The sequence below is a fragment of the Calliopsis andreniformis genome, unplaced genomic scaffold (genome assembly GCF_051401765.1).
Source record: "Calliopsis andreniformis isolate RMS-2024a unplaced genomic scaffold, iyCalAndr_principal scaffold0015, whole genome shotgun sequence".
Classification (NCBI taxonomy): Eukaryota; Metazoa; Arthropoda; class Insecta; order Hymenoptera; family Andrenidae; genus Calliopsis; species Calliopsis andreniformis.
The window spans coordinates 13477920-13622098 of NW_027480428.1; positions in this window are offsets into that span (position 1 = coordinate 13477920).

The following is a 144179-nucleotide window of genomic DNA, read 5'->3' on the forward strand; positions in this document are numbered from 1 at the left end:
ACAAAATAAACAGAACAGTTTTTCCATTGTATAAAACGAATAAATGCAACCAGTGTGAAAGTTATGGTCATTTCTACGTTCCGGGCAACCTAGGCTCCACTCTAGGGCGTTGATCCACGAGATCGAATAGTTAGGGACTTCGAGGTCAACGCCAAGAGCATAAAATGCAGTATAAATACAACAGTTGTTCCATCGAATAACCGGAATAATTACAACCAGTGTGAATGTAATGGGCATTTCTACGTTCCGTGCAACCTAGGCTTCGCACTAGAGCGTTGCAGCACCAGGTCCAATAGTTTGAGCTTTAGAAAACAACTCCAGACGCATATAATACAGTAAAATTACAACAGTTTTTCCATCGTATAAAAAGAATAATTGCAACCAGTGTGAATGTAATGGTCATTTCCACGCTTCGAGCAACATATGCTTCACTCTTGGACGTTGCCCCACGAGATGGAGTAGCTAGGACCTTAGAAGTCAACGCCAGAAACATAAAATACAATAAAAATACAACAGTTTTTCCATCGTATAACAGGAATAATTGCAACCAGTGTGATTGTAATGGTCATTTCTACGTTCGGGGCAACCTAGGCTTCGCTCTAGTGTGTTGCTCCACCAGATCCAATAGCTAGCGACTTAGAGGTCAGCGCCACAAGCATTAAATACAATAAATATACAACAGTTGTTCCATCGTATAACAGGAATAATTATAACCAGTGTGAAGGTAATGGGCATTTCTACGTTTCGGGCAACCCAGGCTTCACATTAGGCCGTTGCTCCGCCAGATCGAATAGTTAGGGCCTAAGAAGTCAACGCCGGAAGCATAAAGTACAATATAAATACAACAGTTTTTCCATTGTATAAAACGAATAATTGCAACCAGTGTGAATGTTGTGGTCATTTCTACGTTTCGTGCGACCTAGGCTTCACTCTAGGGCGTTGCTGCACCAGATCGAATAGTTAGCGCCTGAGAAGTCAACCCCCTGAAGCAAAAACACAATAAAAATACAACAATCTTTCCATAGTATAACAGGAATAATTGCAGCCAGTGTGAAAGTACTGGTCATTTCTACGTTCCGGGCAACCTAGGCTCCACTCTAGGGCGTTGTTCCACGAGATCGAACAGTTAGGGCCTAAAAAGTTAACGCCAGAAGCATAAAATACGATAAAAATGAAACAGTTTTTCCATCGTATAGCATGAATAATTGCAACCAGTGTGAAAGTAATGGTCATTTCTACGTTTCGGGCAACCTAGGCTTCACTCTTGGGCGGTGCTCCGCCAGATCGAATAGTTGGGGAATAAGAAGTTAACGCCAGAAGCATAAAATACAATATAAATACAACAGTTTTTCCATCGTATAAATGGAATAATTATAACCAGTGTGAAGGTAATGGTCATTTCTACGGTCCGGGCAACCTGGGCTTCACTATAGGCCGTTGCTCCACCAGATCGAATAGCTAGGGACTCAGAATTCAACGCCAGAAGCATAAAATACAATAAAAATACAACAGTTTTTCAATCGTATAACAGGAATAATTGCAACTAGTGTGAATACAATGGTCATTTCTACGTTCTGGGCAACCTACGTTTCACTCTATGGCGTTGCTCCACCAGATGGAATAGTTATGGCCTAAGAAGTCAACGCCAGAAGCACCAAGTACATAATAAATACAACAGTTTTTTCATCGTATAAAACGAATAATTGCAAGCAGTGTGAAAGTAATGTTCATTTCTACGTTCCGGGCAATGTAGGCTTCACCCTAGGGCGTTGCTCCACCAGATGGAATAGTTAGGGCCTAAGAAATCGACGCCAGAAGCATAAAATACAATTGAATCCAACAGCTTTTCCATCGTATAAAATGTATAATTGCAAACAGTGTGAAGGTTATGGTCATTTCTACATTCCGGGCAACCTAGGCTTCACTCTAGGACGTTGCTCCACAACATCGAATAGTTAGGGCCTTAGTAGTCGACGCCCAAAGCATAAAACACAATAAAAATACAACAGTCTTTCCATCGTAAACAGGAATAATTGCAACCAGTGTGAAAGTGATGGTCACTTCTACGTTCCGTGTAACATAGGCTTCACTGTAGGGTGTTGCTCCAACACATCGAATAGCTACGTCCTTCGAAGTCAACACAAGAAGCTTAAAATACAATATAAATACAACAGTTTTTCCATCTTATAAAACGATTAATTGCAACCAGTGTGAAAGTTATGGTCATTTCAACGTTCCGGGCAATGTAGGCTTCACCCTAGGGCGTTGCTCCACCAGATGGAATAGTTAGGGCCTAAGAAATCGACGCCAGAAGCATAAAATACAATTGAATCCAACAGCTTTTCCATCGTATAAAATGTATAATTGCAAACAGTGTGAAGGTTATGGTCATTTCTACATTCCGGGCAACCTAGGCTTCACTCTAGGACGTTGCTCCACAACATCGAATAGTTAGGGCCTTAGTAGTCGACGCCCAAAGCATAAAATACAGAATAATTAGAACAGTTTTTCCATTGTATAAAACGAGTAAATGCAACCAGTGTGAAAGTTATGGTCATTTCTACGTTCCAGGCAACCTAGGCTTCACTCTAGGGCGTTGTTCCATCAGATCGAATAGTTAGGGCCTAAGAAGTTAACGTCAGAAGCATAAAATACAATAAAAATGGAACAGTATTTCGATCGTATAGCATGAATAATTGCAACCAGTGTGAAAGTAATGATCATTTCGACGTTTCGGGCATCCTAGATTTAACAGTGAGGCATTGCTCCACCAGATCGAACACGTAAGGCCTTAGAAGTCAACGACAGAAGCATAAAGTACAATAAAAATGCAACAGTTTTTCCGTCGTATAACAGGAATAACTGCAACCAGTGTGAAAGTACTGGCAATTTCTACGTTTCGGGCAACCCAGGCTTCAATTTAGGCCGTTGCTCCGCCAGATCGAATAGTTAGGGACTTCGAGGTCAACGCCAAGAGAATAAAATGCAGTATAAATACAACAGTTGTTCCATCGAATAACCGGAATAATTACAACCAGTGTGAATGTAATGGGCATTTCTACGTTCCGTGCAACCTAGGCTTCGCACTAGAGCGTTGCAGCACCAGGTCCAATAGTTTGAGCTTTAGAAAACAACTCCAGACGCATATAATACAGTAAAATTACAACAGTTTTTCCATCGTATAAAAAGAATAATTGCAACCAGTGTGAATGTAATGGTCATTTCCACGCTTCGAGCAACATATGCTTCACTCTTGGACGTTGCCCCACGAGATCGAGTAGCTAGGACCTTAGAAGTCAACGCCAGAAACATAAAATACAATAAAAATACAACAGTTTTTCCATCGTATAACAGGAATAATTGCAACCAGTGTGATTGTAATGGTCATTTCTACGTTCGGGGCAACCTAGGCTTCGCTCTAGTGTGTTGCTCCACCAGATCCAATAGCTAGCGACTTAGAGGTCAGCGCCACAAGCATTAAATACAATAAATATACAACAGTTGTTCCATCGTATAACAGGAATAATTATAACCAGTGTGAAGGTAATGGGCATTTCTACGTTTCGGGCAACCCAGGCTTCACATTAGGCCGTTGCTCCGCCAGATCGAATAGTTAGGGCCTAAGAAGTCAACGCCGGAAGCATAAAGTACAATATAAATACAACAGTTTTTCCATTGTATAAAACGAATAATTGCAACCAGTGTGAATGTTGTGGTCATTTCTACGTTTCGTGCAACCTAGGCTTCACTCTAGGGCGTTGCTGCACCAGATCGAATAGTTAGCGCCTGAGAAGTCAACCCCCTGAAGCAAAAACACAATAAAAATACAACAATCTTTCCATAGTATAACAGGAATAATTGCAGCCAGTGTGAAAGTACTGGTCATTTCTACGTTCCGGGCAACCTAGGCTTCACTCTAGGCCGTTGCACCACCAGATCGAACAGCTAGGGCCTTAGAAGTCAACGCCCGAAGCATAAAATACAAGATAAATAGAACAGCTTTTCCATGTATAAAAGGAATAGTTGCTTCCTGTGTGATAGTTATGGTCATTTCTACGTTCCGGGCAACCTAGGCTTCACCCTAGTGCGTTGTGCCACCAGATGGAATAGTTAGGGCCTAAGAAGCCAACGCCAGAAGTATAAAATACGATATAAATACAACAGCTTTTCCATCATAAAAAACGAATAATGGCAAACAGTGTGAAAGTTATGGTCATTTCCACGTTCCGGGCAACCTAGGCTTCACCCTAGTGCGTTGCTACACCAGATCGAATAGTTAGGGCCTTAGCAGTCATCGCCTGAAGCATACAATACAATAAAAATACAACATTTTTACCATCGTATAACAGGGATAATTGCAACCAGTGCGAAAGTAATGACCATTTCGACGTTTCGGGCATCCTAGGCTTAACTCTGAGGCATTGCTCCACAAGATCGAATTGTTAGGGCCTAAGAAGTCAACGCCAGAAGCATAAAATACAATATAAATACAATAGCTTTTCCATCGTATAAAACGAATAATTGCACCCAGTGTGAAAGTTATGGTCATTTCTACGTTCCGGGCAACATAGGCTTCCCTCTTGGACGTTGCCTCACCTGATCGAATAGCTAGGACCTTAGAAGTCAAAGCCAGAAGCAGAAAAAACAATAAAAATGCAACAGTTTTTCAATCGTATAGCATGAGTAGTTGCAACCAGTGAGAAATTAATGATCATTTCGACGTTTCGGGCATCCTAGACTTAACTCTGAGGCATTGCTCCACCAGGTCGAAGTGTTAGGGCCTTCGAATTCAACGCCGGAAGCATAAACTACAAAATAAATACAACAGTCTTTCAATCGTATAAAACGAATAATTGCAACCTGTGTGAAGGTTATGGTCATATCTACGTTCCGGACAACCTAGGCTTCACTGTAGGGTGTTGCTCCACCAGACCGAATAGGTAGGGCCATAGAAGTCAACGCCCGAAGTTAAAAATACGATAAATATAAAAGAGTTTTTCCATCGTATAACAGGAATAATTGCAACCAGTGTGAAAGTGATGGTCATTTCTACGTTCCGGGCAACCTAGGCTTCACTCTAGGGCGTTGTACCACCAGATCGAATAGTTAGGGCCTTAGAAGTCAACGCCAGAAGCATAAAATACAAAATAAATAGAACAGTTCTTACATGTATAAAACGAATAATTGCTACCAGTGTGAAAGTTATGGTCATTTCTACGTTCCGGGCAACCTAGGCTTCACCCTAATGCGTTGTTCCACCAGATGGAATAGTTAGGGCCTAAGAAGTCAACGCCAGAAGCATAAAATACGATATAAATACAGCAGCTTTTCCATCGTATAAAACGAATAATGGAAACCAGTGTGAAAGTTATGGTCATTTCTACGTTCCGGGCAATCTAGGCTTCACTCTAGGACGTTGCTCCACCAGGTCGAATAGTTAGGGCCTAAGAAGTCAACGCCAGAAGCATAAAATACAATAAATATACAAAAGTTTTTCCATGTATAAAACGAATAATTGCTACCAGTGTGAAAGTTATGGTCATTTCTACGTTCCGGTCAACCTAGGCTTCACCCTAGGGCGTTGTTCCACCAGACTGAATATTTAGGGCCTAAGAAGTGAACGCCAGAAGCATAAAATACAATATAAATACAACAGTTGTTCCATCGCATAACAGGAATAATTGCAACCAGTGTGAAAGATATGGTCATAACTATGTTCCGGGCAACCTAGGCTTCACTCTTGGACGTTGCCCCACCAGATCGAATAGCTAGGACCTTAGAATTCAAATACAGAGGCAGAAAATACAATAAAAATACAACAGCCTTTCAATCGCATAAAACGAATAATTGCAACCTGTGTGAAGGTTATGGTCATATCTACGTTCCGGACAAACTAGGCTTCACTCTAGAGCGTTGTTCCACCAGATCGAATAGTTAGGGCCTAAGAAGTCAAAGCCAGAAGAATAAAATGCAATATAAGTACAACAGATTACCATCGTATAAAATGAATAATTGCAACATTGTGAAAGTAATGGTCATTTCTACGTGACGGGCAACCTAGGCGTCACTCTACGGCGTTGCTCCACCACAGCTAAAAGCTGCAGCCTTAGAAGCTAACGCCCGAAGCATAAAATACGATAAAAATGCAACTGATTTTCCATCGTATAGCATGACTAATTGCAACCAGTGCGAAAGTAATGGCCATTTCGTCGTTTCGGGCCTCCTAGGCTTAACTCTGAGGCGTTACTCCACCAAATCGAAGAGATAGGGCCTTAGAAGTCAACGCCAGAAGAATAAAATACAATATAAATACAACAGCTTTGCCATCGTATAAAATGAATTATTGCAAACAGTGTGAAGGTAATGGTCATTTCTACGTTCCGAGCAACCTAGGCTTCACTGCAGGGCGTTGTTCCACCAGATGGAATAGTTAGGGCCTATGAATTCAACGCCAGAAGCATAAAATACGATATAAATACTACAGCTTTTCCATCGTATAAAACGAATAATTGCTTCCAGTGTGAAAGTTATGGTCATTTCTACGTCCCGGGCAACCTAGGCTTCACCGTAGGGCATTGTTCCACCAGATGGAATAGTTGGGGCCTAAGAAGTCGACGCCAGAAGCAAAAATACGATATAAATACAACAGCATTTCCATCGTATAAAACGAATAATTGCAACCAGTGTGAAAGTTATGGTCATTTCTACGTTCCGGGCAACCTAGGCTTTACGCTAGGCCGTTGCTCCACCAGATCGAATAGCTAGGGCCTTACAAGTCAACGCCCGAAGCATAAATTACAATATAAGTGCAACAGCTTTTCCATCGTGTATAATGTATATTTGCAAACAGTGTGAAAGTAATGGTCATTTCTACGTTCCGGGCAACCTAGGCTTCATTCTAGGGCGCTGTTCCACCAGATCGAACAGAGAGGGCCTAAGAAGTCAACGCCAGAAGAATAAAATACGATATAAATACAACAGTTTTTACACTGTATAAAGTGAATAATTGCAAACATTGTGAAAGTAATGGTTATTTCTGCGTTCCGGGCAACCTGGACGTCACTGTAGGGCGTTGCTCCACCACAGCTAATAGCTACGGCCCTAGAAGTCAACGCCAGAAGCATAAACTACAATAGAAGTGCAACAGTTTCTCCATCGTATAGCATGACTAATTGCAACCAGTGCGAATGTAATGATCATTTCGACGTTTCGTGCATCCTAGGTTTAACTCTGAGGCGTTGCTCCACCGCATTGAAGAGTTAGGGCCTTAGAAGTCAACGCCATAAGCATAAACTGCAAAATAAATACAACAGTCTTTCCATCGTATAAAACTTATAATTGCTACCAGTATGAAAGTTATGGTCATTTCTACTTCCCGGGCAACCTAGGCTTCACTCTAGGGCGTTGCTCCACCAGAAAGAATAGTTAGGGCCTTAGAAGTCAGCGCCCGAAGCATACAATGCAAAATAAATAGAACAGTTTTTCCATTGTATAAAACGAATAACTGCAACCAGTGTGAAATGACTGGTCATTTCTACGTTCCGGGCAACCTAGGCTTCACTCTAGGGCGTTGCTCCACCAGATCGAATAGTTACGGCCTTAGAAGTCAACGCCCGAAGCATAAAATGCAAAATAAATAGAACAGTTTTTCCACTGTATAAAACGAATAACTGCAACCAGTGTGAAAGTGCTGGTCATTTCTACGTTCCGGGTAACCTAGGCTTCACTCTAGTGCGTTGCTCCACCAGATCGAATAGCTAGGGACTTAGAATTCAACGCCAGAAGTATAAAATGCAATATAAGTACAACAGTTTTTCCATCGTATAAAATGAATAATTGCAGACATTGTGGAAGTAATGGGCATTTCTACTTTCCGGGCAACCTAGGATTCACCCTAGGACGTTATTCCACCAGATGGAATAGTTAGGGCCTAAGAAGTCAACGCCAGAAGCATAAAACACGATATAAATACAACAGTTTTTCCATCGTATGTAACGAATAATCGCAACCAGTATGAAAGTTATGGTCATTTCTACTTTCCGAGCAACCTAGGCTACACCCTAGGGAGTTAAACCACCAGATCGAATAGTTAGGGCCTTAGAAGTCAACGCCCGAAGCATAAAATACAAAATATATAGAACATTTTTTCCATCGTATAAAACGAATAATTGCAACCAGTGTGAAAGTAATGGTCATTTCTACGTTCCGAGCAACCTAGGCGTCACTCTAGGGCGTTGCTCCACCAGATCGAATAGCTAGGGACTTAGAATTCATCGCTAAAAGCATAAAATAGAATTAAAATACAACAGTCTTTCCATCGCATAACAGGAATCATTGCAACCAGTGTGAAAGTTATGGATATTTCTACATTCCGGCCAACCTAGGCTTCACCCTAGGGCGTTGCTCCACCAGATCGAATAGTTAGGGCCTTAGAAGTCAACGCCAGAAGCATAAAATACAATAAAGATGCAACAGTTTTTCCATCGTTTTACAGGAATAACTGCAACCAGTGTGAATGTACTGGTCATTTCTACGTTCCGGATAACCTAGGCTTCACTCTAGGGCGTTGTTCCACCAGATCGAACAGTTAGGGCCTAAGAAGTCAACGCCAGAAGTATAAAATACAATGTAAATATAACAGTTTTTCCATCGTATAAATCGAATGATAGCAACCAGTGTGAAAGTTATGGTCATTTCTACGTTCCGGGCAACCTAGGCTTCACTCTAGGGCGTTGCTCCACCAGATCGAATAGTTAAAGCCTTAGAAGTCAACGCTCAAAGCATAAAATACAAAATAAATAAAACAGTCTTTCCATGGTATAAAACGAGTAATTGCTACCAGTGTGAAAGTTATGGTAATTTCTACGTTCCGCGCAACCTGGGCTTTACCCTAGGGCGTTGTTCCACGAGATGGAATAGCTAGGGACCTAGAATTCAACGCCATAAGAATAAAATACAATATAAACATAACAGTTTTTCCATCGTATAAAACGAATAATAGCAACCAGTGTGAAAGTTATGGTCATTTCTACTTTCCAGGCAACCTAGGCGTCCCCCTAGGGCGTTGTTCCACCAGATGGAATAGTTAGGGCTTAAGAAGTCAACGCCGGAAGCATAAAATACGATATCAATACGGCAGCTTTTCCATCGCATAAACGAATAATTGCAACCAGTGTGATAGTTCTGCTCATTTCTACGTTCCAGGCAACCTAGGCTTCACCCTAGGGCGTTGCTCCAACAGATGGAATAGTTAGGGCCTTAAAAGTCAATGCCCGAAGCATAAAATGCAATAAAAATACAACAGTTTTTCCATCGTATAACAGGAATAATTGCAACCAGTGTGAAAGTAATGGTCATTCGTACGTTCTGGGCAACCTAGGTTTCACTCCAGGGCGTTGCTCCACCAGATCGAATAGCTAGGTCATAAGAAGTCAACGCCAGAAGCATAAAATACGATATAATTACAACAGCTTCTCCATCGTATAAAAGGAATAATTGCAACCAGTGTGAAAGTAATGGTGATTTCTGCGTTCCGAGCAACCTAGGCGTCACTCTAGGGCGTTGCTCCACCAGATCGAATAACTAGGGACTTAGAATTCATCGCTAAAAGCATAAAATAGAATTAAAATACAACAGTTTTTCCATCGCATAACAGGAATCATTGCAACCAGTGTGAAAGGAATGGTCATTTCTACGTTCCGGGCAACGTAGGTTTCACTCTAGGGCGATGATCCACCAGAGGGAATAGTTAGGGCCTAAGAAGTCAACGCCAGAAGCATAAAATACAATATAAATACAACAGCTTTTCAATCGTATAAAACGAATAATTGCAACCAGTGTGAAAGTTATGGATATTTCTACATTCCGGCCAATCTAGGCTTCACTCTACGGCGTTGTTCCGCCAGATCGAATAGTTAGGTCCTAAGAAGTCAACACCAGAAGAATAAAATACAAAATAAATACAACAGTCTTTTCATCGTATAACAGGAATAATTGCAACAAGCGTGAAAGTAATGATCATTTCGGCGCTTCGGGCATCCAAGACTTAATTCTGAGGCATTGCTCCACCAGATCGAATATTGAGGGCCTTAGAAGTCAACCCCAGAAGCATAAAATACAATATAAATACAACAGTTTTTCCATCGTATAAAACGAATAATTGCAACCAGTATGCAACTTATGGTCATTTCTACATTTCGAGCAACCTAGGCTTCACTCTAGGGCGTTGCTCCACCAGATCGAATAGTTAGGACCTTAGAAGTCAACGCCAGAAGCATAAAATACGATATAAATACAACAGCTGTTCCATCGTATAAAAGGAATAATTGCAAACAGTGTGAAAGTAATGGTCATTTCTACGTTCCGGGCAACCTAGGCTTCACTCTACGGCGTTGTTCCACCAAATCGAATAGTTAGGGCCTAAGAAGTCAACACCAGGAGAATAAAATACAATAAAAATACAACAGTCTTTCCATCCTATAACAGGAATAATTGCAACCCGTGTGAAAGTGATGGTCATTTCTACGTTCCAGGCAACCTAGGCTTCACTCTAGGGCGTTGCTCCACAAGATCGAATAGTTAGGGACTAAGTAGTCAACGCCAGAAGCATAAAATACAATATAAATAGAGCAGTTTTTCCAATGTATAAAACGAATAATTGCTACCAGTGTGAAAGTTATGGTCATTTCTACGTTCCGCGCAACCTGGGCTTTACTCTAGGGCGTTGCTCCACCAGATGGAATAGTTAGGGCCTAAGAAGTCAACGCCAGAAGCATAAAATACGATGAAGATGCAACAGTTTTTCCATCGTATAAAACGAATAATTGCAATCAGTGTGAAAGTTATGGTCATTTCTACATTCCGAGCAACCTAGGCTACACTCTAGGGCGTTGCTCCACCAGATCGAATAGTTAGGTCCTTAGAAGTCAACGCCAGAAGCATAAAATACGATATAAATACAACAGCTTTTCCATCGTATAAAAGGAATAATTGCAAACAGTGTGAAAGTAATGGTCATTTCTACGTTCGGGCAACCTAGGCTTCACTCTACGGCGTTGTTCCACCAGATCGAATAGTTAGGTCCTAAGAAGTCAACACCAGAAGAATAAAATACAAAATAAATACAACAGTCTTTTCATCGTATAACAGGAATAATTGCAACAAGCGTGAAAGTAATGATCATTTCGGCGCTTCGGGCATCCAAGACTTAATTCTGAGGCATTGCTCCACCAGATCGAATATTTAGGGCCTTAGAAGTCAACCCCAGAAGCATAAAATACAATATAAATACAACAGTTTTTCCATCGTATAAAACGAATAATTGCAACCAGTATGCAACTTATGGTCATTTCTACATTCCGAGCAACCTAGGCTTCACTCTAGGGCGTTGCTCCACCAGATCGAATAGTTAGGACCTTAGAAGTCAACGCAAGAAGCATAAAATACGATATAAATACAACAGCTGTTCCATCGTATAAAAGGAATAATTGCAAACAGTGTGAAAGTTATGGTCATTTCTACGTTCCGGGCAATCTAGGCTTCACTGTATGGCGTTCTTCCACCACATCGGATAGCTACGGCCTCAGAAGTCAACGCCTGAAGTATAAAATACAATAAAAATACAACAGTCTTTCCATCCTATAACAGGAATAATTGCAACCCGTGTGAAAGTGATGGTCATTTCTACGTTCCAGGCAACCCAGGTTTCACTCCAGGGCGTTGCTCCACCAGATCGAATAGTTAGGGCCTAAGAAGTGAACGCCAGAAGCATAAAATACAATATAAATACAACAGTTTTTCCATCATATAATACGAATGATAGCAACCAGTGTGAAAGTTATGGTCATTTCTACATTTCGAGCAACCTAGGCTTCAATCTAGGGCGTTGCTCGACCTGATCGAATAGTTAGGGCCTTAGAAGTCAACGCCCGAAGCATTAAATACAAAATAAATACAACATTTTTTCCATTGTATCAAACGAATAATTGCTACCAGTGTGAAAGTTATGGTCACTTCTACGTTCCGCGCAACCTGCGCTTTACACTAGGGCGTTGTTGCACCAGATGGAATAGTTAGGGCCTAAGAAGTCAACGCCAGAAGCATAAAATACGATATAAATACAACAGCTTTTCGATCGTATAAAACAAATAATTGCAAGCAGTGTGAAAGTTATGGTCATTTCTACGTTCCGGGCAATCTAGGCTTCACTGTATGGCGTTCTTCCACCACATCGGATAGCTACGGCCTCAGAAGTCAACGCCTGAAGTATAAAATACAATAAAAATACAACAGTCTTTCCATCCTATAACAGGAATAATTGCAACCCGTGTGAAAGGGATGGTCATTTCTACGTTCCAGGCAACCTAGGCTTCACTCTAGGGCGTTGCTCCACCAGATCAAACAGTTAGGGCCTTAGAAGTCAACGCCCGAAGCATTAAATACAAAATAAATAGAATAGTTTTTCCATTGTATAAAACGAATAATTGCTACCAATGTAAAAGTTATGGTCATTTCTACGTTCCGGGCAACCTAGACTTCACCCTAGGCCGTTGTTCCACCAGATCGAATAGTTAGGGCCTAAGAAGTGAACGCCAGAAGCATGAAATACAATATAAATACAACAGTTTTTCCATCGTATAAAACGAATAATTGCAACCAGTGTGAAAGTTATGGTCATTTCTACATTCCGAGCAACCTAGGCTTCACTCTAGGGCGTTGCTCCACCAGACCGAATAGTCAGGTCCTTAGAAGTCAACGCCAGAAGCATAAAATACGATATAAATACAACAGCTTTTCCATCGTATAAAACAAATAATTGCAACCAGTGTGAAAGTTATGGTCATTTCTACGTTCCGGGCAACCTAGGCTTCACCCTAGGCCGTTGTCCCACCAGATCGAATAGTTACGGCCTAAGAAGTCAACGCCAGAAGCATAAAATACGATCAAGATGCAACAGTTTTTCCATCGTATAAAAAGAATAATTGCAATCAGTGTGAGAGTTATGGTCATTTCTACATTCCGAGCAACCTAGGCTTCACTCTAGGGCGTTGCTCCACCAGATCGAATAGTTAGGTCCTTAGAAGTCAACGCCAGAAGCATAAAATACGATATAAATACAACAGCTTTTCCATCGTATAAATGGAATAATTGCAAACAGTGTGAAAGTAATGGTCATTTCTACGTTCGGGCAACCTAGGCTTCACTCTACGGCGTTGTTCCACCAGATCGAATAGTTAGGTCCTAAGAAGTCAACACCAGAAGAATAAAATACAAAATAAATACAACAGTCTTTTCATCGTATAACAGGAATAATTGCAACAAGCGTGAAAGTAATGATCATTTCGGCGCTTCGCGCATCCAAGACTTAATTCTGAGGCATTGCTCCACCAGATCGAATATTTAGGGCCTTAGAAGTCAACACCAGAAGCATAAAATACAATATAAATACAACAGTTTTTCCATCGTATAAAACGAATAATTGCAACCAGTGTGAAGGTAATGGCCATTTCTACGTTCCGGGCAACCTGGGCCTCACCCTAGGGCGTTGCTCCACCAGATGGAGTATTTAGGGCCTAAGAAGTCAACGCCAGCAGCATAAAATACGATATAAATACAACAGCTTTTCCATCGTATAGCATGAATAATTGCTGCCAGTGTGAAAGTTATGGTCATTTCTACGTTCCGGGCAACCGAGGCTTCACTCTAGGGTGTTGCTCCAACAGATCGAATAGTTAGGGCCTTAGAAGTCAACGCCCGAAGCATAACATACAAAATAAATAGAACAGCTTTTCCATGTATAAAACGAATAATTGTTTCCAGTGTGAAAGTTATGGTCATTTCTACGTCCCGGGCAACCTAGGCTTCACCGTAGGGCATTGTTCCACCAGATGGAATAGTTGGGGCCTAAGAAGTCGACGCCAGAAGCAAAAATACGATATAAATACAACAGCATTTCCATCGTATAAAACGAATAATTGCAACCAGTGTGAAAGTTATGGTCATTTCTACGTTCCGGGCAACCTAGGCTTTACGCTAGGCCGTTGCTCCACCAGATCGAATAGCTAGGGCCTTACAAGTCAACGCCCGAAGCATAAATTACAATATAAGAGCAACAGCTTTTCCATCGTGTATAATGTATATTTGCAAACAGTGTGAAAGTAATGGTCATTTCTACGTTCCGGGCAACCTAGGCTTCATTCTAGGGCGCTGTTCCACCAGACCGAACAGAGAGGGCCTAAGAAGTCAACGCCAGAAGAATAAAATACGATATAAATACAACAGTTTTTACACTGTATAAAGTGAATAATTGCAAACATTGTGAAAGTAATGGTTATTTCTACGTTCCGGGCAACCTGGACGTCACTGTAGGGCGTTGCTCCACCACAGCTAATAGCTACGGCCCTAGAAGTCAACGCCAGAAGCATAAACTACAATAGAAGTGCAACAGTTTCTCCATCGTATAGCATGACTAATTGCAACCAGTGCGAATGTAATGATCATTTCGACGTTTCGTGCATCCTAGGTTTAACTCTGAGGCGCTGCTCCACCGCATTGAAGAGTTAGGGCCTTAGAAGTCAACGCCATAAGCATAAACTGCAAAATAAATACAACAGTCTTTCCATCGTATAAAACCTATAATTGCTACCAGTGTGAAAGTTATGGTCATTTCTACGTTCCGGGCAACCTAGGCTTCACCCTAGGGCGTTGTTCCACCAGAGGGAATAGTTAGGGCCTTAGAAGTCAACGCCAGAAGCATAAAATACGATATAAATAAAACAGCTTTTCCATCGTATAAAATGAATAATTGCAAACAGTGTGAAAGTAATGGTCATTTCTACGTTCCGGGTAACCTAGGCGTCACTCTAGGGCGTTGCTCCACCATATCTAGTAGCTACGGCCTTAGAAGTCAACGCCAGAAACGCAAAATACAATAAAAATGCAGCAGTTTTTCCATCGTATAGCATGACTAATTGCAACCAGTGCGAAAGTAATGATCATATCGACATTTCGGGCATCCTAGACTTAACTCTGAGGCGTTGCTCCACCAGATCGAAGAGTTAGGGCTGTAGAAGTCAACGCCAGAAGCATAAACTACAAAATAAGTACAACAATCTTTCCATCGTATAAAACGAATAATTGCAACCTGTGTGATGGTTATGGACATATCTACGTTCCGGGCAACCTAGGCTTCACTGTAGGGCGTTCCTCCAGCAAATCGAATAGTTAGGGCCTTAGAAGTCAACGCCCGAAGCATAAAATACAATATAAGTACAACAGTTTTGCCATCGTATAAAATGAATGATTGCGAACATTGTGAAAGTAATGGCCATTTCTACGTTCCGGGCAACCTACGCGTCACTCTAGGGCGTTGCTGCTCCACATCTGATAGCTACGGCCTTAGAAGTTAACGCCGGAAGCATAAAATACGATACAAATACAACAGCTTTTCCATCGTATAAAACGAATAATTGCAACCAGTGTGAAAGTTATGGTCATTTCTACGTTCCGGGCTACCTAGGCTTCACTCTAGGGCGTCGCTCCATCAGATCGAACAGTTAGAGCCTTAGAAGTCGACGCCAGAAGCATAAAATACAATAAAGATACAACTGTTTTTCCATCGTATAACAGGAATAATTGCAACAAGCGTGAAGGTAATGGTCATTTCTACGTTCCGGGCAACCTAGGCTTCACCCTACGGCGTTGTTCCACCAGAGCGAATAGTTAGGGCCTAAGAAGTGAACGCCAGAAGCATAAAATAGAATATAAATACAACAGTTTTTTCATCGTATAAAACGAATAATTGCAACCATTATGAAAGTTATGGTCATTTCTTCTTTCCGGGCAACCTAGGCTTCACCCTAGGGCGTAGCTCCCACAGATAGAATAGTTAGGGCCTTAGAAGTCAATGCCCGAAGCATAAAATGCAATAAAAATACAACAGTTTTTCCATCATAGAACAGGAATAATTGCAACCAGTTTGAAAGTGATGGTCATTTCTACGTTCCGGGCAACCTAGGCTTCACTCTAGGGCGTTGCTCAACCAGATCGAACAGCTACGGCCTTAGAAGTCAACGCCCGAAGCATAAAATACAAAATAAATAGTACAGTTTTTCAATCGTATAAAACGAATAATTTCTACCAGTGTGGAAGTTATGGGCATTTCTACTTTCCGGGCAGCCTAGGCTTCACTCTAGGGCGTTGCTCCACCAGATCGAATAGTTAAAGCCTTAGAAGACAACGCTCAAAGCATAAAATACAAAATAAATAAAACAGTCTTTCCATGGTATAAAACGAATAATTGCTACCAGTGTGAAAGTTATGGTCATTTCTACGTTCCGCGCAACCTGGGCTTTACCCTAGGACGTTGTTCCACGAGATGGAATAGCTAGTGACTTAGAATTCAACGCCATAAGAATAAAATACAATATAAGTACAACAGTTTTTCCATCGTATAAAATGAATAATTGCAACCAGTGTGAAAGTTATGGTCATTTCTACATTCCGAGGAACCTGGGCTTCACTCTAGGGCTTTGCTCCACCTTATCGAACAGTTAGCGCCTTAGAAGTCAACGCCAGAAGCATAAAATACAATAATGATGCAACAGTTTTTCCATCGTATAATAGGAATAACTGCAAACAGTGTGAAAGTACGTGTCATATCTACGTTCCGGGTAACCTAGGTTTCACTCTAGGGCGTTGCTCCACCAGATCGAATAGCTAGGGACTTAGAATTCATCGCTAAAAGCATAAAATAGAATTAAAACACAACAGTTTTTCCATCGCATAACAGGAATAATTGCAACCAGTGTGAAAGGAATGGTCATTTCTACGTTCCGGGCAACGTAGGTTTCACTCTAGGGCGATGATCCACCAGAGGGAATAGTTAGGGCCTAAGAAGTCAACGCCAGAAGCATAAAATACAATATAAATACAACAGCTTTTCAATCGTATAAAACGAATAATTGCAACCAGTGTGAAAGTTATGGATATTTCTACGTTCCGGGCAGCCTAGGCTTCACCTTAGGGCGTTGTTCCACCAGATGGAATAGTTAGGGCCTAAGAAGTCAACGCCAGAAGCATAAAATACGATATAAATGCAACAGCTTTTCCATCGTATAAAACGAATAATGGTAACCAGTGTGAAAGTTATGGTCATTTCTACGTTCCGGTGAACCTAGGCTTCACTCTAGGACGTTGCTGCACCAGATCGAATAGTTAGGGCCTATGAAGTCAACGCCAGAAGCATAAAATACAATAAAGGTGCAACAGTTTTTCCTTCGTGTAACAGGAATAATTGCAACCAGTGTGATTGTTATGGTCATTTCTACTTCCCGGGCAACCTAGGCTTCACTCTAGGGCGTTGCTCCACCAGAAAGAATAGTTAGGGCCTTAGAAGTCAGCGCCCGAAGCATACAATGCAAAATAAATAGAACAGTTTTTCCATTGTATAAAACGAATAACTGCAACCAGTGTGAAATGACTGGTCATTTCTACGTTCCGGGCAACCTAGGCTTCACTCTAGGGCGTTGCTCCACCAGATCGAATAGTTACGGCCTTAGAAGTCAACGCCCGAAGCATAAAATGCAAAATAAATAGAACAGTTTTTCCACTGTATAAAACGAATAACTGCAACCAGTGTGAAAGTGCTGGTCATTTCTACGTTCCGGGTAACCTAGGCTTCACACTAGTGCGTTGCTCCACCAGATCGAATAGCTAGGGACTTAGAATTCAACGCCAGAAGTATAAAATGCAATATAAGTACAACAGTTTTTCCATCGTATAAAATGAATAATTGCAGACATTGTGGAAGTAATGGGCATTTCTACTTTCCGGGCAACCTAGGATTCACCCTAGGGCGTTATTCCACCAGATGGAATAGTTAGGGCCTAAGAAGTCAACGCCAGAAGCATAAAACACGATATAAATACAACAGTTTTTCCATCTTATGTAACGAATAATCGCAACCAGTATGAAAGTTATGGTCATTTCTACTTTCCGAGCAACCTAGGCTTCACCCTAGGGAGTTGCACCACCAGATCGAATAGTTAGGGCCTTAGAAGTCAACGCCCGAAGCATAAAATACAAAATATATAGAACATTTTTTCCATCGTATAAAACGAATAATTGCAACCAGTGTGAAAGTAATGGTCATTTCTACGTTCCGAGCAACCTAGGCGTCACTCTAGGGCGTTGCTCCACCAGATCGAATAGCTAGGGACTTAGAATTCATCGCTAAAAGCATAAAATAGAATTAAAATACAACAGTCTTTCCATCGCATAACAGGAATCATTGCAACCAGTGTGAAAGTTATGGTCATTTCTACGTTCCGGGCAACCTAGGCTTCACTCTAGGGCGTTGCTCCACCAGATCGAATAGATAAAGCCTTAGAAGTCAACGCTCAAAGCATAAAATACAAAATAAATAAAACAGTCTTTCCATGGTATAAAACGAGTAATTGCTACCAGTGTGAAAGTTATGGTCATTTCTACGTTCCAGGCAACCTAGGGTTCACCCTAGGGCGTTGCTCCAACAGATGGAATAGTTAGGGCCTTAAAAGTCAATGCCCGAAGCATAAAATGCAATAAAAATACAACAGTTTTTCCATCGTATAACAGGAATAATTGCAACCAGTGTGAAAGTAATGGTCATTTCGGCGCTTCGCGCATCCAAGACTTAATTCTGAGGCATTGCTCCACCAGATCGAATATTTAGGGCCTTAGAAGTCAACCCCAGAAGCATAAAATACAATATAAATACAACAGTTTTTCCATCGCATAAAAAGAATAATTGCAATCAGTGTGAGAGTTATGGTCATTTCTACGTTCCGGGCAACCTAGGCCTCACACTAGGGCGTTGCTCCACCAGATGGAGTATTTAGGGCCTAAGAAGTCAACGCCAGCAGCATAAAATACGATATAAATACAACAGCTTTTCCATCGTATAGCATGAATAATTGCTGCCAGTGTGAAAGTTATGGTCATTTCTACGTTCCGGGCAACCGAGGCTTCACTCTAGGGTGTTGCTCCAACAGATCGAATAGTTAGGGCCTTAGAAGTCAACGCCCGAAGCATAACATACAAAATAAATAGAACAGCTTTTCCATGTATAAAACGAATAATTGCTTCCAGTGTGAAAGTTATGGTCATTTCTACGTCCCGGGCAACCTAGGCTTCACCGTAGGGCATTGTTCCACCAGATGGAATAGTTGGGGCCTAAGAAGTCGACGCCAGAAGCAAAAATACGATATAAATACAACAGCATTTCCATCGTATAAAACGAATAATTGCAACCAGTGTGAAAGTTATGGTCATTTCAACGTTCCGGGCAACCTAGGCTTTACGCTAGGCCGTTGCTCCACCATATCGAATAGCTAGGGCCTTACAAGTCAACGCCCGAAGCATAAATTACAATATAAGTGCAACAGCTTTTCCATCGTGTATAATGTATATTTGCAAACAGTGTGAAAGTAATGGTCATTTCTACGTTCCGGGCAACCTAGGCTTCATTCTAGGGCGCTGTTCCACCAGATCGAACAGAGAGGGCCTAAGAAGTCAACGCCAGAAGAATAAAATACGATATAAATACAACAGTTTTTACACTGTATAAAGTGAATAATTGCAAACATTGTGAAAGTAATGGTTATTTCTACGTTCCGGGCAACCTGGACGTCACTGTAGGGCGTTGCTCCACCACAGCTAATAGCTACGGCCCTAGAAGTCAACGCCAGAAGCATAAAATACGATATAAATACAACAGCTTTTCCATGGTATAAAATGAATAATTGCAAACAGTGTGAAAGTAATGGTCATTTCTACGTTCCGGGTAACCTAGGCGTCACTCTAGGGCGTTGCTCCACCATATCTAGTAGCTACGGCCTTAGAAGTCAACGCCAGAAACGCAAAATACAATAAAAATGCAGCAGTTTTTCCATCGTATAGCATGACTAATTGCAACCAGTGCGAAAGTAATGATCATATCGACATTTCGGGCATCCTAGACTTAACTCTGAGGCGTTGCTCCACCAGATCGAAGAGTTAGGGCCGTAGAAGTCAACGCCAGAAGCATAAACTACAAAATAAGTACAACAATCTTTCCATCGTATAAAACGAATAATTGCAACCTGTGTGATGGTTATGGACATATCTACGTTCCGGGCAACCTAGGCTTCACTGTAGGGCGTTCCTCCAGCAAATCGAATAGTTAGGGCCTTAGAAGTCAACGCCCGAAGCATAAAATACAATAAAGATACAACTGTTTTTCCATCGTATAACAGGAATAATTGCAACAAGCGTGAAGGTAATGGTCATTTCTACGTTCCGGGCAACCTAGGCTTCACCCTACGGCGTTGTTCCACCAGAGCGAATAGTTAGGGCCTAAGAAGTGAACGCCAGAAGCATAAAATAGAATATAAATACAACAGTCTTTTCATCGTATAAAACGAATAATTGCAACCATTATGAAAGTTATGGTCATTTCTTCTTTCCGGGCAACCTAGGCTTCACCCTAGGGCGTAGCTCCCACAGATAGAATAGTTAGGGCCTTAGAAGTCAATGCCCGAAGCATAAAATGCAATAAAAATACAACAGTTTTTCCATCATAGAACAGGAATAATTGCAATCAGTTTGAAAGTGATGGTCATTTCTACGTTCCGGGCAACCTAGGCTTCACTCTAGGGCGTTGCTCAACCAGATCGAACAGCTAGGGCCTTAGAAGTCAACGCCCGAAGCATAAAATACAAAATAAATAGTACAGTTTTTCAATCGTATAAAACGAATAATTTCTACCAGTGTGGAAGTTATGGGCATTTCTACTTTCCGGGCAACCTAGGCTTCACTCTAGGGCGTTGCTCCACCAGATCGAATAGTTAAAGCCTTAGAAGACAACGCTCAAAGCATAAAATACAAAATAAATAAAACAGTCTTTCCATGGTATAAAACGAATAATTGCTACCAGTGTGAAAGTTATGGTCATTTCTACGTTCCGCGCAACCTGGGCTTTACCCTAGGGCGTTGTTCCACGAGATGGAATAGCTAGGGACCTAGAATTCAACGCCATAAGAATAAAATACAATATAAGTACAACAGTTTTTCCATCGTATAACAGGAATAATTGCAACCAGTGTGAAAGTAATGGTCATTCGTACGTCCCGGGCAACCTAGGTTTCACTCCAGGGCGTTGCTCCACCAGATCGAATAGTTAGGTCATAAGAAGTCAACGCCAGAAGCATAAAATACGATATAATTACAACAGCTTTTCCATCGTATAAAAGGAATAATTGCAACCAGTGTGAAAGTAATGGTCATTTCTACGTTCCGAGCAACCTAGGCGTCACTCTAGGGCGTTGCTCCACCAGATCGAATAGCTAGGGACTTAGAATTCATCGCTAAAAGCATAAAATAGAATTAAAATACAACAGTTTTTCCATCGCATAACAGGAATCATTGCAATCAGTGTGAAAGGAATGGTCATTTCTACGTTCCGGGCAACCTAGGTTTCACTCTAGGGCGATGATCCACCAGAGGGAATAGTTAGGGCCTAAGAAGTCAACGCCAGAAGCATAAAATACAATATAAATACAACAGCTTTTCAATCGTATAAAACGAATAATTGCAACCAGTGTGAAAGTTATGGATATTTCTACATTCCGGCCAACCTAGACTTCACCCTAGGGCGTTGCTCCACCAGATCGAATAGTTAGGGCCTTAGAAGTCAACGCCAGAAGCTTAAAATACAATAAAGATAAAACAGTTTTTCCATCGTTTTACAGGAATAACTGCAACCAGTGTGAATGTACTGGTCATTTCTACGTTACGGATAACCTAGGCTTCACTCTAGGGCGTTGCTCCACCAGATCGAATAGCTAGGGACTTAGAATTCATCGCTAAAAGCATAAAATAGAATTAAAATACAACAGTTTTTCCATCGCATAACAGGAATCATTGCAATCAGTGTGAAAGGAATGGTCATTTCTACGTTCCGGGCAACCTAGGTTTCACTCTAGGGCGATGATCCACCAGAGGGAATAGTTAGGGCCTAAGAAGTCAACGCCAGAAGCATAAAATACAATATAAATACAACAGCTTTTCAATCGTATAAAACGAATAATTGCAACCAGTGTGAAAGTTATGGATATTTCTACATTCCGGCCAACCTAGACTTCACCCTAGGGCGTTGCTCCACCAGATCGAATAGTTAGGGCCTTAGAAGTCAACGCCAGAAGCTTAAAATACAATAAAGATAAAACAGTTTTTCCATCGTTTTACAGGAATAACTGCAACCAGTGTGAATGTACTGGTCATTTCTACGTTACGGATAACCTAGGCTTCACTCTAGGGCGTTGTTCCACCAGATCGAACAGTTAGGGCCTAAGAAGTCAACGCCAGAAGTATAAAATACAATGTAAATATAACAGTTTTTCCATCGTATAAATCGAATGATAGCAACCAGTGTGAAAGTTATGGTCATTTCTACGTTCCGGGCAACTTAGGCTTCACTCTAGGGCGTTGCTCCACCAGATCGAATAGTTAAAACCTTAGAAGTCAACGCTCAAAGCATAAAATACAAAATAAATAAAACAGTTTTTCCATCGTATAAAACGAATAATTGCTACCAGTGTGAAAGTTATGGTCATTTCTACGTTCCGCGCAACCTGGGCTTTACCCTAGGACGTTGTTCCACGAGATGGAATAGCTAGTGACTTAGAATTCAACGCCATAAGAATAAAATACAATATAAGTACAACAGTTTTTCCATCGTATAAAATGAATAATTGCAACCAGTGTGAAAGTTATGGTCATTTCTACATTCCGAGGAACCTAGGCTTCACTCTAGGGCTTTGCTCCACCTGATCGAACAGTTAGCGCCTTAGAAGTCAACGCCAGAAGCATAAAATACAATAATGATGCAACAGTTTTTCCATCGTATAATAGGAATAACTGCAAACAGTGTGAAAGTACGTGTCATATCTACGTTCCGGGTAACCTACGTTTCACTCTAGGGCGTTGCTCCACCAGATCGAATAGCTAGGGACTTAGAATTCATCGCTAAAAGCATAAAATAGAATTAAAACACAACAGTTTTTCCATCGCATAACAGGAATAATTGCAACCAGTGTGAAAGGAATGGTCATTTCTACGTTCCGGGCAACGTAGGTTTCACTCTAGGGCGATGATCCACCAGAGGGAATAGTTAGGGCCTAAGAAGTCAACGCCAGAAGCATAAAATACAATATAAATACAACAGCTTTTCAATCGTATAAAACGAATAATTGCAACCAGTGTGAAAGTTATGGATATTTCTACATTCCGGCCAACCTAGGCTTCACCCTAGGGCGTTGCTCCACCAGATCGAATAGTTAGGGCCTTAGAAGTCAACGCCAGAAGCTTAAAATACAATAAAGATGCAACTGTTTTTCCATCGTTTTACAGGAATAACTGCAACCAGTGTGAATGTACTGGTCATTTCTACGTTCCGGGTAACCTAGGTTTCGCTCTAGGGCGTTGCTCTACCAGATCGAATAGCTAGGGCCTTAGAAGTCAAGGCCCGAAGCATAAAATACAAAAAAATAGAACAGTTTTTCCATGTGAAAAACGAATAATTGCTACCAGTGTGAAAGTTATGGTCATTTCTACTTCCCGGGCAACCTAGGCTTCACTCTAGGGCGTTGCTCCACCAGATCGAATAGTTAGGGCCTTAGAAGTCAACGCCCGAAGCATAAAATGCAAAATAAATAGAACAGTTGTTCCATTGTATAAAACGAATAACTGCAACCAGTGTGAAAGTACTGGTCATTTCTACGTTCCGGGCAGCCTAGGCTTCACCCTAGGGCGTTGTTCCACCAGATGGAATAGTTAGGGCCTAAGAAGTCAACGCCAGAAGCATAAAATACGATATAAATGCAACAGCTTTTCCATCGTATAAAACGAATAATGGTAACCAGTGTGAAAGTTATGGTCATTTCTACGTTCCGGTGAACCTAGGCTTCACTCTAGGACGTTGCTGCACCAGATCGAATAGTTAGGGCCTATGAAGTCAACGCCAGAAGCATAAAATACAATAAAGGTGCAACAGTTTTTCCTTCGTGTAACAGGAATAATTGCAACCAGTGTGATTGTTATGGTCATTTCTACTTCCCGGGCAACCTAGGCTTCACTCTAGGGCGTTGCTCCACCAGAAAGAATAGTTAGGGCCTTAGAAGTCAGCGCCCGAAGCATACAATGCAAAATAAATAGAACAGTTTTTCCATTGTATAAAACGAATAACTGCAACCAGTGTGAAATGACTGGTCATTTCTACGTTCCGGGCAACCTAGGCTTCACTCTAGGGCGTTGCTCCACCAGATCGAATAGTTACGGCCTTAGAAGTCAACGCCCGAAGCATAAAATGCAAAATAAATAGAACAGTTTTTCCACTGTATAAAACGAATAACTGCAACCAGTGTGAAAGTGCTGGTCATTTCTACGTTCCGGGTAACCTAGGCTTCACTCTAGGGCGTTGCTCCACCAGATCGAATAGTTACGGCCTTAGAAGTCAACGCCCGAAGCATAAAATGCAAAATAAATAGAACAGTTTTTCCACTGTATAAAACGAATAACTGCAACCAGTGTGAATGTAGTGGTCATTTCTACGTTCCGGATAACCTAGGCTTCACTCTAGGGCGTTGTTCCACCAGATCGAACAGTTAGGGCCTAAGAAGTCAACGCCAGAAGTATAAAATACAATGTAAATATAACAGTTTTTCCATCGTATAAATCGAATGATAGCAACCAGTGTGAAAGTTATGGTCATTTCTACGTTCCGGGCAACCTAGGCTTCACTCTAGGGCGTTGCTCCACCAGATCGAATAGTTAAAGCCTTAGAAGTCAACGCTCAAAGCATAAAATACAAAATAAATAAAACAGTCTTTCCATGGTATAAAACGAGTAATTGCTACCAGTGTGAAAGTTATGGTCATTTCTACGTTCCAGGCAACCTAGGCTTCACCCTAGGGCGTTGCTCCAACAGATGGAATAGTTAGGGCCTTAAAAGTCAATGCCCGAAGCATAAAATGCAATAAAAATACAACAGTTTTTCCATCGTATAACAGGAATAATTGCAACCAGTGTGAAAGTAATGGTCATTCGTACGTTCTGGGCAACCTAGGTTTCACTCCAGGGCGTTGCTCCACCAGATCGAATAGTTAGGTCATAAGAAGTCAACGCCAGAAGCATAAAATACGATATAATTACAACAGCTTCTCCATCGTATAAAAGGAATAATTGCAACCAGTGTGAAAGTAATGGTGATTTCTGCGTTCCGAGCAACCTAGGCGTCACTCTAGGGCGTTGCTCCACCAGATCGAATAACTAGGGACTTAGAATTCATCGCTAAAAGCATAAAATAGAATTAAAATACAACAGTTTTTCCATCGCATAACAGGACTCATTGCAACCAGTGTGAAAGGAATGGTCATTTCTACGTTCCGGGCAACGTAGGTTTCACTCTAGGGCGATGATCCACCAGAGGGAATAGTTAGGGCCTAAGAAGTCAACGCCAGAAGCATAAAATACAATATAAATACAACAGCTCTTCAATCGTATAAAACGAATAATTGCAACCAGTGTGAAAGTTATGGATATTTCTACATTCCGGCCAACCTAGGCTTCACCCTAGGGCGTTGCTCCACCAGATCGAATAGTTTGGGCCTAAGAAGTCAACGCCAGAAGCTTAAAATACAATAAAGATGCAACTGTTTTTCCATCGTTTTACAGGAATAACTGCAACCAATGTGAATGTACTGGTCACTTCTACGTTCCGGATAACCTAGGCTTCACTCTAGGGCGTTGTTCCACCAGATCGAACAGTTAGGGCCTAAGAAGTCAACGCCAGAAGTATAAAATACAAAATAAATAAAACAGTTTTTCCATCGTATAAAACGAAAAATTACTACCAGTGTGAAAGTTATGGTCATTTCTACGTTCCGGGCAACGTAGGCTTCACCCTAGGCCGTTGTTCCACCAGATCGAATAGTTAGGGCCTAAGAAGTGAACGCCAGAAGCATAAAATGCAATAAAAATACAACAGTTTTTCCATCGTATAGCAGGAATAATTTGCAACCAGTGTGATAGTAGTGGTCATTTCTACGTTCCGGGCAACCCAGGTTTCACTCCAGGGCGTTGCTCCACCAGATCGAATAGTTAGGGCCTAAGAAGTGAACGCCAGAAGCATAAAATACAATATAAATACAACAGTTTTTCCATCATATAATACGAATGATAGCAACCAGTGTGAAAGTTATGGTCATTTCTACATTTCGAGCAACCTAGGCTTCACTCTAGGGCGTTGCTCCACCTGATCGAATAGTTAGGGCCTTAGAAGTCAACGCCCGAAGCATTAAATACAAAATAAATACAACATTTTTTCCATTGTATCAAACGAATAATTGCTACCAGTGTGAAAGTTATGGTCATTTCTACGTTCCGGGCAATCTAGGCTTCACTGTATGGCGTTCTTCCACCACATGGGATAGCTACGGCCTCAGAAGTCAACGCCTGAAGTATAAAATACAATAAAAATACAACAGTCTTTCCATCCTATAACAGGAATAATTGCAACCCGTGTGAAAGGGATGGTCATTTCTACGTTCCAGGCAACCTAGGCTTCACTCTATGGCGTTGCTCCACCAGATCAAACAGTTAGGGCCTTAGAAGTCAACGCCCGAAGCATTAAATACAAAATAAATAGAACAGTTTTTCCATTGTATAAAACGAAGAATTGCTACCAGTGTGAAAGTTATGGTCATTTCTACTTCCCGGGCAACCTAGTCTTCACTCTAGGGCGTTGCTCCACCAGATCGAATAGTTAGGGCCTTAGAAGTCAACGCCCGAAGCATAAAATGCAAAATAAATAGAACAGTTGTTCCATTGTATAAAACGAATAACTGCAACCAGTGTGAAAGTACTGGTCATTTCTACGTTCCGGGCAGCCTAGGCTTCACCCTAGGGCGTTGTTCCACCAGATGGAATAGTTAGGGCCTAAGAAGTCAACGCCAGAAGCATAAAATACGATATAAATGCAACAGCTTTTCCATCGTATAAAACGAATAATGGTAACCAGTGTGAAAGTTATGGTCATTTCTACGTTCCGGTGAACCTAGGCTTCACTCTAGGACGTTGCTGCACCAGATCGAATAGTTAGGGCCTATGAAGTCAACGCCAGAAGTATAAAATACAATAAAGGTGCAACAGTTTTTCCTTCGTGTAACAGGAATAATTGCAACCAGTGTGATTGTTATGGTCATTTCTACTTCCCGGGCAACCTAGGCTTCACTCTAGGGCGTTGCTCCACCAGAAAGAATAGTTAGGGCCTTAGAAGTCAGCGCCCGAAGCATATAATGCAAAATAAATAGAACAGTTTTTCCATTGTATAAAACGAATAACTGCAACCAGTGTGAAATGACTGGTCATTTCTACGTTCCGGGCAACCTAGGCTTCACTCTAGGGCGTTGCTCCACCAGATCGAATAGTTACGGCCTTAGAAGTCAACGCCCGAAGCATAAAATGCAAAATAAATAGAACAGTTTTTCCACTGTATAAAACGAATAACTGCAACCAGTGTGAAAGTGCTGGTCATTTCTACGTTCCGGGTAACCTAGGCTTCACTCTAGTGCGTTGCTCCACCAGATCGAATAGCTAGGGACTTAGAATTCAACGCCAGAAGTATAAAATGCAATATAAGTACAACAGTTTTTCCATTGTATAAAATGAATAATTGCAGACATTGTGGAAGTAATGGGCATTTCTACTTTCCGGGCAACCTAGGATTCACCCTAGGGCGTTATTCCACCAAATGGAATAGTTAGGGCCTAAGAAGTCAACGCCAGAAGCATAAAACACGATATAAATACAACAGTTTTTCCATCGTATGTAACGAATAATCGCAACCAGTATGAAAGTTATGGTCATTTCTACTTTCCGAGCAACCTAGGCTTCACCCTAGGGAGTTGCACCACCAGATCGAATAGTTAGGCCCTTAGAAGTCAACGCCCGAAGCATAAAATACAAAATATATAGAACATCTTTTCCATCGTATAAAACGAATAATTGCAACCAGTGTGAAAGTAATGGTCATTTCTACGTTCCGAGCAACCTAGGCGTCACTCTAGGGCGTTGCTCCACCAGATCGAATAGCTAGGGACTTAGAATTCATCGCTAAAAGCATAAAATAGAATTAAAATACAACAGTCTTTCCATCGCATAACAGGAATCATTGCAACCAGTGTGAAAGTTATGGATATTTCTACATTCCGGCCAACCTAGGCTTCACCCTAGGGCGTTGCTCCACCAGATCGAATAGTTAGGGCCTTAGAAGTCAACGCCAGAAGCATAAAATACAATAAAGATGCAACAGTTTTTCCAGCGTTTTACAGGAATAACTGCAACCAGTGTGAATGTACTGGTCATTTCTACGTTCCGGATAACCTAGGCTTCACTCTAGGGCGTTGTTCCACCAGATCGAACAGTTAGGGCCTAAGAAGTCAACGCCAGAAGTATAAAATACAATGTAAATATATCAGTTTTTCAATCGTATAAATCGAATGATAGCAACCAGTGTGAAAGTTATGGTCATTTCTACGTTCCGGGCAACCTAGGCTTCACTCTAGGGCGTTGCTCCACCAGATCGAATAGTTAAAGCCTTAGAAGTCAACGCTCAAAGCATAAAATACAAAATAAATAAAACAGTCTTTCCATGGTATAAAACGAGTAATTGCTACCAGTGTGAAAGTTATGGTCATTTCTACGTTCCGCGCAACCTGGGCTTTACCCTAGGGCGTTGTTCCACGAGATGGAATAGCTAGGGACCTAGAATTCAACGCCATAAGAATAAAATACAATATAAACATAACAGTTTTTCCATCGTATAAAACGAATAATAGCAACCAGTGTGAAAGTTATGGTCATTTCTACTTTCCAGGCAACCTAGGCGTCACCCTAGGGCGTTGTTCCACCAGATGGAATAGTTAGGGCTTAAGAAGTCAACGCCGGAAGCATAAAATACGATATCAATACGGCAGCTTTTCCATCGCATAAACGAATAATTGCAACCAGTGTGATAGTTATGCTCATTTCTACGTTCCAGGCAACCTAGGCTTCACCCTAGGGCGTTGCTCCAACAGATGGAATAGTTAGGGCCTTAAAAGTCAATGCCCGAAGCATAAAATGCAATAAAAATACAACAGTTTTTCCATCGTATAACAGGAATAATTGCAACCAGTGTGAAAGTAATGGTCATTCGTACGTTCTGGGCAACCTAGGTTTCACTTCAGGGCGTTGCTCCACCAGATCGAATAGTTAGGTCATAAGAAGTCAACGCCAGAAGCATAAAATACGATATAATTACAACAGCTTCTCCATCGTATAAAAGGAATAATTGCAACCAGTGTGAAAGTAATGGTGATTTCTGCGTTCCGAGCAACCTAGGCGTCACTCTAGGGCGTTGCTCCACCAGATCGAATAACTAGGAACTTAGAATTCATCGCTAAAAGCATAAAATAGAATTAAAATACAACAGTTTTTCCATCGCATAACAGGAATCATTGCAACCAGTGTGAAAGGAATGGTCATTTCTACGTTCCGGGCAACGTAGGTTTCACTCTAGGGCGATGATCCACCAGAGGGAATAGTTAGGGCCTAAGAAGTCAACGCCAGAAGCATAAAATACAATATAAATACAACAGCTTTTCAATCGTATAAAACGAATAATTGCAACCAGTGTGAAAGTTATGGATATTTCTACATTCCGGCCAACCTAGGCTTCACCCTAGGGCGTTGCTCCACCAGATTGAATAGTTAGGGCCTAAGAAGTCAACGCCAGAAGCTTAAAATACAAAATAAATAAAACAGTTTTTCCATCGTATAAAACGAAAAATTACTACCAGTGTGAAAGTTATGGTCATTTCTACGTTCCGCGCTACCTGGGCTATACTCTAGGGCGTTGTTCCACCAGATGGAATAGTTAGGGCCTAAGAAGTCAACGCCAGAAGCATAAAATACGATATAAATACAACAGCTTTTCCTTCGTATAACACAAGTAATTGCAACCAGTGTGAAAGTTATGGTCATTTCTACGTTCCGGGCAACGTAGGCTTTACCCTAGGCCGTTGTTCCACCAGATCGAATAGTTAGGGCCTAAGAAGTGAACGCCAGAAGCATAAAATGCAATGAAAATACAACAGTTTTTCCATCGTATAGCAGGAATAATTTGCAACCAGTGTGATAGTAGTGGTCATTTCTACGTTCCGGGCAACCCAGGTTTCACTCCAGGGCGTTGCTCCACCAGATCGAATAGTTACGGCCTAAGAAGTCAACACCAGAAGCATAAAATACGATGAAGATGCAACAGTTTTTCCATCGTATAAAACGAATAATTGCAATCAGTGTGAAAGTTATGGTCATTTCTACATTCCGTGCAACCTATGCTACACTCTAGGGCGTTGCTCCACCAGATCGAATAGTTAGGTCCTTAGAAGTCAACGCCAGAAGCATAAAATACGATATAAATACAACAGCTTTTCCATCGTATAAAAGGAATAATTGCAAACAGTGTGAAAGTAATGGTCATTTCTACGTTCGGGCAACCTAGGCTTCACTCTACGGCGTTGTTCCACCAGATCGAATAGTCAGGTCCTAAGAAGTCAACACCAGAAGAATAAAATACAAAATAAATACAACAGTCTTTTCATCGTATAACAGGAATAATTGCAACAAGCGTGAAAGTAATGATCATTTCGGCGCTTCGGGCATCCAAGACTTAATTCTGAGGCATTGCTCCACCAGATCGAATATTTAGGGCCTTAGAAGTCAACCCCAGAAGCATAAAATACAATATAAATACAACAGTTTTTCCATCGTATAAAACGAATAATTGCAACCAGTATGCAACTTATGGTCATTTCTACATTCCGAGCAACCTAGGCTTCACTCTAGGGCGTTGCTCCACCAGATCGAATAGTTAGGACCTTAGAAGTCAACGCCAGAAGCATAAAATACGATATAAATACAACAGCTGTTCCATCGTATAAAAGGAATAATTGCAAACAGTGTGAAAGTAATGGTCATTTCTACGTTCCGGGCAACCTAGGCTTCACTCTACGGCGTTGTTCCACCAAATCGAATAGTTAGGGCCTAAGAAGTCAACACCAGGAGAATAAAATACAATAAAAATACAACAGTCTTTCCATCCTATAACAGGAATAATTGCAACCCGTGTGAAAGTGATGGTCATTTCTACGTTCCAGGCAACCTAGGCTTCACTCTAGGGCGTTGTTCCACAAGATCGAATAGTTAGGGACTAAGCAGTCAACGCCAGAAGCATAAAATACAATATAAATAGAGCAGTTTTTCCAATGTATAAAACGAATAATTGCTACCAGTGTGAAAGTTATGGTCATTTCTACGTTCCGCGCAACCTGGGCTTTACTCTAGGGCGTTGCTCCACCAGATGGAATAGTTAGGGCCTAAGAAGTCAACGCCAGAAGCATAAAATACGATATAAATACAACAGCTTTTCCATCGTATAAAACAAATAATTGCAACCAGTGTGAAAGTTATGGTCATTTCTACGTTCCGGGCAACGTAGGCTTCACCCTAGGCCGTTGTTCCACCAGATCGAATAGTTAGGGCCTAAGAAGTGAACGCCAGAAGCATAAAATGCAATAAAAATACAACAGTTTTTCCATCGTATAGCAGGAATAATTTGCAACCAGTGTGATAGTAGTGGTCATTTCTACGTTCCGGGCAACCCAGGTTTCACTCCAGGGCGTTGCTCCACCTGATCGAATAGTTAGGGCCTAAGAAGTGAACGCCAGAAGCATAAAATACAATATAAATACAACAGTTTTTCCATCATATAATACGAATAATTGCTACCAGTGTGAAAGTTATGGTCATTTCTACGTTCCGCGCAACCTAGACTTCACCCTAGGCCGTTGTTCCACCAAATCGAATAGTTAGGGCCTAAGAAGTGAACGCCAGAAGCATAAAATGCAATAAAAATACAACAGCTTTCCATCGTATAGCAGGAATAATTTGCAACCAGTGTGACAGTAGTGGTCATTTCTACGTTCCGGGCAACCCAGGTTTCACTCCAGGGCGTTGCTCCACCAGATCGAATAGTTACGGCCTAAGAAGTCAACGCCAGAAGCATAAAATACGATGAAGATGCAACAGTTTTTCAATCGTATAAAAAGAATAATTGCAATCAGTGTGAAAGTTATGGTCAATTCTACATTCCGAGCAACCTAGGCTTCACTCTAGGGCGTTGCTCCACCAGATCGAATAGTTAGGTCCTTAGAAGTCAACGCCAGAAGCATAAAATACGATATAAATACAACAGCTTTTCCATCGTATAAAAGGAATAATTGCAAACAGTGTGAAAGTAATGGTCATTTCTACGTTCGGGCAACCTAGGCTTCACTCTACGGCGTTGTTCCACCAGATCGAATAATTAGGGCCGGAGAAGTCAACGCCAGAAGCATAAAATACAATATAAATACAACAGTTTTTCCATCGTATAAAACGAATAATTGCAACCAGTATGAAACTTATGGTCATTTCTACTTTCCGAGCAACCTAGGCTTCACCCTAGGGCTTTGCTCCAACAGATTGAATAGTTAGGGCCTTAGAAGTCAACGCCCGAAGCATAAAATACAAAATAAATAGAACGGTTTTTCCATTGTATAAAACGAATAATTGCTACGAGTGTAAAAGCTATGGTCATTTCTACGTTCCGGGCAACCTAGGCCTGACCCTAGGGCGTTGTTCCACCAGATCCAATAGTTAGGGCCTAAGAAGTGAACGCCAGACGCATAAAATACAATATAAATAGAACAGTTTTTCCAATGTATAAAACGAATAATTGCTACCAGTGTGAAAGTTATGGTCATTTCTACGTTCCCCGCAACCTGGGCTTTACTCTAGGGCGTTGTTCCACCAGATGGAATAGTTAGGGCCTAAGAAGTCAACGCCAGAAGCATAAAATACGATATAAATACAACAGCTTTTCCATCGTATAAAACAAATAATTGCAATCAGTGTGAAAGTTATGGTCATTTCTACGTTCCGGGCAACCCAGGCTTCACCCTAGGCCGTTGTTCCACCAGATCGAATAGTTAGGGCCTAAGAAGTGAACGCCTGAAGCATAAAATGCAATGAAAATACAACAGTTTTTCCATCGTATAGCAGGAATAATTTGCAACCAGTGTGATAGTAGTGGTCATTTCTACGTTCCGGGCAACCCAGGTTTCACTCCAGGGCGTTGCTCCACCAGATCGAATAGTTACGGCCTAAGAAGTCAACGCCAGAAGCATAAAATACGATGAAGATGCAACAGTTTCACCATCGTATAAAACGAATAATTGCAATCAGTGTGAAAGTAATGGTCATTTCTACGTTCCGGGCAACCCAGGCTTCACCCTAGGCCGTTGTTCCACCAGATCGAATAGTTAGGGCCTTAGAAGTCAACGACCGAAGCATAAAATACAAAATAAATAAAACAGATTTTCCATCGTACAAAACGAAAAATTGCGAACAGTGTGAAAGATATGGACATTTCTACGATCCGGGCTACCTAGGCTTCACTTTTTGGCGTTCTTCCACCACATCGAATAGCAACGGCCTCAGAAGTCAACGCCAGAAGCTTAAATACAATATAAATATAACAGTTTTTCGATCGTATAAAACGAATAATAGCAACCAGTGTGAAAGTTTTGGTCATTTCTACGTTCCGGGCAACCTAGGCTTCACTCTACGGCGATGCTCCACAAGATCAAACAGATAGGGCATTAGAAGTAAACGCCCGAAGCATAAAATACAAAATAAATAGAATGGTTTTTCCATTGTATAAAACGAATAATTGCTGCCAGTGTAAAAGTTATGGTCATTTCTACGTTCCGGGCAACCTAGGCTTCACCCTAGGGCGTTGTACCACCAGATCGAATAGTTAGGGCCTATGAAGTGAACGCCAGAAGCATAAAATACAATATAAATACAACAGTTTTTCCATCGTATAAAACGAATAATTGCAACCAGTATGAAACTTATGGTCATTTCTACGTACAGGGCAACCTAGGCTTCACTCTAGGGCGTTGCTCTACCAGATCGAATAGTTAGGGCCTTAGAATTCAACGCCCGAAGCATAAAATACAAAATAAATACAACAGTTTTTCCATCGTATAAAACGAATAATTGCTACCAGTGTAAAAGTTATGGACATTTCTACTTTCCGGGCAACCTAGGCTTCACCCTAGGGCGTTGGTCCACCAGATGGAATAGTTAGGGCCTAAGAAGTCAACGACAGAAGCATAAAATACGAAATAAATATAACAGCTTTTCCATCGTATAAAACAAATAATTGCAACCAGTTTGATAGTGATGGTCATTTCTACGTACCGGGCAACCTAGCCTTCACTCTAGGGCGTTGCTCCACCAGATCGTATAGTTAGGGCCTTAGAAGTCAACGCCCGAAGCATAAAATATAAAATAAATAGAACAGTTTTTCCATCGTATAAAACGAATAATTGCAACCAGTGTGAAAGTTATGGTCATGTCTACGTTCCGGGCAACCTAGGCTTCACCCTAGAGCGTTGCTCCAACAGATTGAATAGTTAGGGCCTTAGAAGTCAATGCCCGAAGCATAAAATGCAATAAAGATAGAACAGGTTTTCCATCGTGTAGCAGGAATAATTTGCAACCAGTGTGATAGTAGTGGTCATTTCTACGTTCCGGGCAACCTAGGCTTCACTCCAGGGCGGTGCTCCACCAGATCGAATAGTTACGGCCTAAGAAGTCAACGCCAGAAGCACAAAATACGATAAAGATGCAACAGTTTTTCCATCGTATAAAACGAATAATTGCAACCAGTGTGAAAGTTATGGTCATTTCTACATTCCCAGCAACCTAGGCCTCTCTCTAGGGCGTTGCTCCACCAGACCGAATAGTTAGGTCCTTCGAAGTCAACGCCAGAAGCATAAAATACGATATAAATACAACAGCTTTTCCATCGTATAAAACAAATAATTGCAACCAGTGTGAAAGTTATGGTCATTTCTACGTTCCGGGCAACCCAGGCTTCACCCTAGGGCGTTGTTCCACCAGATCGAATAGTTAGGGCCTAAGAAGAGAACGCCAGAAGCATAAAATACGATAAAGATGCAACAGTTTTTCCATCGCATAAAACGAATAATTGCAACCAGTGTGAAAGTTATGGACATTTCTACGTTCCGGGCTACCTAGGCTTCACTCTATGGCGTTATTCCACCACATCGAATAGCAACGGCCTCAGAAGTCAACGCCAGAAGCATAAAATACAATATAAATGTAACAGCTTTTCCATCGTATAAAACGAATAATTGCTACCAGTGTGAAAGTAATGGTCATTTCTACGTTCCGGGCAACCTAGGCTTCACTGTATGGCGTTCTTCCACCACATCGAATAGCTACGGCCTCAGAAGTCAACGCCTGAAGTATAAAATACAATAAAAACGCAACAGTCTTTCCATCCTATAACAGGAATAATTGCAACAAGCGTGAAAGTGATGGTCAATTCTACGTTCCAGGCAACCTAGGCTTCACTCTAGGGCGTTGCTCCACCAGATCAAACAGTTGGGGCCTTAGAAGTCAACGCGCGAAGCATTAAATACAAAATAAATAGAACAGTTTTTCCATTGTATAAAACGAATAATTGCTACCAGTGTAAAAGTTATGGTCATTTCTACGTTCCGCGCAACATGGGCTTTACTCTAGGGCGTTGTTCCACAAGATGGAATAGTTAGGGCCTTAGAACTCAACGCCCGAAGTATAAAATACAATATAAATACAACAGTTTTTCCATCGTATAAAACGAATAATTGCAACCAGTATGAAACTTGTGGTCATTTCTACGTACCGGGCAACCTAGGCTTCTCTCTAGGGCGTTGCTCTACCAGATCGAATAGTTAGGGCCTTAGAAGTCAACGCCCGAAGCATAAAATACAAAATAAATAAAACAGATTTTCCATCGTACAAAACGAAAAATTGCAAACAGTGTGAAAGATATGGACATTTCTACGATTAGGGCTACCTAGGCTTCACTCTATGGCGTTCTTCCACCACATCGAATAGCAACGGCCTCAGAAGTCAGCGCCAGAAGCTTAAATACAATATAAATATAACAGTTTTTCCATCGTATAAAACGAATAATAGCAACCAGTGTGAAAGTTATGGTCATTTCTACGTTCCGGGCAACATAGTCTTCACTCTACGGCGATGCTCCAGCAGATCAAACAGATAGGGCATTAGAAGTCAACGCCCGAAGCATAAAATACAAAATAAATAGAACGGTTTTTCCATTGTATAAAACGAATAAATGCTGCCAGTGTAAAAGTTATGGTCATTTCTACGTTCCGGGCAACCTAGGCTTCACCCTAGGGCGTTGTACCACCAGATCGAATAGTTAGGGCCTATGAAGTGAACGCCAGAACCATAAAATACAATATAAATACAACAGTTTTTCCATCGTATAAAACGAATAATTGCAACCAGTATGAAACTTATGGTCATTTCTACGGACCGGGCAACCTAGGCTTCACTCTAGGGCGTTGCTCTACCAGATCGAATAGTTAGGGCCTTAGAATTCAACGCCCGAAGCATAAAATACAAAATAAATACAACAGTTTTTCCATCGTATAAAATGAATAATTGCTACCAGTGTGAAAGTTATGGACATTTCTACTTTCCGGGCAACCTAGGCTTCACCCTAGGGCGTTGTTCCACCAGATGGAATAGTTAGGGCCTAAGAAGTCAACGACAGAAGCATAAAATACGAAATAAATATAACAGCTTTTCCATCGTATAAAACAAATAATTGCAACCAGTTTGATAGTGATGGTCATTTCTACGTACCGGCAACCTAGCCTTCACTCTAGGGCGTTGCTCCACCAGATCGTATAGTTAGGGCCTTAGAAGTCAACGCCCGAAGCATAAAATATAAAATAAATAGAACAGTTTTTCCATCGTATAAAACGAATAATTGCAACCAGTGTGAAAGTTATGGTCATGTCTACGTTCCGGGCAACCTAGGCTTCACCCTAGAGCGTTGCTCCAACAGATTGAATAGTTAGGGCCTTAGAAGTCAATGCCCGAAGCATAAAATGCAATAAAGATAGAACAGGTTTTCCATCGTGTAGCAGGAATAATTTGCAACCAGTGTGATAGTAGTGGTCATTTCTACGTTCCGGGCAACCTAGGCTTCACTCCAGGGCGGTGCTCCACCAGATCGAATAGTTACGGCCTAAGAAGTCAACGCCAGAAGCACAAAATACGATAAAGATGCAACAGTTTTTCCATCGTATAAAACGAATAATTGCAACCAGTGTGAAAGTTATGGTCATTTCTACATTCCGAGCAACCTAGGCCTCTCTCTAGGGCGTTGCTCCACCAGACCGAATAGTTAGGTCCTTCGAAGTCAACGCCAGAAGCATAAAATACGATATAAATACAACAGCTTTTCCATCGTATAAAACAAATAATTGCAACCAGTGTGAAAGTTATGGTCATTTCTACGTTCCGGGCAACCCAGGCTTCACCCTAGGGCGTTGTTCCACCAGATCGAATAGTTAGGGCCTAAGAAGAGAAGGCCAGAAGCATAAAATACGATAAAGATGCAACAGTTTTTCCATCGCATAAAACGAATAATTGCAACCAGTGTGAAAGTTATGGACATTTCTACGTTCCGGGCTACCTAGGCTTCACTCTATGGCGTTCTTCCACCACATCGAATAGCAACGGCCTCAGAAGTCAACGACAGAAGCATAAAATACAATATAAATGTAACAGCTTTTCCATCGTATAAAACGAATAATTGCTACCAGTGTGAAAGTAATGGTCATTTCTACGTTCCGGGCAACCTAGGCTTCACTGTATGGCGTTCTTCCACCACATCGAATAGCTACGGCCTCAGAAGTCAACGCCTGAAGTATAAAATACAATAAAAACGCAACAGTCTTTCCATCCTATAACAGGAATAATTGCAACAAGCGTGAAAGTGATGGTCATTTCTACGTTCCAGGCAACCTAGGCTTCACTCTAGGGCGTTGCTCCACCAGATCAAACAGTTGGGGCCTTAGAAGTCAACGCGCGAAGCATTAAATACAAAATAAATAGAACAGTTTTTCCATTGTATAAAACGAATAATTGCTACCAGTGTAAAAGTTATGGTCATTTCTACGTTCCGCGCAACCTGGGCTTTACTCTAGGGCGTTGTTCCACAAGATGGAATAGTTAGGGACTTAGAAGTCAACGCCCGAAGTATAAAATACAATATAAATACAACAGTTTTTCCATCGTATAAAACGAATAATTGCAACCAGTATGAAACTTGTGGTCATTTCTACGTACCGGGCAACCTAGGCTTCTCTCTAGGGCGTTGCTCTACCAGATCGAATAGTTAGGGCCTTAGAAGTCAACGCCCGAAGCATAAAATACAAAATAAATAGAACAGTTTTTCCATCGTATAAAACGAATAATTGCTACCAGTGTGAAAGTTATGGTCATTTCTACGTTTCGGGCAACCTAGGCTGCACTCTAGGGCGTTGCTCCACTAGATCTAATAGTTAGGGCCTTAGAAGTCAACGCCCGAAGCATAAAATACGATATAAATACAACAGCTTTTCCATCGTATAAAACAAATAATTGCAACCAGTGTGAAAGTAATGGTCATTTCTACGTTCCGGGCAACCTAGGCTTCACTGTACGGCGTTCTTCCACCACTTCGAATAGCTACGGCCTCAGAAGTCAACGCCTGAAGTATAAAATACAATAAAAACGCAACAGTCTTTCCATCCTATAACAGGAATAATTGCAACAAGCGTGAAAGTGATGGTCATTTCTACGTTCCAGGCAACCTAGGCTTCACTCTAGGGCGTTGCTCCACCAGATCAAACAGTTGGGGCCTTAGAAGTCAACGCCCGAAGCATAAAATACAAAATAAATACAACAGTTTTTCCATCGTATAAAATGAATAATTGCTACCAGTGTGAAAGTTATGGACATTTCTACTTTCCGGGCAACCTAGGCTTCACCCTAGGGCGTTGTTCCACCAGATGGAATAGTTAGGGCCTAAGAAGTCAACGACAGAAGCATAAAATACGAAATAAATATAACAGCTTTTCCATCGTATAAAACAAATAATTGCAACCAGTTTGATAGTGATGGTCATTTCTACGTACCGGCAACCTAGCCTTCACTCTAGGGCGTTGCTCCACCAGATCGTATAGTTAGGGCCTTAGAAGTCAACGCCCGAAGCATAAAATATAAAATAAATAGAACAGTTTTTCCATCGTATAAAACGAATAATTGCAACCAGTGTGAAAGTTATGGTCATGTCTACGTTCCGGGCAACCTAGGCTTCACCCTAGAGCGTTGCTCCAACAGATTGAATAGTTAGGGCCTTAGAAGTCAATGCCCGAAGCATAAAATGCAATAAAGATAGAACAGGTTTTCCATCGTGTAGCAGGAATAATTTGCAACCAGTGTGATAGTAGTGGTCATTTCTACGTTCCGGGCAACCTAGGCTTCACTCCAGGGCGGTGCTCCACCAGATCGAATAGTTACGGCCTAAGAAGTCAACGCCAGAAGCACAAAATACGATAAAGATGCAACAGTTTTTCCATCGTATAAAACGAATAATTGCAACCAGTGTGAAAGTTATGGTCATTTCTACATTCCGAGCAACCTAGGCCTCTCTCTAGGGCGTTGCTCCACCAGACCGAATAGTTAGGTCCTTCGAAGTCAACGCCAGAAGCATAAAATACGATATAAATACAACAGCTTTTCCATCGTATAAAACAAATAATTGCAACCAGTGTGAAAGTTATGGTCATTTCTACGTTCCGGGCAACCCAGGCTTCACCCTAGGGCGTTGTTCCACCAGATCGAATAGTTAGGGCCTAAGAAGAGAAGGCCAGAAGCATAAAATACGATAAAGATGCAACAGTTTTTCCATCGCATAAAACGAATAATTGCAACCAGTGTGAAAGTTATGGACATTTCTACGTTCCGGGCTACCTAGGCTTCACTCTATGGCGTTCTTCCACCACATCGAATAGCAACGGCCTCAGAAGTCAACGACAGAAGCATAAAATACAATATAAATGTAACAGCTTTTCCATCGTATAAAACGAATAATTGCTACCAGTGTGAAAGTAATGGTCATTTCTACGTTCCGGGCAACCTAGGCTTCACTGTATGGCGTTCTTCCACCACATCGAATAGCTACGGCCTCAGAAGTCAACGCCTGAAGTATAAAATACAATAAAAACGCAACAGTCTTTCCATCCTATAACAGGAATAATTGCAACAAGCGTGAAAGTGATGGTCATTTCTACGTTCCAGGCAACCTAGGCTTCACTCTAGGGCGTTGCTCCACCAGATCAAACAGTTGGGGCCTTAGAAGTCAACGCGCGAAGCATTAAATACAAAATAAATAGAACAGTTTTTCCATTGTATAAAACGAATAATTGCTACCAGTGTAAAAGTTATGGTCATTTCTACGTTCCGCGCAACCTGGGCTTTACTCTAGGGCGTTGTTCCACAAGATGGAATAGTTAGGGACTTAGAAGTCAACGCCCGAAGTATAAAATACAATATAAATACAACAGTTTTTCCATCGTATAAAACGAATAATTGCAACCAGTATGAAACTTGTGGTCATTTCTACGTACCGGGCAACCTAGGCTTCTCTCTAGGGCGTTGCTCTACCAGATCGAATAGTTAGGGCCTTAGAAGTCAACGCCCGAAGCATAAAATACAAAATAAATAGAACAGTTTTTCCATCGTATAAAACGAATAATTGCTACCAGTGTGAAAGTTATGGTCATTTCTACGTTTCGGGCAACCTAGGCTGCACTCTAGGGCGTTGCTCCACTAGATCTAATAGTTAGGGCCTTAGAAGTCAACGCCCGAAGCATAAAATACGATATAAATACAACAGCTTTTCCATCGTATAAAACAAATAATTGCAACCAGTGTGAAAGTAATGGTCATTTCTACGTTCCGGGCAACCTAGGCTTCACTGTACGGCGTTCTTCCACCACTTCGAATAGCTACGGCCTCAGAAGTCAACGCCTGAAGTATAAAATACAATAAAAACGCAACAGTCTTTCCATCCTATAACAGGAATAATTGCAACAAGCGTGAAAGTAATGATCATTTCTTCGTTCCAGGCCACCTAGGCTTCACTCTAGGGCGTTGCTCCACCAGATCGAATAGTTAGGGCCTTAGAAGTCAACGCCCGAAGCATAAAATACAAAATAAATAAAACAGATTTTCCATCGTACAAAACGAAAAATTGCAAACAGTGTGAAAGATATGGACATTTCTACGATTAGGGCTACCTAGGCTTCACTCTATGGCGTTCTTCCACCACATCGAATAGCAACGGCCTCAGAAGTCAGCGCCAGAAGCTTAAATACAATATAAATATAACAGTTTTTCCATCGTATAAAACGAATAATAGCAACCAGTGTGAAAGTTATGGTCATTTCTACGTTCGGGGCAACATAGGCTTCACTCTACGGCGATGCTCCAGCAGATCAAACAGATAGGGCATTAGAAGTCAACGCCCGAAGCATAAAATACAAAATAAATAGAACGGTTTTTCCATTGTATAAAACGAATAAATGCTGCCAGTGTAAAAGTTATGGTCATTTCTACGTTCCGGGCAACCTAGGCTTCACACTAGGGCGTTGTACCACCAGATCGAATAGTTAGGGCCTATGAAGTGAACGCCAGAAGCATAAAATACAATATAAATACAACAGTTTTTCCATCGTATAAAACGAATAATTGCAACCAGTATGAAACTTATGGTCATTTCTACGTACCGGGCAACCTAGGCTTCACTCTAGGGCGTTGCTCTACCAGATCGAATAGTTAGGGCCTTAGAAGTCAACGCCCGAAGCATAAAATACAAAATAAATACAACAGTTTTTCCATCGTATAAAACGAATAATTGCTACCAGTGTGAAAGTTATGGTCATTTCTACTTTCCGGCAACCTAGGCTTCACCCTAGGGCGTTGTTCCACCAGATGGAATAGTTAGAGCCTAAGAAGTCAACGACAGAAGCATAAAATACGATATAAATACAACAGCTTTTCCATCGTATAAAACAAATAATTGCAACCAGTTTGATAGTGATGGTCATTTCTACGTTCCGGGCAACCTAGGCTTCACTCTAGTTCGTTGCTCCACCAGATCAAACAGTTAGGGCCTTAGAAGTCAACGCCCGAAGCATAAAATACAAAATAAATAGAACATTTTTTCCATTGTATAAAACGAATAATTGCTACCAGTGTAAAAGTTAGGGTCATTTCTACGTTCCGGGCAACCTAGGCTTCAGTCTAGGGCGGTGCTGCACCATATCGAATAGCTACGGCCTTAGAAGCCTACGCCTGAAGCATAAAATACAATAAAAATACAACGGTCTTTTCATCGCATAACAGGAATAATTGCAACAAGCGTGAAAGTAATGATCATTTGGGCGTTTCGGGCATCCTAGACTTAACTCTGAGGCATTGCTCCACCAGATCGAATAGTTAGGGCCTAAGAAGTCAACGCCAGAAGCATAAAATACAATATAAATACAACAGTTTTTCCATTGTATAAAACGAATAATTGCTACCAGTGTAAAAGTTATGGTCATTTCTACGTTCCGGGCAACCTAGGCTTCAGCCTAGGGCGTTGTTCCACCAGGTCGAATAGTTAGGGCATAAGAAGTGAACGCCAGAAGCATAAAATACAATATAAATACAACAGCTTTTCCATCGTATAAAACGAATAATTGCAACCAGTGTGAAAGTTATGGTCATTTCTACATTCCGAGCAACCTAGGCTTCACTCTAGGGCGTTGCTCCACCAGAACGAATAGTTAGGTCCTTAGAAGTCAACGCCAGAAGCATAAAATACGATATAAATACAGCAGCTTTTCCATCGTATAAAAGGGATAATTGCAAACAGTGTGAAAGTAATGGTCATTTCTACGTTCCAGGCAACGTAGGCTTCACTCTAGGGCGTTGCTCCAACAGATTGAATAGTTAGGGCCTTAGAAGTCAACGCCCGAAGCATAAAATGCAATAAAAATACAACAGTTTTTCCTTCGTATAAAACGAATAATTGCTACCAGTGTGAAAGTTATGGTCATTTCTACTTTCCGAGCAACCTAGGCTTCACTCTAGGGCGTTGCTCCACTAGATCGAATAGTTAGTGCCATAGAAGTCAACGCCAGAAGCATAAAATACGATATAAATACAACAGCTTTTCAATCGTATAAAAGGAATAATTGCAAACAGTGTGAAAGTAATGGTCATTTCTACGTTCCGGGCAACCTAGGCTTCACCCTAGGGCGTTGTTCCAATAGATTAAACAGTTAGGGCCTTAGAAGTCAACGCCCGAAGCATAAAATACAAAATAAATAGAACAGCTTTTCCATTGTATAAAACGAATAATTGCTACCAGTGTAAAAGTTATGGTCATTTCTACGTTCCGGCCAACCTAGGCTTCACCCTTGGGCGTTGTTCCACCAGATCGAATAGTTAGGGCCTAAGATGTGAACGCCAGAAGCATAAAATACAATATAAATACAACAGTTTTTCCATCGTATAAAACGAATAATTGCTACCAGTGTGAAAGTTATGGTCATTTCTACATTCCGAGCAACCTAGGCTTCACTCTAGGGCGTTGCTCCAACAGATTGAATAGTTAGGGCCTTAGAAGTCAACGCCCGAAGCATAAAATGCAATAAAAATACAACAGTTTTTCCTTCGTATAAAACGAATAATTGCTACCAGTGTGAAAGTTATGGTCATTTCTACTTTCCGAGCAACCTAGGCTTCACTCTAGGGCGTTGCTCCACCAGATCGAATAGTTAGGGCCTTAGAAGTCAACGCCCGAAGCATAAAATACAAAATAAATAGAACGGTTTTTCCATTGTATACAACGAATAATTGCCAGTGTAAAAGTTATGGTCATTTCTACGTTCCGGGCAACCTAGGCTTCACCCTAGGGCGTTGTTCCACCAGATGGAATAGTTAGGGCCTAAGAAGTCAACGCCAGAAGCATAAAATACGATATAAATACAACAGCTTTTCCATCGTATAAAACAAATCATTGCAACCAGTTTGATAGTGATGGTCATTTCTACGTACCGGACAACCTAGGCTTCACTCTAGGGCGTTGCTCCACCAGATCGAATAGTTAGGGCCTTAGAAGTCAACGCCCGAAACATAAAGTACAAAATAAATAGAACAGTTTTTCCATCGTATAAAACGAATAATTGCTACCTGTGTGAAAGTTATGGTCATTTCTACGTTCCGGGCAACCTAGGTTTCACTCAGGACGTTGCTCCACCAGATCGAATAGTTAGGGCCTAAGAAGTCAACGCCAGAAGCATAAAATACAATATAAATACAACAGTTTTTCCATTATATAAAACGAATAATTGCTACCAGTGTAAAAGTTATGGTCATTTCTACGTTCCGGACAACCTAGGCTTCACCCTAGGGCGTTGTTCCACCAGGTCGAATAGTTAGGGCCTAAGAGGTGAACGCCAGAAGCATAAAATACAATATAAATACAACAGCTTTTCCATCGTATAAAACGAATAATTGCGACCACTATGAAACTTATGGTGATTTCTACGTTCCGAGCAACCTAGGCTTCACCCTAGGGCGTTGTTCCACCAGATCGAATAGTTAGGGCCTAAGAAGTCAACGCCCGAAGCATAAAATACAAAATAAATAGAACAGTTTTTCCATTGTATAGAACGGATAATTGCTACCAGTGTAAAAGTTATGATCATTTCAACGTTCCGGGCAACCTAGGCTTCACCCTAGGGCGTTGCTCCACCAGATCGAATAGTTAGGGCCTAAGAAGTGAACGCCAGAAGCATAAAATACAATATAAATACAACAGCCTTTCCATCGTATAAAAGGAATAATTGCACACAGTGTGAAAGTAATGGTCATTTCTACGTTCCGGGCAACCTAGGCTTCACTATAGAGCGTTGCTCCACTAGATCGAATAGTTAGGGCCATAGAAGTCAACGCCAGAAGCATAAAATACGATATAAATACAACAGCTTATCAATCGTATAAAAGGAATAATTGCAAACAGTGTGAAAGTAATGGTCATTTCTACGTTCCGGGCAACCTAGGCTTCACCCTAGGGCGTTGTTCCACCAGATTAAACAGTTAGGGCCTTAGAAGTCAACGCCCGAAGCATAAAATACAAAATAAATAGAACAGCTTTTCCATTGTATAAAACGAATAATTGCAACCAGTGTGAAAGTTATGGTCATCTCTATATTCCGAGCAACCTAGGCTACACTCTAGGGCGTTGCTCCACCAGATCGAATAGTTAGGTCCTTAGAAGTCAACGCCAGAAGCATAAAATACGATATAAATACAACAGCTTTTCCATGGTATAAAAGGAATAATTGCAAACAGTGTGAAAGCAATGGTCATTTCTACGTTCCGGGAAACCTAGGCTTCACTCTACGGCGTTGTTCCACCAGATCGAATAGTTAGGGCCTAAGAAGTCAACACCAGAAGAATAAAATACAAAATAAATACAACAGCCTTTACACCCTATAAAACGAATAATTGCAACCTGTGTGAAGGTTATGGTCATATCTACGTTCCGGGCAACCTAGGCTTCACTGTAGGGCGTTGCACCACCAGATCCAATAGTTAGGTCCTTAGAAGTCAACGCCAGAAGCATAAAATACGATATAAATACAACAGCTTTTCCATCGTATAAAACGAATAATTGCGACCACTATGAAACTTATGGTGATTTCTACGTTCCGAGCAACCTAGGCTTCACCCTAGGGCGTTGTTCCACCAGATCGAATAGTTAGGGCCTAAGAAGTCAACGCCCGAAGCATAAAATACAAAATAAATAGAACAGTTTTTCCATTGTATAGAACGGATAATTGCTACCAGTGTAAAAGTTATGATCATTTCAACGTTCCGGGCAACCTAGGCTTCACCCTAGGGCGTTGCTCCACCAGATCGAATAGTTAGGGCCTAAGAAGTGAACGCCAGAAGCATAAAATACAATATAAATACAACAGCCTTTCCATCGTATAAAAGGAATAATTGCACACAGTGTGAAAGTAATGGTCATTTCTACGTTCCGGGCAACCTAGGCTTCACTATAGGGCGTTGCTCCACTAGATCGAATAGTTAGGGCCATAGAAGTCAACGCCAGAAGCATAAAATACGATATAAATACAACAGCTTATCAATCGTATAAAAGGAATAATTGCAAACAGTGTGAAAGTAATGGTCATTTCTACGTTCCGGGCAACCTAGGCTTCACCTTAGGGCGTTGTTCCACCAGAGTAAACAGTTAGGGCCTTAGAAGTCAACGCCCGAAGCATAAAATACAAAATAAATAGAACAGCTTTTCCATTGTATAAAACGAATAATTGCAACCAGTGTGAAAGTTATGGTCATCTCTATATTCCGAGCAACCTAGGCTACACTCTAGGGCGTTGCTCCACCAGATCGAATAGTTAGGTCCTTAGAAGTCAACGCCAGAAGCATAAAATACGATATAAATACAACAGCTTTTCCATGGTATAAAAGGAATAATTGCAAACAGTGTGAAAGCAATGGTCATTTCTACGTTCCGGGAAACCTAGGCTTCACTCTACGGCGTTGTTCCACCAGATCGAATAGTTAGGGCCTAAGAAGTCAACGCCCGAAGCATAAAATACGATATAAATACAACAGCTTTTCCATCGTATTAAATGAATAATTGCAGACAGTGTGAAAGTAGTGGTCATTTCTGCGTTCCGAGCAACCTAGGCTTCACTCAAGGGCGGTGCTCCACCATATCGAATAGCTACGGCCTTAGAAGCCTACGCCTGATGCATAAAATACAATAAAAGTACAACAGTCTTTTCATCGTATAACAGGAGTAATTGCAACATGCGTGAAAGTAATGATCATTTCGGCGTTTCGGGCATCCTAGACTTAACTCTGAGGCATCGCTCCACCAGATCGAATAGCTAGGGCCTAAGGAGTCAACGCCAGAAGCATAAAATACAATATAAATGCAACAGCTTTGCCACCGTATAAAATGAATAATTGCAAACAGTGTGAAAGATATGGACATTTCTACGTTCCGGGAAACCTAGGCTTCAGTCTATGGCGTTCTTCCACCACATCGAATAGCTACGGCATCAGAAGTCAGCGCCTGAAGCATAAAATGCAATATAAATATAACAGTTTTTCCATCGTATAAAACGAATGATAGCAACCAGTGTGAAAGCTATGATCATTTCTACGTTCCGGGCAACCTAGGCTTCACTCTAGGGCGTTGCTCCACCAGATCAAACAGTTAGGGCCTTAGAAGCCAACGCCCGAAACATTAAATACAAAATAAATAGAACAGTTTTTCCATTGTGTAAAACGAATAATTGCTACCAGTGTAAAAGTCATGGCCATTTCTACGTTTCGGGCAACCTAGACTTCACCCTAGGGCGTTGTTCCACCAGATGGAATAGTTAGGCCCTAAGAAGTCAACGCCAGAAGCATAAAATACGATATAAATACAACAGCTTTTCCATCGTATAAAACGAATAATTGCAACCTGTCTGAAAGTTATGGTCATTTCTACGTTCCGGGCAACCTAGGCTTCCCCCTAAGGCGTTGCTCCAACAGATTGCATAGCTAGGGCCTTAGAAGTAAATGCCCGAAGCATAAAATGCAATAAAAATACAACAGTTTTTCCATCTTATAGCAGGAATAATTTGCAACCAGTGTGATAGTTATGGTCATATATACGTTCGGGGCAACCTAGGCATCACTGTAGGGCGTTGCACCACCAGATCCAATAGTTAGGTCCTTAGAAGTCAACGCCAGAAGCATAAAATACAATATAAATACAACAGTTTTTCCATCGTGTAAAGCGAATAATTGCAACCAGTTTGAAAGTGATGGTCATTTCTACGTTCCGGGTAACCTAGGCTTCACTCTGGGGCGTTGCTCCAACAGATTGAATAGTTAGGGCCTTAGAAGTCAGCGCCCGAAGCTTAAAATGCAATAAAAATACAATAGTTTTTCCATCGAATAACAGGATTAATTGCAACCAGTTTGAAAGTGATGGTCATTTCTACGTTCCCGGCAACCTGGGCTTCACCCTAGGGCGTTGTTCCACCAGATCGAATAGTTAGGGCCTAAGAAGTGAACGCCAGAAGCATAAAATACAATATAAATACAACAGCTTTTCCAGCGTATAAAAGGAATAATTGGAAACAATGTGAAAGTAATGGTCATTTCTACGTTCCGGGCAACCTAGGCTTCACTCTAGGGCGTTGTTCCACCAGATCAAACAGTTAGGGCCTAAGAAGTGAACGCCAGAAGCATAAAATACAATATAAATACAACAGCTTTTCCATCGTATAAAACGAGTAATTGCTACCAGTGTAAAAGTTATGGTCATTTCTACGTTCCGGGCAACCTGGGCTTAACTCTGAGGCCTTGCTCCACCAGATCGAATAGTTAGGGCCTAAGAAGTCAACGCCAGAAGCATAACATACGATATAAATACAACAGTTTTTCCATTGTATAAAACGAATAATTGCAACCTGTGTGAAGGTTATGGTCATATCTACGTTCCGGGCAACCTAGGCTTCACTGTAGGGCGTTGTTCCACCAGATCGAAGTGTTAGGGCCTAAGAAGTCAACGCCCGAAGCATAAAATACGATATAAATACAACAGCTTTTCCATCGTATAAAACGAATAATTGCAACCAGTGTGAAAGTTATGGTCATTTCTACATTCCGAGCAACCTAGGCTTCACTCTAGGGCGTTGCTCCACCAGATCGAATAGTTAGGTCCTTAGAAGTCAACGCCAGAAGCATAAAATACGATATAAATACAGCAGCTTTTCCATCGTATAAAAGGGATAATTGCAAACAGTGTGAAAGTAATGGTCATTTCTACGTTCCGGGCAACCTAGGCTTCACTCTACGGCGTTGTTCTACCAGATCGAATAGTTAGGGCCATAGAAGTCAACGCCAGAAGCATAAAATACGATATAAATACAACAGCTTTTCAATCGTATAAAAGGAATAATTGCAAACAGTGTGAAAGTAATGGTCATTTCTACGTTCCGGGAAACCTAGGCTTCACCCTAGGGCGTTCTTCCACCAGATTAAACAGTTAGGGCCTTAGAAGTCAACGCCCGAAGCATAAAATACAAAATAAATAGAACAGCTTTTCCATTGTATAAAACGAATAATTGCAACCAGTGTGAAAGTTATGGTCATTTCTATATTCCGAGCAACCTAGGCTACACTCTAGGGCGTTGCTCCACCAGATCGAATAGTTAGGGCCTAAGAAGTCAACGCCAGAAGCATAAAATACAATATAAATACAACAGTTTTTCCATTATATAAAACGAATAATTGCTACCAGTGTAAAAGTTATGGTCATTTCTACGTTCCGGACAACCTAGGCTTCACCCTAGGGCGTTGTTCCACCAGGTCGAATAGTTAGGGCCTAAGAAGTGAACGCCAGAAGCATAAAATACAATATAAATACAACAGCTTTTCCATCGTATAAAACGAATAATTGCGACCACTATGAAACTTATGGTGATTTCTACGTTCCGAGCAACCTAGGCTTCACCCTAGGGCGTTGTTCCACCAGATCGAATAGTTAGGGCCTAAGAAGTCAACGCCCGAAGCATAAAATACAAAATAAATAGAACAGTTTTTCCATTGTATAGAACGGATAATTGCTACCAGTGTAAAAGTTATGATCATTTCAACGTTCCGGGCAACCTAGGCTTCACCCTAGGGCGTTGCTCCACCAGATCGAATAGTTAGGGCCTAAGAAGTGAACGCCAGAAGCATAAAATACAATATAAATACAACAGCCTTTCCATCGTATAAAAGGAATAATTGCACACAGTGTGAAAGTAATGGTCATTTCTACGTTCCGGGCAACCTAGGCTTCACTATAGGGCGTTGCTCCACTAGATCGAATAGTTAGGGCCATAGAAGTCAACGCCAGAAGCATAAAATACGATATAAATACAACAGCTTATCAATCGTATAAAAGGAATAATTGCAAACAGTGTGAAAGTAATGGTCATTTCTACGTTCCGGGCAACCTAGGCTTCACCCTAGGGCGTTGTTCCACCAGATTAAACAGTTAGGGCCTTAGAAGTCAACGCCCGAAGCATAAAATACAAAATAAATAGAACAGCTTTTCCATTGTATAAAACGAATAATTGCAACCAGTGTGAAAGTTATGGTCATCTCTATATTCCGAGCAACCTAGGCTACACTCTAGGGCGTTGCTCCACCAGATCGAATAGTTAGGTCCTTAGAAGTCAACGCCAGAAGCATAAAATACGATATAAATACAACAGCTTTTCCATGGTATAAAAGGAATAATTGCAAACAGTGTGAAAGCAATGGTCATTTCTACGTTCCGGGAAACCTAGGCTTCACTCTACGGCGTTGTTCCACCAGATCGAATAGTTAGGGCCTAAGAAGTCAACACCAGAAGAATAAAATACAAAATAAATACAACAGCCTTTACACCCTATAAAACGAATAATTGCAACCTGTGTGAAGGTTATGGTCATATCTACGTTCCGGGCAACCTAGGCTTCACTGTAGGGCGTTGCACCACCAGATACAATAGTTAGGTCCTTAGAAGTCAACGCCAGAAGCATAAAATACGATATAAATACAACAGCTTTTCCATGGTATAAAAGGAATAATTGCAAACAGTGTGAAAGCAATGGTCATTTCTACGTTCCGGGAAACCTAGGCTTCACTCTACGGCGTTGTTCCACCAGATCGAATAGTTAGGGCCTAAGAAGTCAACGCCCGAAGCATAAAATACGATATAAATACAACAGCTTTTCCATCGTATTAAATGAATAATTGCAGACAGTGTGAAAGTAGTGGTCATTTCTGCGTTCCGAGCAACCTAGGCTTCACTCAAGGGCGGTGCTCCACCATATCGAATAGCTACGGCCTTAGAAGCCTACGCCTGATGCATAAAATACAATAAAAGTACAACAGTCTTTTCATCGTATAACAGGAGTAATTGCAACATGCGTGAAAGTAATGATCATTTCGGCGTTTCGGGCATCCTAGACTTAACTCTGAGGCATCGCTCCACCAGATCGAATAGCTAGGGCCTAAGGAGTCAACGCCAGAAGCATAAAATACGATATAAATACAACAGCTTTTCCATCGTATAAAACGAATAATTGCAACCTGTCTGAAAGTTATGGTCATTTCTACGTTCCGGGCAACCTAGGCTTCCCCCTAAGGCGTTGCTCCAACAGATTGCATAGCTAGGGCCTCAGAAGTAAATGCCCGAAGCATAAAATGCAATAAAAATACAACAGTTTTTCCATCTTATAGCAGGAATAATTTGCAACCAGTGTGATAGTTATGGTCATATATACGTTCGGGGCAACCTAGGCATCACTGTAGGGCGTTGCACCACCAGATCCAATAGTTAGGTCCTTAGAAGTCAACGCCAGAAGCATAAAATACAATATAAATACAACAGTTTTTCCATCGTGTAAAGCGAATAATTGCAACCAGTTTGAAAGTGATGGTCATTTCTACGTTCCGGGTAACCTAGGCTTCACTCTGGGGCGTTGCTCCAACAGATTGAATAGTTAGGGCCTTAGAAGTCAGCGCCCGAAGCTTAAAATGCAATAAAAATACAATAGTTTTTCCATCGTATAACAGGATTAATTGCAACCAGTTTGAAAGTGATGGTCATTTCTACGTTCCCGGCAACCTGGGCTTCACCCTAGGGCGTTGTTCCACCAGATCGAATAGTTAGGGCCTAAGAAGTGAACGCCAGAAGCATAAAATACAATATAAATACAACAGCTTTTCCAGCGTATAAAAGGAATAATTGGAAACAATGTGAAAGTAATGGTCATTTCTACGTTCCGGGCAACCTAGGCTTCACTCTAGGGCGTTGCTCCACCAGATCAAACAGTTAGGGCCTAAGAAGTGAACGCCAGAAGCATAAAATACAATATAAATACAACAGCTTTTCCATCGTATAAAACGACTAATTGCTACCAGTGTAAAAGTTATGGTCAATTCTACGTTCCGGGCAACCTGGGCTTCACTCTAGGGCGGTGCTCCACCATATCGAATAGTTACGGCCTTAGAAGCCTACGCCTGAAGCATAAAATACAATAAAAATACAACGGTCTTTTCATCGTATAACAGGAATAATTGCAACAAGCGTGAAAGTAATGATCATTTCGGCGTTTCGGGCATCCTAGACTTAACTCTGAGGCATTGCTCCACCAGATCGAATAGTTAGGGCCTAAGAAGTCAACGCCAGAAGCATAAAATACGATATAAATACAACAGCTTTTCCATCGTATAAAACAAATAATTGCAACCAGTTTGATAGTGATGGTCATTTCTACGTACCGGACAACCTAGGCTTCACTCTAGGGCGTTGCTCCACCAGATCGAATAGTTAGGGCCTTAGAAGTCAACGCCCGAAGCATAAAGTACAAAATAAATAGAACAGTTTTTCCATCGTATAAAACGAATAATTGCTACCTGTGTGAAAGTTATGGTCATTTCTACGTTCCGGGCAACCTAGGTTTCACTCAGGGCGTTGCTCCACCAGATCGAATAGTTAGGGCCTAAGAAGTCAACGCCAGAAGCATAAAATACAATATAAATACAACAGTTTTTCCATTGTATAAAACGAATAATTGCTACCAGTGTAAAAGTTATGGTCATTTCTACGTTCCGGACAACCTAGGCTTCACCCTAGGGCGTTGTTCCACCAGGTCGAATAGTTATGGCCTAAGAAGTGAACGCCAGAAGCATAAAATACAATATAAATACAACAGTTTTTCCATCGTATAAAACGAATAATTGCGACCATTATGAAACTTATGGTGATTTCTACGTTCCGGGCAACCTAGGCTTCACCCTAGGGCGTTGTTCCACCAGATCGAATAGTTAGGGCCTAAGAAGTCAACGCCCGAAGCATAAAATACAAAATAAATAGAACAGTTTTTCCATTCTATAGAACGGATAATTGCTACCAGTGTAAAAGTTATGATCATTTCTACGTTCCGGGCAGCCTAGGCTTCACTATAGGGCGTTGCTCCACTAGATCGAATAGCTACGGCCTTAGAAGCCTACGCCTGAAGCATAAAATACAATAAAAATACAACGGTCTTTTCATCGTATAACAGGAATAATTGCAAAAAGCGTGAAAGTAATGATCATTTCGGCGTTTCGGGCATCCTAGACTTAACTCTGAGGCCTTGCTCCACCAGATCGAATAGTTAGGGCCTAAGAAGTCAACGCCCGAAGCATAAAATACGATATAAATACAACAGCTTTTCCATCGTATAAAACGAATAATTGCAACCAGTGTGAAAGTTATGGTCATTTCTACATTCCGAGCAACCTAGGCTTCACTCTAGGGCGTTGCTCCACCAGATCGAATAGTTAGGTCCTTAGAAGTCAACGCCAGAAGCATAAAATACGATATAAATACAGCAGCTTTTCCATCGTATAAAAGGGATAATTGCAAACAGTGTGAAAGTAATGGTCATTTCTACGTTCCGGGCAACCTAGGCTTCAATCTAGGGCGTTGCTCCACCAGATCCAACAGTTAGGGCCTTAGAAGTCAACGCCCGAAGCATAAAATACAAAATAAATAGAACAGTTTTTCCATGTTATAAAACGAATAATTGCTACCAGTGTAAAAGTTGTGGTCATTTCTACGTTCCGTGCAACCTAGGCTTCACTCTAGGGCGGTGCTCCACCATATCGAATAGCTACGGCCTTAGAAGCCTACGCCTGAAGCATAAAATACAATAAAAATACAACGGTCTTTTCATCGTATAACAGGAATAATTGCAACAAGCGTGAAAGTAATGATCATTTCGGCGCTTCGGGCATCCTAGACTTAACTCTGAGGCCTTGCTCCACCAGATCGAATAGTTAGGGCCTAAGAAGTCAACGCCAGAAGCATAAAATACAATATAAATACAACAGCTTTTCCATCGTATAGCAGGAATAATTTGCAACCAGTGTGAAAGTTATGGTCATATATACGTTCGGGGCAACCTAGGCATCACTGTAGGGCGTTGCACCACCAGATCGAATAGCTAGGTCCTTAGAAGTCAACGCCAGAAGCATAAAATACAATATAAATACAACAGTTTTTCCATCGTGTAAAACGAATAATTGCAACCAGTTTGAAAGTGATGGTCATTTCTACGTTCCGGGCAACCTAGGCTTCACTCTGGGGCGTTGCTCCAACAGATTGAATAGTTAGGGCCTTAGAAGTCAGCGACCGAAGCATAAAATGCAATAAAAATACAATAGTTTTTCAATCGTGTAACAGGATTAATTGCAACCAGTTTGAAAGTGATGGTCATTTCTACGTTCCCGGCAACCTGGGCTTCACCCTAGGGCGTTGTTCCACCAGATCGAATAGTTAGGGCCTAAGAAGTGAACGCCAGAAGCATAAAATACAATATAAATACAACAGCTTTTCCATCGTATAAAACGAATAATTGCAACCAGTGTGAAAGTTATGGTCATTTCTACATTCCGAGCAACCTAGGCTTCACTCTAGGGCGTTGTTCCACCAGATCGAAGAGTTAGGTCCTTAGAAGTCAACGCCAGAAGCATAAAATACGATATAAATACAGCAGCTTTTCCATCGTATAAAAGGGATAATTGCAAACAGTGTGAAAGTAATGGTCATTTCTACGTTCCGGGCAACCTAGGCTTCACTCTACGGCGTTGTTCTACCAGATCGAATAGTTAGGGCCTAAGAAGTCAACACCAGAAGAATAAAATACAAAATAAATACAACAGCCTTTACACAGTATAAAACGAATAATTGCAACCTGTGTGAAGGTTATGGTCATACCTACGTTCCGGGCAACCTAGGCTTCACTGTAGGGCGGTGCTCCACCAGATCGAATTGTTAGGACCTAAGAAGTCAACGCCAGAAGCATTAAATACAATATAAATACAACAGTTTTTCCATCGTATAAAACTAATAATTGCAACCAGTGTGAAAGTTTTGGTCATTTCTACATTCCGAGCAACCTAGGCTTCACTCTAGGGCGTTGCTCCAACAGATTGAATAGTTAGGGCCTTAGAAGTCAACGCCCGAAGCATAAAATGCAATAAAAATACAACAGTTTTTCCATCGTATAACAGGATTAATTGCAACCAGTTTGAAAGCGATGGTCATTTCTACGTTCCGGGCAACCTAGGCTTCACTCTATGGTGTTCTTCCACCACATCGAATAGCTACGGCATCAGAAGTCAACGCCTGAAGCATAAAATACAATATAAATATAACAGTTTTTCCATCGTATAAAACGAATAATAGCAACCAGTGTGAAAGCTATGATCATTTCTACGTTCCGGGCAACCTAGGCTTCACTCTAGGGCGTTGCTCCACCAGATCAAACAGTTAGGGCCTTAGAAGCCAACGCCCGAAACATTAAATACAAAATAAATAGAACAGTTTTTCCATTGTGTAAAACGAATAATTGCTACCAGTGTAAAAGTCATGGCCATTTCTACGTTTCGGGCAACCTAGACTTCACCCTAGGGCGTTGTTCCACCAGATGGAATAGTTAGGCCCTAAGAAGTCAACGCCAGAAGCATAAAATACGATATAAATACAACAGCTCTTCCATCGTATAAAACGAATAATTGCAACCTGTGTGAAAGTTATGGTCATTTCTACGTTCCGGGCAACCTAGGCTTCCCCCTAGGGCGTTGCTCCAACAGATTGCATAGCTAGGGCCTTAGAAGTCAATGCCCGAAGCATAAAATGCAATAAAAATACAACAGTTTTTCCATCGTATAGCAGGAATAATTTGCAACCAGTGTGAAAGTTATGGTCATATATACGTCCGGGGCAACCTAGGCATCACTGTAGGGCGTTGCACCACCAGATCGAATAGTTAGGTCCTTAGAAGTCAACGCCAGAAGCATAAAATACAATATAAATACAACAGTTTTTCCATCGTGTAAAACGAATAATTGCAACCAGTTTGAAAGTGATGGTCATTTCTACGTTCCGGGCAACCTAGGCTTCACTCTAGGGCGTTGCTCCACCAGATCAAACAGTTAGGGCCTAAGAAGTGAACGCCAGAAGCATAAAATACAATATAAATACAACAGCTTTTCCATCGTATAAAACGAGTAATTGCTACCAGTGTAAAAGTTATGGTCATTTCTACGATGCGGGCAACCTGGGCTTCACTCTAGGGCGGTGCTCCACCATATCGAATAGTTACGGCCTTAGAAGCCTACGCCTGAAGCATAAAATACATAAAAATACAACGGTCTTTTCATCGTATAACAGGAATAATTGCAACAAGCGTGAAAGTAATGATCATTTCGGCGTTTCGGGCATCCTAGACTTAACTCTGAGGCATTGCTCCACCAGATCGAATAGTTAGGGCCTAAGAAGTCAACGCCAGAAGCATAAAATACCATATAAATACAACAGTTTTTCCATTGTATAAAACGAATAATTGCTACCAGTGTAAAAGTTATGGTCATTTCTACGTTCCGGTCAACCTAGGCTTCACCCTAGGGCGTTGTTCCACCAGACTGAATATTTAGGGCCTAAGAAGTGAACGCCAGAAGCATAAAATACAATATAAATACAACAGTTTTTCCATCGTATAAAACGAATAATTGCAACCAGTGTGAAAGTTATGGTCATTTCTACATTCCGAGCAACCTAGGCTTCACTCTAGGGCGTTGCTCCAACAGATTGAATAGTTAGGGCCTTAGAAGTCAACGCCCGAAGCATAAAATGCAATAAAAATACAACAGTTTTTCCATCGTATAAAACGAATAATTGCTACCAGTGTGAAAGTTATGGTCATTTCTACTTTCCGAGCAACCTAGGCTTCACTCTAGGGCGTTGCTCCACCAGATCGAATAGTTAGGGCCTAAGAAGTCAACGCCAGAAGCATAAAATACAATATAAATACAACAGTTTTTCCATTGTATAAAACGAATAATTGCTACCAGTGTAAAAGTTATGATCATTTCTTCGTACCGGGCAACCTAGGCTTCACCCTAGGGCGTTGTTCCACCAGGTCGAATAGTTATGGCCTAAGAAGTGAACGCCAGAAGCATAAAATACGATATCAATACAACAGTTTTTCCATCGTATAAAACGAATAATTGCGACCATTATGAAACTTATGGTGATTTCTACGTTCCGGGCAACCTCGGCTTCACCCTAGGGCGTTGTTTCACCAGATGGAATAGTTAGGGCCTAAGAAGTCAACGCCCGAAGCATAAAATACAAAATAAATAGAACAGTTTTTCCATGTTATAAAACGAATAATTGCTACCAGTGTAAAAGTTATGGTCATTTCTACGTTCCGTGCAACCTAGGCTTCACTCTAGGGCGGTGCTCCACCATATCGAATAGCTACGGCCTTAGAAGCCTACGCCTGAAGCATAAAATACAATAAAAATACAACGGTCTTTTCATCGTATAACAGGAATAATTGCAACAAGCGTGAAAGTAATGATCATTTCGGCGTTTCGGGCATCCTAGACTTAACTCTGAGGCCTTGCTCCACCAGATCGAATAGTTAGGGCCTAAGAAGTCAACGCCAGAAGCATAAAATACAATATAAATACAACAATTTTTCCATTGTGTAAAACGAATAATTGCTACCAGTGTAAAAGTTATGGTCATTTCTACGTTCCGGGCAACCTATGCTTCCCCCTAGGGCGCTGCTCCAACAGATTGCATAGCTAGGGCCTTAGAAGTCAATGCCCGAAGCATAAAATGCAATAAAAATACAACAGTTTTTCCATCGTATAGCAGGAATAATTTGCAACCAGTGTGAAAGTTATGGTCATATATACGTTCGGGGCAACCTAGGCATCACTGTAGGGCGTTGCACCACCAGATCGAATAGCTAGGTCCTTAGAAGTCAACGCCAGAAGCATAAAATACAATATAAATACAACAGTTTTTCCATCGTGTAAAACGAATAATTGCAACCAGTTTGAAAGTGATGGTCATTTCTACGTTCCGGGCAACCTAGGCTTCACTCTGGGGCGTTGCTCCAACAGATTGAATAGTTAGGGCCTTAGAAGTCAGCGACCGAAGCATAAAATGCAATAAAAATACAATAGTTTTTCAATCGTGTAACAGGATTAATTGCAACCAGTTTGAAAGTGATGGTCATTTCTACGTTCCCGGCAACCTGGGCTTCACCCTAGGGCGTTGTTCCACCAGATCGAATAGTTAGGGCCTAAGAAGTGAACGCCAGAAGCATAAAATACAATATAAATACAACAGCTTTTCCATCGTATAAAACGAATAATTGCAACCAGTGTGAAAGTTATGGTCATTTCTACATTCCGAGCAACCAAGGCTTCACTCTATGGCGTTCTTCCACCACATCGAATAGCTACGGCATCAGAAGTCAACGCCAGAAGCATAAAATACAATATAAATACAACAGTTTTTCCATCGTGTAAAACGAATAATTGCAACCAGTTTGAAAGTGATGGTCATTTCTACGTTCCGGGCAACCTAGGCTTCACTCTAGGGCGTTGCTCCACCAGATCAAACAGTTAGGGCCTAAGAAGTGAACGCCAGAAGCATAAAATACAATATAAATACAACAGCTTTTCCATCGTATAAAACGAGTAATTGCTACCAGTGTAAAAGTTATGGTCATTTCTACGATGCGGGCAACCTGGGCTTCACTCTAGGGCGGTGCTCCACCATATCGAATAGTTACGGCCTTAGAAGCCTACGCCTGAAGCATAAAATACATAAAAATACAACGGTCTTTTCATCGTATAACAGGAATAATTGCAACAAGCGTGAAAGTAATGATCATTTCGGCGTTTCGGGCATCCTAGACTTAACTCTGAGGCATTGCTCCACCAGATCGAATAGTTAGGGCCTAAGAAGTCAACGCCAGAAGCATAAAATACCATATAAATACAACAGTTTTTCCATTGTATAAAACGAATAATTGCTACCAGTGTAAAAGTTATGGTCATTTCTACGTTCCGGTCAACCTAGGCTTCACCCTAGGGCGTTGTTCCACCAGACTGAATATTTAGGGCCTAAGAAGTGAACGCCAGAAGCATAAAATACAATATAAATACAACAGTTTTTCCATCGTATAAAACGAATAATTGCAACCAGTGTGAAAGTTATGGTCATTTCTACATTCCGAGCAACCTAGGCTTCACTCTAGGGCGTTGCTCCAACAGATTGAATAGTTAGGGCCTTAGAAGTCAACGCCCGAAGCATAAAATGCAATAAAAATACAACAGTTTTTCCATCGTATAAAACGAATAATTGCTACCAGTGTAAAAGTTATGATCATTTCTTCGTACCGGGCAACCTAGGCTTCACCCTAGGGCGTTGTTCCACCAGGTCGAATAGTTATGGCCTAAGAAGTGAACGCCAGAAGCATAAAATACGATATCAATACAACAGTTTTTCCATCGTATAAAACGAATAATTGCGACCATTATGAAACTTATGGTGATTTCTACGTTCCGGGCAACCTAGGCTTCACCCTAGGGCGTTGTTTCACCAGATGGAATAGTTAGGGCCTAAGAAGTCAACGCCCGAAGCATAAAATACAAAATAAATAGAACAGTTTTTCCATGTTATAAAACGAATAATTGCTACCAGTGTAAAAGTTATGGTCATTTCTACGTTCCGTGCAACCTAGGCTTCACTCTAGGGCGGTGCTCCACCATATCGAATAGCTACGGCCTTAGAAGCCTACGCCTGAAGCATAAAATACAATAAAAATACAACGGTCTTTTCATCGTATAACAGGAATAATTGCAACAAGCGTGAAAGTAATGATCATTTCGGCGTTTCGGGCATCCTAGACTTAACTCTGAGGCCTTGCTCCACCAGATCGAATAGTTAGGGCCTAAGAAGTCAACGCCAGAAGCATAAAATACAATATAAATACAACAATTTTTCCATTGTGTAAAACGAATAATTGCTACCAGTGTAAAAGTTATGGTCATTTCTACGTTCCGGGCAACCTAGGCTTCAGCCTAGGGCGTTGTTCCACCAGTTCGAATAGTTAGGGCATAAGAAGTGAACGCCAGAAGCATAAAATACAATATAAATACAACAGCTTTTCCATCGTATAAAACGAATAATTGCAACCAGTGTGAAAGTTATGGTCATTTCTACATTCCGAGCAACCTAGGCTTCACTCTAGGGCGTTGCTCCACCAGATCAAATAGTTAGGTCCTTAGAAGTCAACGCCAGAAGCATAAAATACGATATAAATACAATAGCTTTTCCATCGTATAAAAGGGATAATTGCAAACAGTGTGAAAGTAATGGTCATTTCTACGTTCCGGGCAACCTAGGCTTCACTCTACGGCGTTGTTCTACTAGATCGAATAGTTAGGGCCATAGAAGTCAACGCCAGAAGCATAAAATACGATATAAATACAACAGCTTTTCCATCGTATAAAACGAATAATTGCAACCTGTGTGAAAGTTATGGTCATTTCTACGTTCCGGGCAACCTATGCTTCCCCCTAGGGCGCTGCTCCAACAGATTGCATAGCTAGGGCCTTAGAAGTCAATGCCCGAAGCATAAAATGCAATAAAAATACAACAGTTTTTCCATCGTATAGCAGGAATAATTTGCAACCAGTGTGAAAGTTATGGTCATATATACGTTCGGGGCAACCTAGGCATCACTGTAGGGCGTTGCACCACCAGATCGAATAGCTAGGTCCTTAGAAGTCAACGCCAGAAGCATAAAATACAATATAAATACAACAGTTTTTCCATCGTGTAAAACGAATAATTGCAACCAGTTTGAAAGTGATGGTCATTTCTACGTTCCGGGCAACCTAGGCTTCACTCTGGGGCGTTGCTCCAACAGATTGAATAGTTAGGGCCTTAGAAGTCAGCGACCGAAGCATAAAATGCAATAAAAATACAATAGTTTTTCAATCGTGTAACAGGATTAATTGCAACCAGTTTGAAAGTGATGGTCATTTCTACGTTCCCGGCAACCTGGGCTTCACCCTAGGGCGTTGTTCCACCAGATCGAATAGTTAGGGCCTAAGAAGTGAACGCCAGAAGCATAAAATACAATATAAATACAACAGCTTTTCCATCGTATAAAACGAATAATTGCAACCAGTGTGAAAGTTATGGTCATTTCTACATTCCGTGCAACCAAGGCTTCACTCTATGGCGTTCTTCCACCACATCGAATAGCTACGGCATCAGAAGTCAACGCCTGAAGCATAAAATACAATATAAATATAACAGTTTTTCCATCGTATAAAACGAATAATAGCAACCAGTGTGAAAGCTATGATCATTTCTACGTTCCGGGCAACCTAGGCTTCACTCTAGGGCGTTGCTCCACCAGATCAAACAGTTAGGGCCTTAGAAGCCAACGCCCGAAACATTAAATACAAAATAAATAGAACAGTTTTTCCATTGTGTAAAACGAATAATTGCTACCAGTGTAAAAGTCATGGCCATTTCTACGTTTCGGGCAACCTAGACTTCACCCTAGGGCGTTGTTCCACCAGATGGAATAGTTAGGCCCTAAGAAGTCAACGCCAGAAGCATAAAATACGATATAAATACAACAGCTCTTCCATCGTATAAAACGAATAATTGCAACCTGTGTGAAAGTTATGGTCATTTCTACGTTCCGGGCAACCTAGGCTTCCCCCTAGGGCGTTGCTCCAACAGATTGCATAGCTAGGGCCTTAGAAGTCAATGCCCGAAGCATAAAATGCAATAAAAATACAACAGTTTTTCCATCGTATAGCAGGAATAATTTGCAACCAGTGTGAAAGTTGTGGTCATATATACGTCCGGGGCAACCTAGGCATCACTGTAGGGCGTTGCACCACCAGATCGAATAGTTAGGTCCTTAGAAGTCAACGCCAGAAGCATAAAATACAATATAAATACAACAGTTTTTCCATCGTGTAAAACGAATAATTGCAACCAGTTTGAAAGTGATGGTCATTTCTACGTTCCGGGCAACCTAGGCTACACTCTAGGGCGTTGCTCCACCAGATCAAACAGTTAGGGCCTAAGAAGTGAACGCCAGAAGCATAAAATACAATATAAATACAACAGCTTTTCCATCGTATAAAACGAGTAATTGCTACCAGTGTAAAAGTTATGGTCATTTCTACGATGCGGGCAACCTGGGCTTCACTCTAGGGCGGTGCTCCACCATATCGAATAGTTACGGCCTTAGAAGCCTACGCCTGAAGCATAAAATACAATAAAAATACAACGGTCTTTTCATCGTATAACAGGAATAATTGCAACAAGCGTGAAAGTAATGATCATTTCGGCGTTTCGGGCATCCTAGACTTAACTCTGAGGCATTGCTCCACCAGATCGAATAGTTAGGGCCTAAGAAGTCAACGCCAGAAGCATAAAATACCATATAAATACAAGAGTTTTTCCATTGTATAAAACGAATAATTGCTACCAGTGTAAAAGTTATGGTCATTTCTACGTTCCGGTCAACCTAGGCTTCACCCTAGGGCGTTGTTCCACCAGACTGAATATTTAGGGCCTAAGAAGTGAACGCCAGAAGCATAAAATACAATATAAATACAACAGTTTTTCCATCGTATAAAACGAATAATTGCAACCAGTGTGAAAGTTATGGTCATTTCTACATTCCGAGCAACCTAGGCTTCACTCTAGGGCGTTGCTCCAACAGATTGAATAGTTAGGGCCTTAGAAGTCAACGCCCGAAGCATAAAATGCAATAAAAATACAACAGTTTTTCCATCGTATAAAACGAATAATTGCTACCAGTGTGAAAGTTATGGTCATTTCTACTTTCCGAGCAACCTAGGCTTCACTCTAGGGCGTTGCTCCACCAGATCGAATAGTTAGGGCCTTAGAAGTCAACGCCCGAAGCATAAAATACAAAATAAATAGAACGGTTTTTCCATTGTATAAAACGAATAATTGATGCCAGTGTAAAAGTTATGGTCATTTCTACGTTCCGGGCAACCTAGGCTTCACCCTAGGGCGTTGCTCCACCAGACGGAATAGTTAGGGCCTAAGAAGTCAACGCCAGAAGCTTAAAATACGATATAAATACAACAGCTTTTCCATCGTATAAAACAAATAATTGCAACCAGTTTGATAGTGATGGTCATTTCTACGTACCGGACAACCTAGGCTTCACTCTAGGGCGTTGCTCCACCAGATCGAATAGTTAGGGCCTTAGAAGTCAACGCCCGAAGCATAAAGTACAAAATAAATGGAACAGTTTTTCCATCGTATAAAACGAATAATTGCTACCTGTGTGAAAGTTATGGTCATTTCTACGTTCCGGGCAACCTAGGTTTCACTCAGGGCGTTGCTCCACCAGATCGAATAGTTAGGGCCTAAGAAGTCAACGCCAGAAGCATAAAATACAATATAAATACAACAGTTTTTCCATTGTATAAAACGAATAATTGCTACCAGTGTAAAAGTTATGATCATTTCTACGTTCCGGGCAACCTAGGCTTCACCCTAGGGCGTTGCTCCACCAGATCGAATAGTTAGGTCCTTAGAAGTCAACGCCAGAAGCATTGAATACAATATAAATACAACAGTTTTGCCATCGTATAAAACGAATAATTGCAACCTGTGTGAAGGTTATGGTCATACCTACGTTCCGGGCAACCTAGGCTTCACTGTAGGGCGTTGCTCCACCAGATCGAAGTGTTAGGGCCTAAGAAGTCAACGCCCGAAGCATAAAATACGATATAAATACAACAGCTTTTCCATCGTATTAAATGAATAATTGCAAACAGTGTGAAAGTAGTGGTCATTTCTGCGTTCCGAGCAACCTAGGCTTCACTCAAGGGCGGTGCTCCACCATATCGAATAGCTACGGCCTTAGAAGCCAACGCCTGATGCATAAAATACAATAAAAATACAACAGCCTTTTCATCGTATAACAGGAATAATTGCAACATGCGTGAAAGTAATGATCATATCGGCGTTTCGGGCATCCTAGACTTAACTCTGAGGCATTGCTCCACCAGATCGAATAGCTAGGGCCTAAGGAGTCAACGCCAGACGCATAAAATACAATATAAATGCAACAGCTTTGCCACAGTATAAAATGAATAATTGCAAACAGTGTGAAAGATATGGACATTTCTACGTTCCGGGCAACCTAGGCTTCACTCTATGGCGTTCTTCCACCACATCGAATAGCTACGGCATCAGAAGTCAACGCCTGAAGCATAAAATACAATATAAATATAACAGTTTTTCCATCGTATAAAACGAATAATAGCAACCAGTGTGAAAGCTATGATCATTTCTACGTTCCGGGCAACCTAGGCTTCACTCTAGGGCGTTGCTCCACCAGATCGAACAGTTAGGGCCTTAGAAGCCAACGCCCGAAACATTAAATTCAAAATAAATAGAACAGTTTTTCCATTGTGTAAAACGAATAATTGCTGCCAGTGTAAAAGTCATGGGCATTTCTACGTTTCGGGCAACCTAGACTTCACCCTAGGGCGTTGTTCCTCCAGATGGAATAGTTAGGGCCTAAGAAGTCAACGCCAGAAGCATAAAATACAATATAAATACAACAGTTTTTCCATTGTATAAAACGAATAATTGCTACCAGTGTAAAAGTTATGATCATTTCTACGTTCCGGGCAACCTAGGCTTCACCCTAGGGCGTTGTTCCACCAGATCGAATAGTTAGGGCCTAAGAAGTGAACGCCAGAAGCATAAAATACAATATAAATACAACAGCCTTTCCATCGTATAAAAGGAATAATTGCACACAGTGTGAAAGTAATGGTCATTTCTACGTTCTGGGCAACCTAGGCTTCACTCTAGGGCGTTGCTCCACCAGATCAAACAGTTAGGGCCTTAGAAGTCAACGCCCGAAGCATAAAATACAATATAAATAGAGCAGTTTTTCCATGGTATAAAACGAATAATTGCTACCAGTGTAAAAGTTATGGTCATTTCTACGTTCCGTGCAACCTAGGCTTCACTCTAGGGCGGTGCTCCACCATATCGAATAGCTACGGCCTTAGAAGCCTACGCCTGGAGCATAAAATACAATAAAAATACAACGGTCTTTTCATCGTATAACAGGAATAATTGCAACAAGCGTGAAAGTAATGATCATTTCGGCGTTTCGGGCATCCTAGACTTAACTCTGAGGCATTGCTCCACCAGATCGAATAGTTAGGGCCTAAGAAGTCAACGCCAGAAGCATAAAATACAATATAAATACAACAGTTTTTCCATTGTATTAAACGAATAATTGCTACCAGTGTAAAAGTTATGATCATTTCTTCGTTCCGGGCAACCTAGGCTTCACCCTAGCGCGTTGTTCCACCAGATCGAATAGTTAGGGCCTAGGAAGTGAACGCCAGAAGCATAAAATACGATATAAATACAACAGTTTTTCCATCGTATAAAACGAATAATTGCAACCAGTGTGAAAGTTATGGTCATTTCTACATTCCGAGCAACCTAGGCTTCACTCTAGGGCGTTGCTCCAACAGATTGAATAGTTAGGGCCTTAGAAGTCAACTCCCGAAGCATAAAATGCAATAAAAATACAACAGTTTTTCCATCGTATAACAGGATTAATTGCAACCAGTTTGAAAGCGATGGTCATTTCTACGTCCCGGGCGACCTAGGCTTCACTCTAGGGCGTTGCTCCACTAGATCGAATAGTTAGGGCCGTAGAAGTCAACGCCAGAAGCATAAAATACGATATAAATACAACAGCTTTTCAATCGTATAAAAGGAATAATTGCAAACAGTGTGAAAGTAATGATCATTTCGGCGTTTCGGGCATCCTAGACTTAACTCTGAGGCATTGCTCCACCAGATCGAATAGTTAGGGCCTAAGAAGTCAACGCCAGAAGCATAAAATACAATATAAATACAACAGTTTTTCCATTGTATTAAACGAATAATTGCTACCAGTGTAAAAGTTATGATCATTTCTTCGTTCCGGGCAACCTAGGCTTCACCCTAGCGCGTTGTTCCACCAGATCGAATAGTTAGGGCCTAGGAAGTGAACGCCAGAAGCATAAAATACGATATAAATACAACAGTTTTTCCATCGTATAAAACGAATAATTGCAACCAGTGTGAAAGTTATGGTCATTTCTACATTCCGAGCAACCTAGGCTTCACTCTAGGGCGTTGCTCCAACAGATTGAATAGTTAGGGCCTTAGAAGTCAACTCCCGAAGCATAAAATGCAATAAAAATACAACAGTTTTTCCATCGTATAACAGGATTAATTGCAACCAGTTTGAAAGCGATGGTCATTTCTACGTCCCGGGCGACCTAGGCTTCACTCTAGGGCGTTGCTCCACTAGATCGAATAGTTAGGGCCGTAGAAGTCAACGCCAGAAGCATAAAATACGATATAAATACAACAGCTTTTCAATCGTATAAAAGGAATAATTGCAAACAGTGTGAAAGTAATGGTCATTTCTACGTTCCGGGCAACCTAGGCTTCACCCTAGGGCGTTGTTCCACCAGATTAAACAGTTAGGGCCTTAGAAGTCAACGCCCGAAGCATAAAATACAAAATAAATAGAACAGCTTTTCCATTGTATAAAACGAATAATTGCAACCAGTGTGAAAGTTATGGTCATTTCTACATTCCGAGCAACCTAGGCTACACTCTAGGGCGTTGCTCCACCAGATCGAAGTGTTAGGGCCTAAGAAGTCAACGCCCGAAGCATAAAATACGATATAAATACAACAGCTTTTCCATCGTATTAAATGAATAATTGCAAACAGTGTGAAAGTAGTGGTCATTTCTGCGTTCCGAGCAACCTAGGCTTCACTCAAGGGCGGTGCTCCACCATATCGAATAGCTACGGCCTTAGAAGCCTACGCCTGATGCATAAAATACAATAAAAATACAACAGTCTTTTCATCGTATAACATGAATAATTGCAACATGCGTGAAAGTAATGATCATTTCGGCGTTTCGGGCATCCTAGACTTAACTCTGAGGCATTGCTCCACCAGATCGAATAGCTAGGGCCTAAGGAGTCAACGCCAGAAGCATAAAATACAATATAAATGCAACAGCTTTGCCACCGTATAAAATGAATAATTGCAAACAGTGTGAAAGCTATGATCATTTCTACGTTCCGGGCAACCTAGGCTTCACTCTAGGGCGTTGCTCCACCAGATCAAACAGTTAGGGCCTTAGAAGCCAACGCCCGAAACATTAAATACAAAATAAATAGAACAGTTTTTCCATTGTGTAAAACGAATAATTGCTACCAGTGTAAAAGTCATGGCCATTTCTACGTTTCGGGCAACCTAGACTTCACCCTAGGGCGTTGTTCCACCAGATGGAATAGTTAGGCCCTAAGAAGTCAACGCCAGAAGCATAAAATACGATATAAATACAACAGCTTTTCCATCGTATAAAACGAATAATTGCAACCTGTGTGAAAGTTATGGTCATTTCTACGTTCCGGGCAACCTAGGCTTCCCCCTAGGGCGTTGCTCCAACAGATTGCATAGCTAGGGCCTTAGAAGTCAATGCCCGAAGCATAAAATGCAATAAAAATACAACAGTTTTTCCATCGTATAGCAGGAATAATTTGCAACCAGTGTGAAAGTTATGGTCATGTATACGTTCGGGGCAACCTAGGCATCACTGTAGGGCGTTGCACCACCAGATCGAATAGTTAGGTCCTTAGAAGTCAACGCCAGAAGCATAAAATACAATATAAATACAACAGTTTTTCCATCGTGTAAAACGAATAATTGCAACCAGTTTGAAGGTGATGGTCATTTCTACGTTCCGGGCAACCTAGGATTCACTCTGGGGCGTTGCTCCAACAGACTGAATAGTTAGGGCCTTAGAAGTCAGCGCCCGAAGCATAAAATGCAATTAAAATACAATAGTTTTTCCATCGTATAACAGGATTTATTGCAACCAGTTTGAAAGTGATGGTCATTTCTACGTTCCCGGCAACCTGGGCTTCACCCTAGGGCGTTGTTCCACCAGATCGAATAGTTAGGGCCTAAGAAGTGAACGCCAGAAGCATAAAATACAATATAAATACAACAGCTTTTCCATCGTATAAAAGGAATAATTGCATACAGTGTGAAAGTAGAGGTCATTTCTACGTTCCGGGCAACCTAGGCTTCACTGTAGGGCGTTGCTCCACCAGATCAAACAGTTAGGGCCTAAGAAGTGAACGCCAGAAGCATAAAATACAATATAAATACAACAGCTTTTCCATCGTATAAAACGAGTAATTGCTACCAGTGTAAAAGTTATGGTCATTTCTACGATCCGGGCAACCTGGGCTTCACTCTAGGGCGGTGCTCCACCATATCGAATAGTTACGGCCTTAGAAGCCTACGCCTGAAGCATAAAATACAATAAAAATACAACGGTCTTTTCATCGTATAACAGGAATAATTGCAACAAGCGTGAAGGTAATGATCATTTCGGCGTTTCGGGCATCCTAGACTTAACTATGAGGCATTGCTCCACCAGATCGAATAGTTAGGGCCTAAGAAGTCAACGCCAGAAGCATAAAATACCATATAAATACAACAGTTTTTCCATTGTATAAAACGAATAATTGCTACCAGTGTGAAAGTTATGGTCATTTCTACTTTCCGAGCAACCTAGGCTTCACTCTAGGGCGTTGCTCCACCAGATCGAATAGTTAGGGCCTTAGAAGTCAACGCCCGAAGCATAAAGTACAAAATAAATAGAACAGTTTTTCCATCGTATAAAACGAATAATTGCTACCTGTGTGAAAGTTATGGTCATTTCTACGTTCCGGGCAACCTAGGTTTCACTCAGGGCGTTGCTCCACCAGATCGAATAGTTAGGGCCTAAGATGTCAACGCCAGAAGCATAAAATACAATATAAATACAACAGTTTTTCCATTGTATAAAACGAATAATTGCTACCAGTGTAAAAGTTATGGTCATTTCTACGTTCCGGGCAACCTAGGCTTCACCCTAGGGCGTTGTTCCACCAGGTCGAATAGTTAGGGCCTAAGAAGTGAACGCCAGAAGCATAAAATACAATATAAATACAACAGTTTTTCCATCGTATAAAACGAATAATTGCGACCATTATCAAACTTATGGTGATTTCTACGTTCCGGGCAACCTAGGCTTCACCCTAGGGCGTTGTTCCACCCGATCGAATAGTTAGGGCCTAAGAAGTGAACGCCAGAAGCATAAAATACAATATAAATACAACAGCTTTTCCATCGTATAAAAGGAATAATTGCAAACAGTGTGAAAGTAATGGTCATTTCTACGTTCCGGGCAACCTAGGCTTCACTCTAGGGCGTTGCTCCACCAGATCAAACAGTTAGGGCCTAAGAAGTGAACGCCAGAAGCATAAAACACAATATAAATACAACAGCTTTTCCATCGTATAAAACGAGTAATTGCTACCAGTGTAAAAGTTATGGTCATTTCTACGATCCGGGCAACCTGGGCTTCACTCTAAGGCGGTGCTCCACCATATCGAATAGTTACGGCCTTAGAAGCCGACGCCTGAAGCATAAAATACAATAAAAATACAACGGTCTTTTCATCGTATAACAGGAATAATTGCAACAAGCGTGAAAGTAATGATCATTTCGGCGTTTCGGGCATCCTAGACTTAACTCTGAGGCATTGCTCCACCAGATCGAATAGTTAGGGCCTAAGAAGTCAACGCCAGAAGCATAAAATACAAAATAAATAGAACGGTTTTTCCATTGTATAAAACGAATAATTGATGCCAGTGTAAAAGTTATGGTCATTTCTACGTTCCGGGCAACCTAGGCTTCACCCTAGGGCGTTGTTCCACCAGATGGAATAGTTAGGGCCTAAGAAGTCAACGCCAGAAGCATAAAATACGATATAAATACAACAGCTTTTCCATCGTATAAAACAAATAATTGCAACCAGTTTGATAGTGATGGTCATTTCTACGTACCGGACAACCTAGGCTTCACTCTAGGGCGTTGCTCCGCCAGATCGAATAGTTAGGGCCTTAGAAGTCAACGCCCGAAGCATAAAGTACAAAATAAATAGAACAGTTTTTCCATCGTATAAAACGAATAATTGCTACCTGTGTGAAAGTTATGGTCATTTCTACGTTCCGGGCAACCTAGGTTTCACTCAGGGCGTTGCTCCACCAGATCGAATAGTTAGGGCCTAAGAATTCAACGCCAGAAGCATAAAATACAATATAAATACAACAGTTTTTCCATTGTATAAAACGAATAATTGCTACCAGTGTAAAAGTTATGGTCATTTCTACGTTCCGGGCAACCTAGGCTTCACCCTAGGGCGTTGTTCCACCAGGTCGAATAGTTAGGGCCTAAGAAGTGAACGCCAGAAGCATAAAATACAATATAAATACAACAGTTTTTCCATCGTATAAAACGAATAATTGCGACCATTATCAAACTTATGGTGATTTCTACGTTCCGGGCAACCTAGGCTTCACCCTAGGGCGTTGTTCCACCAGATCGAATAGTTAGGGCCTAAGAAGTCAACGCCCGAAGCATAAAATACAAAATAAATAGAACAGTTTTTCCATTGTATAGAACGGATAATTGCTACCAGTGTAAAAGTTATGATCATTTCTACGTTCCGGGCAACCTAGGCTTCACCCTAGGGCGTTGTTCCACCAGATCGAATAGTTAGGGCCTAAGAAGTGAACGCCAGAAGCATAAAATACAATATAAATACAACAGCCTTTCCATCGTATAAAAGGAATAATTGCACACAGTGTGAAAGTAATGGTCATTTCTACGTTCCGGGCAACCTAGGCTTCACTCTAGGGCGTTGCTCCACCAGATCAAACAGTTAGGGCCTTAGAAGTCAACGCCCGAAGCATAAAATACAAAATAAATAGAACAGTTTTTCCATGGTATAAAACGAATAATTGCTACCAGTGTAAAAGTTATGGTCATTTCTACGTTCCGTGCAACCTAGGCGTCACTCTAGGGCGGTGCTCCACCATATCGAATAGCTACGGCCTTAGAAGCCTACGCCTGAAGCATAAAATACAATAAAAATACAACGGTCTTTTAATCGTATAACAGGAATAATTGCAACAAGCGTGAAAGTAATGATCATTTCGGCGTTTCGGGCATCCTAGACTTAACTCTGAGGCATTGCTCCACCAGATCGAATAGTTAGGGCCTAAGAAGTCAACGCCAGAAGCATAAAATACAATATAAATACAACAGTTTTTCCATTGTATAAAACGAATAATTGCTACCAGTGTAAAAGTTATGATCATTTCTTCGTTCCGGGCAACCTAGGCTTCACCCTAGCGCGTTGTTCCACCAGATCGAATAGTTAGGGCCTAGGAAGTGAACGCCAGAAGCATAAAATACAATATAAATACAACAGTTTTTCCATCGTATAAAACGAATAATTGCAACCAGTGTGAAAGTTATGGTCATTTCTACATTCCGAGCAACCTAGGCTTCACTCTAGGGTGTTGCTCCAACAGATTGAATAGTTAGGGCCTTAGAAGTCAACGCCCGAAGCATAAAATGCAATAAAAATACAACAGTTTTTCCATCGTATAACAGGATTAATTGCAACCAGTTTGAAAGTGATGGTCATTTCTACGTTCCGGGCAACCTGGGCTTCACTCTAGGGCGTTGCTCCACCAGATCAAACAGTTAGGGCCTTAGAAGTCAACGCCCGAAGCATAAAATACAAAATAAATAGAACAGTTTTTCCATTGTATAAAACGAATAATTGCTACCAGTGTAAAAGTTATGGTCATTTCTACGTTCGGGCAACCTAGGCTTCACTCTAGGGTGTTGCTCCAACAGATTGAATAGTTAGGGCCTTAGAAGTCAACGCCCGAAGCATAAAATGCAATAAAAATACAACAGTTTTTCCATCGTATAACAGGATTAATTGCAACCAGTTTGAAAGCGATGGTCATTTCTACGTCCCGGGCGACCTAGGCTTCACTCTAGGGCGTTGCTCCACTAGATCGAATAGTTAGGGCCATAGAAGTCAACGCCAGAAGCATAAAATACGATATAAATACAACAGCTTTTCAATCGTATAAAAGGAATAATTGCAAACAGTGTGAAAGTAATGGTCATTTCTACGTTCCGGGCAACCTAGGCTTCACCCTAGGGCGTGGTTCCACCAGATTAAACAGTTAGGGCCTTAGAAGTCAACGCCCGAAGCATAAAATACAAAATAAATAGAACAGCTTTTCCATTGTATAAAACGAATAATTGCAACCAGTGTGAAAGTTATGGTCATTTCTATATTCCGAGCAACCTAGGCTTCACTCTAGGGCGTTGTTCCACCAGGTCGAATAGTTAGGGCCTAAGAAGTGAACGCCAGAAGCATAAAATACAATATAAATACAACAGTTTTTCCATCGTATAAAACGAATAATTGCGACCATTATCAAACTTATGGTGATTTCTACGTTCCGGGCAACCTAGGCTTCACCCTAGGGCGTTGTTCCACCAGATCGAATAGTTAGGGCCTAAGAAGTCAACGCCCGAAGCATAAAATACAAAATAAATAGAACAGTTTTTCCATTGTATAGAACGAATAATTGCTACCAGTGTAAAAGTTATGGCCATTTCTACGTTTCGGGCAACCTAGACTTCACCCTAGGGCGTTGTTCCACCAGATGGAATAGTTAGGCCCTAAGAAGTCAACGCCAGAAGCATAAAATACGATATAAATACAACAGCTTTTCCATCGTATAAAACGAATAATTGCAACCTGTGTGAAAGTTATGGTCATTTCTACGTTCCGGGCAACCTAGGCTTCCCCCTAGGGCGTTGCTCCAACAGATTGCATAGCTAGGGCCTTAGAAGTCAATGCCCGAAGCATAAAATGCAATAAAAATACAACAGTTTTTCCATCGTATAGCAGGAATAATTTGCAACCATTGTGAAAGTTATGGTCATATATACGTTCGGGGCAACCTAGGCATCACTGTAGGGCGTTGCACCACCAGATCGAATAGTTAGGTCCTTAGAAGTCAACGCCAGAAGCATAAAATACAATATAAATACAACAGTTTTTCCATCGTGTAAAACGAATAATTGCAACCAGTTTGAAAGTGATGGTCATTTCTACGTTCCGGGCAACCTAGGATTCACTCTGGGGCGTTGCTCCAACAGATTGAATAGTTAGGGCCTTAGAAGTCAGCGCCCGAAGCATAAAATGCAATTAAAATACAATAGTTTTTCCATCGTATAACAGGATTAATTGCAACCAGTTTGAAAGTGATGGTCATTTCTACGTTCCCGGCAAACTGGGCTTCACCCTAGGGCGTTGTTCCACCAGATCGAATAGTTAGGGCCTAAGAAGTGAACGCCAGAAGCATAAAATACAATATAAATACAACAGCTTTTCCATCGTATAAAAGGAATAATTGCAAACAGTGTGAAAGTTATGGTCATTTCTACGATCCGGGCAACCTGGGCTTCACTCTAAGGCGGTGCTCCACCATATCGAATAGTTACGGCCTTAGAAGCCTACGCCTGAAGCATAAAATACAATAAAAATACAACGGTCTTTTCATCGTATAACAGGAATAATTGCAACAAGCGTGAAAGTAATGATCATTTCGGCGTTTCGGGCATCCTAGACTTAACTCTGAGGCATTGCTCCACCAGATCGAATAGTTAGGGCCTAAGAAGTCAACGCCAGAAGCATAAAATACCATATAAATACAACAGTTTTTCCATTGTATAAAACGAATAATTGCTACCAGTGTAAAAGTTATGGTCATTTCTACGTTCCGGGCAACCTAGGCTTCACCCTAGGGCGTTGTTCCACCAGGTCGAATAGTTAGGGCCTAAGAAGTGAACGCCAGAAGCATAAAATACAATATAAATACAACAGTTTTTCCATCGTATAAAACGAATAATTGCGAGCATTATCAAACTTATGGTGATTTCTACGTTCCGGGCAACCTAGGCTTCACCCTAGGGCGTTGTTCCACCAGATCGAATAGTTAGGGCCTAAGAAGTGAACGCCAGAAGCATAAAATACAATATAAATACAACAGCTTTTCCATCGTATAAAAGGAATAATTGCAAACAGTGTGAAAGTAATGGTCATTTCTACGTTCCGGGCAACCTAGGCTTCACTCTAGGGCGTTGCTCCACCAGATCAAACAGTTAGGGCCTAAGAAGTGAACGCCAGAAGCATAAAACACAATATAAATACAACAGCTTTTCCATCGTATAAAACGAGTAATTGCTACCAGTGTAAAAGTTATGGTCATTTCTATGATCCGGGCAACCTGGGCTTCACCCTAAGGCGGTGCTCCACCATATCGAATAGTTACGGCCTTAGAAGCCTACGCCTGAAGCATAAAATACAATAAAAATACAACGGTCTTTTCATCGTATAACAGGAATAATTGCAACAAGCGTGAAAGTAATGATCATTTCGGCGTTTCGGGCATCCTAGACTTAACTCTGAGGCATTGCTCCACCAGATCGAATAGTTAGGGCCTAAGAAGTCAACGCCAGAAGCATAAAATACAAAATAAATAGAACGGTTTTTCCATTGTATAAAACGAATAATTGATGCCAGTGTAAAAGTTATGGTCATTTCTACGTTCCGGGCAACCTAGGCTTCACCCTAGGGCGTTGTTCCACCAGATGGAATAGTTAGGGCCTAAGAAGTCAACGCCAGAAGCATAAAATACGATATAAATACAACAGCTTTTCCATCGTATAAAACAAATAATTGCAACCAGTTTGATAGTGATGGTCATTTCTACGTACCGGACAACCTAGGCTTCACTCTAGGGCGTTGCTCCGCCAGATCGAATAGTTAGGGCCTTAGAAGTCAACGCCCGAAGCATAAAGTACAAAATAAATAGAACAGTTTTTCCATCGTATAAAACGAATAATTGCTACCTGTGTGAAAGTTATGGTCATTTCTACGTTCCGGGCAACCTAGGTTTCACTCAGGGCGTTGCTCCACCAGATCGAATAGTTAGGGCCTAAGAAGTCAACGCCAGAAGCATAAAATACAATATAAATACAACAGTTTTTCCATTGTATAAAACGAATAATTGCTACCAGTGTAAAAGTTATGGTCATTTCTACGTTCCGGGCAACCTAGGCTTCACCCTAGGGCGTTGTTCCACCAGGTCGAATAGTTAGGGCCTAAGAAGTGAACGCCAGAAGCATAAAATACAATATAAATACAACAGTTTTTCCATCGTATAAAACGAATAATTGCGACCATTATCAAACTTATGGTGATTTCTACGTTCCGGGCAACCTAGGCTTCACCCTAGGGCGTTGTTCCACCAGATCGAATAGTTAGGGCCTAAGAAGTCAACGCCCGAAGCATAAAATACAAAATAAATAGAACAGTTTTTCCATTGTATAGAACGGATAATTGCTACCAGTGTAAAAGTTATGATCATTTCTACGTTCCGGGCAACCTAGGCTTCACCCTAGGGCGTTGTTCCACCAGATCGAATAGTTAGGGCCTAAGAAGTGAACGCCAGAAGCATAAAATACAATATAAATACAACAGCCTTTCCATCGTATAAAAGGAATAATTGCACACAGTGTGAAAGTAATGGTCATTTCTACGTTCCGGGCAACCTAGGCTTCACTCTAGGGCGTTGCTCCACCAGATCAAACAGTTAGGGGCTTAGAAGTCAACGCCCGAAGCATAAAATACAAAATAAATAGAACAGTTTTTCCATGGTATAAAACGAATAATTGCTACCAGTGTAAAAGTTATGGTCATTTCTACGTTCCGTGCAACCTAGGCGTCACTCTAGGGCGGTGCTCCACCATATCGAATAGCTACGGCCTTAGAAGCCTACGCCTGAAGCATAAAATACAATAAAAATACAACGGTCTTTTAATCGTATAACAGGAATAATTGCAACAAGCGTGAAAGTAATGATCATTTCGGCGTTTCGGGCATCCTAGACTTAACTCTGAGGCATTGCTCCACCAGATCGAATAGTTAGGGCCTAAGAAGCCAACGCCAGAAGCATAAAATACAATATAAATACAACAGTTTTTCCATTGTTTAAAACGAATAATTGCTACCAGTGTAAAAGTTATGATCATTTCTTCGTTCCGGGCAACCTAGGCTTCACCCTAGCGCGTTGTTCCACCAGATCGAATAGTTAGGGCCTAGGAAGTGAACGCCAGAAGCATCAAATACAATATAAATAAAACAGTTTTTCCATCGTATAAAACGAATAATTGCAACCAGTGTGAAAGTTATGGTCATTTCTACATTCCGAGCAACCTAGGCTTCACTCTAGGGTGTTGCTCCAACAGATTGAATAGTTAGGGCCTTAGAAGTCAACGCCCGAAGCATAAAATGCAATAAAAATACAACAGTTTTTCCATCGTATAACAGGATTAATTGCAACCAGTTTGAAAGTGATGGTCATTTCTACGTTCCGGGCAACCTGGGCTTCACTCTAGGGCGTTGCTCCACCAGATCAAACAGTTAGGGCCTTAGAAGTCAACGCCCGAAGCATAAAATACAAAATAAATAGAACAGCTTTTCCATTGTATAAAACGAATAATTGCTACCAGTGTAAAAGTTATGGTCATTTCTACGTTCCGGGCAACCTAGGCTTCACTCTAGGGTGTTGCTCCAACAGATTGAATAGTTAGGGCCTTAGAAGTCAACGCCCGAAGCAGAAAATGCAATAAAAATACAACAGTTTTTCCATCGTATAAAACGAATAATTGCAAACAGTGTGAAAGTAGTGGTCATTTCTGCGTTCCGAGCAACCTAGGCTTCACTCAAGGGCGGTGCTCCACCATATCGAATAGCTACGGCCTTAGAAGCCTACGCCTGATGCATAAAATACAATAAAAATACAACAGTCTTTTCATCGTATAACATGAATAATTGCAACATGCGTGAAAGTAATGATCATTTCGGCGTTTCGGGCATCCTAGACTTAACTCTGAGGCATTGCTCCACCAGATCGAATAGCTAGGGCCTAAGGAGTCAACGCCAGAAGCATAAAATACATTATAAATGCAACAGCTTTGCCACCGTATAAAATGAATAATTGCAAACAGTGTGAAAGATATGGACATTTCTACGTTCCGGGCAACCTAGGCTTCACTCTAGGGTGTTGCTCCAACAGATTGAATAGTTAGGGCCTTAGAAGTCAACGCCCGAAGCATAAAATGCAATAAAAATACAACAGTTTTTCCATCGTATAACAGGATTAATTGCAACCAGTTTGAAAGCGATGGTCATTTCTACGTCCCGGGCGACCTAGGCTTCACTCTAGGGCGTTGCTCCACTAGATCGAATAGTTAGGGCCATGGAAGTCAACGCCAGAAGCATAAAATACGATATAAATACAACAGCTTTTCAATCGTATAAAAGGAATAATTGCAAACAGTGTGAAAGTAATGGTCATTTCTACGTTCCGGTCTACCTAGGCTTCACCCTAGGGCGTTGTTCCACCAGATTAAACAGTTAGGGCCTTAGAAGTCAACGCCCGAAGCATAAAATACAAAATAAATAGAACAGTTTTTCCATTGTATAAAACGAATAATTGCTACCAGTGTAAAAGTTATGGTCATTTCTACGTTCCGGGCAACCTAGGCTTCACTCTAGGGTGTTGCTCCAACAGATTGAATAGTTAGGGCCTTAGAAGTCAACGCCCGAAGCATAAAATGCAATAAAAATACAACAGTTTTTCCATCGTATAACAGGATTAATTGCAACCAGTTTGAAAGCGATGGTCATTTCTACGTCCCGGGCGACCTAGGCTTCACTCTAGGGCGTTGCTCCACTAGATCGAATAGTTACGGCCATGGAAGTCAACGCCAGAAGCATAAAATACGATATAAATACAACAGCTTTTCAATCGTATAAAAGGAATAATTGCAAACAGTGTGAAAGTAATGGTCATTTCTACGTTCCGGGCAACCTAGGCTTCACCCTAGGGCGTTGTTCCACCAGATTAAACAGTTAGGGCCTTAGAAGTCAACGCCCGAAGCATAAAATACAAAATAAATAGAACAGCTTTTCCATTGTATAAAACGAATAATTGCAACCAGTGTGAAAGTTATGGTCATTTCTATATTCCGAGCGACCTAGGCTTCACTCTAGGGCGTTGTTCCACCAGGTCGAATAGTTAGGGCCTAAGAAGTGAACGCCAGAAGCATAAAATACAATATAAATACAACAGTTTTTCCATCGTATAAAACGAATAATTGCGACTATTATCAAACTTATGGTGATTTCTACGTTTCGGGCAACCTAGAGTTCGCCCTAGGGCGTTGTTCCACCAGATGGAATAGTTAGGCCCTAAGAAGTCAACGCCAGAAGCATAAAATACGATATAAATACAACAGCTTTTCCATCGTATAAAACGAATAATTGCAACCTGTGTGAAAGTTATGGTCATTTCTACGTTCCGGGCAACCTAGGCTTCCCCCTAGGGCGTTGCTCCAACAGATTGCATAGCTAGGGCCTTAGAAGTCAATGCCCGAAGCATAAAATGCAATAAAAATACAACAGTTTTTCCATCGTATAGCAGGAATAATTTGCAACCAGTGTGAAAGTTATGGTCATATATACGTTCGGGGCAACCTAGGCATCACTGTAGGGCGTTGCACCACCAGATGGAATAGTTAGGTCCTTAGAAGTCAACGCCAGAAGCATAAAATACAATATAAATACAACAGTTTTTCCATCGTGTAAAACGAATAATTGCAACCAGTTTGAAAGTGTTGGTCATTTCTACGTTCCGGGCAACCTAGGATTCACTCTGGGGCGTTGCTCCAACAGATTGAATAGTTAGGGCCTTAGAAGTCAGCGCCCGAAGCATAAAATGCAATTAAAATACAATAGTTTTTCCATCGTATAACAGGGTTAATTGCAACCAGTTTGAAAGTGATGGTCATTTCTACGTTCCGGGCAACCTAGGCTTCACTCTAGGGCGTTGCTCCACCAGATCAAACAGTTAGGGCCTAAGAAGTGAGCGCCAGAATCATAAAATACAATATAAATACAACAGCTTTTCCATCGTATAAAACGAGTAATTGCTACCAGTGTAAAAGTTATGGTCATTTCTACGATCCGGGCAACCTGGGCTTCACTCTAAGGCGGTGCTCCTCCATATCGAATAGTTACGGCCTTAGAAGCCTACGCCTGAAGCATAAAATACAATAAAAATACAACGGTCTTTTCATCGTATAACAGGAATAATTGCAACAAGCGTGAAAGTAATGATCATTTCGGCGTTTCGGGCATCCTAGACTTAACTCTGAGGCATTGCTCCACCAGATCGAATAGTTAGGGCCTAAGAAGTCAACGCCAGAAGCATAAAATACCATATAAATACAACAGTTTTTCCATTGTATAAAACGAATAATTGCTACCAGTGTAAAAGTTATGGTCATTTCTACGTTCCGGTCAACCTAGGCTTCACCCTAGGGCGTTGTTCCACCAGACTGAATATTTAGGGCCTAAGAAGTGAAAGCCAGAAGCATAAAATACAATATAAATACAACAGTTTTTCCATCGTATAAAACGAATAATTGCAACCAGTGTGAAAGTTATGGTCATTTCTACATTCCGAGCAACCTAGGCTTCACTCTAGGGCGTTGCTCCAACAGATTGAATAGTTAGGGCCTTAGAAGTCAACGCCCGAAGCATAAAATGCAATAAAAATACAACAGTTTTTCCATCGTATAAAACGAATAATTGTTACCAGTGTGAAAGTTATGGTCATTTCTACTTTCCGAGCAACCTAGGCTTCACTCTAGGGCGTTGCTCCACCAGATCGAATAGTTAGGGCCTTAGAAGTCAACGCCCGAAGCATAAAATACAAAATAAATAGAACGGTTTTTCCATTGTATAAAACGAATAATTGATGCCAGTGTAAAAGTTATGGTCATTTCTACGTTCCGGGCAACCTAGGCTTCACCCTAGGGCGTTGTTCCACCAGATGCAATAGTTAGGGCCTAAGAAGTCAACGCCAGAAGCATAAAATACGATATAAATACAACAGCTTTTCCATCGTATAAAACAAATAATTGCAACCAGTTTGATAGTGATGGTCATTTCTACGTACCGGACAACCTAGGCTTCACTCTAGGGCGTTGCTCCGCCAGATCGAATAGTTAGGGCCTTAGAAGTCAACGCCCGAAGCATAAAGTACAAAATAAATAGAACAGTTTTTCCATCGTATAAAACGAATAATTGCTACCTGTGTGAAAGTTATGGTCATTTCTACGTTCCGGGCAACCTAGGTTTCACTCAGGGCGTTGCTCCACCAGATCGAATAGTTAGGGCCTAAGAAGTCAACGCCAGAAGCATAAAATACAATATAAATACAACAGTTTTTCCATTGTATAAAACGAATAATTGCTACCAGTGTAAAAGTTATGGTCATTTCTACGTTCCGGGCAACCTAGGCTTCACCCTAGGGCGTTGTTCCACCAGGTCGAATAGTTAGGGCCTAAGAAGTGAACGCCAGAAGCATAAAATACAATATAAATACAACAGTTTTTCCATCGTATAAAACGAATAATTGCGACCATTATCAAACTTATGGTGATTTCTACGTTCCGGGCAACATAGGCTTCACCCTAGGGCGTTGTTCCACCAGATCGAATAGTTAGGGCCTAAGAAGTCAACGCCCGAAGCATAAAATACAAAATAAATAGAACAGTTTTTCCATTGTATAGAACGGATAATTGCTACCAGTGTAAAAGTTATGATCATTTCTACGTTCCGGGCAACCTAGGCTTCACCCTAGGGCGTTGTTCCACCAGATCGAATAGTTAGGGCCTAAGAAGTGAACGCCAGAAGCATAAAATACAATATAAATACAACAGCCTTTCCATCGTATAAAAGGAATAATTGCACACAGTGTGAAAGTAATGGTCATTTCTACGTACCGGACAACCTAGGCTTCACTCTAGGGCGTTGCTCCGCCAGATCGAATAGTTAGGGCCTTAGAAGTCAACGCCCGAAGCATAAAGTACAAAATAAATAGAACAGTTTTTCCATCGTATAAAACGAATAATTGCAACCAGTGTGAAAGTTATGGTCATTTCTACGTTCCGTGCAACCTAGGCGTCACTCTAGGGCGGTGCTCCACCATATCGAATAGCTACGGCCTTAGAAGCCTACGCCTGAAGCTTAAAATACAAAATAAATAGAACAGTTTTTCCATTGTATAAAACGAATAATTGCTACCAGTGTAAATGTTATGGTCATTTCTACGTTCCGGGCAACCTAGTCTTCACTCTAGGGTGTTGCTCTAACAGATTGAATAGTTAGGGCCTTAGAAGTCAACGCCCGAAGCAGAAAATGCAATAAAAATACAACAGTTTTTCCATCGTATAAAACGAATAATTGCAAACAGTGTGAAAGTAGTGGTCATTTCTGCGTTCCGAGCAACCTAGGCTTCACTCAAGGGCGGTGCTCCACCATATCGAATAGCTACGGCCTTAGAAGCCTACGCCTGATGCATAAAATACAATAAAAATACAACAGTCTTTTCATCGTATAACATGAATAATTGCAACATGCGTGAAAGTAATGATCATTTCGGCGTTTCGGGCATCCTAGACTTAACTCTGAGGCATTGCTCCACCAGATCGAATAGCTAGGGCCTAAGGAGTCAACGCCAGAAGCATAAAATACAATATAAATGCAACAGCTTTGCCACCGTATAAAATGAATAATTGCAAACAGTGTGAAAGATATGGACATTTCTACGTTCCGGGCAACCTAGGCTTCACTCTATGGCGTTCTTCCACCACATCAAATAGCTACGGCATCAGAAGTCAACGCCTGAAGCATAAAATACAATATAAATATAACAGTTTTTCCATCGTAGAAAACGAATAATAGCAACCAGTGTGAAAGCTATGATCATTTCTACGTTCCGGGCAACCTAGGCTTCACTCTAGGGCGTTGCTCCACCAGATCAAACAGTTAGGGCCTTAGAAGCCAACGCCCGAAACATTAAATACAAAATAAATAGAACAGTTTTTCCATTGTATAAAACGAATAATTGCTACCAGTGTAAATGTTATGGTCATTTCTACGTTCCCGGCAACCTGGGCTTCACCCTAGGGCGTTGTTCCACCAGATCAAACAGTTAGGGCCTTAGAAGTCAACGCCCGAAGCATAAAAAACAAAATAAATAGAACAGTTTTTCCATGGTATAAAACGAATAATTGCTACCAGTGTAAAAGTTATGGTCATTTCTACGTTCCGTGCAACCTAGGCGTCACTCTAGGGCGGTGCTCCACCATACCGAATAGCTACGGCCTTAGAAGCCTACGCCTGAAGCATAAAATACAATAAAAATACAACGGTCTTTTCATCGTATAACAGGAATAATTGCAACAAGCGTGAAAGTAATGATCATTTCGGCGTTTCGGGCATCCTAGACTTAACTCTGAGGCATTGCTCCACCAGATCGAATAGTTAGGGCCTAAGAAGTCAACGCCAGAAGCATAAAATACAATATAAATACAACAGTTTTTCCATTGTATAAAACGAATAATTGCTACCAGTGTAAAAGTTATGATCATTTCTTCGTTCCGGGCAACCTAGGCTTCACCCTAGCGCGGTGTTCCACCAGATCGAATAGTTAGGGCCTAGGAAGTGAACGCCAGAAGCATAAAATACAATATAAATACAACAGTTTTTCCATCGTATAAAACGAATAATTGCAACCAGTGTGAAAGTTATGGTCATTTCTACATTCCGAGCAACCTAGGCTTCACTCTAGGGTGTTGCTCCAACAGATGGAATAGTTAGGGCCTTAGATGTCAACGCCCGAAGCATAAAATGCAATAAAAATACAACAGTTTTTCCATCGTATAACAGGATTAATTGCAACCAGTTTGAAAGTGATGGTCATTTCTACGTTCCGGGCAACCTGGGCTTCACTCTAGGGCGTTGCTCCACCAGATCAAACAGTTAGGGCCTGAGAAGTCAACGCCCGAAGCATAAAATACAAAATAAATAGAACAGTTTTTCCATTGTATAAAACGAATAATTGCTACCAGTGTAAATGTTATGGTCATTTCTACGTTCCGGGCAACCTAGGCTTCACTCTAGGGCGTTGCTCCAACAGATTGAATAGTTAGGGCCTTAGAAGTCAACGCCCGAAGCATAAAATGCAATAAAAATACAACAGTTTTTCCATCGTATAAAACGAATAATTGTTACCAGTGTGAAAGTTATGGTCATTTCTACTTTCCGAGCAACCTAGGCTTCACTCTAGGGCGTTGCTCCACCAGATTGAATAGTTAGGGCCTTAGAAGTCAACGCCCGAAGCATAAAATACAAAATAAATAGAACGGTTTTTCCATTGTATAAAACGAATAATTGATGCCAGTGTAAAAGTTATGGTCATTTCTACGTTCCGGGCAACCTAGGCTTCACCCTAGGGCGTTGTTCCACCAGATGGAATAGTTAGGGCCTAAGAAGTGAACGCCAGAAGCATAAAATACAATATAAATACAACAGCCTTTCCATCGTATAAAAGGAATAATTGCACACAGTGTGAAAGTAATGGTCATTTCTACGTACCGGACAACCTAGGCTTCACTCTAGGGCGTTGCTCCGCCAGATCGAATAGTTAGGGCCTTAGAAGTCAACGCCCGAAGCATAAAGTACAAAATAAATAGAACAGTTTTTCCATCGTATAAAACGAATAATTGCAACCAGTGTGAAAGTTATGGTCATTTCTACGTTCCGTGCAACCTAGGCGTCACTCTAGGGCGGTGCTCCACCATATCGAATAGCTACGGCCTTAGAAGCCTACGCCTGAAGCATAAAATACAATAAAAATACAACGGTCTTTTCATCGTATAACAGGAATAATTGCAACAAGCGTGAAAGTAATGATCATTTCGGCGTTTCGGGCATCCTAGACTTAACTCTGAGGCATTGCTCCACCAGATCGAATAGTTAGGGCCTAAGAAGTCAACGCCAGAAGCATGAAATACAATATAAATACAACAGTTTTTCCATTGTATAAAACGAATAATTGCTACCAGTGTAAAAGTTATGATCATTTCTTCGTTCCGGGCAACCTAGGCTTCACCCTAGCGCGGTGTTCCACCAGATCGAATAGTTAGGGCCTAGGAAGTGAACGCCAGAAGCATAAAATACAATATAAATACAACAGTTTTTCCATCGTATAAAACGAATAATTGCAACCAGTGTGAAAGTTATGGTCATTTCTACATTCCGAGCAACCTAGGCTTCACTCTAGGGTGTTGCTCCAACAGATGGAATAGTTAGGGCCTTAGATGTCAACGCCCGAAGCATAAAATGCAATAAAAATACAACAGTTTTTCCATCGTATAACAGGATTAATTGCAACCAGTTTGAAAGTGATGGTCATTTCTACGTTCCGGGCAACCTGGGCTTCACTCTAGGGCGTTGCTCCACCAGATCAAACAGTTAGGGCCTTAGAAGTCAACGCCCGAAGCATAAAATACAAAATAAATAGAACAGTTTTTCCATTGTATAAAACGAATAATTGCTACCAGTGTAAATGTTATGGTCATTTCTACGTTCCGGGCAACCTAGGCTTCACTCTAGGGTGTTGCTCCAACAGATTGAATAGTTAGGGCCTTAGAAGTCAACGCCCGAAGCAGAAAATGCAATAAAAATACAACAGTTTTTCCATCGTATAAAACGAATAATTGCAAACAGTGTGAAAGTAGTGGTCATTTCTGCGTTCCGAGCAACCTAGGCTTCACTCAAGGGCGGTGCTCCACCATATCGAATAGCTACGGCCTTAGAAGCCTACGCCTGATGCATAAAATACAATAAAAATACAACAGTCTTTTCATCGTATAACATGAATAATTGCAACATGCGTGAAAGTAATGATCATTTCGGCGTTTCGGGCATCCTAGACTTAACTCTGAGGCATTGCTCCACCAGATCGAATAGCTAGGGCCTAAGGAGTCAACGCCAGAAGCATAAAATACAATATAAATGCAACAGCTTTGCCACCGTATAAACTGAATAATTGCAAACAGTGTGAAAGATATGGACATTTCTACGTTCCGGGCAACCTAGGCTTCACTCTATGGCGTTCTTCCACCACATCAAATAGCTACGGCATCAGAAGTCAACGCCTGAAGCATAAAATACAATATAAATATAACAGTTTTTCCATCGTAGAAAACGAATAATAGCAACCAGTGTGAAAGCTATGATCATTTCTACGTTCCGGGCAACCTAGGCTTCACTCTAGGGCGTTGCTCCACCAGATCAAACAGTTAGGGCCTTAGAAGCCAACGCCCGAAACATTAAATACAAAATAAATAGAACAGTTTTTCCATTGTGTAAAACGAATAATTGCTACCAGTGTAAAAGTCATGGCCATTTCTACGTTTCGGGCAACCTAGACTTCACCCTAGGGCGTTGTTCCTCCAGATGGAATAGTTAGGCCCTAAGAAGTCAACGCCAGAAGCATAAAATACGATATAAATACAACAGCTTTTCCATCGTATAAAACGAATAATTGCAACCTGTGTGAAAGTTATGGTCATTTCTACGTTCCGGGCAACCTAGGCTTCCCCCTAGGGCGTTGCTCCAACAGATTGCATAGCTAGGGCCTTAGAAGTCAACGCCCGAAGCATAAAATGCAATAAAAATACAACAGTTTTTCCATCGTATAGCAGGATTAATTTGCAACCAGTGTGAAAGTTATGGTCATATATACGTTCGGGGCAACCTAGGCATCACTGTAGGGTGTTGCACCACCAGATCGAATAGTTAGGTCCTTAGAAGTCAACGCCAGAAGCATAAAATACAATATGAATACAACAGTTTTTCCATCGTGTAAAACGAATAATTGCAACCAGTTTGAAAGTGATGGTCATTTCTACGTTCCGGGCAACCTAGGCTTCACTCTGGGGCGTTGCTCCAACAGATTCAATAGTTAGGGCCTTAGAAGTCAGCGCCCGAAGCATAAAATGCAATAAAAATACAATAGCTTTTCAGTCGTATAACAGGATTAATTGCAACCAGTTTGAAAGTGATGGTCATTTCTACGTTCCCGGCAACCTGGGCTTCACCCTAGGGCGTTGTTCCACCAGATCAAACAGTTAGGGCCTTAGAAGTCAACGCCCGAAGCATAAAATGCAAAATAAATAGAACAGTTTTTCCATGGTATAAAACGAATAATTGCTACCAGTGTAAAAGTTATGGTCATTTCTACGTTCCGTGCAACCTAGGCGTCACTCTAGGGCGGTGCTCCACCATATCGAATAGCTACGGCCTTAGAAGCCTACGCCTGAAGCATTAAATACAATAAAAATACAACGGTCTTTTCATCGTATAACAGGAATAATTGCAACAAGCGTGAAAGTAATGATCATTTCGGCGTTTCGGGCATCCTAGACTTAACTCTGAGGCATTGCTCCACCAGATCGAATAGTTAGGGCCTAAGAAGTCAACGCCAGAAGCATAAAATACAATATAAATGCAACAGTTTTTCCATTGTATAAAACGAATAATTGCAACCAGTGTGAAAGTTATGGTCATTTCTACATTCCGAGCAACCTAGGCTTCACTCTAGGGTGTTGCTCCAACAGATTGAATAGTTAGGGCCTTAGAAGTCAACGCCCGAAGCATAAAATGCAATAAAAATACAACAGTTTTTCCATCGTATAACAGGATTAATTGCAACCAGTTTGAAAGTGATGGTCATATCTACGTTCCGGGCAACCTGGGCTTCACTCTAGGGCGTTGCTCCACCAGATCAAACAGTTAGGGCCTTAGAAGTCAACGCCCGAAGCATAAAATACAAAATAAATAGAACAGTTTTTCCATTGTATAAAACGAATAATTGCTACCAGTGTAAAAGTTATGGTCATTTCTACGTTCCGGGCAACCTAGGCTTCACTCTAGGGTGTTGCTCCAACAGATTGAATAGTTAGGGCCTTAGAAGTCAACGCCCGAAGCATAAAATGCAATAAAAATACAACAGTTTTTCCATCGTATAACAGGATTAATTGCAACCAGTTTGAAAGCGATGGTCATTTCTACGTTCCCGGCAACCTGGGCTTCACCCTAGGGCGTTGTTCCACCAGATCGAATAGTTAGGGCCTAAGAAGTGAACGCCTGAAGCATAAAATACAATATAAATACAACAGCTTTTCCATCGTATAAAACGAATAATTGCAACCAGTGTGAAAGTTATGGTCATTTCTACATTCCGAGCAACCTAGGCTTCACTCTAGGGCGTTGCTCCAACAGATTGAATAGTTAGGGCCTTAGATGTCAACGCCCGAAGCATAAAATGCAATAAAAATACAACAGTTTTTCCATCGTATAGCAGGAATAATTTGCAACCAGTGTGAAAGTTATGGTCATATATACGTTCGGGGCAACCTAGGCATCACTGTAGGGCGTTGCACCACCAGATGGAATAGTTAGGTCCTTAGAAGTCCACGCCAGAAGCATAAAATACAATATAAATACAACAGTTTTTCCATCGTGTAAAACGAATAATTGCAACCAGTTTGAAAGTGATGGTCATTTCTACGTTCCGGGCAACCTAGGCTTCACTCTGGGGCGTTGCTCCAACAGATTGAATAGTTAGGGCCTTAGAAGTCAGCGCCGAAGCATAAAATGCAATAAAAATACAATAGTTTTTCCATCGTATAACAGGATTAATTGCAACCAGTTTGAAAGTGATGGTCATTTCTACGTTCCCGGCAACCTGGGCTTCACCCTAGGGCGTTGTTCCACCAGATCGAATAGTTAGGGCCTAAGAAGTGAACGCCAGAAGCATAAAATACAATATAAATACAACAGCTTTTCCATCGTATAAAAGGAATAATTGCAAACAGTGTGAAAGTAGTGGTCATTTCTACGTTCCGGGCAACCTAGGCTTCACTCTAGGGCGTTGCTCCACCAGATCAAACAGTTAGGGCCTAAGAAGTGAACGCCAGAAGCATAAAATACAATATAAATACAACAGCTTTTCCATCGTATAAAATGAGTAATTGCTACGAGTGTAAAAGTTATGGTCATTTCTACGATCCGGGCAACCTGGGCTTCACTCTAGGGCGGTGCTCCACCATATCGAATAGTTACGGCCTTAGAAGCCTACGCCTGAAGCATAAAATACAATAAAAATACAACGGTCTTTTCATCGTATAACAGGAATAATTGCAACAAGCGTGAAGGTAATGATCATTTCGGCGTTTCGGGCATCCTAGACTTAACTCTGAGGCATTGCTCCACCAGATCGAATAGTTAGGGCCTAAGAAGTCAACGCCAGAAGCATAAAATACCATATAAATACAACAGTTTTTCCATTGTATAAAACGAATAATTGCTACCAGTGTAAAAGTTATGGTCATTTCTACGTTCCGGTCAACCTAGGCTTCACCCTAGGGCGTTGTTCCACCAGACTGAATATTTAGGGGCTAAGAAGTGAACGCCAGAAGCATAAAATACAATATAAATACAACAGCTTTTCCATCGTATAAAAGGAATAATTGCAAACAGTGTGAAGGTTATGGTCATTTCTACGTTCCGGGCAACCTAGGCTTCACCCTAGGGCGTTGTTCCACCAGGTCGAATAGTTAGGGCCTAAGAAGTGAACGCCAGAAGCATAAAATACAATATAAATACAACAGTTTTTCCATCGTATAAAACGAATAATTGCGACCATTATCAAACTTATGGTGATTTCTACGTTCCGGGCAACCTAGGCTTCACCCTAGGGCGCTGTTCCACCAGATCGAATAGTTAGGGCCTAAGAAGTCAACGCCCGAAGCATAAAATACAAAATAAATAGAACAGTTTTTCCATTGTATAGAACGAATAATTGCTACCAGTGTAAAAGTTATGGCCATTTCTACGTCTCGGGCAACCTAGACTTCACCCTAGGGCGTTGTTCCACCAGATGGAATAGTTAGGCCGTAAGAAGTCAACGCCAGAAGCATAAAATGCGATATAAATACAACAGCTTTTCCATCGTATAAAACGAATAATTGCAACCTGTGTGAAAGTGATGGTCATTTCTGCGTTCCGGGCAACCTAGGCTTCACTCTGGGGCGTTGCTCCAACAGATTGAATAGTTAGGGCCTTAGAAGTCAGCGCCGAAGCATAAAATGCAATAAAAATACAATAGTTTTTCCATCGTATAACAGGATTAATTGCAACCAGTTTGAAAGTGATGGTCATTTCTACGTTCCCGGCAACCTGGGCTTCACCCTAGGGCGTTGTTCCACCAGATCGAATAGTTAGGGCCTAAGAAGTGAACGCCAGAAGCATAAAATACAATATAAATACAACAGCTTTTCATCGTATAAAACGAATAATTGCTACCAGTGTAAAAGTTATGATCATTTCTTCGTTCCGGGCAACCTAGGCTTCACCCTAGCGCGTTGTTCCACCAGATCGAATAGTTAGGGCCTAGGAAGTGAACGCCAGAAGCATAAAGTACAATATAAATACAACAGTTTTTCCATCGTATAAAACGAATAATTGCAACCAGTGTGAAAGTTATGGTCATTTCTACATTCCGAGCAACCTAGGCTTCACTCTAGGGTGTTGCTCCAACAGATTGAATAGTTAGGGCCTTAGAAGTCAACGCCCGAAGCATAAAATGCAATAAAAATACAACAGTTTTTCCATCGTATAACAGGGTTAATTGCAACCAGTTTGAAAGTGATGGTCATTTCTACGTTCCGGGCAACCTGGGCTTCACTCTACGGCGTTGCTCCACCAGATCAAACAGTTAGGGCCTTAGAAGTCAACGCCCGAAGCATAAAATACAAAATAAATAGAACAGTTTTTCCATTGTATAAAACGAATAATTGCTACCAGTGTAAAAGTTATGGTCATTTCTACGTTCCGGGCAACCTAGGCTTCACCCTAGGGCGTTGTTCCACAAGATCGAATAGTTAGGGCCTAAGAAGTGAACGCCAGAAGCATAAAATGCAATCAAAATACAACAGTCTTTCCATCCTATAACAGGAATAATTGCAATCCGTGTGAAAGTGATGGTCATTTGTACGTTCCAGGCAACCTAGGCTTCACTCTAGGGCGTTGCTCCACGAGATCGAATTGTTAGGGCCAAAGAAGTCAACGCCCGAAGCATAAAATACAAAATAAATAGAACAGTTTTTCCATCGTATAAAAGGAATAATTGCAAACAGTGTTAAAGTAATGGTCATTTCTACGTTCCGGGCAACCTAGGCTTCACTCTAGTTCGTTGCTCCACCAGATGAAACAGTTAGGGCCTTAGAAGTCAACGCCCGAAGCATAAAATACAAAATAAATAGAACATTTTTTCCATTGTATAAAACGAATAATTGCTACCAGTGTAAAAGTTATGGTCATTTCTACGTTCCGGGCAACCTAGGCTTAAGTCTAGGGCGGTGCTGCACCATATCGAATAGCTACGGCCTTAGAAGCCTACGCCTGAAGCATAAAATACAATAAAAATACAACGGTCTTTTCATCGCATAACAGGAATAATTGCAACAAGCGTGAAAGCAATGATCATTTGGGCGTTTCGGGCATCCTAGACTTAACTCTGAGGCATTGCTCCACCAGATCGAATAGTTAGGGCCTAAGAAGTCAACGCCAGAAGCATAAAATACAATATAAATACAACAGTTTTTCCATTGTATAAAACGAATAATTGCTACCAGTGTAAAAGTTATGGTCATTTCTACGTTCCGGGCAACCTAGGCTTCAGCCTAGGGCGTTGTTCCATTAGGTCGAATAGTTAGGGCATAAGAAGTGAACGCCAGAAGCATAAAATACAATATAAATACAACAGCTTTTCCATCGTATAAAACGAATAATTGCAACCAGTGTGAAAGTTGTGGTCATTTCTACATTCCGAGCAACCTAGACTTCACTCTAGGGCGTTGCTCCAACAGATTGAATAGTTAGGGCCTTAGAAGTCAACGCCCGAAGCATAAAATGCAATAAAAATACAACAGTTTTTCCATCGTATAACAGGACTAATTGCAACCAGTTTGAAAGCGATGGTCATTTCTACGTTCCGGGCAACCTAGGCTTCACTCTAGGGCGTTGCTCCACTAGATCGAATAGTTAGGGCCATAGAAGTCAACGCCAGAAGCATAAAATACGATATAAATACAACAGCTTTTCCATCGTATAAAACAAATAATTGCAACCAGTTTGATAGTGATGGTCATTTCTACGTACCGGACAACCTAGGCTTCACTCTAGGGCGTTGCTCCGCCAGATCGAATAGTTAGGGCCTTAGAAGTCAACGCCCGAAGCATAAAGTACAAAATAAATAGAACAGTTTTTCCATTGTATAAAACGAATAATTGCTACCAGTGTAAAAGTTATGGTCATTTCTACGTTCCGGGCAACCTAGGCTTCACCCTAGGGCGTTGCTCCACCAGGTCGAATAGTTAGGGCCTAAGAAGTGAACGCCAGAAGCATAAAATACAATATAAATACAACAGTTTTTCCTTCGTATAAAACGAATAATTGCGACCATTATCAAACTTATGGTGATTTCTACGTTCCGGGCAACCTAGGCTTCACCCTAGGGCGTTGTTCCACCAGATCGAATAGTTAGGGCCTAAGAAGTCAACGCCCGAAGCATAAAATACAAAATAAATATAACAGTTTTTTCATTGTATAGAACGGATAATTGCTACCAGTGTAAAAGTTATGATCATTTCTACGTTCCGGGCAACCTAGGCTTCAGTCTAGGGCGGCGCTGCACCATATCGAATAGCTACGGCCTTAGAAGCCTACGCCTGAAGCATAAAATACAATAAAAATACAACGGTCTTTTCATCGCATAACAGGAATAATTGCAACAAGCGTGAAAGTAATGATCATTTGGGCGTTTCGGGCATCCTAGACTTAACTCTGAGGCATTGCTCCACCAGATCGAATAGTTAGGGCCTAAGAAGTCAACGCCAGAAGCATAAAATACAATATAAATACAACAGTTTTTCCATTGTATAAAACGAATAATTGCTACCAGTGTAAAAGTTATGGTCATTTCTACGTTCCGGGCAACCTAGGCTTCAGCCTAGGGCGTTGTTCCACCAGGTCGAATAGTTAGGGCATAAGAAGTGAACGCCAGAAGCATAAAATACAATATAAATACAACAGCTTTTCCATCGTATAAAACGAATAATTGCAACCAGTGTGAAAGTTATGGACATTTCTACATTCCGAGCAACCTAGGCTTCACTCTAGGGCGTTGCTCCACCAGATCGAATAGTTAGGTCCTTAGAAGTCAACGCCAGAAGCATAAAATACGATATAAATACAGCAGCTTTTCCATCGTATAAAAGGGATAATTGCAAACAGTGTGAAAGTAATGGTCATTTCTACGTTCCGGGCAACCTAGGCTTCACTCTACGGCGTTGTTCTACCAGATCGAATAGTTAGGGCCTAAGAAGTCAACTCCAGAAGAATAAAATACAAAATAAATACAACAGCCTTTACACCGTATAAAACGAATAATTGCAACCTGTGTGAAGGTTATGGTCATACCTACGTTCCGGGCAACCTAGGCTTCACTGTAGGGCGTTGCTCCACCAGATCGAGTTGTTAGGGCCTAAGCAGTCAACGCCAGAAGCATTAAATACAATATAAATACAACAGCTTTTCCATCGTATAAAACTAATAATTGCAACCAGTGTGAAAGTTTTGGTCATTTCTACATTCCGAGCAACCTAGGCTTCACTCTAGGGCGTTGCTCCAACAGATTGAATAGTTAGGGCCTTAGAGGTCAACGCCCGAAGCATAAAATGCAATAAAAATACAACAGTTTTTCCATCGTATAACAGGATTAATTGCAACCAGTTTGAAAGTAATGGTCATTTCTACGTTCCGGGCAACCTAGGCTTCACCCTAGGGCGTTGTTCCACCAGATTAAACAGTTAGGGCCTTAGAAGTCAACGCCCGAAGCATAAAATACAAAATAACTAGGACAGCTTTTCCATTGTATAAAACGAATAATTGCTACCAGTGTAAAAGTTATGGTCATTTCTACGTTCCGGGCAACCTAGGCTTCACCCTTGGGCGTTGTTCCACCAGATCGAATAGTTAGGGCCTAAGAAGTGAACGCCAGGAGCATAAAATACAATATAAATACAACAGTTTTTCCATCGTATAAAACGAATAATTGCAACCAGTGTGAAAGTTATGGTTATTTCTACATTCCGAGCAACCTAGGCTTCACTCTAGGGCGTTGTTCCACCAGCTCGAATAGTCAGGGCCTAAGAAGTGAACGCCAGAAGCATTAAATACAATAAAAATACAACAGTTTTTCCATCGTATAACAGGATTAATTGCAACCAGTTTGAAAGTGATGGTCACTTCTACGTTCCGGGCAACCTAGGCTTCACTCTAGGGCGTTGCTACACTAGATCGAATAGATAGGGCCTTAGAAGTCAACGCCAGAGTCATAAAATACAATATAAATACAACAGCTTTTCCATCGTAAGGAATGTATAATTGCAACCAGTGTGAAAGCTATGGTTATTTCTACATTCCGAGCAACCTAGGCTTCACTCTAGGGCGTGGTTCCACCAGATCGAATAGTTAGGGCCTAGGAAGTGAACGCCAGAACCATAAAATACAATATAAATACTACAGTTTTTCCATCGTATAAAAGGAATAATTGCAACCAGTGTGAAAGTTATGGTCATTTCTACATTCCGAGCAACCTAGGCTTCACTCTAGGGTGTTGCTCCAACAGATTGAATAGTTAGGGCCTTAGAAGTCAACGCCCGAAGCATAAAATGCAATAAAAATACAACAGTTTTTCCATCGTATAACAGGATTAATTGCAACCAGTTTGAAAGTGATGGTCATTTCTACGTTCCGGGCAACCTGGGCTTCACTCTAGGGCGTTGCTCCACCAGATCAAACAGTTAGGGCCTTAGAAGTCAACGCCCGAAGCATAAAGTGCAAAATTAATAGAACAGTTTTTCCATTGTAAAAAACGAATAATTGCTACCAGTGTAAAAGTTATGGTCATTTCTACGTTCCGGGCAACCTAGGCTTCACCCTAGGGCGTTGTTCCACCAGATCGAATAGTTAGGGCCTAAGAAGTGAACGCCAGAAGCATAAAATGCAATAAAAATACAACAGTCTGTCCACCCTATAACAGGAATAATTGCAATCCGTGTGAAAGTGATGGTCATTTGTACGTTCCAGGCAACCTAGGCTTCACTCTAGGGCGTTGCTCCACCAGATCGAATTGTTAGGGCCAAAGAAGTCAACGCCCGAAGAATAAAATACAAAATAAATAGAACAGTTTTTCCATCGTATAAAAGGAATAATAGCAAACAGTGTGAAAGTAATGGTCATTTCTACGTCCCGGGCAACCTAGTCTTCACTCTACGGCGTTGTTCCACCAGATCGAATAGTTAGGGCCTAAGAAGTCAACACCAGAAGAAGAAAATACAAAATAAATACAACAGCCTTTACACCGTATAAAACGAATAATTGCAACCTGTGTGAAGGTTATGGTCATATCTACGTTCCGGGCAACCTAGGCTTCACTGTAGGGCGTTGCTCCACCAGATCGAATAGTTAGGGCCTAAGAAGTCAACGACAGAAGCATAAAATACAAAATAAATAGAACAGTTTTTCCATTGTATAAAACGAATAATTGCTACCAGTGTAAAAGTTATGGTCATTTCTACGTTCCGGGCAACCTAGGCTTCACCCTTGGGCGTTGTTCCACCAGATCGAATAGTTAGGGCCTAAGAAGTGAACGCCAGAAGCATAAAATACAATATAAATACAACAGTTTTTCCATCGTATAAAACGAATAATTGCAACCAGGGTGAAAGTTATGGTTATTTCTACATTCCGAGCAACCTAGGCTTCACTCTAGGGCGTTGTTCCACCAGCTCGAGTAGTTAGGGCCTAAGAAGTGAACGCCAGAAGCATTAAATACAATAAAAATACAACAGCTTTTCCATCGTAAAGAACGTATAATTGCAACCAGAGTGAAAGCTATGGTTATTTCTACATTCCGAGCAACCTAGGCTTCACTCTAGGGCGCTGCTCCAACAGATCGAATAGTTAGGTCCTTAGAAGTCAACGCCAGAAGCATAAAATACGATATAAATACAACAGCTTTTGCATCGTATAAAAGGAATAATTGCAAACAGTGTGAAAGTAATTGTCATTTCTGCGTTCCGGGCAACCCAGGCTACACTCTAGGGCGTTGCTCCACCAGATCAAACAGTTAGGGCCTTAGAGGTCAACGCCCGAAGCATAAAATACAAAATAAATACAACAGCTTTTCCATCGTAAAGAACGTATAATTGCTACCAGTGTAAAAGTTATGGTCATTTCTACGTTCCGCGCAACCTACGCTTCACTCTAGGGCGGTGCTCCACCATATCGAATAGCTACGGCCTTAGAAGCCTACGCCTGAAGCATAAAATACAATAAAAATACAACGGTCTTTTCATCGTATAACAGGAATAATTGCAACAAGCGTGAAAGTAATGATCATTTCGGCGTTTCGGGCATCCTAGACTTAACTCTGAGGCATTGCTCCACCAGATCGAATAGTTAGGGCCTAAGAAGTCAACAGCAGAAGCACAAAATACAATATAAATACAACAGTTTTTCCATTGTATAAAACGAATAATTGCTACCAGTGTAAAAGTTATGATCGTTTCTTCGTTCCGGGCAACCTAGGCTACACCCTAGGGCGTGGTTCCACCAGATCGAATAGTTAGGGCCTAGGAAGTGAACGCCAGAACCATAAAATACAATATAAATACTACAGTTTTTCATAGTATAAAACGAATAATTGCAACCAGTGTGAAAGTTATGGTCATTTCTACATTCCGAGCAACCTAGGCTTCACTCTTGGGTGTTGCTCCAACAGATTGAATAGTTAGGGCCTTAGAAGTCAACGCCCGAAGCATAAAATGCAATAAAAATACAACAGTTTTTCCATCGTATAAAACTAATAATTGCAACCAGTGTGAAAGTTTTGGTCATTTCTACATTCCGAGCAACCTAGGCTTCACTCTAGGGTGTTGCTCCAACAGATTGAATAGTTAGGGCCTTAGAAGTCAACGCCCGAAGCATAAAATGCAATAAAAATACAACAGTTTTTCCATCATATAACAGGATTAATTGCAACCAGTTTGAAAGTGATGGTCATTTCTACGTTCCGGGCAACCTGGACTTCACTCTAGGGCGTTGCTCCACCAGAGCGAATAGTTAGGGCCTAAGAAGTGAACGCCAGAAGCATAAAACACAATATAAATACAACAGTTTTTCCATCGTATAAAACGAATAATTGCAACCAGTGTGAAAGTTATGGTTATTTCTACATTCCGACCAACCTAGGCTTCACTCTAGGGCGTTGTTCCACCAGCTCGAATAGTTAGGTCCTTAGAAGTCAACGCCAGAAGCATAAAATACGATATAAATACAACAGCTTTTGCATCGTATAAAAGGAATAATTGCAAACAGTGTGAAAGTAATTGTCATTTCTACGTTCCGGGCAACCCAGGCTACACTCTAGGGCGTTGCTCCACCAGATCTAACAGTTAGGGCCTTAGAGGTCAACGCCCGAAGCATAAAATACAAAATAAATACAACAGCTTTTCCATCCTAAAGAACGTATAATTGCTACCAGTGTAAAAGTTATGGTCATTTCTACGTTCCGTGCAACCTAGGCTTTACTCTAGGGCGGTGCTCCACCATATCGAATAGCTACGGCCTTAGAAGCCTACGCCTCAAGCATAAAATACAATAAAAATACAACGGTCTTTTCATCGTATAACAGGAATAATTGCAACAAGCGTGAAAGTAATGATCATTTCGGCGTTTCGGGCATCCTAGACTTAACTCTGAGGCATTGCTCCACCAGATCGAATAGTTAGGGCCTAAGAAGTCAACGCCAGAAGCACAAAATACAATATAAATACAACAGCTTTTCCATTGTATAAAACGAATAATTGCTACCAGTGTAAAAGTTATGATCGTTTCTTCGTTCCGGGCAACCTAGGCTACACCCTAGGGCGTGGTTCCACCAGATCGAATAGTTAGGGCCTAGGAAGTGAACGCCAGAACCATAAAATACAATATAAATACTACAGTTTTTCATCGTATAAAACGAATAATTGCAACCAGTGTGAAAGTTATGGTCATTTCTACATTCCGAGCAACCTAGGCTTCACTCTAGGGTGTTGCTCCAACAGATTGAATAGTTAGGGCCTTAGAAGTCAACGCCCGAAGCATAAAATGCAATAAAAATACAACAGTTTTTCCATCGTATAACAGGATTAATTGCAACCAGTTTGAAAGTGATGGTCATTTCTACGTTCCGGGCAACCTGGGCTTCACTCTAGGGCGTTGCTCCACCAGATCAAACAGTTAGGGCCTTAGAAGTCAACGCCCGAAGCATAAAGTACAAAATTAATAGAACAGTTTTTCCATTGTAAAAAACGAATAATTGCTACCAGTGTAAAAGTTATGGTCATTTCTACGTTCCGGGCAACCTAGGCTTCACCCTAGGGCGTTGTTCCACCACATCGAATAGTTAGGGCCTAAGAAGTGAACGCCAGAAGCATAAAATGCAATAAAAATACAACAGTCTGTCCACCCTATAACAGGAATAATTGCAATCCGTGTGAAAGTGATGGTCATTTGTACGTTCCAGGCAACCTAGGCTTCACTCTAGGGCGTTGCTCCACCAGATCGAATTGTTAGGGCCAAAGGAGTCAACTCCCGAAGAATAAAATACAAAATAAATAGAACAGTTTTTCCATCGTATAAAAGGAATAATAGCAAACAGTGTGAAAGTAATGGTCATTTCTACGTCCCGGGCAACCTAGGCTTCACTCTACGGCGTTGTTCCACCAGATCGAATAGTTAGGGCCTAAGAAGTCAACACCAGAAGAATAAAATACAAAATAAATACAACAGCCTTTACACCGTATAAAACGAATAATTGCAACCTGTGTGAAGGTTATGGTCATATCTACGTTCCGGGCAACCTAGGCTTCACTGTAGGGCGTTGCTCCACCAGATCGAAGTGTTAGGGCCTAAGAAGTCAACGCCCGAAGCATAAAATACAATGGAAATACAACAGTTTTTCCATCGTATAAAACGAATAATTGCAACCATTATGAAACTTATGGTCATTTCTACGTTACGGGCAACCTAGGCTTCACTCTGTGGCGTTCTTCCACGACATCGAATAGCTACGGCCTCAGATGTCAACGCCTGAAGCATAAAATACAATAAAAATGCAACAGTCTTTCCATCCTATAACAGGAATAATTGCAACCCGTGTGAAAGTGATGGTCATTTCTACGTTCCAGGCAACCTAGGCTTCACTCAAGGGCGTTGTTCCACCAGATCGAATAGTTAGGGCCTAAGAAGTGAACGCCAGAAGCATAAAATGCAATAAAAATACAACAGTCTGTCCACCCTATAACATGAATAATTGCAATCCGTGTGAAAGTGATGGTCATTTGTACGTTCCAGGCAACCTAGGCTTCACTCTAGGGCGTTGCTCCACCAGATCGAATTGTTAGGGCCAAAGAAGTCAACGCCCGAAGAATAAAATACAAAATAAATAGAACAGTTTTTCCATCGTATAAAAGGAATAATAGCAAACAGTGTGAAAGTAATGGTCATTTCTACGTTCCGGGCAACCTAGGCTTCACTCTACGGCGTTGTTCCACCAGATCGAATAGTTAGGGCCTAAGAAGTCAACACCAGAAGAAGAAAATACAAAATAAATACAACAGCCTTTACACCGTATAAAACGAATAATTGCAACCTGTGTGAAGGTTATGGTCATATCTACGTTCCGGGCAACCTAGGCTTCACTGCAGGGCGTTGCTCCACCAGATCGAATAGTTAGGGCCTAAGAAGTCAACGACAGAAGCATAAAATACAAAATAAATAGAACAGTTTTTCCATTGTATAAAACGAATAATTGCTACCAGTGTAAAAGTTATGGTCATTTCTACGTTCCGGGCAACCTAGGCTTCAGCCTTGGGCGTTGTTCCACCAGATCGAATAGCTAGGGCCTAAGAAGTGAACGCCAGAAGCATAAAATACAATATAAATACAACAGTTTTTCCATCGTATAAAACGAATAATTGCAACCAGGGTGAAAGTTATGGTTATTTCTACATTCCGAGCAACCCAGGCTTCACTCTAGGGCGCTGCTCCACCAGATCGAATAGTTAGGTCCTTAGAAGTCAACGCCAGAAGCATAAAATACGATATAAATACAACAGCTTTTGCATCGTATAAAAGGAATAATTGCAAACAGTGTGAAAGTAATTGTCATTTCTACGTTCCGGGCAACCCAGGCTACACTCTAGGGCGTTGCTCCACCAGATCTAACAGTTGGGGCCTTAGAGGTCAACGCCCTAAGCATAAAATACAAAATAAATACAACAGCTTTTCCATCGTAAAGAACGTATAATTGCTACCAGTGTAAAAGTTATGGTCATTTCTACGTTCCGTGCAACTTAGGCTTCAGACTAGGGCGGTGCTCCACCATATCGAATAGCTACGGCCTTAGAAGCCTACGCCTGAAGCATAAAATACAATAAAAATACAACGGTCTTTTCATCGTATAACAGGAACAATTGCAACAAGCGTGAAAGTAATGATCATTTCGGCGTTTCGGGCATCCTAGACTTAACTCTGAGGCATTGCTCCACCAGATCGAATAGTTAGGGCCTAAGAAGTCAACGCCAGAAGCACAAAATACAATATAGATACAACAGTTTTTCCATTGTATAAAACGAATAATTGCTACCAGTGTAAAAGTTATGATCATTTCTTCGTTCCGGGAAACCTAGGCTACACCCTAGGGCGTGGTTCCACCAGATCGAATAGTTAGGGCCTAGGAAGTGAACGCCAGAACCATAAAATACAATATAAATACTACAGTTTTTCCATCGTATAAAGCGAATAATTGCAACCAGTGTGAAAGTTATGGTCATTTCTACATTCCGAGCAACCTAGGCTTCACTCTAGGGTGTTGCTCCAACAGATTGAATAGTTAGGGCCTTAGAAGTCAACGCCCGAAGCATAAAATGCAATAAAAATACAACAGTTTTTCCATCGTATAACAGGATTAATTGCAACCAGTTTGAAAGTGATGGTCATTTCTACGTTCCGGGCAACCTGGACTTCACTCTAGGGCGGTGCTCCACCATATCGAATAGCTACGGCCTTAGAAGCCTACGCCTCAAGCATAAAATACAATAAAAGTAAAACGGTCTTTTCATCGTATAACAGGAATAATTGCAACAAGCGTGAAAGTAATGATCATTTCGGCGTTTCGGGCATCCTAGACTTAACTCTGAGGCATTGCTCCACCAGATTAAACAGTTAGGGCCTTAGAAGTCAACGCCCGAAGCATAAAATACAAAATAAATAGAACAGTTTTTCCATTGTATAAAACGAATAATTGCTACCAGTGTAAAAGTTATGGTCATTTCTACGATCCGGGCAACCTAGGCTTCACCCTAGGGCGTTGTTCCACCAGATCGAATAGTTAGGGCCTAAGAAGTGAACGCCAGTAGCATAAAATACAATATAAATACGACAGTTTTTCCATCGTATAAAACGAATAATTGCAACCAGTGTGAAAGTTATGGTTATTTCTACATTCCGAGCAACCTAGGCTTCACTCTAGGGCGTTGTTCCACCAGCTCGAATAGTTAGGGCCTAAGAAGTGAACGCCAGAAGCATTGAATACAATAAAAATACAACAGTTTTTCCATCGTATAACAGGATTAATTGCAACCAGTTTGAAAGTGATGGTCACTTCTACGTTCCGGGCAACCTAGGCTTCACTCTAGCGCGTTGCTACACTAGATCGAATAGCTAGGGCCTTTGAAGTCAACGCCAGAGTCATAAAATACAATATAAATACAACAGTTTTTCCATCGTATAAAACGAATAATTGCAGCCAGTGTGAAAGTTATGGTCATTTCTACATTTCGAGCAACCTAGGCTTCACTCTATGGCGTTGCTCCAAAGATTGAATAGTTAAGGCCTTAGAAGTCAACGCACGAAGCATAAAATGCAATAAAAATACAACAGTTTTTCCATCGTATAACAGGATTAATTGCAACCAGTTGAAAGTGATGGTCATTTCTACGTTCCGGGCAACCTAGGCTTCACTCTAGGGCGTTGCTCCACTAGATCGAATAGCTAGGGCCATAGAAGTCAACGCCAGAAGCATAAAATACGATATAAATACAACAGCTTTTCCATCGTATAAAAGGAATAATTGCAAACAGTGTGAAAGTAATGGTCATTTCTACGTTCCGGGCAACCTAGGCTTCACTCTAGGGCGTTGCTCCAACAGATTGAATAGTTAGGGCCTTAGAAGTCAACGCCCGAAGCATAAAGTATAAAATAAATAGAACAGTTTTTCCATCGTATAAAACGAATAATTGCTACCAGTGTGAAAGTTATGGTCATTTCTACTTTCCGGGCAACCTAGATTTCACTCTAGGGCGTTGTTCCACCAGATGGAATAGTTAGGGCCTAAGAAGTCAACGCCAGAAGCATAAAATACGATATAAATACAACAGCTTTTCCATCGTATGAAACGAATAATTGCAACCAGTGTGAAAGTTATGGTCATTTCTACGTTCCGGGCAACCTAGGCTTCACTCTAGGGCGTTCCTCCAATAGATCGAATAGCTAGGGCCTTAGAAGTCAACGCCAGAAGCATAAAATACGATATAAATACAACAGCTTTTCCATCGTATAAAAGGAATAATTGCTACCAGTGTAAAAGTTATGGTCATTTCTACGTTCCGGGCAACCTAGGCATCACTCTAGGGCGTTGCTCCACCAGATCAAACAGTTAGGTGCTTAGAAGTCAACGCCCGAAGCATAAAATACAAAATAAAGAGAACAGTTTTTCCATTGTATAAAACAAATAATTGCTACCAGTGTAAAACTTATGGTCATTTCTACGTTCCGGGCAACCTAGGCTTCACTCCAGGGTGTTGCTCCAACAGATTGAATAGTTAGGGCCTTAGAAGTCAACGCCCGAAGCATAAAATGCAATAAAAATACAACAGTTTTTCCATCGTATAACAGGATTAATTGCAACCAGTTTGAAAGTGATGGTCACTTCTACGTTCCGGGCAACCTAGGCTTCACTCTAGCGCGTTGCCACACTAGATCGAATAGCTAGGGCCTTAGAAGTCAACGCCAGAGTCATAAAATACAATATAAATACAACAGTTTTTCCATCGTATAAAAGGAATAATTGCAAACAGTGTGAAAGTAATGGTCATTTCTACGTTCCGGGCAACCTAGGCTTCACTCTAGGGCGTTGCTCCAACAGATTGAATAGTTAGGGCCTTAGAAGTCAACGCCCGAAGCATAAAGTATAAAATAAATAGAACAGTTTTTCCATCGTATAAAACGAATAATTGCTACCAGTGTGAAAGTTATGGTCATTTCTACTTTCCGGGCAACCTAGATTTCACTCTAGGGCGTTGTTCCACCAGATGGAATAGTTAGGGCCTAAGAAGTCAACGCCAGAAGCATAAAATACGATATAAATACAACAGCTTTTCCATCGTATGAAACGAATAATTGCAACCAGTGTGAAAGTTATGGTCATTTCTACGTTCCGGGCAACCTAGGCTTCACTCTAGGGCGTTCCTCCAATAGATCGAATAGCTAGGGCCTTAGAAGTCAACGCCAGAAGCATAAAATACGATATAAATACAACAGCTTTTCCATCGTATAAAAGGAATAATTGCTACCAGTGTAAAAGTTATGGTCATTTCTACGTTCCGGGCAACCTAGGCATCACTCTAGGGCGTTGCTCCACCAGATCAAACAGTTAGGTGCTTAGAAGTCAACGCCCGAAGCATAAAATACAAAATAAAGAGAACAGTTTTTCCATTGTATAAAACAAATAATTGCTACCAGTGTAAAACTTATGGTCATTTCTACGTTCCGGGCAACCTAGGCTTCACTCCAGGGTGTTGCTCCAACAGATTGAATAGTTAGGGCCTTAGAAGTCAACGCCCGAAGCATAAAATGCAATAGAAATACAACAGTTTTTCCATCGTATAAAAGGAATAATAGCAAACAGTGTGAAAGTAATGGTCATTTCTACGTTCCGGGCAACCTAGGCTTCACTCTATGGCGTTGTTCCACCAGATCGAATAGTTAGGGCCTAAGAAGTCAACACCAGAAGAATAAAATACAAAATAAATACGACAGCCTTTACACCGTATAAAACGAATAATTGCAACCTGTGTGAAGGTTATGGTCATATCTACGTTCCGGGCAACCTAGGCTTCACTGTAGGGCGTTGCTCCACCAGATCGAAGTGTTAGGGCCTAAGAAGTCAACGCCCGAAGCATAAAATGCAATGGAAATACAACAGTTTTTCCATCGTATAAAACGAATAATTGCAACCATTATGAAACTTATGGTCATTTCTACGTTACGGGCAACCTAGGCTTCACTCTGTGGCGTTCTTCCACGACATCGAATAGCTACGGCCTCAGAAGTCAACGCCTGAAGCATAAAATACAATAAAAATGCAACAGTCTTTCCATCCTATAACAGGAATAATTGCAACCCGTGTGAAAGTGATGGTCATTTCTACGTTCCAGGCAACCTAGGCTTCACTCAAGGGCGTTGTTCCACCAGATCGAATAGTTAGGGCCTAAGAAGTCAACGACAGAAGCATAAAATACATTATAAATATGACAGTTTTTCCATCGTTTAAAACGAATAATAGCAGCCAGTGTGAAAGTTATGGTCATTTGTACGTTCCAGGCAACCTAGGCTTCACTCTAGGGCGTTGCTCCACCAGATCAAACAGTTAGGGCCTTAGAAGTCAACGCCCGAAGCATAAAATACAAAATAAATAGAACAGTTTTTCCTTGTATAAAACGAATAATTGCTACCAGTGTAAAAGATATGGTCATTTCTACGTTCCGGGCAACCTAGGCTTCCCCCTAGGGCGTTGTTCCACAAGATCGAATAGTTAGGGCCTAAGAAGTGAACGCCAGAAGCCTAAAATGCAATAAAAATACAACAGTCTTTCCATCCTATAACAGGAATAATTGCAATCCGTGTGAAAGTAATGGTCATTTCTACGTTCCGGGCAACCTAGGCTTCACTCTAGGTCGTTGCTCCACCAGATCAAACAGTTAGGGCCTTAGAAGTCAACGCCCGAAGCATAAAATACAAAATAAATAGAACATTTTTTCCATTGTATAAAACGAATAATTGCTACCAGTGTAAAAGTTATGGTCATTTCTACGATCCGAGCAACCTAGGCTTCACTCCAGGGTGTTGCTCCAACAGATTGAATAGTTAGGGCCTTAGAAGTCAACGCCCGAAGCATAAAATGCAATAAAAATACAACAGTTTTTCCATCGTATAACAGGATTAATTGCAACCAGTTTGAAAGTGATGGTCATTTCTACGTTCCCGGCAACCTGGGCTTCACTCTAGGGCGTTGCTCCACCAGATCAAACAGTTAGGGCCTTAGAAGTCAACGCCCGAAGCATAAAGTACAAAATTAATAGAACAGTTTTTCCATTGTAAAAAACGAATAATTGCTACCACTGAAAAAGTTATGGTCATTTCTACGTTCCGGGCAACCTAGGCTTCACCCTAGGGCGTTGTTCCACCAGATCGAATAGTTAGGGCCTAAGAAGTGAACGCCAGAAGCATAAAATGCAATAAAAATACAACAGTCTGTCCACCCTATAACAGGAATAATTGCAATCCGTGTGAAAGTGATGGTCATTTGTACGTTCCAGGCGACCTAGGCTTCACTCTAGGTCGTTGTTCCACCAGATCGAATAGTTAGGGCCTAAGAAGTGAACGCCAGAAGCATAAAATGCAATAAAAATACAACAGTCTGTCCACCCTATAACAGGAATAATTGCAATCCGTGTGAAAGTGATGGTCATTTGTACGTTCCAGGCAACCTAGGCTTCACTCTAGGGCGTTGCTCCACCAGATCGAATTGTTAGGGCCAAAGAAGTCAACGCCCGAAGAATAAAATACAAAATAAATAGAACAGTTTTTCCATCGTATAAAAGGAATAATAGCAAACAGTGTGAAAGTAATGGTCATTTCTACGTTCCGGGCAACCTAGGCTTCACTCTACGGCGTTGTTCCACCAGATCGAATAGTTAGGGCCTAAGAAGTCAACACCAGAAGAATAAAATACAAAATAAATACGACAGCCTTTACACCGTATAAATCGAATAATTGCAACCTGTGTGAAGGTTATGGTCATATCTACGTTCCGGGCAACCTAGGCTTCACTGTAGGGCGTTGCTCCTCCAGATCGAAGAGTTAGGGCCTAAGAAGTCAACGCCCGAAGCATAAAATACAATGGAAATACAACAGTTTTTCCATCGTATAAAACGAATAATTGCAACCATTATGAAACTTATGGTCATTTCTACGTTACGGGCAACCTAGGCTTCACTCTGTGGCGTTCTTCCACGACATCGAATAGCTAGGGCCTAAGAGGTCAACGACAGAAGCATAAAATACATTATAAATATGACAGTTTTTCCATCGTATAAAACGAATAATAGCAGCCAGTGTGAAAGTTATGGTCATTTCTACGTTCCGGGCAACCTAGGCTTCACTCCAGGGCGTTGCTCCACCAGATCAAACAGTTAGGGCCTTAGAAGTCAACGCCCGAAGCATAAAATACAATATAAATACAACAGTTTTTCCATTGTATAAAACGAATAATTGCTACCAGTGTAAAAGTTATGGTCATTTCTACGTTCCGGGCAACCTAGGCTTCATCCTAGGGCATTGTTCCATCAGATCGAACAGTTAGGCCCTAAGAAGTGAACGCCAGAAGCATAAAATACAATATAAATACAACAGTTTTTCCATCGTAGAAAACGAATAATTGCAACCAGTGTGAAAGTTATGGTCTTTTGTATATTCCGAGCAACCTAGGCTTCACTCTAGGGCGGTGCTCCACCATATCGAATAGCTACGGCCTTAGAAGCCTACGCCTGAAGCACAAAATACAATAAAAATACAACGGTCTTTTCATCGTATAACAGGAATAATTGCAACAAGCGTGAAAGTAATGATCATTTCGGCGTTTCGGGCATCCTAGACTTAACTCTGAGGCATTGCTCCACCAGATCGAATAGTTAGGGCCTAAGAAGTCAACGCCAGAAGCATAAAATACAATATAAATACAACAGTTTTTCCATTGTATAAAACGAATAATTGCTACCAGAGTAAAAGTTATGGTCATCTCTACGTTCCGGGCACCCTAGGCTTCACTGTAGGGCGTTGCTCCACCAGATCGAAGTGTTAGGGCCTAAGAAGTCAACGCCCGAAGCATAAAATGCAATGGAAATACAACAGTTTTTCCATCGTATAAAACGAATAATTGCAACCATTATGAAACTTATGGTCATTTCTACGTTACGGGCAACCTAGGCTTCACTCTGTGGCGTTCTTCCACGACATCGAATAGCTACGGCCTCAGAAGTCAACGCCTGAAGCATAAAATACAATAAAAATGCAACAGTCTTTCCATCCTATAACAGGAATAATTGCAACCCGTGTGAAAGTGATGGTCATTTCTACGTTCCAGGCAACCTAGGCTTCACTCAAGGGCGTTGTTCCACCAGATCGAATAGTTAGGGCCTAAGAAGTCAACGACAGAAGCATAAAATACATTATAAATATGACAGTTTTTCCATCGTATAAAACGAATAATAGCAGCCAGTGTGAAAGTTATGGTCATTTCTACGTTCCGGGCAACCTAGGCTTCACTCTAGGGCGTTGCTCCACCAGATCAAACAGTTAGGGCCTTAGAAGTCAACGCCCGAAGCATAAAATACAAAATAAATAGAACAGTTTTTCCTTGTATAAAACGAATAATTGCTACCAGTGTAAAAGATATGGTCATTTCTACGTTCCGGGCAACCTAGGCTTCCCCCTAGGGCGTTGTTCCACAAGATCGAATAGTTAGGGCCTAAGAAGTGAACGCCAGAAGCATAAAATGCAATAAAAATACAACAGTCTTTCCATCCTATAACAGGAATAATTGCAATCCGTGTGAAAGTAATGGTCATTTCTACGTTCCGGGCAACCTAGGCTTCACTCTAGGTCGTTGCTCCACCAGATCAAACAGTTAGGGCCTTAGAAGTCAACGCCCGAAGCATAAAATACAAAATAAATAGAACATTTTTTCCATTGTATAAAACGAATAATTGCTACCAGTGTAAAAGTTATGGTCATTTCTACGTTCCGAGCAACCTAGGCTTCACTCCAGGGTGTTGCTCCAACAGATTGAATAGTTAGGGCCTTAGAAGTCAACGCCCGAAGCATAAAATGCAATAAAAATACAACAGTTTTTCCATCGTATAACAGGATTAATTGCAACCAGTTTGAAAGTGATGGTCATTTCTACGTTCCGGGCAACCTGGGCTTCACTCTAGGGCGTTGCTCCACCAGATCAAACAGTTAGGGCCTTAGAAGTCAACGCCCGAAGCATAAAGTACAAAATTAATAGAACAGTTTTTCCATTGTAAAAAACGAATAATTGCTACCACTGAAAAAGTTATGGTCATTTCTACGTTCCGGGCAACCTAGGCTTCACCCTAGGGCGTTGTTCCACCAGATCGAATAGTTAGGGCCTAAGAAGTGAACGCCAGAAGCATAAAATGCAATAAAAATACAACAGTCTGTCCACCCTATAACAGGAATAATTGCAATCCGTGTGAAAGTGATGGTCATTTGTACGTTCCAGGCGACCTAGGCTTCACTCTAGGTCGTTGTTCCACCAGATCGAATAGTTAGGGCCTAAGAAGTGAACGCCAGAAGCATAAAATGCAATAAAAATACAACAGTCTGTCCACCCTATAACAGGAATAATTGCAATCCGTGTGAAAGTGATGGTCATTTGTACGTTCCAGGCAACCTAGGCTTCACTCTAGGGCGTTGCTCCACCAGATCGAATTGTTAGGGCCAAAGAAGTCAACGCCCGAAGAATAAAATACAAAATAAATAGAACAGTTTTTCCATCGTATAAAAGGAATAATAGCAAACAGTGTGAAAGTAATGGTCATTTCTACGTTCCGGGCAACCTAGGCTTCACTCTACGGCGTTGTTCCACCAGATCGAATAGTTAGGGCCTAAGAAGTCAACACCAGAAGAATAAAATACAAAATAAATACGACAGCCTTTACACCGTATAAATCGAATAATTGCAACCTGTGTGAAGGTTATGGTCATATCTACGTTCCGGGCAACCTAGGCTTCACTGTAGGGCGTTGCTCCACCAGATCGAAGTGTTAGGGCCTAAGAAGTCAACGCCCGAAGCATAAAATACAATGGAAATACAACAGTTTTTCCATCGTATAAAACGAATAATTGCAACCATTATGAAACTTATGGTCATTTCTACGTTACGGGCTACCTAGGCTTCACTCTGTGGCGTTCTTCCACGACATCGAATAGCTAGGGCCTAAGAGGTCAACGACAGAAGCATAAAATACATTATAAATATGACAGTTTTTCCATCGTATAAAACGAATAATAGCAGCCAGTGTGAAAGTTATGGTCATTTCTACTTTCCGGGCAACCTAGATTTCACTCTAGGGCGTTGTTCCACCAGATGGAATAGTTAGGGCCTAAGAAGTCAACGCCAGAAGCATAAAATACGATATAAATACAACAGCTTTTCCATCGTATGAAACGAATAATTGCAACCAGTGTGAAAGTTATGGTCATTTCTACGTTCCGGGCAACCTAGGCTTCACTCTAGGGCGTTCCTCCAATAGATCGAATAGCTAGGGCCTTAGAAGTCAACGCCAGAAGCATAAAATACGATATAAATACAACAGCTTTTCCATCGTATAAAAAGAATAATTGCTACCAGTGTAAAAGTTATGGTCATTTCTACGTTCCGGGCAACCTAGGCATCACTCTAGGGCGTTGCTCCACCAGATCAAACAGTTAGGTGCTTAGAAGTCAACGCCCGAAGCATAAAATACAAAATAAAGAGAACAGTTTTTCCATTGTATAAAACAAATAATTGCTACCAGTGTAAAACTTATGGTCATTTCTACGTTCCGGGCAACCTAGGCTTCACTCCAGGGTGTTGCTCCAACAGATTGAATAGTTAGGGCCTTAGAAGTCAACGCCCGAAGCATAAAATGCAATAAAAATACAACAGTTTTTCCATCGTATAACAGGATTAATTGCAACCAGTTTGAAAGTGATGGTCACTTCTACGTTCCGGGCAACCTAGGCTTCACTCTAGCGCGTTGCTACACTAGATCGAATAGCTAGGGCCTTAGAAGTCAACGCCAGAGTCATAAAATACAATATAAATACAACAGTTTTTCCATCGTATAAAAGGAATAATTGCAAACAGTGTGAAAGTAATGGTCATTTCTACGTTCCGGGCAACCTAGGCTTCACTCTAGGGCGTTGCTCCAACAGATTGTATAGTTAGGGCCTTAGAAGTCAACGCCCGAAGCATAAAGTATAAAATAAATAGAACAGTTTTTCCATCGTATAAAACGAATAATTGCTACCAGTGTGAAAGTTATGGTCATTTCTACTTTCCGGGCAACCTAGATTTCACTCTAGGGCGTTGTTCCACCAGATGGAATAGTTAGGGCCTAAGAAGTCAACGCCAGAAGCATAAAATACGATATAAATACAACAGCTTTTCCATCGTATGAAACGAATAATTGCAACCAGTGTGAAAGTTATGGTCATTTCTACGTTCCGGGCAACCTAGGCTTCTCTCTAGGGCGTTCCTCCAATAGATGGAATAGCTAGGGCCTTAGAAGTCAACGCCAGAAGCATAAAATACGATATAAATACAACAGCTTTTCCATCGTATAAAAGGAATAATTGCTACCAGTGTAAAAGTTATGGTCATTTCTACGTTCCGGGCAACCTAGGCATCACTCTAGGGCGTTGCTCCACCAGATCAAACAGTTAGGTGCTTAGAAGTCAACACCCGAAGCATAAAATACAAAATAAAGAGAACAGTTTTTCCATTGTATAAAACAAATAATTGCTACCAGTGTAAAACTTATGGTCATTTCTACGTTCCGGGCAACCTAGGCTTCACTCCAGGGTGTTGCTCCAACAGATTGAATAGTTAGGGCCTTAGAAGTCAACGCCCGAAGCATAAAATGCAATAAAAATACAACAGTTTTTCCATCGTATAACAGGATTAATTGCAACCAGTTTGAAAGTGATGGTCATTTCTACGTTCCGGGCAACCTGGGCTTCACTCTAGGGCGTTGCTCCACCAGATCAAACAGTTAGGGCCTTAGAAGTCAACGCCCGAAGCATAAAGTACAAAATTAATAGAACAGTTTTTCCATTGTAAAAAACGAATAATTGCTACCACTGTAAAAGTTATGGTCATTTCTACGTTCCGGGCAACCTAGGCTTCACTCCAGGGCGTTGCTCCACCAGATCAAACAGTTAGGGCCTTAGAAGTCAACGCCCGAAGCATAAAATACAATATAAATACAACAGTTTTTCCATTGTATAAAACGAATAATTGCTACCAGTGTAAAAGTTATGGTCATTTCTACGTTCCGGGCAACCTAGGCTTCAGCCTAGGGCGTTGTTCCACCAGGTCGAATAGTTAGGGCCTAAGAAGTGAACGCCAGAAGCATAAAATGCAATAAAAATACAACAGTCTTTCCATCCTATAACAGGAATAATTGCAACCCGTGTGAAAACGATGGTCATTTGTACGTTCCAGGGAACCTAGGCTTCACTCTAGGGCGTTGCTCCACCAGATCGAATTGTTAGGGCCAAAGAAGTCAACGCCCGAAGCATAAAATACAAAATAAATAGAACAGTTTTTCCATTGTATAAAACGCATAATTGCTACCAGTGAGAAAGTTATGGTCATTTCTACGTTCCGGGCAACCTAGGCTTCATCCTAGGGCATTGTTCCATCAGATCGAACAGTTAGGCCCTAAGAAGTGAACGCCAGAAGCATAAAATACAATATAAATACAACAGTTTTTCCATCGTAGAAAACGAATAATTGCAACCAGTGTGAAAGCTATGGTCTTTTGTATATTCCGAGCAACCTAGGCTTCACTCTAGGGCGGTGCTCCACCATATCGAATAGCTACGGCCTTAGAAGCCTACGCCTGAAGCACAAAATACAATAAAAATACAACGGTCTTTTCATCGTATAACAGGAATAATTGCAACAAGCGTGAAAGTAATGATCGTTTCGGCGTTTCGGGCATCCTAGACTTAACTCTGAGGCATTGCTCCACCAGATCGAATAGTTAGGGCCTAAGAAGTCAACGCCAGAAGCATAAAATACAATATAAATACAACAGTTTTTCCATATTATAAAACGAATAATTGCTACCCGAGTAAAAGTTATGGTCATCTCTACGTTCCGGGCACCCTAGGCTTCACTGTAGGGCGTTGCTCCACCAGATCGAAGTGTTAGGGCCTAAGAAGTCAACGCCCGAAGCATAAAATGCAATGGAAATACAACAGTTTTTCCATCGTATAAAACGAATAATTGCAACCATTATGAAACTTATGGTCATTTCTACGTTACGGGCAACCTAGGCTTCACTCTGTGGCGTTCTTCCACGACATCGAATAGCTACGGCCTCAGAAGTCAACGCCTGAAGCATAAAATACAATAAAAATGCAACAGTCTTTCCATCCTATAACAGGAATAATTGCAACCCGTGTGAAAGTGATGGTCATTTCTACGTTCCAGGCAACCTAGGCTTCACTCAAGGGCGTTGTTCCACCAGATCGAATAGTTAGGGCCTAAGAAGTCAACGACAGAAGCATAAAATACATTATAAATATGACAGTTTTTCCATCGTATAAAACGAATAATAGCAGCCAGTGTGAAAGTTATGGTCATTTCTACGTTCCGGGCAACCTAGGCTTCACTCTAGGGCGTTGCTCCACCAGATCAAACAGTTAGGGCCTTAGAAGTCAACGCCCGAAGCATAAAATACAAAATAAATAGAACAGTTTTTCCTTGTATAAAACGAATAATTGCTACCAGTGTAAAAGATATGGTCATTTCTACGTTCCGGGCAACCTAGGCTTCCCCCTAGGGCGTTGTTCCACAAGATCGAATAGTTAGGGCCTAAGAAGTGAACGCCAGAAGCATAAAATGCAATAAAAATACAACAGTCTTTCCATCCTATAACAGGAATAATTGCAATCCGTGTGAAAGTAATGGTCATTTCTACGTTCCGGGCAACCTAGGCTTCACTCTAGGTCGTTGCTCCACCAGATCAAACAGTTAGGGCCTTAGAAGTCAACGCCCGAAGCATAAAATACAAAATAAATAGAACATTTTTTCCATTGTATAAAACGAATAATTGCTACCAGTGTAAAAGTTATGGTCATTTCTACGTTCCGAGCAACCTAGGCTTCACTCCAGGGTGTTGCTCCAACAGATTGAATAGTTAGGGCCTTAGAAGTCAACGCCCGAAGCATAAAATGCAATAAAAATACAACAGTTTTTCCATCGTATAACAGGGTTAATTGCAACCAGTTTGAAAGTGATGGTCATTTCTACGTTCCGGGCAACCTGGGCTTCACTCTAGGGCGTTGCTCCACCAGATCAAACAGTTAGGGCCTTAGAAGTCAACGCCCGAAGCATAAAGTACAAAATTAATAGAACAGTTTTTCCAATGTAAAAAACGAATAATTGCTACCACTGAAAAAGTTATGGTCATTTCTACGTTCCGGGCAACCTAGGCTTCACCCTAGGGCGTTGTTCCACCAGATCGAATAGTTAGGGCCTAAGAAGTGAACGCCAGAAGCATAAAATGCAATAAAAATACAACAGTCTGTCCACCCTATAACAGGAATAATTGCAATCCGTGTGAAAGTGATGGTCATTTGTACGTTCCAGGCGACCTAGGCTTCACTCTAGGTCGTTGTTCCACCAGATCGAATAGTTAGGGCCTAAGAAGTGAACGCCAGAAGCATAAAATGCAATAAAAATACAACAGTCTGTCCACCCTATAACAGGAATAATTGCAATCCGTGTGAAAGTGATGGTCATTTGTACGTTCCAGGCAACCTAGGCTTCACTCTAGGGCGTTGCTCCACCAGATCGAATTGTTAGGGCCAAAGAAGTCAACGCCCGAAGAATAAAATACAAAATAAATAGAACAGTTTTTCCATCGTATAAAAGGAATAATAGCAAACAGTGTGAAAGTAATGGTCATTTCTACGTTCCGGGCAACCTAGGCTTCACTCTACGGCGTTGTTCCACCAGATCGAATAGTTAGGGCCTAAGAAGTCAACACCAGAAGAATAAAATACAAAATAAATACGACAGCCTTTACACCGTATAAATCGAATAATTGCAACCTGTGTGAAGGTTATGGTCATATCTACGTTCCGGGCAACCTAGGCTTCACTGTAGGGCGTTGCTCCACCAGATCGAAGTGTTAGGGCCTAAGAAGTCAACGCCCGAAGCATAAAATACAATGGAAATACAACAGTTTTTCCATCGTATAAAACGAATAATTGCAACCATTATGAAACTTATGGTCATTTCTACGTTACGGGCAACCTAGGCTTCACTCTGTGGCGTTCTTCCACGACATCGAATAGCTAGGGCCTAAGAGGTCAACGACAGAAGCATAAAATACATTATAAATATGACAGTTTTTCCATCGTATAAAACGAATAATAGCAGCCAGTGTGAAAGTTATGGTCATTTCTACTTTCCGGGCAACCTAGATTTCACTCTAGGGCGTTGTTCCACCAGATGGAATAGTTAGGGCCTAAGAAGTCAACGCCAGAAGCATAAAATACGATATAAATACAACAGCTTTTCCATCGTATGAAACGAATAATTGCAACCAGTGTGAAAGTTATGGTCATTTCTACGTTCCGGGCAACCTAGGCTTCACTCTAGGGCGTTCCTCCAATAGATCGAATAGCTAGGGCCTTAGAAGTCAACGCCAGAAGCATAAAATACGATATAAATACAACAGCGTTTCCATCGTATAAAAGGAATAATTGCTACCAGTGTAAAAGTTATGGTCATTTCTACGTTCCGGGCAACCTAGGCATCACTCTAGGGCGTTGCTCCACCAGATCAAACAGTTAGGTGCTTAGAAGTCAACGCCCGAAGCATAAAATACAAAATAAAGAGAACAGTTTTTCCATTGTATAAAACAAATAATTGCTACCAGTGTAAAACTTATGGTCATTTCTACGTTCCGGCAAACCTAGGCTTCACTCCATGGTGTTGCTCCAACAGATTGAATAGTTAGGGCCTTAGAAGTCAACGCCCGAAGCATAAAATGCAATAAAAATACAACAGTTTTTCCATCGTATAACAGGATTAATTGCAACCAGTTTGAAAGTGATGGTCACTTCTACGTTCCGGGCAACCTAGGCTTCACTCTAGCGCGTTGCTACACTAGATCGAATAGCTAGGGCCTTAGAAGTCAACGCCAGAGTCATAAAATACAATATAAATACAACAGTTTTTCCATCGTATAAAAGGAATAATTGCAAACAGTGTGAAAGTAATGGTCATTTCTACGTTCCGGGCAACCTAGGCTTCACTCTAGGGCGTTGCTCCAACAGATTGAATAGTTAGGGCCTTAGAAGTCAACGCCCGAAGCATAAAGTATAAAATAAATAGAACAGTTTTTCCATCGTATAAAACGAATAATTGCTACCAGTGTGAAAGTTATGGTCATTTCTACTTTCCGGGCAACCTAGATTTCACTCTAGGGCGTTGTTCCACCAGATCGAATAGTTAGGGCCTAAGAAGTGAACGCCAGAAGCATAAAATGCAATAAAAATACAACAGTCTGTCCACCCTATAACAGGAATAATTGCAATCCGTGTGAAAGTGATGGTCATTTGTACGTTCCAGGCAACCTAGGCTTCACTCTAGGTCGTTGTTCCACCAGATCGAATAGTTAGGGCCTAAGAAGTGAACGCCAGAAGCATAAAATGCAATAAAAATACAACAGTCTGTTCACCCTATAACAGGAATAATTGCAATCCGTGTGAAAGTGATGGTCATTTGTACGTTCCAGGCAACCTAGGCTTCACTCTAGGGCGTTCCTCCAATAGATCGAATAGCTAGGGCCTTAGAAGTCAACGCCAGAAGCATAAAATACGATATAAATACAACAGCTTTTCCATCGTATAAAAGGAATAATTGCTACCAGTGTAAAAGTTATGGTCATTTCTACGTTCCGGGCAACCTAGGCATCACTCTAGGGCGTTGCTCCACCAGATCAAACAGTTAGGTGCTTAGAAGTCAACACCCGAAGCATAAAATACAAAATAAAGAGAACAGTTTTTCCATTGTATAAAACAAATAATTGCTACCAGTGTAAAACTTATGGTCATTTCTACGTTCCGGGCAACCTAGGCTTCACTCCAGGGTGTTGCTCCAACAGATTGAATAGTTAGGGCCTTAGAAGTCAACGCCCGAAGCATAAAATGCAATAAAAATACAACAGTTTTTCCATCGTATAACAGGATTAATTGCAACCAGTTTGAAAGTGATGGTCATTTCTACGTTCCGGGCAACCTGGGCTTCACTCTAGGGCGTTGCTCCACCAGATCAAACAGTTAGGGCCTTAGAAGTCAACGCCCGAAGCATAAAGTACAAAATTAATAGAACAGTTTTTCCATTGTAAAAAACGAATAATTGCTACCACTGTAAAAGTTATGGTCATTTCTACGTTCCGGGCAACCTAGGCTTCACCCTAGGGCGTTGTTCCACCAGATCGAATAGTTAGGGCCTAAGAAGTGAACGCCAGAAGCATAAAATGCAATAAAAATACAACAGTCTGTCCACCCTATAACAGGAATAATTGCAATCCGTGTGAAAGTGATGGTCATTTGTACGTTCCAGGCAACCTAGGCTTCACTCTAGGGCGTTGCTCCACCAGATCGAATTGTTAGGGCGAAAGAAGTCAACGCCCGAAGCATAAAATACAAAATAAATAGAACATTTTTTCCATTGTATAAAACGAATAATTGCTACCAGTGTAAAAGTTATGGTCATTTCTACGTTCCGAGCAACCTAGGCTTCACTCCAGGGTGTTGCTCCAACAGATTGAATAGTTAGGGCCTTAGAAGTCAACGCCCGAAGCATAAAATGCAATAAAAATACAACAGTTTTTCCATCGTATAACAGGATTAATTGCAACCAGTTTGAAAGTGATGGTCATTTCTACGTTCCGGGCAACCTGGGCTTCACTCTAGGGCGTTGCTCCACCAGATCAAACAGTTAGGGCCTTAGAAGTCAACGCCCGAAGCATAAAGTACAAAATTAATAGAACAGTTTTTCCATTGTAAAAAACGAATAATTGCTACCACTGAAAAAGTTATGGTCATTTCTACGTTCCGGGCAACCTAGGCTTCACCCTAGGGCGTTGTTCCACCAGATCGAATAGTTAGGGCCTAAGAAGTGAACGCCAGAAGCATAAAATGCAATAAAAATACAACAGTCTGTCCACCCTATAACAGGAATAATTGCAATCCGTGTGAAAGTGATGGTCATTTGTACGTTCCAGGCGACCTAAGCTTCACTCTAGGTCGTTGTTCCACCAGATCGAATAGTTAGGGCCTAAGAAGTGAACGCCAGAAGCAAAAATGCAATAAAAATACAACAGTCTGTCCACCCTATAACAGGAATAATTGCAATCCGTGTGAAAGTGATGGTCATTTGTACGTTCCAGGCAACCTAGGCTTCACTCTAGGGCGTTGCTCCACCAGATCGAATTGTTAGGGCCAAAGAAGTCAACGCCCGAAGAATAAAATGCAAAATAAATAGAACAGTTTTTCCATCGTATAAAAGGAATAATAGCAAACAGTGTGAAAGTAATGGTCATTTCTACGTTCCGGGCAACCTAGGCTTCACTCTACGGCGTTGTTCCACCAGATCGAATAGTTAGGGCCTAAGAAGTCAACACCAGAAGAATAAAATACAAAATAAATACGACAGCCTTTACACCGTATAAATCGAATAATTGCAACCTGTGTGAAGGTTATGGTCATATCTACGTTCCGGGCAACCTAGGCTTCACTGTAGGGCGTTGATCCACCAGATCGAAGTGTTAGGGCCTAAGAAGTCAACGCCCGAAGCATAAAATACAATGGAAATACAACAGTTTTTCCATCGTATAAAACGAATAATTGCAACCATTATGAAACTTATGGTCATTTCTACGTTACGGGCAACCTAGGCTTCACTCTGTGGCGTTCTTCCACGACATCGAATAGCTAGGGCCTAAGAGGTCAACGACAGAAGCATAAAATACATTATAAATATGACAGTTTTTCCATCGTATAAAACGAATAATAGCAGCCAGTGTGAAAGTTATGGTCATTTCTACTTTCCGGGCAACCTAGATTTCACTCTAGGGCGTTGTTCCACCAGATGGAATAGTTAGGGCCTAAGAAGTCAACGCCAGAAGCATAAAATACGATATAAATACAACAGCCTTTCCATCGTATGAAACGAATAATTGCAACCAGTGTGAAAGTTATGGTCATTTCTACGTTCCGGGCAACCTAGGCTTCACTCTAGGGCGTTCCTCCAATAGATCGAATAGCTAGGGCCTTAGAAGTCAACGCCAGAAGCATAAAATACGATATAAATACAACAGCTTTTCCATCGTATAAAAGGAATAATTGCTACCAGTGTAAAAGTTATGGTCATTTCTACGTTCCGGGCAACCTAGGCATCACTCTAGGGCGTTGCTCCACCAGATCAAACAGTTAGGTGCTTAGAAGTCAACGCCCGAAGCATAAAATACAAAATAAAGAGAACAGTTTTTCCATTGTATAAAACAAATAATTGCTACCAGTGTAAAACTTATGGTCATTTCTACGTTCCGGGCAACCTAGGCTTCACTCCAGGGTGTTGCTCCAACAGATTGAATAGTTAGGGCCTTAGAAGTCAACGCCCGAAGCATAAAATGCAATAAAAATACAACAGTCTTTCCATCGTATAACAGGATTAATTGCAACCAGTTTGAAAGTGATGGTCACTTCTACGTTCCGGGCAATCTAGGCTTCACTCTAGCGCGTTGCTACACTAGATCGAATAGCTAGGGCCTTAGAAGTCAACGCCAGAGTCATAAAATACAATATAAATACAACAGTTTTTCCATCGTATAAAAGGAATAATTGCAAACAGTGTGAAAGTAATGGTCATTTCTACGTTCCGGGCAACCTAGGCTTCACTCTAGGGCGTTGCTCCAACAGATTGAATAGTTAGGGCCTTAGAAGTCAACGCCCGAAGCATAAAGTATAAAATAAATAGAACAGTTTTTCCATCGTATAAAACGAATAATTGCTACCAGTGTGAAAGTTATGGTCATTTCTACTTTCCGGGCAACCTAGATTTCACTCTAGGGCGTTGTTCCACCAGATGGAATAGTTAGGGCCTAAGAAGTCAACGCCAGAAGCATAAAATACGATATAAATACAACAGCTTTTCCATCGTATGAAACGAATAATTGCAACCAGTGTGAAAGTTATGGTCATTTCTACGTTCCGGGCAACCTAGGCTTCACTCTAGGGCGTTCCTCCAATAGATCGAATAGCTAGGGCCTTAGAAGTCAACGCCAGAAGCATAAAATACGATATAAATACAACAGCTTTTCCATCGTATAAAAGGAATAATTGCTACCAGTGTAAAAGTTATGGTCATTTCTACGTTCCGGGCAACCTAGGCATCACTCTAGGGCGTTGCTCCACCAGATCAAACAGTTAGGTGCTTAGAAGTCAACGCCCGAAGCATAAAATACAAAATAAAGAGAACAGTTTTTCCATTGTATAAAACAAATAATTGCTACCAGTGTAAAACTTATGGTCATTTCTACGTTCCGGGCAACCTAGGCTTCACTCCAGGGTGTTGCTCCAACAGATTGAATAGTTAGGGCCTTAGAAGTCAACGCCCGAAGCATAAAATGCAATAAAAATACAACAGTTTTTCCATCGTATAACAGGATTAATTGCAACCAGTTTGAAAGTGATGGTCATTTCTACGTTCCGGGCAACCTGGGCTTCACTCTAGGGCGTTGCTCCACCAGATCAAACAGTTAGGGCCTTAGAAGTCAACGCCCGAAGCATAAAGTACAAAATTAATAGAACAGTTTTTCCATTGTAAAAAACGAATAATTGCTACCACTGTAAAAGTTATGGTCATTTCTACGTTCCGGGCAACCTAGGCTTCACCCTAGGGCGTTGTTCCACCAGATCGAATAGTTAGGGCCTAAGAAGTGAACGCCAGAAGCATAAAATGCAATAAAAATACAACAGTCTGTCCACCCTATAACAGGAATAATTGCAATCCGTGTGAAAGTGATGGTCATTTGTACGTTCCAGGCAACCTAGGCTTCACTCTAGGTCGTTGTTCCACCAGATCGAATAGTTAGGGCCTAAGAAGTGAACGCCAGAAGCATAAAATGCAATAAAAATACAACAGTCTGTTCACCCTATAACAGGAATAATTGCAATCCGTGTGAAAGTGATGGTCATTTGTACGTTCCAGGCAACCTAGGCTTCACTCTAGGGCGTTGCTCCACCAGATCGAATTGTTAGGGCCAAAGAAGTCAACGCCCGAAGAATAAAATACAAAATAAATAGAACAGTTTTTCCATCGTATAAAAGGAATAATAGCAAACAGTGTGAAAGTAATGGTCATTTCTACGTTCCGGGCAACCTAGGCTTCACTCTACGGCGTTGTTCCACCAGATCGAATAGTTAGGGCCTAAGAAGTCAACACCAGAAGAATAAAATACAAAATAAATACGACAGCCTTTACACCGTATAAAACGAATAATTGCAACCTGTGTGAAGGTTATGGTCATATCTACGTTCCGGGCAACCTAGGCTTCACTGTAGGGCGTTGCTCCACCAGATCGAAGTGTTAGGGCCTAAGAAGTCAACGCCCGAAGCATAAAATGCAATGGAAATACAACAGTTTTTCCATCGTATAAAACGAATAATTGCAACCATTATGAAACTTATGGTCATTTCTACGTTACGGGCAACCTAGGCTTCACTCTGTGGCGTTCTTCCACGACATCGAATAGCTACGGCCTCAGAAGTCAACGCCTGAAGCATAAAATACAATAAAAATGCAACAGTCTTTCCATCCTATAACAGGAATAATTGCAACCCGTGTGAAAGTGATGGTCATTTCTACGTTCCAGGCAACCTAGGCTTCACTCAAGGGCGTTGTTCCACCAGATCGAATAGTTAGGGCCTAAGAAGTCAACGACAGAAGCATAAAATACATTATAAATATGACAGTTTTTCCATCGTATAAAACGAATAATAGCAGCCAGTGTGAAAGTTATGGTCATTTGTACGTTCCAGGCAACCTAGGCTTCACTCTAGGGCGTTGCTCCACCAGATCAAACAGTTAGGGCCTTAGAAGTCAACGCCCGAAGCATAAAATACAAAATAAATAGAACAGTTTTTCCTTGTATAAAACGAATAATTGCTACCAGTGTAAAAGATATGGTCATTTCTACGTTCCGGGCAACCTAGGCTTCCCCCTAGGGCGTTGTTCCACAAGATCGAATAGTTAGGGCCTAAGAAGTGAACGCCAGAAGCATAAAATGCAATAAAAATACAACAGTCTTTCCATCCTATAACAGGAATAATTGCAATCCGTGTGAAAGTAATGGTCATTTCTACGTTCCGGGCAACCTAGGCTTCACTCTAGGTCGTTGCTCCACCAGATCAAACAGTTAGGGCCTTAGAAGTCAACGCCCGAAGCATAAAATACAAAATAAATAGAACATTTTTTCCATTGTATAAAACGAATAATTGCTACCAGTGTAAAAGTTATGGTCATTTCTACGATCCGAGCAACCTAGGCTTCACTCCAGGGTGTTGCTCCAACAGATTGAATAGTTAGGGCCTTAGAAGTCAACGCCCGAAGCATAAAATGCAATAAAAATACAACAGTTTTTCCATCGTATAACAGGATTAATTGCAACCAGTTTGAAAGTGATGGTCATTTCTACGTTCCGGGCAACCTGGGCTTCACTCTAGGGCGTTGCTCCACCAGATCAAACAGTTAGGGCCTTAGAAGTCAACGCCCGAAGCATAAAGTATAAAATTAATAGAACAGTTTTTCCATTGTAAAAAACGAATAGTTGCTACCACTGAAAAAGTTATGGTCATTTCTACGTTCCGGGCAACCTAGGCTTCACTCTACGGCGTTGTTCCACCAGATCGAATAGTTAGGGCCTAAGAAGTCAACACCAGAAGAATAAAATACAAAATAAATACGACAGCCTTTACACCGTATAAATCGAATAATTGCAACCTGTGTGAAGGTTATGGTCATATCTACGTTCCGGGCAACCTAGGCTTCACTGTAGGGCGTTGCTCCACCAGATCGAAGAGTTAGGGCCTAAGAAGTCAACGCCCGAAGCATAAAATACAATGGAAATACAACAGTTTTTCCATCGTATAAAACGAATAATTGCAACCATTATGAAACTTATGGACATTTCTACGTTACGGGCAACCTAGGCTTCACTCTGTGGCGTTCTTCCACGACATCGAATAGCTAGGGCCTAAGAGGTCAACGACAGAAGCATAAAATACATTATAAATATGACAGTTTTTCCATCGTATAAAACGAATAATAGCAGCCAGTGTGAAAGTTATGGTCATTTCTACGTTCCGGGCAACCTAGGCTTCACTCCAGGGCGTTGCTCCACCAGATCAAACAGTTAGGGCCTTAGAAGTCAACGCCCGAAGCATAAAATACAATATAAATACAACAGTTTTTCCATTGTATAAAACGAATAATTGCTACCAGTGTAAAAGTTATGGTCATTTCTACGTTCCGGGCAACCTAGGCTTCAGCCTAGGGCGTTGTTCCACCAGGTCGAATAGTTAGGGCCTAAGAAGTGAACGCCAGAAGCATAAAATGCAATAAAAATACAACAGTCTTTCCATCCTATAACAGGAATAATTCCAACCCGTGTGAAAACGATGGTCATTTGTACGTTCCAGGGAACCTAGGCTTCACTCTAGGGCGTTGCTCCACCAGATCGAATTGTTAGGGCCAAAGAAGTCAACGCCCGAAGCATAAAATACAAAATAAATAGAACAGTTTTTCCATTGTATAAAACGCATAATTGCTACCAGTGAGAAAGTTATGGTCATTTCTACGTTCCGGGCAACCTAGGCTTCATCCTAGGGCATTGTTCCATCAGATCGAACAGTTAGGCCCTAAGAAGTGAACGCCAGAAGCATAAAATACAATATAAATACAACAGTTTTTCCATCGTAGAAAACGAATAATTGCAACCAGTGTGAAAGTTATGGTCTTTTGTATATTCCGAGCAACCTAGGCTTCACTCTAGGGCGGTGCTCCACCATATCGAATAGCTACGGCCTTAGAAGCCTACGCCTGAAGCACAAAATACAATAAAAATACAACGGTCTTTTCATCGTATAACTGGAATAATTGCAACAAGCGTGAAAGTAATGATCATTTCGGCGTTTCGGGCATCCTAGACTTAACTCTGAGGCATTGCTCCACCAGATCGAATAGTTAGGGCCTAAGAAGTCAACGCCAGAAGCATAAAATACAATATAAATACAACAGTTTTTCCATTGTATAAAACGAATAATTGCTACCAGAGTAAAAGTTATGGTCATCTCTACGTTCCGGGCAACCTAGGCTTCACTGTAGGGCGTTGCTCCACCAGATCGAAGTGTTAGGGCCTAAGAAGTCAACGCCCGAAGCATAAAATGCAATGGAAATACAACAGTTTTTCCATCGTATAAAACGAATAATTGCAACCATTATGAAACTTATGGTCATTTCTACGTTACGGGCAACCTAGGCTTCACTCTGTGGCGTTCTTCCACGACATCGAATAGCTACGGCCTCAGAAGTCAACGCCTGAAGCATAAAATACAATAAAAATGCAACAGTCTTTCCATCCTATAACAGGAATAATTGCAACCCGTGTGAAAGTGATGGTCATTTCTACGTTCCAGGCAACCTAGGCTTCACTCAAGGGCGTTGTTCCACCAGATCGAATAGTTAGGGCCTAAGAAGTCAACAACAGAAGCATAAAATACATTATAAATATGACAGTTTTTCCATCGTATAAAACGAATAATAGCAGCCAGTGTGAAAGTTATGGTCATTTCTACGTTCCGGGCAACCTAGGCTTCACTCTAGGGCGTTGCTCCACCAGATCAAACAGTTAGGGCCTTAGAAGTCAACGCCCGAAGCATAAAATACAAAATAAATAGAACATTTTTTCCATTGTATAAAACGAATAATTGCTACCAGTGTAAAAGTTATGGTCATTTCTACGTTCCGAGCAACCTAGGCTTCACTCCAGGGTGTTGCTCCAACAGATTGAATAGTTAGGGCCTTAGAAGTCAACGCCCGAAGCATAAAATGCAATAAAAATACAACAGTTTTTCCATCGTATAACAGGATTAATTGCAACCAGTTTGAAAGTGATGGTCATTTCTACGTTCCGGGCAACCTGGGCTTCACTCTAGGGCGTTGCTCCACCAGATCAAACAGTTAGGGCCTTAGAAGTCAACGCCCGAAGCATAAAGTACAAAATTAATAGAACAGTTTTTCCATTGTAAAAAACGAATAATTGCTACCACTGAAAAAGTTATGGTCATTTCTACGTTCCGGGCAACCTAGGCTTCACCCTAGGGCGTTGTTCCACCAGATCGAATAGTTAGGGCCTAAGAAGTGAACGCCAGAAGCATAAAATGCAATAAAAATACAACAGTCTGTCCACCCTATAACAGGAATAATTGCAATCCGTGTGAAAGTGATGGTCATTTGTACGTTCCAGGCGACCTAGGCTTCACTCTAGGTCGTTGTTCCACCAGATCGAATAGTTAGGGCCTAAGAAGTGAACGCCAGAAGCATAAAATGCAATAAAAATACAACAGTCTGTCCACCCTATAACAGGAATAATTGCAATCCGTGTGAAAGTGATGGTCATTTGTACGTTTCAGGCAACCTAGGCTTCACTCTAGGGCGTTGCTCCACCAGATCGAATTGTTAGGGCCAAAGAAGTCAACGCCCGAAGAATAAAATACAAAATAAATAGAACAGTTTTTCCATCGTATAAAAGGAATAATAGCAAACAGTGTGAAAGTAATGGTCATTTCTACGTTCCGGGCTACCTAGGCTTCACTCTACGGCGTTGTTCCACCAGATCGAATAGTTAGGGCCTAAGAAGTCAACACCAGAAGAATAAAATACAAAATAAATACGACAGCCTTTACACCGTATAAATCGAATAATTGCAACCTGTGTGAAGGTTATGGTCATATCTACGTGCCGGGCAACCTAGGCTTCACTGTAGGGCGTTGCTCCACCAGATCGAAGTGTTAGGGCCTAAGAAGTCAACGCCCGAAGCATAAAATACAATGGAAATACAACAGTTTTTCCATCGTATAAAACGAATAATTGCAACCATTATAAAACTTATGGTCATTTCTACGTTACGGGCAACCTAGGCTTCACTCTGTGGCGTTCTTCCACGACATCGAATAGCTAGGGCCTAAGAGGTCAACGACAGAAGCATAAAATACATTATAAATATGACAGTTTTTCCATCGTATAAAACGAATAATAGCAGCCAGTGTGAAAGTTATGGTCATTTCTACGTTCCGGGCAACCTAGGCTTCACTCCAGGGCGTTGCTCCACCAGATCAAACAGTTAGGGCCTTAGAAGTCAACGCCCGAAGCATAAAATACAATATAAATACAACAGTTTTTCCATTGTATAAAACGAATAATTGCTACCAGTGTAAAAGTTATGGTCATTTCTACGTTCCGGGCAACCTAGGCTTCAGCCTAGGGCGTTGTTCCACCAGGTCGAATAGTTAGGGCCTAAGAAGTGAACGCCAGAAGCATAAAATGCAATAAAAATACAACAGTCTTTCCATCCTATAACAGGAATAATTGCAACCCGTGTGAAAACGATGGTCATTTGTACGTTCCAGGGAACCTAGGCTTCACTCTAGGGCGTTGCTCCACCAGATCGAATTGTTAGGGCCAAAGAAGTCAACGCCCGAAGCATAAAATACAAAATAAATAGAACAGTTTTTCCATTGTATAAAACGCATAATTGCTACCAGTGTGAAAGTTATGGTCATTTCTACGTTCCGGGCAACCTAGGCTTCATCCTAGGGCATTGTTCCATCAGATCGAACAGTTAGGCCCTAAGAAGTGAACGCCAGAAGCATAAAATACAATATAAATACAACAGTTTTTCCATCGTAGAAAACGAATAATTGCAACCAGTGTGAATGTTATGGTCTTTTGTATATTCCGAGCAACCTAGGCTTCACTCTAGGGCGGTGCTCCACCATATCGAATAGCTACGGCCTTAGAAGCCTACGCCTGAAGCACAAAATACAATAAAAATACAACGGTCTTTTCATCGTATAACAGGAATAATTGCAACAAGCGTGAAAGTAATGATCATTTCGGCGTTTCGGGCATCCTAGACTTAACTCTGAGGCATTGCTCCACCAGATCGAATAGTTAGGGCCTAAGAAGTCAACGCCAGAAGCATAAAATACAATATAAATACAACAGTTTTTCCATTGTATAAAACGAATAATTGCTACCAGAGTAAAAGTTATGGTCATCTCTACGTTCCGGGCAACCTAGGCTTCACCCTAGGGCGTTGTTCCACCAGATCGAATAGCTAGGGCCTAAGAAGTGAACGAAAGAAGCATAAAATACAATATAAATACAACAGTTTTTCCATCGTATAAAACGAATAATTGCAGCAAGTGTGAAAGTAATGGTCATTTCTACGTTCCGGGCAACCTAGGCTTCACTCTAGGGCGTTGCTCCGACAGATTGAATAGTTAGGGCCTTAGAAGTCAACGCCCGAAGCATAAAGTATAAAATAAATAGAACAGTTTTTCCATCGTATAAAACGAATAATTGCTACCAGTGTGAAAGTTATGGTCATTTCTACTTTCCGGGCAACCTAGATTTCACCCTAGGGCGTTGTTCCACCAGATGGAATAGTTAGAGCCTAAGAAGTCAACGCCAGAAGCATAAAATACGATATAAATACAACAGCTTTTCCATCGTATGAAACGAATAATTGCAACCAGTGTGAAAGTTATGGTCATTTCTACGTTACGGGCAACCTAGGCTTCACTCTAGGGCGTTGCTCCAATAGATCGAATAGCTAGGGCCTTAGAAGTCAACGCCAGAAGCATAAAATACGATATAAATACAACAGCTTTTCCATCGTATAAAAGGAATAATTGCTACCAGTGTAAAAGTTATGGTCATTTCTACGTTCCGGGCAACCTAGGCTTCACTCTAGGGCGTTGCCCCACCAGATCAAACAGTTAGGTCCTTAGAAGTCAACGCCCGAAGCATAAAATACAAAATAAAGAGAACAGTTTTTCCATTGTATAAAACAAATAATTGCTACCAGTGTAAAAGTTATGGTCATTTCTACGTTCCGGGCAACCTAGGCTTCACTCTAGGGCGTTGCTCCAACAGATTGAATAGTTAGGGCCTTAGAAGTCAATGCCCGAAGCATAAAGTATAAAATAAATAGAACAGTTTTTCCATCGTATAAAACGAATAATTGCTACCAGTGTGAAAGTTATGGTCATTTCTACTTTCCGGGCAACCTAGATTTCACCCTAGGGCGTTGTTCCACCAGATGGAATAGTTAGGGCCAAAGAAGTCAACGCCAGAAGCATAAAATACGATATAAATACAGCAGCTTTTCCATCGTATAAAAGGGATAATTGCAAACAGTGTGAAAGTAATGGTCATCTCTACGTTCCGGGCAACCTAGGCTTCACTCTACGGCGTTGTTCTACCAGATCGAATTGTTAGGGCCTAAGAAGTCAACACCAGAAGAATAAAATACAAAATAAATACAACAGCCTTTACACCGTATAAAACGAATAATTGCAACCTGTGTGAAGGTTATGGTCATACCTACGTTCCGGGCAACCTAGGCTTCACTGTAGGGCGTTGCTCCACCAGATCGAAGTGTTAGGGCCTAAGAAGTCAACGCCAGAAGCATTAAATACAATATAAATACAACAGTTTTTCCATCGGATAAAACCAATAATTGCAACCAGTGTGAAAGTTATGGTCATTTCTACATTCCGAGCAACCTAGGCTTCACTCTAGGGCGTTGGTCCAACAGATTGAATAGTTAGGGCCTTAGAAGTCAACGCCAGAAGCATAAAATTCAATAAAGATGCAACAGTTTTTCCATCGTATAGCAGGAGTATCTGCAAACAGTGTGAAAGTACTGGTCATTTCTACGTTCCGGGCAACCTAGGCTTCACCCTAGGGCGTTGTTCCACCAGATCGAATAGTTAGGGCCTAAGAAGTGAACGCCAGAAGCATAAAATACAATATAAATACGACAGTTTTTCCATCGTATAAAACGAATAATTGCAACCAGTGTGAAAGTTATGGTTATTTCTACATTCCGAGCAACCTAGGCTTCACTCTAGGGCGTTGTTCCACCAGCTCGAATAGTTAGGGCCTAAGAAGTGAACGCCAGAAGCATTGAATAAAATAAAAATACAACAGTTTTTCCATCGTATAACAGGATTAATTGCAACCAGTTTGAAAGTGATGGTCATTTCTACGTTCCGGGCAACCTAGGCTTCACTCTAGGGCGTTGCTCCACTAGATCGAATAGCTAGGGCCTTAGAAGTCAACGCCAGAAGCATAAAATGCGATATAAATACCACAGCTTTTCCATCCTATAACAGGAATAATTGCAACCCGTGTGTGAGTGATGGTCATTTCTACGTTCCGGGCAACCTAGGCTTCACCCTAGGGCGTTGTTCCACCAGATCGAATAGTTAGGGACTAACAAGTGAACGCCAGAAGCATAAAATACAATATAAATTCAACAGTTTTTCCATCGTATAAATCGAATAATTGCAACCAGTGTGAAAGTAATGGTCATTTCTACGTTCCGGGCAGCCTAGGCTTCACTCTAAGCCGTTGCTCCACTAGATCGAATAGCTAGGGCCTTAGAAGTCAACGAGAGAAGCATAAAATACGATATAAATACAACAGCTTTTCCATCGTATAAAAAGAATAATTGCAAACAGTGTGAAAGTATTGGTCATTTCTACGTTCCGGGCAACCTAGGCTACACTCTAGGGCGGTGCTCCACCAGATCAAACAGTTAGGGCCTTAGAAGTCAACGCCCGAAGCATAAAATACAAAATAAATAGAACAGTTTTTCCATTGTATAAAACTAATAATTGCTACCAGTGTAAATGTTATGGTCATTTCTACGTTCCGGGCAACCTAGGCTTCACCCTAGGTCGTTGTTCCACCAGATCGAATAGTTAGGGCCCAAGAAGTGAACGCCAGAAGCATAAAATACAATATAAATACAACAGTTTTTCCATCGTATAAAACGAATAATTGCAACCAGTGTGAAAGTTATGGTCATTTCTACATTCCCAGCAACCTAGGCTTTACTCTAGGGCGTTGCTCCACCAGATCGAATAGTTAGGTCCTTAGAAGTCAACGCCAGAAGCATAAAATGCGATATAAATACAGCAGCTTTTCCATGGTATAAAAGGAATAATTGCAAACAGTGTGAAAGTAATGGTCATTTCTACGTTCCGGGCAACCTAGGCTTCACCCTAGGGCGTTGCTCCACCAGATTAAACAGTTAGGGCCTTAGAAGTCAACGCCCGAAGCATAAAATACAAAATAAATAGAACAGTTTTTCCATCGTATAACAGGATTAATTGCAACCAGTTTGAAAGTAATGGTCATTTCTTCGTTCCGGGCAACCTAGGCTTCACTCTACGGCGTTGCTCCACCGGATCAAACGGTTAGGGCCTTAGAAGTCAACGCCCGAAGCATAAAATACAAAATAAAAAGAACAGTTTTTCCATTGTATAAAACGAATAATTCCTACAAGTGTAAAAGTTATGGTCATTTCTACGTTCCGGGCAACCTAGGCTTCACCCTAGGTCGTTGTTCCACCAGATCGAATAGTTAGGGCCCAAGAAGTGAACGCCAGAAGCATAAAATGCAATAAAAATACAACAGCCTTTCCATCCTATAACAGGAATAATTGCAACCCGTGTGAAAGCGATGGTCATTTGTACGTTCCAGGGAACCTAGGCTTCACTCTAGGGCGTTGCTCCACCAGATCGAATTGTTAGGGCCAAAGAAGTCAACGCCCGAAGCATAAAATACAAAATAAATAGAACAGTTTTTCCATTGTATAAAACGAATAATTGCTACCAGTGTAAAAGTTATGGTCATTTCTACTTTCCGGGCAACCTAGGCTTCATCCTAGGGCATTGTTCCATCAGATCGAACAGTTAGGCCCTAAGAAGTGAACGCCAGAAGCATAAAATACAATATAAATACAACAGTTTTTCCATCGTAGAAAACGAATAATTGCAACCAGTGTGAAAGTTATGGTCATTTGTATATTCCGAGCAACCTAGGCTTCACTCTAGGGCGGTGCTCCACCATATCGAATAGCTACGGCCTTAGAAGCCTACGCCTGAAGCATAAAATACAATAAAAATACAACGGTCTTTTCATCGTATAACAGGAATAATTGCAACAAGCGTGAAAGTAATAATCATTTCGGCGTTTCGGGCATCCTAGACTTAACTCTGAGGCATTGCTCCACCAGATCGAATAGTTAGGGCCTAAGAAGTCACGTCAGAAGAATAAAATACAATATAAATACAACAGTTTTTCCATTGTATAAGACGAATAATTGCTACCAGTGTAAAAGTTATGGTCATTTCTACGTTCCGGGAAACCTAGGCTTCACCCTCGGGCGTTGTTCCACCAGATCGAATAGTTAGGGCCTTAGAAGTCAACGCACGAAGCATAAAATGCAATAAAAATACAACAGTGTTTTCATCGTATAACAGGATTAATTGCAACCAGTTTGAAAGTGATGGTCATTTCTACGTTCCGGGCAACCTAGGCTTCACTCTAGGGCGTTGCTCCACTAGATCGAATAGCTAGGGCCATAGAAGTCAACGCCAGAAGCATAAAATACGATATAAATACAACAGCTTTTCCATCCTATAACAGGAATAATTGCAACCCGTGGGAGAGTGATGGTCATTTCTACGTTCCGGGCAACCTAGGCTTCACTCTAGGGCGTTGCTCCACCAGATCGAATTGTTAGGGCCAAAGAAGTCAACGCCCGAAGCATAAAGTATAAAATAAATAGAACAGTTTTTCCATCGTATAAAACGAATAATTGCTACCAGTGTGAAAGTTATGGTCATTTCTACTTTCCGGGCAACCTAGATTTCACTCTAGGGCGTTGTTCCACCAGATGGAATAGTTAGGGCCTAAGAAGTCAACGCCAGAAGCATAAAATACGATATAAATACAACAGCTTTTCCATCGTATGAAACGAATAATTGCAACCAGTGTGAAAGTTATGGTCATTTCTACGTTCCGGGCAACCTAGGCTTCACTCTAGGGCGTTGCTCCAATAGATCGAATAGCTAGGGCCTTAGAAGTCAACGCCAGAAGCATAAAATACGATATAAATACAACAGCTTTTCCATCGTATAAAAAGAATAATTGCTACCAGTGTAAAAGTTATGGTCATTTCTACGTTCCGGGCAACCTAGGCTTCACCCTAGGGCGTTGTTCCACCAGATCGAATAGTCAGGACCTAAGAAGTGAACGCCAGAAGCATAAAATGCAATAAAAATACAACAGTCTTTCCATCCTATAACAGGAATAATTGCAACCCGTGTGAAAGCGATGGTCATTTGTACGTTCCAGGGAACCTAGGCTTCACTCTAGGGCGTTGCTCCACCAGATCGAATTGTTAGGGCCAAAGAAGTCAACGCCCGAAGCATAAAATACAAAATAAATAGAACAGTTTTTCCATTGTATAAAACGCATAATTGCTACCAGTGTAAAAGTTATGGTCATTTCTACGTTCCGGGCAACCTAGGCTTCATCCTAGGGCATTGTTCCATCAGATCGAACAGTTAGGCCCTAAGAAGTGAACGCCAGAAGCATAAAATACAATATAAATACAACAGTTTTTCCATCGTAGAAAACGAATAATTGCAACCAGTGTGAAAGTTATGGTCATTTGTATATTCCGAGCAACCTAGGCTTCACTCTAGGGCGGTGCTCCACCATATCGAATAGCTACGGCCTTAGAAGCCTACGCCTGAAACATAAAATACAATAAAAATACAACGGTCTTTTCATCGTATAACAAGGAATAATTGCAACAAGCGTGAAAGTAATGATCATTTCGGCGTTTCGGGCATCCTAGACTTAACTCTGAGGCATTGCTCCACCAGATCGAATAGTTAGGGCCTAAGACGTCAACGCCAGAAGCATAAAACACAATATAAATACAACAGTTTTTCCATTGTATAAAACGAATAATTGCTACCAGAGTAAAAGTTATGGTCATTTCTACGTTCCGGGCAACCTAGGCTTCACCCTAGGGCGTTGTTCCACCAGATCGAATAGATAGGGCCAAAGAAGTGAACGCCAGAAGCATAAAATACAATATAAATACAACAGTTTTTCCATCGTATAAAACGAATAATTGCAGCCAGTGTGAAAGTTATGGTCATTTCTACATTTCGAGCAACCTAGGCTTCACTCTAGGGCGTTGCTCCAACAGATTGAATAGTTAGGGCCTTAGAAGTCAACGCACGAAGCATAAAATGCAATAAAAATACAACAGTTTTTCCATCGTATAACAGGATTAATTGCAACCAGTTTGAAAGTGATGGTCAATTCTACGTTCCGGGCAACCTAGGCTTCACTCTAGGGCGTTGCTCCACTAGATCGAATAGCTAGGGCCATAGAAGTCAACGCCAGAAGCATAAAATACGATATAAATACAACAGCTTTTCCATCGTATAAAAGGAATAATTGCAAACAGTGTGAAAGTAATGGTCATTTCTACGTTCCGGGCAACCTAGGCTTCACTCTAGGGCGTTGCTCCAACAGATTGAATAGTTAGGGCCTAAGAAGTCAACGCCAGAAGCATAAAATACGATATAAATACAACAGCTTTTCCATCGTATGAAACGAATAATTGCAACCAGTGTGAAAGTTATGGTCATTTCTACGTTCCGGGCAACCTAGGCTTCCCCCTAGGGCGTTGCTCCAACAGATTGCATAGTTAGGGCCTTAGAAGTCAATGCCCGGGCATAAAATGCAATAAAAATCCAACAGTTTTTCCATCGTATAGCAGGAATAATGTGCAACCAGTGTGAAGGTTATGGTCATATCTACGTTCCGGGCCACCTAGGCATCACTGTAGGGCGTTGCTCCACCAGATCGAATAGTTAGGTCCTTAGAAGTCAACGCCAGAAGCATAAAATACGTTATAAATAAAACAGCTTTTCCATCGTATAAAAGGAATTATTGCAAACAGTGTGAAAGTAATGGTCATTCCTACGTTCCGGGCAACCTAGGCATCTCTCTTCGGCGTTGTTCAACCAGATCGAATAGTTAGGGCCTCAGAAATCAACACCAGAAGAATAAAATACAAAATAAGTACAACAGCCTTTACACCGTATAAAACGAATAATTGCAACCTGTGTGAAGGTTACGGTCATATCTACGTTACGGGCAACCTAGGCTTCACTGTAGGGCGTTGCTCCACCAGATCGAATAGTTAGGGCCTAAGATGTGAACGCCAGAAGCATGAAATACAATATAAATACAACAGTTTTTCCATTGTATAAAACGAATAATTGCAGCCTGTGTGAAAGTTATGGTCATTTCTACATTCCGAGCAACCTAGGCTTCACTCTAGGGCGTTGCTCCAACAGATTGAATAGTTAGGGCCTTAGAAGTCAACGCACGAAGCATAAAATGCAATAAAAATACAACAGTGTTTTCATCGTATAACAGGATTAATTGCAACCAGTTTGAAAGTGATGGTCATTTCTACGTTCCGGGCAACCTAGGCTTCACTCTAGGGCGTTGCTCCACTAGATCGAATAGCTAGGGCCATAGAAGTCAACGCCAGAAGCATAAAATACGATATAAATACAACAGCTTTTCCATCCTATAACAGGAATAATTGCAACCCGTGGGAGAGTGATGGTCATTTCTACGTTCCGGGCAACCTAGGCTTCACTCTAGGGCGTTGCTCCACCAGATCGAATTGTTAGGGCCAAAGAAGTCAACGCCCGAAGCATAAAGTATAAAATAAATAGAACAGTTTTTCCATCGTATAAAACGAATAATTGCTACCAGTGTGAAAGTTATGGTCATTTCTACTTTCCGGGCAACCTAGATTTCACTCTAGGGCGTTGTTCCACCAGATGGAATAGTTAGGGCCTAAGAAGTCAACGCCAGAAGCATAAAATACGATATAAATACAACAGCTTTTCCATCGTATGAAACGAATAATTGCAACCAGTGTGAAAGTTATGGTCATTTCTACGTTCCGGGCAACCTAGGCTTCACTCTAGGGCGTTGCTCCAATAGATCGAATAGCTAGGGCCTTAGAAGTCAACGCCAGAAGCATAAAATACGATATAAATACAACAGCTTTTCCATCGTATAAAAAGAATAATTGCTACCAGTGTAAAAGTTATGGTCATTTCTACGTTCCGGGCAACCTAGGCTTCACCCTAGGGCGTTGTTCCACCAGATCGAATAGTCAGGACCTAAGAAGTGAACGCCAGAAGCATAAAATGCAATAAAAATACAACAGTCTTTCCATCCTATAACAGGAATAATTGCAACCCGTGTGAAAGCGATGGTCATTTGTACGTTCCAGGGAACCTAGGCTTCACTCTAGGGCGTTGCTCCACCAGATCGAATTGTTAGGGCCAAAGAAGTCAACGCCCGAAGCATAAAATACAAAATAAATAGAACAGTTTTTCCATTGTATAAAACGCATAATTGCTACCAGTGTAAAAGTTATGGTCATTTCTACGTTCCGGGCAACCTAGGCTTCATCCTAGGGCATTGTTCCATCAGATCGAACAGTTAGGCCCTAAGAAGTGAACGCCAGAAGCATAAAATACAATATAAATACAACAGTTTTTCCATCGTAGAAAACGAATAATTGCAACCAGTGTGAAAGTTATGGTCATTTGTATATTCCGAGCAACCTAGGCTTCACTCTAGGGCGGTGCTCCACCATATCGAATAGCTACGGCCTTAGAAGCCTACGCCTGAAACATAAAATACAATAAAAATACAACGGTCTTTTCATCGTATAACAAGGAATAATTGCAACAAGCGTGAAAGTAATGATCATTTCGGCGTTTCGGGCATCCTAGACTTAACTCTGAGGCATTGCTCCACCAGATCGAATAGTTAGGGCCTAAGACGTCAACGCCAGAAGCATAAAACACAATATAAATACAACAGTTTTTCCATTGTATAAAACGAATAATTGCTACCAGAGTAAAAGTTATGGTCATTTCTACGTTCCGGGCAACCTAGGCTTCACCCTAGGGCGTTGTTCCACCAGATCGAATAGTTAGGGCCAAAGAAGTGAACGCCAGAAGCATAAAATACAATATAAATACAACAGTTTTTCCATCGTATAAAACGAATAATTGCAGCCAGTGTGAAAGTTATGGTCATTTCTACATTTCGAGCAACCTAGGCTTCACTCTAGGGCGTTGCTCCAACAGATTGAATAGTTAGGGCCTTAGAAGTCAACGCACGAAGCATAAAATGCAATAAAAATACAACAGTTTTTCCATCGTATAACAGGATTAATTGCAACCAGTTTGAAAGTGATGGTCAATTCTACGTTCCGGGCAACCTAGGCTTCACTCTAGGGCGTTGCTCCACTAGATCGAATAGCTAGGGCCATAGAAGTCAACGCCAGAAGCATAAAATACGATATAAATACAACAGCTTTTCCATCGTATAAAAGGAATAATTGCAAACAGTGTGAAAGTAATGGTCATTTCTACGTTCCGGGCAACCTAGGCTTCACTCTAGGGCGTTGCTCCAACAGATTGAATAGTTAGGGCCTAAGAAGTCAACGCCAGAAGCATAAAATACGATATAAATACAACAGCTTTTCCATCGTATGAAACGAATAATTGCAACCAGTGTGAAAGTTATGGTCATTTCTACGTTCCGGGCAACCTAGGCTTCCCCCTAGGGCGTTGCTCCAACAGATTGCATAGTTAGGGCCTTAGAAGTCAATGCCCGAGGCATAAAATGCAATAAAAATCCAACAGTTTTTCCATCGTATAGCAGGAATAATTTGCAACCAGTGTGAAGGTTATGGTCATATCTACGTTCCGGGCCACCTAGGCATCACTGTAGGGCGTTGCTCCACCAGATCGAATAGTTAGGTCCTTAGAAGTCAACGCCAGAAGCATAAAATACGTTATAAATAAAACAGCTTTTCCATCGTATAAAAGGAATTATTGCAAACAGTGTGAAAGTAATGGTCATTCCTACGTTCCGGGCAACCTAGGCATCTCTCTTCGGCGTTGTTCAACCAGATCGAATAGTTAGGGCCTCAGAAATCAACACCAGAAGAATAAAATACAAAATAAGTACAACAGCCTTTACACCGTATAAAACGAATAATTGCAACCTGTGTGAAGGTTACGGTCATATCTACGTTACGGGCAACCTAGGCTTCACTGTAGGGCGTTGCTCCACCAGATCGAATAGTTAGGGACTAACAAGTGAACGCCAGAAGCATAAAATACAATATAAATACAACAGTTTTTCCATCGTATAAATCGAATAATTGCAACCAGTGTGAAAGTAATGGTCATTTCTACGTTCCGGGCAGCCTTCACTCTAAGCCGTTGCTCCACTAGATCGAATAGCTAGGGCCTTAGAAGTCAACGAGAGAAGCATAAAATACGATATAAATACAACAGCTTTTCCATCGTATAAAAAGAATAATTGCAAACAGTGTGAAAGTATTGGTCATCTCTACGTTCCGGGCAACCTAGGCTACACTCTAGGGCGGTGCTGCACCATATCGAATAGCTACGGCCTTAGAAGCCTACGCCTGAAGCATAAAATACAATAAAAATACAACGGTCTTTTCATCGTATAACAGGAATAATTGCAACAAGCGTGAAAGTAATGATCATTTGGGCGTTTCGGGCATCCTAGACTTAACTCTGAGGCATTGCTCCAACAGATCGAATAGTTAGGGCCTAAGAAGTCAACGCCAGAAGCATAAAATACAATATAAATACAACAGTTTTTCCATTGTATAAAACGAATAATTGCTACCAGTGTAAAAGTTATGGTCATTTCTACATTCGGGGCAATCTAGGCTTCAGCCTAGGGCGTTGTTCCACCAGGTCGAATAGTTAGGGCCTAAGAAGTGAACGCCAGAAGCATAAAATACAATATAAATACAACAGCTTTTCCATCGTATAAAACGAATAATTGCAACCAGTGTGAAAGTTATGGTCATTTCTACATTCCGAGCAACCTAGGCTTCACTCTAGGGCGTTGCTCCACCAGATCGAATAGTTAGGTCCTTAGAAGTCAACGCCAGAAGCATAAAATACGATATAAATACAGCAGCTTTTCCATCGTATAAAAGGGATAATTGCAAACAGTGTGAAAGTAATGGTCATTTCTACGTTCCGGGCAACCTAGGCTTCACTCTACGGCGTTGTTCTACCAGATCGAATTGTTAGGGCCTAAGAAGTCAACACCAGAAGAATAAAATACAAAATAAATACAACAGCCTTTACACCGTATAAAACGAATAATTGCAACCTGTGTGAAGGTTATGGTCATACCTACGATCCGGGCAACCTAGGCTTCACTGTAGGGCGTTGCTCCACCAGATCGAAGTGTTAGGGCCTAAGAAGTCAACGCCAGAAGCATTAAATACAATATAAATACAACAGTTTTTCCATCGGATAAAACTAATAATTGCAACCAGTGTGAAAGTTATGGTCATTTCTACATTCCGAGCAACCTAGGCTTCACTCTAGGGCGTTGCTCCAACAGATTGAATAGTTAGGGCCTTAGAAGTCAACGCCCGAAGCATAAAATGCAATAAAAATACAACAGTTTTTCCATCGTATAACAGGATTAATTGCAACCAGTTTGAAAGCGATGGTCATTTCTACGTTCCGGGCAACCTAGGCTTCACTCTAGGGCGTTGCTCCACTAGATCGAATAGTTAGGGCCATAGAAGACAACGCCAGAAGCATAAAATACGATATAAATACACCAGCTTTTCAATCGTATAAAAGGGATAATTGCAATCAGTGTGAAAGTAATGGTCATTTCTACGTTCCGAGAAACCTAGGCTTCACTCTAGGGCGTTGGTCCACCAGCTCGAATAGTTAGGGCCTAAGAAGTGAACGCCAGAAGCATTAAATACAATAAAAATACAACAGTTTTTCCATCGTATAACAGGATTAATTGCAACCAGTTTGAAAGTGATGGTCACTTCTACGTTCCGGGCAACCTAGGCTTCACTCTAGGGCGTTGCTACACTAGATCGAATAGCTAGGGCCTTAGAAGTCAACGCCAGAGTCATAAAATACAATATAAATACAACAGCTTTTCCATCGTAAAGAACGTATAATTGCAACCAGTGTGAAAGTTATGGTTATTTCTACGTTCCGAGCAACCTAGGCTTCACTCTAGGGCGTTGCTCCACCAGATCGAATAGTTAGGTCCTTAGAAGTCAACGCCAGAAGCATAAAATACGATATAAATACAACAGCTTTTGCATCGTATAAAAAGAATAATTGCAAACAGTGTGAAAGTATTGGTCATTTCTACGTTCCGGGCAACCTAGGCTACACTCTAGGGCGGTGCTGCACCATATCGAATAGCTACGGCCTTAGAAGCCTGCGCCTGAAGCATAAAATACAATAAAAATACAACGGTCTTTTCATCGTATAACAGGAATAATTGCAACAAGCGTGAAAGTAATGATCATTTGGGCGTTTCGGGCATCCTAGACTTAACTCTGAGGCATTGCTCCAACAGATCGAATAGTTAGGGCCTAAGAAGTCAACGCCAGAAGCATAAAATACAATATAAATACAACAGTTTTTCCATTGTATAAAACGAATAATTGCTACCAGTGTAAAAGTTATGGTCATTTCTACATTCGGGGCAATCTAGGCTTCAGCCTAGGGCGTTGTTCCACCAGGTCGAATAGTTAGGGCCTAAGAAGTGAACGCCAGAAGCATAAAATACAATATAAATACAACAGCTTTTCCATCGTATAAAACGAATAATTGCAACCAGTGTGAAAGTTATGGTCATTTCTACATTCCGAGCAACCTAGGCTTCACTCTAGGGCGTTGCTCCACCAGATCGAATAGTTAGGTCCTTAGAAGTCAACGCCAGAAGCATAAAATACGATATAAATACAGCAGCTTTTCCATCGTATAAAAGGGATAATTGCAAACAGTGTGAAAGTAATGGTCATTTCTACGTTCCGGGCAACCTAGGCTTCACTCTACGGCGTTGTTCTACCAGATCGAATTGTTAGGGCCTAAGAAGTCAACACCAGAAGAATAAAATACAAAATAAATACAACAGCCTTTACACCGTATAAAACGAATAATTGCAACCTGTGTGAAGGTTATGGTCATACCTACGATCCGGGCAACCTAGGCTTCACTGTAGGGCGTTGCTCCACCAGATCGAAGTGTTAGGGCCTAAGAAGTCAACGCCAGAAGCATTAAATACAATATAAATACAACAGTTTTTCCATCGGATAAAACTAATAATTGCAACCAGTGTGAAAGTTATGGTCATTTCTACATTCCGAGCAACCTAGGCTTCACTCTAGGGCGTTGCTCCAACAGATTGAATAGTTAGGGCCTTAGAAGTCAACGCCCGAAGCATAAAATGCAATAAAAATACAACAGTTTTTCCATCGTATAACAGGATTAATTGCAACCAGTTTGAAAGCGATGGTCATTTCTACGTTCCGGGCAACCTAGGCTTCACTCTAGGGCGTTGCTCCACTAGATCGAATAGTTAGGGCCATAGAAGACAACGCCAGAAGCATAAAATACGATATAAATACACCAGCTTTTCAATCGTATAAAAGGGATAATTGCAATCAGTGTGAAAGTAATGGTCATTTCTACGTTCCGAGCAACCTAGGCTTCACTCTAGGGCGTTGGTCCACCAGCTCGAATAGTTAGGGCCTAAGAAGTGAACGCCAGAAGCATTAAATACAATAAAAATACAACAGTTTTTCCATCGTATAACAGGATTAATTGCAACCAGTTTGAAAGTGATGGTCACTTCTACGTTCCGGGCAACCTAGGCTTCACTCTAGGGCGTTGCTACACTAGATCGAATAGCTAGGGCCTTAGAAGTCAACGCCAGAGTCATAAAATACAATATAAATACAACAGCTTTTCCATCGTAAAGAACGTATAATTGCAACCAGTGTGAAAGTTATGGTTATTTCTACGTTCCGAGCAACCTAGGCTTCACTCTAGGGCGTTGCTCCACCAGATCGAATAGTTAGGTCCTTAGAAGTCAACGCCAGAAGCATAAAATACGATATAAATACAACAGCTTTTGCATCGTATAAAAGGAATAATTGCAAACAGTGTGAAAGTAATTGTCATTTCTACGTTCCGGGCAACCTAGGCTACACTCTAGGGCGTTGCTCCACCAGATCAAACAGTTAGGGCCTTAGAAGTCAACGCCCGAAGCATAAAATACAAAATAAATAGAACAGTTTTTCCATCGTATAAAACGAATAATTGCTACCAGTGTAAAAGTTATGGTCATTTCTACGTTCCAGGCAACCAAGGCTTCACCCTAGGGCGTTGTTCCACCAGATCGAATAGTTAGGGCCTAACAAGTGAACGCCAGAAGCATAAAATACAATATAAATACAACAGTTTTTCCATCGTATAAAACGAATAATTGCAACCAGTGTGAAAGTAATGGTCATTTCTACATTCCGAGCAACCTAGTCTTCACTCTAGGGCGTTGCACCAACAGATTGAATAGTTAGGGCCTTAGAAGTCAACGCCCGAAGCATAAAATGCAATAAAAATACAACAGTTTTTCCATCGTATAACAGGTTTAATTGCAACCAGTTTGAAAGTGATGGTCATTTCTACGTTCCGGGCAACCTAGGCTTCACTCTAGGGCGTTGCTCCACTAGATCGAATAGCTAGGGACTTAGAAGTCAACGCCAGAAGAATAAAATACGATATAAATACAACAGCTTCTCCATCCTATAACAGGAATAATTGCAACCCGTGTGAGAGTGATGGTCATTTCTACGTTCCGGGCAACCTAGGCTTCACCCTAGGGCGTTGTTCCACCAGATCGAATAGTTAGGGACTAACAAGTGAACGCCAGAAGCATAAAATACAATATAAATACAACAGTTTGTCCATCGTATAAATCGAATAATTGCAACCAGTGTGAAAGTAATGGTCATTTCTACATTCGGGGCAATCTAGGCTTCAGCCTAGGGCGTTGTTCCACCAGGTCGAATAGTTAGGGCCTAAGAAGTGAACGCCAGAAGCATAAAATACAATATAAATACAACAGCTTTTCCATCGTATAAAACGAATAATTGCAACCAGTGTGAAAGTTATGGTCATTTCTACGTTCCGAGCAACCTAGGCTTCACTCTAGGGAGTTGCTCCACCAGATCGAATAGTTAGGTCCTTAGAAGTCAACGCCAGAAGCATAAAATACGATATAAATACAGCAGCTTTTCCATCGTATAAAAGGGATAATTGCAAACAGTGTGAAAGTAATGGTCATTTCTACGTTCCGGGCAACCTAGGCTTCACTCTACGGCGTTGTTCTACCAGATCGAATTGTTAGGGCCTAAGAAGTCAACACCAGAAGAATAAAATACAAAATAAATACAACAGCCTTTACACCGTATAAAACGAATAATTGCAACCTGTGTGAAGGTTATGGTCATACCTACGATCCGGGCAACCTAGGCTTCACTGTAGGGCGTTGCTCCACCAGATCGAAGTGTTAGGGCCTAAGAAGTCAACGCCAGAAGCATTAAATACAATATAAATACAACAGTTTTTCCATCGGATAAAACTAATAATTGCAACCAGTGTGAAAGTTATGGTCATTTCTACATTCCGAGCAACCTAGGCTTCACTCTAGGGCGTTGCTCCAACAGATTGAATAGTTAGGGCCTTAGAAGTCAACGCCCGAAGCATAAAATGCAATAAAAATACAACAGTTTTTCCATCGTATAACAGGATTAATTGCAACCAGTTTGAAAGCGATGGTCATTTCTACGTTCCGGGCAACCTAGGCTTCACTCTAGGGCGTTGCTCCACTAGATCGAATAGTTAGGGCCATAGAAGACAACGCCAGAAGCATAAAATACGATATAAATACACCAGCTTTTCAATCGTATAAAAGGGATAATTGCAATCAGTGTGAAAGTAATGGTCATTTCTACGTTCCGAGAAACCTAGGCTTCACTCTAGGGCGTTGGTCCACCAGCTCGAATAGTTAGGGCCTAAGAAGTGAACGCCAGAAGCATTAAATACAATAAAAATACAACAGTTTTTCCATCGTATAACAGGATTAATTGCAACCAGTTTGAAAGTGATGGTCACTTCTACGTTCCGGGCAACCTAGGCTTCACTCTAGGGCGTTGCTACACTAGATCGAATAGCTAGGGCCTTAGAAGTCAACGCCAGAGTCATAAAATACAATATAAATACAACAGCTTTTCCATCGTAAAGAACGTATAATTGCAACCAGTGTGAAAGTTATGGTTATTTCTACGTTCCGAGCAACCTAGGCTTCACTCTAGGGCGTTGCTCCACCAGATCGAATAGTTAGGTCCTTAGAAGTCAACGCCAGAAGCATAAAATACGATATAAATACAACAGCTTTTGCATCGTATAAAAAGAATAATTGCAAACAGTGTGAAAGTATTGGTCATTTCTACGTTCCGGGCAACCTAGGCTACACTCTAGGGCGGTGCTGCACCATATCGAATAGCTACGGCCTTAGAAGCCTGCGCCTGAAGCATAAAATACAATAAAAATACAACGGTCTTTTCATCGTATAACAGGAATAATTGCAACAAGCGTGAAAGTAATGATCATTTGGGCGTTTCGGGCATCCTAGACTTAACTCTGAGGCATTGCTCCAACAGATCGAATAGTTAGGGCCTAAGAAGTCAACGCCAGAAGCATAAAATACAATATAAATACAACAGTTTTTCCATTGTATAAAACGAATAATTGCTACCAGTGTAAAAGTTATGGTCATTTCTACATTCGGGGCAATCTAGGCTTCAGCCTAGGGCGTTGTTCCACCAGGTCGAATAGTTAGGGCCTAAGAAGTGAACGCCAGAAGCATAAAATACAATATAAATACAACAGCTTTTCCATCGTATAAAACGAATAATTGCAACCAGTGTGAAAGTTATGGTCATTTCTACATTCCGAGCAACCTAGGCTTCACTCTAGGGCGTTGCTCCACCAGATCGAATAGTTAGGTCCTTAGAAGTCAACGCCAGAAGCATAAAATACGATATAAATACAGCAGCTTTTCCATCGTATAAAAGGGATAATTGCAAACAGTGTGAAAGTAATGGTCATTTCTACGTTCCGGGCAACCTAGGCTTCACTCTACGGCGTTGTTCTACCAGATCGAATTGTTAGGGCCTAAGAAGTCAACACCAGAAGAATAAAATACAAAATAAATACAACAGCCTTTACACCGTATAAAACGAATAATTGCAACCTGTGTGAAGGTTATGGTCATACCTACGATCCGGGCAACCTAGGCTTCACTGTAGGGCGTTGCTCCACCAGATCGAAGTGTTAGGGCCTAAGAAGTCAACGCCAGAAGCATTAAATACAATATAAATACAACAGTTTTTCCATCGGATAAAACTAATAATTGTAACCAGTGTGAAAGTTATGGTCATTTCTACATTCCGAGCAACCTAGGCTTCACTCTAGGGCGTTGCTCCAACAGATTGAATAGTTAGGGCCTTAGAAGTCAACGCCCGAAGCATAAAATGCAATAAAAATACAACAGTTTTTCCATCGTATAACAGGATTAATTGCAACCAGTTTGAAAGCGATGGTCATTTCTACGTTCCGGGCAACCTAGGCTTCACTCTAGGGCGTTGCTCCACTAGATCGAATAGTTAGGGCCATAGAAGACAACGCCAGAAGCATAAAATACGATATAAATACACCAGCTTTTCAATCGTATAAAAGGGATAATTGCAATCAGTGTGAAAGTAATGGTCATTTCTACGTTCCGAGCAACCTAGGCTTCACTCTAGGGCGTTGGTCCACCAGCTCGAATAGTTAGGGCCTAAGAAGTGAACGCCAGAAGCATTAAATACAATAAAAATACAACAGTTTTTCCATCGTATAACAGGATTAATTGCAACCAGTTTGAAAGTGATGGTCACTTCTACGTTCCGGGCAACCTAGGCTTCACTCTAGGGCGTTGCTACACTAGATCGAATAGCTAGGGCCTTAGAAGTCAACGCCAGAGTCATAAAATACAATATAAATACAACAGCTTTTCCATCGTAAAGAACGTATAATTGCAACCAGTGTGAAAGTTATGGTTATTTCTACGTTCCGAGCAACCTAGGCTTCACTCTAGGGCGTTGCTCCACCAGATCGAATAGTTAGGTCCTTAGAAGTCAACGCCAGAAGCATAAAATACGATATAAATACAACAGCTTTTGCATCGTATAAAAGGAATAATTGCAAACAGTGTGAAAGTAATTGTCATTTCTACGTTCCGGGCAACCTAGGCTACACTCTAGGGCGTTGCTCCACCAGATCAAACAGTTAGGGCCTTAGAAGTCAACGCCCGAAGCATAAAATACAAAATAAATAGAACAGTTTTTCCATCGTATAAAACGAATAATTGCTACCAGTGTAAAAGTTATGGTCATTTCTACGTTCCAGGCAACCAAGGCTTCACCCTAGGGCGTTGTTCCACCAGATCGAA